Source organism: Talpa europaea (genome assembly GCF_964194135.1).
Source record: "Talpa europaea genome assembly, chromosome: 9".
Classification (NCBI taxonomy): domain Eukaryota; kingdom Metazoa; phylum Chordata; class Mammalia; order Eulipotyphla; family Talpidae; genus Talpa; species Talpa europaea.
The window spans coordinates 4566063-4709165 of NC_140076.1; the positions used below are offsets into that span (position 1 = coordinate 4566063).

General features: G+C 47.7%; 2 protein-coding genes across 2 annotated transcripts in view; both read left to right on the forward strand.

Annotated features, from left to right (window-relative positions):
* RBP7 (retinol binding protein 7) overlaps positions 1 to 6027 on the forward strand; it is a gene marked incomplete at its 5' end in the record, with an annotated part of 9223 nt that extends 3196 nt beyond the window's left edge. The window contains 3 exons of the mRNA XM_084242865.1: positions 3050 to 3228; positions 3346 to 3447; positions 5879 to 6027. Coding sequence (XP_084098991.1) covers positions 3050 to 3228; positions 3346 to 3447; positions 5879 to 5929 — 332 coding nt within the window. The 3' untranslated portion in view covers positions 5930 to 6027. The remainder of the gene's footprint in view (positions 1 to 3049; positions 3229 to 3345; positions 3448 to 5878) is intronic.
* A 24179-nt stretch (positions 6028 to 30206) lies between these two features.
* Positions 30207 to 120938, forward strand: UBE4B (ubiquitination factor E4B; the record flags this gene model as incomplete). The annotated part of the gene is made up of 30 exons (XM_084244065.1): positions 30207 to 30230; positions 32717 to 32779; positions 52119 to 52305; positions 65146 to 65281; positions 70510 to 70597; positions 71961 to 72105; positions 74105 to 74333; positions 74795 to 75175; positions 75884 to 76036; positions 80794 to 80935; positions 81803 to 81903; positions 82925 to 83039; positions 87455 to 87538; positions 90490 to 90546; positions 91107 to 91223; positions 91322 to 91420; positions 91791 to 91904; positions 93557 to 93755; positions 95800 to 95938; positions 99248 to 99347; positions 100504 to 100631; positions 101507 to 101605; positions 102328 to 102563; positions 107690 to 107816; positions 109696 to 109840; positions 112126 to 112260; positions 114436 to 114627; positions 119715 to 119889; positions 120445 to 120591; positions 120877 to 120938. 30 exons carry the CDS (start codon positions 30207 to 30209, stop codon positions 120936 to 120938), a joined length of 4119 nt encoding a protein of 1372 aa, XP_084100191.1.
* Positions 120939 to 143103: the final 22165 nt, after the last annotated feature.

The following is a 143103-nucleotide window of genomic DNA, read 5'->3' on the forward strand; positions in this document are numbered from 1 at the left end:
GATGTTTATCAATTGTCTGCCACGATGTTCAATCCTGGAAGCTAACAGGAGCTATTTATTTGTATTACTTACTTGTTTAAAAAAAGATTTATTTATGTATACAAGAACTGGGGTACAGGCCAGAGGTGTGGAGGGTGAGAGGATTCCCCAGAGACAGAGTGGGGAGCAGAACAGGAAGATCTACTGAAATACACTGCTGAGGGGAGCAGCGGGCGAGACAGGAGAGGTCTGCCACACCATGTGGGTAGCTCCCTGGCCGGGGATCAACTCTTGAACTCATGCTGCAGTGGCTTCATAGTGCTGAGACTTAGCCCCTTGTGCCACCAGGGAGGACCTGCATTGCTTACTTTTTAATTCACTAGGCAAGTCATTTCAGCATCCCTCCTAGGGTGGGAGCAGAGTCCCTTCTTAGATGGCACTTAGATTAGCCTCTTTTCACCTTCCTCTTTGGTTGTAAGCCCCTCAAGGGCAGGAACTGCACATGTGTGGCTTTGCTTTCTCTCCCACTTCCCATCCATGCCCACCCACCCCAGTAAAAGGTGCTCAAATTCATTTGTTTTGTCTAGAGAAAGGTGAGGTGGCTCCTGGCTCTGAGAAAGCATATCTTGCTTTCCAGCTGCTCTGGAACCTTCACCAGCTTTAATCCATTGACCATTAGGTTCTCGCTATATGGTAGGTGCCACAGGGAAGGTGCCCACGATGCCTGGGTCTTCTTATTCCCGTGGGGAGGTTGGCACCTTTCCGGCCCATGGGCTCTGCACACGCTAGGCATTTACTACATATCTAAATTGAAAGAGGAAAAAGTAAATGATAGAAAACATCATGCCAATGAAGGAAATGATTGACATATTTCATTTTTAAAACATCCTTATAGTTCCTTTTAAATTAGGGAGAAAATGCCGTCCTTCGATCAAAGTAGATAACAGAGACATTACATCTAAGCAGTTTAAACAACCACTTAGTTTGTTAAGGAGTGAGGACATGATGACAAAATAGAGATGTTATAAGCACATAAAATGGGACATCTAAGTTAAAAAGGCAATTTTGAGATCTGTGGGGTTAAATTGTCTACAGAGGGACTACCCGAGGGATTGTTTTTCAAATTATAATATTGATGATACATCAGCCAAGTAGTTTTAGAATTATTCAGGGTTTAGGAGGGATTGTTGGCTTTTCTTTTACACAAGGATAGTTTTCAGACCAGTATCTGGGAGGTCAGTTTAATTCAAAACAATTTTCAGAAAACCCAGCAACTCTGTTGAAACCTTAAAGCTAGTTTAAGTACAAAGTTTTTGTATTAGATTTTTAACACTAGAATGACTATTTACATGATACATAAAATGATAATATTAGATAATTACATAGTATGAGAAATATTACATTTTCTCTTAAGAATTAAGTTAACAATCCTGGATATTACTGGATCACTTAGATATACAATTTATTTTAAATTTGTATACATATAAGGAAAATACATTTAATTTTATAATGATGTGTTACACACCTCAGATCTTTAAAATCTAGGGGCAAAATGAGCAATGGCCTCTTTTTTTTTTTTAAAGTAGAAGTGGGGTGAGTGCCTGTTAGCATGACAAGACTCAAATAAGTGATCAGAGAAGGCTCAGCAATGCATCTCATAATGAAGCCCCACCAGCATCTCTTTTGGGGGACAACTACTCCTTTTGGACTAGAACTGACCTGCAGCAATCCAAGATGACTCTGATAATGTCTCTCTGAGCTTTTTTAATTTTGTTTTTAAAGATTTATTTATTTATACAAGAACCGGGGTACAGGCCAGATGCAAGGGAGGGTGAGAGGATTCCCCAGAGACAGAGTGGGGAGCAGAACAGGCAGACTGACGAAATACACTGCTGAGGGGAGCAGTGGGCAAGACAGGAGAGGTCTGCTGCAGCTCACATTATATTGCAATTTCCTCTTTGAGTTCTTAGATTTGTCATATTAAATTGCTCCACTGGCCAGGGATCAAACTCATGCTGCAGTGGCTGCGGAAAGCTTCATAGTGCTAAGACTTAACCCCTTGTGCCACCAGGGAGGCTCTGGACACTATTTTAAATAACAATCCTTGCTTCTAGCCATATGACATGTTGGAAATTAGGGTGATTGCAGCAGTTTTTAAGTCTCCCTCATTGTTGAGAAACTCTCCAAATGCTGTCTTAGTTTGAAGTGTCAATCCATGACACAGAAAATGGGGAGTGGCTGTGGTTGAGGCTGGCTTGGGGGCTAATCCCATCCCCTTGGCTTCCTTGTAGCCTCGGGGGGATTCTCAGAATTGCTTCTGCCATGCCGGGCTCCAATGCCATTAGTCTTGGCATCTCATGTGGATGTTAAGATGTCATCTCTTTTCTTTCTTAAAAATTATTTTGAGGGCCTCCCTGATGGTGCAAGGGGTTATATCTCAGCACTATGAAGCTCTTTGCAGCCACTGCAGACCTCTCCTGTCTTGCCCACTGCTCCCCTCCGCAGTGTATTTCATTAGATCCACTTGTTCTGCTCTCCACTCTGTCTCTGGTGAATCCTCTCACCCTACACCTCTGGCCTACACCCCAGCTCTTGTATGCGTAAATAAATAAATAAAATCTTAAAAAAAATTATTTTGAAAGGTGATGGTGCATGGTTAAATTGGTGGTGGGAATTTTATGGGGACTACACCTGAAAGGACAAAGCATACAAGCATGCATTGTACAAAAATGAACAATGATGGGGCCTCCCTGGTGGCGCAAGGGGTTAAGCACCGCACTATGAAGCAATCCGCAGCCTCTGTAGCATGAGTTCAATCCCTGGCTGGCTGGCCAGTGAGAAACCCATATGGCACAGCAGACCTCTCCTGTCTTGCCCACTGCTCCCCTCAGCAGTGGATTTTGGTCAGTCTGCCTGTTCTGTTCCCCACTCTGTCTCTGGTGGATCCTCCTACCCCACGCATCTCTGATCTGTACCCCAGCTCTTTTATGTATAAATAAATAAATCTTTTTAAAAATGAACAGTGATGAAATATATATATAAATTTAAAAATTAAAAAAATATTTTGAAGGTATTGACTTTGCTACTCGCAAGATAGCCAAGTTGCTGAAGCCACAGAAAGTGATTGAGCAAAATGGGGATTCTTTCGTCATCCACACATACAGCAGCTTGAGGAACTACCTTGTTAAATTTAAAGTGGGAGAAGAATTTGAGGAAGATAACAAAGGCCTGGATAACAGAAAATGCAAGGTAAAAATAAAAGCAAAAGAGAGGTTCTTCATTTTTAGGTTCTTCATTTCAACTGACAGTCTCCTTAGTAAGACCTGAGGATCCTGCCAGAGCAAACCTCTTTCTCCCCTCATGTAGAGCTTGGTTACCTGGGAAGATGACCGACTCACCTGTGTCCAGATAGGCGAGAAGAAGAACAGAGGCTGGGCCCACTGGATTGAAGGGAATGAGCTCCATCTGGTACTTGCGGCATTTTGCTCTTTTTTTTTTTTAAGTTTTATTTATTTATGCATACTAGATCTGGGGTACAGGGCAGAAGTGTGTGAGGGGAGGGGTGTTGAGAGGAGTCACCAGAGACAGAGTGGGGAACACGACAGGCAGACTGACTGAAATCCACTGCTGAGGGGAGCAGCGGGTGAGTCAGGAGAGGTCTATAATGCCATGTGGGTAGCTCCCTGGCCGGGGCTCGAACTCATGCTGCAGTGGCTGCGGACTGCTTCATAGTGCTGCATCTTAACCGTTTGCACCACCAGGGAAGCCCTACTCTTCTTTTTGATGAGATGATAGAATAAAGAATGAAACAGGAGATCATTGAGAATCCCAACCCATCCCAGCTGTTTTCATTTTGGCAGGTCACCTTCCCATCTCTGTCAGAAGACCCTGCCTTTTCATTTACATAAACACCTAGTCTGGCTTTTTCAATAATTTTCCTGTTGGATTCATCATGTAGTCATCAAATAATACAATAAGGTAGCAGACTGCATTATATTTCATCTGGTTGATGAGCCCTCATTTAGTAAAACATTTTCTTGAATGTGTCAGGGGGTGGTTTCAGTGTTTTTACAGAAACAGTAATGTTTCTGCTGTTGATTAAATTCGCATACACAGAGCCTTTTGCATCCATGTATATAGTCCCTTAGGAAGAATACACAGAATTTCAGAGGCTCGTATCCACACATCATTGCCTCCTGCCACTGTGCTGCCTTATTCACCTCCAAAAGAGTATCAATTTCTTATGCCGCCTGCACTGCTTGAATGTACAAATTCTAGCGCAATCTAATCAATGATTTCTAAATATAATTTAGAAGGCATAAAGGCTTCTGAGGCTTCATAATAGCTTTATAAAGGAGATTTCCTTCCTGCCATATATAATGGCTTAATTTTTCAGTGAGTGCTGATTTTGTATCCAATTACTATGCTAAATCCTTTGAGTGAATTATCTCACTTAGTCCTCAGGACCATCCTGTGAAAGGGCCACTATATTTCCCATTTACAGATGAAGAGATTAAGACTTAGAAATTCCCCAAAGCTGCAGTGTGGAAATTCAAACCAAGACAAGCATGTGTGATGGCAACTCTATGCCTATTTTTCCCCTCTTTGTAGGTGTAAAACCGCAGTGAGATTCATGGAAATGACACTAAGTACTTAGGTTAAGGTGGACTCTGGGTGGTCCTTGAGGGTCTGGGTAGCCTGATTATAGAGGCATTGGAGGTATTCTGGTCATAAATGAACACATCTCACACCCTGCTGACCATGAAAACAATGGATTGGGACGCAACTTATGACGCTAGTAAGGAACTTGCTGTCACAAAATGTAATAGGCACCTGCCATGGAACATCCCCAGCTGTTAGAAGGTTTTGATGAGTTGCTGTAAGGAGGCGTGTGTCCAGCCTTGGAGCTTCCGGGCACTCTGTCCAAGCAGGGCACAGAAGGACCCTTCTCTAAGGACACTCAAGGGATAATCCTTACCTGCTGTGATACAGTAAGAATGACAGATTTGGTCTTTGTCCCTGGTTCCTGAAGCCCTTGGGATCTCCAGTCATAACTGTTTTCTGTCTGCTTATGAGATGACTGGTGGCGGGGCGTCCCTAGATAGATTCAGCATGGAGACTGGTCCCCAGGAAGATCAAGGTATGATCGCGGCCAGTGATGTAATCCATCAGGTCTGTAAAATGAGACCACCCAAGTCCCCACATGATGGGGTTCAGAGAGCTCCTGCCTGCCTGGTGAACAGATTGACGTTCCATTGTGTCTCCTCCATTTGTCTGTTCCTGAGTTGTAGCTTTATTTTTTTTAAAGATTTATTTATGCATACAAGAGCTGGGGTACAGGCCAGAGGTGTGGGGGGGGTGAGAGAATCCCCCAGAGACAGAGTGGGGAGTGGAACAGGCAGATCGGCTGAAATACACTGCTGAGGGGAGCAGCAGGGAGACAGGAGAGGTCTGCTGTGCCATGTGGGCCAGCTCCCTGGCTGGGGCTTGAACTCGTGCTGCAGTGGCTGTGGATAGCGTCATAGGTTGCGTCCCAACACATTGCGCCACCAGGGAGGCCCTGAGTTGTAGCTTTAAACCTGGATATGTGAGAAAGGGCGTTCCTGTGCTCTGCAAGCCATTCCAGCGAATGGCTGAATCCCAGCTGGTCAGCCAGCACTATGGTGGCCCCTGATGTCCTGGGAGCTCGCGAGTGGCAGTGGAGGTGGGCCAGTGTCTCGTGACACAGAGGGTCTGCACCAATTCCAGTCACTAGTGGAATTGAATTACTGGACACACCGTGGGTGTCAGAGAGCTGGAGAAGAAGCGTTGAAGACGCCACACATCGCATGTCCAAGAGTTGGGGGTAACAATCACAACACACCACCTGCCTGCTCATCTCCTCCCTCCTTGTCCCTAGGAAATGTTCTGCGAAGGCCAGGTGTGCAGACAGACCTTCCAGAGAGCCTGATCTGTGTCCAGCAAGAGTCCATGTGGCTGAGCCTCATGGCCACTTATATTTCAGAACGAGCAGGTGCCAACAACCTGCCAGAAGCCACTCAGACTGTGGGAAACTGCTCAATAAACCTTCTGGGACGCCGGTGTTTTCTTTCTACATTTAGTAAGACCTTTATTTTAAGAAATGCTGGAAGCCATTGAGGTGCGCCTTGGACACGGTGAATGAAATTTCATTCCTGCCTCAAGTGTACCGAGGAAAAAGGACAAAGCAGGTTGTGTGAACGGGTGCCAAGTCCAGGCAGCTCTGAGAGTGGAGGAGGGGCAAACCTGGCGGGGGGGGGGGGTGGCAGGGGTCTGGGTAAAGGAGGTGATCTTGAAGCTAAGACCTGATGCATAAGTCAGCGGGAAGATTGGGATGTGCTCTAGGTGAAAGGCTGGGGAGAAGGTGGAGGGATATTTGGAAAACAGAAAAGATTGTTGTAGTTGGCACATAGGCTCCATGGCAGGGGACAGAGGCTCCATGGCGGGGGGACATAGGGCCTGTGAGGGGCATAGGGCACATGGGAGAGCATAGGGTCTATGGGAGGGCATAGGAGCCATAGAAGCATAGGGTATATGGGGGGAGCACGGGGTCTGTGGGGGGTGTATAGGCTGTATGGGGAGCACAGGGCATATGGGAGGGGGGAGATGACAGAGGAGACGGAAATGACAGGCAGGGGTCCCGTCCGGAAGAGCCTTGAATGCCGGGTTAAAGAGGTAAGATTTTTGTCCCCAAAGTCACAGGAAGTGGTGACAGGTATGAGCAGGCGATCTGCTTGGCCAAGTTGGCACATCCAAGGGAAGTCCAGCCGCAGAGGGGAGGGGAGGCGTGTAGGTCAAACACTGGGAAAGGCCTTGAGGCTGGAGAGAAGTAGCCATCGCGTCAGAGTCAGAACCCGCTGTCCAAGGTGATGGTGTGGGCCGGTGGGTGAGGGGTGGGCCGATGGGTGAGGGCTGGGGCCGGTGGAAGGGGAATAATCAAGGAAATGCCCTGGTTTCGGTTCAAGTGGCTGTGGAAGAATGAAGCTCGTGAGAGAGGAGAACACGGCAAAGGCAGGGAGGTGGACCTGCAAGTTCTGGTTCTAGGTGAACATGCGCAGCGCGAGGCCGGCCGCCAGGAGACAATGACTCGGGGGATCCGGAGCCGCGCACAAGCTGCCAGCACCCACCAGGCGCCTGGCCGACACCGTCCAGGACAATGGGTGTCCAGCGTGGGGCGGGAAACCTGCAAAGAAAGGGTGGCCTTTCTTTGGAGAAACAATGGAGTCGGGGAAGCTAGGAGGGGAAGTGTCTCAAGGTCAAGGGTGAGTTCAGCCCTGGCTGAGACACCCGAGGACCGCAAAGGCAAAGTGCAGGATTTTGCCACCTTGGTGAAGAGGATTCAGGACAGAGCTGGGGCTGAAGCAGAACAGGGGGGACCTTGGATTCAGAAACCACCTGGAAGACAGGCAGAATAGGACCCCAGAGTCTCCTGGGGCAAGTTAGGAAGGGTGCATGTCTTCTGAGCACCCATAGGTGCTAGACTTGAAACTGGGATTTAAGGGTTCCATGGAGAATGCGGAGCGAGGCCTGTTTCTTTAAGGAGTCTTTCATCACCGCTTGACTAGTCACTGGGGAACCAGCCTGGGTATCAGATGTAACTTGTGTTTTGTTTTGTTTTTTAGATTTATTTATTTTTATACAAGAACCAGGGTACAGGCCAGATGCGCGGGAGGGTGAGAGGATTCACCAGAGACAGAGCCGGGAGCAGAACAGGCAGACTAAAGAAATACACTGCTGAGGGGAGCAGCGGGTGAGGCGGGAGAGGTCTGCCGTACCATGTGGGACCCTCGCCAGTCGGCCGGGATTAACCGGCGCTGCAGAGGTTGCAGACAGCTTCACAGTGTGGCGCTCAACCGCCTGCGCCACCAGGAAGGCCTTAACTTGTGTTTTAGGTGGCAGAAGCCAGCGTGTTAGTCTGACCTTAATGTGGCGACTTTAGACCCAAATAAAGTCAGCGGTCAGTTGTGGATCCAATTGTATATGTGACCTCACTGAGTAGAAAGTATGTGAAGTTGTCCAGACAATTGCAATCAGAGAGTAAGTAAATGCTTTAGCTGAGGATGCAGGCCTACCTCCGAACTGGAGACTGTGGGCTGTGAGGACACCTCTTTCTAGAAATCTCTCTAACATAACAGCATTGTCTAGAGGCAATTTGAAAGGATAGGCTTTGGTGGGAAGGCAGCACTTACGGGCATTTATTAATTCATCTAAGGACCTCCTATTCCAAGGGCTGCGCTAGTTTTTAGAATATAGAAGTGAACAGAATGGCACACGGCATGTGGGTAGGAGGAGGGAGTAATAGGATAAGTTTAAAGCCTAACACACCAGCTAGTTAGCATTTGTCTGTCTTGACAAGAGAGTAAGGGGACAGGGCATGTCCCCCCAGGTCCCTGGCTATGTGATACCTTGGCTGCCATGGCACCTTCTGGCAGTCAAAAAGCCCTGGTTCAGGCAGAATATCCGGGGGCACCTGGACAAATTGGCACCTGTGCCCCAAAAGAAACTCAGGCTCTTGAGTACCTTGAGACTGAGATTAGAATGAGGAACTGGAGGTGCTGGTTAAAGGCTTTTTGAAAAGTGACAAGAAGCAGAGCGCCAGGGAGACCTCCTGAAACAAAAAGGCTCCCCAAGATGCCAGGGCCGGGGTCCACATAGATTAGAGGGCTGGGGTTTGAGAACAGAGGAATTAACTTGACTGAAAGCAGCTGCCAGTCACCAGCAATAGTTCTCTGCCTTCCTTGGGCAAACCATAGTTCAGATGAAGCGTGGACTTAAGGAAGGGAAGTTCCTTTGCGACAGGAAAGGTTCCCAGGACAAAAACAGGACAGACGCAAGGATGCAACTTGGCTGTTCCCGTTGTTCCTGCTGGGCTGCTGAACAAGAGGTTAAGTAAATCCAGCTGAGCTGACCTGCAGCTGAGCGGCCCTCACCATCAGCAACAAGAAACAACTCACAGGGCCTCCCCGGTGGCGCAGCGGTTGAGCGCTGGGTTGCCAAGCTACCCGCAGCCTCTGCAGTGACGGTTCGATCCCCGGCCCCGGGTGAGGGTCCCACATGGCGCGCAGCCCTCTCCTGCCGCCAGCTGCTCCCCTCAGCGGTGTATTTCGTTGGTCTGCCTGTTCTGCTCCCCACTGTCTCTGGTGAATCCTCTCACCACTCCCCCCCAACTATAGCCTACACCCCAGTTCTTGTATCCATAAATAAAAAATAAATCTTAAAAAAAAAAAATCTCACCCCCTAAAGCAGCTCACAAAATCCTGTCTGTTTCTTCAGGGAGCTCTTTGTTGTTGTTTTAAGATTTAGGAATTAATGAAAGGCCCGCGGCTCTGCCCCCAGGAGACCCCTGGCCCGCAGCACCCTGGAGGCTTCTTTGGGCCCCGGGCTCCTCCCCAGCTGGAGAGGCCGGGCGGGCGGGAGGGCTGCGCGGCTTGTCCCGGGGGGCCCTGGGCGGCCGCGGTGCCCGCGTCCGTGTCTCCCGCGGGGAGGCCGCGTCCAGGCGCGGGCGGGCGTCGGCGCTCGGGCGGCTCATCCCCTCCCCAGGCTGCTGCAGCGCCGCCGGGCGGGAGAGCAGCCTCGGAAGGTCAGGAGCGGACCAAGGGGACACAGGGGGCTCCTCCCGGCGGGCTCCGCCGGCCCCGCGCGCAGAGCAAGCTGGTGGGAACGCAGGGATCCCGCAGGCTGGGCGCGCGCTGCACACCCGGCGCCCCGCGCCCCCGTCGCCGCCCGGAAGGCGTGGCGGGCCGGGCAGGAGAGCGGGGACTCGGGGTGCGGAGATCAGGGAGGGCGGAGCGGACGCCGCGAGGGCGCCGGGCGGCGGGTCTCGAAGGCTGGGGTGCAAGCCGGGCCCAGGGCGCCCCCTTCTGGGCCCGCCCCGCGCACCCTCCTCTCAGATTGTAGGCGTTTAAAAAACGGTGATAAAATACACGTAACGAAACATTTACCATTTTAACTTTTTTTAAAAAAAAAAGGTTTATTTATTTCTGCATACGAGAACTGGGTATCAGGCTTTTCTGCCCTCCCGCCATTAGGATGGATGTGGGATCCCTGCGGTCCTGAACGCATGCCTGATGGCGGCGCCTGGAGTGGGGAGTGCGCATGCGTAAGTGGGTACAGCTGGGCTGAGAGACTGAGCTTGTAAGGGCGGCCTCACCAGACGCCAGCAGAACCCCTAGAGCAGAGAACAAGGCCACAAGAGAAGGCCAGAGAGCCCAGAGTGAAGACTTGCTGGGGGCTGGGGGGCCTGCCAATCTCCTGGCCCCCCAGCATCCCTGCCTGCTGTGTACCTGGTAAATCCCAATAAAAGCCTGAAAAGCCACTGAGGGCTCCAGGACTCCTCCTTCACTCCATCTGCTCACATCATAGAGATCCTGCTCTGGCCCTTTGTAGGGTAAAGAAAATGTCAGGCTTTTCTGCCCTCCCGCCATCAGGATAGATGATGGATCCTTGTCCTGAGTGCATGCCTGATGGCGGCACCTGGAGTAGGGTGTGGGCATAGGTAGATGGGATTCACCTGGGCTGGGGCTGTACTTTTAAGGGCGGTGTCACGGGGAAGCCAGCAGAAGCCAAGAATGAATAGAAGTCGAACAGAAGCAGAGAGAACGCCAGAGAGCCCAGATAGAGTGAGGATTTGCTGGGGGCTGGGAGGCCTGCCAGCCTCCCGGCCCCCCAACACCCCTGCCTGCCATATGCCTGGTGAACCCCAATAAAAGACCTGCAAAAAGCCGCTGAGGACTCTGACTCCTCCTTTACCCAGTCTGCTGGATCAGAAAACCTGCTCTGTGGTCCATTCCTGACCTTACACCCTTCCTACCTCTGCACTGGGGTACAGGCCAGAGATGTGGGGGGTGAGGATTCACCAGGGGCAGAATGGGGAACAGAACAGGAGATTGACTGAAATACACTGCTGAGGGGAGCAGTGGGCAAGGCAAGAGAGATCTGCTGCGCCATGTGGGTAGCTCCCTGGCTGGGGGTTGAACTCGTGCTGCAGAGGCTGCGGACAGCTTCATAGGTTGTGTCTCAACCCCTTGCGCCACCAGGGAGGCCCCCGTTTTAACTTTTTAAGAAGACAGTTCAGTGGCATTAAGTGCCTGCACATTGCTCTTACACCATCACCGCCCTCACTCTCCAGAGCTTCTTCCTCTCTGGAACGGACACTGTCCCCAGGAGATAACTCCCTGTGCCATCTCCTCCCAGCCGCTGGCACCCATCCTGCTACTTCCCGTCTCTATGCAGTGGAATCATGGAAGAGTTGTCCTGGGTCTGGTTTACTTTAAGTCGCACTGTGTAACCACGCTGGAGTTTGTCAGTCTCCTTCCTGTTAAAGTCTGCATAACATTCCCTTGCATTGGGATATCCCGTTGTATCCCAACTGGGTGCCACCACCCTTTGCTTATCCTTCATCCACTGACATCCAGGGTCAGTCCCCGGGGCGCCACTCCTGCATCCAGGCACCCTTTGAAAAAGAAAGAAATTATTAAAATATACATCTTTAAGAAAAGATGTGGCATGGAAACACAATGGAATACTACTCAGCTATAAAAAAGGATGAAATCTTGCCACTTGTGGATAACGGGAATGGAAAGGGAGGTGATTATGCTGAGTGAAAGACAAAAGCCAGGTGATTTCACTAATGCATGGAATCTAAAGAAACAAACAGCCCAAACCAACCAAAACAGACCCTAGAAATCTGACTGTAGAGCTGAGGTTACCAGAAGGGGAGGATAGAGACTGGGGTACAAAGGCAGAAAGGGCCCAGTGGAATATGGTGGAGGACACTGTGTGCTTTGGTGACATATATTTGAAGAGATGTGAACCTATACCCCAGACCACATACAGTGTTGCAAACCATTGTTACCTCAGTTAAAAAAAAAAAAAAAAAAAAAAAAAATTAATTAAAAAATGGGGACATCACAGCACGTCCACAGACCTTGCCTGGTGAAAAATGGGTCTGGGTGGGGAAGAGGTTGGTGTGTAGAGCAAAACAGAAAACTGCTAGCTCACTAAAAGGGATATTGAAAAAATGGGTGCTGCTACTGATAATAATGGAATACACAACGTTCCAAGTACTTGATACACTGGTTTAATTTTTACATTGTATGAAACAACTACTATTCTTATTCCCACTTTATAAACCAGGCAGTTTAGACACAAATTGTCTTACTTATAATACAGTAACTTGTCCAACGTCAGTTCATAAAATGGGGGGTTGAGGAAGAAGAACTCACAGTTAGTAAAATGGATGAGTCACAAATAGGAGTTTTGGGGTCCCCCTGGTGGTGCAAGGGGTTAAGACACAGCATTATGAAGCTGTCCACAGCCACAGCACGAGTCCCATCCCCAGCCAGGGAGCTGAAGGCACGGCGCAGCAGACCTCTCCTGTCTCACCGTTGCTCCCCTCAGCAGTGGATTTCAGTAGATCTGCCTGATCTGCTCCCCACTCCGTCTCTGGTAAATTCTCTCACCCTTGCACCTCTGGCCTGTACCCTAGTTCTTGTATGCATAAATCTTTTTTTTTTTAAATGGGAAAATTAAAAAGCAGCATTCTGCCTCCAGAGCCTACACTATATTCTCATGCAAACCATAGTTAATAGATTCCACATAATGAATCATTTTCTTTGGGTCAACCTTGATCCTTCAGGAAACAGTACACGTTTGTTCTTCCTATACATTTCCCCTTTCCTTCTGCATGTTGGTGAAGGGTAAATAAAAAGTATCAGGCTTTTCTGCCCTCCCGCCGCCATTAGGATTGACGATGGTTCCCAGCAGTCCTGAACGCATGCCTGATGGCGGACACTTGGAGTAGGGTGTGGGCATGTGTGAGTGGGTACACCTGGGCTGAGAGACAGAGCTTAGAAGGGTGGCGTCATGGGGGCGCCAGCAGAACCGCTTGAGGAGCAAAGAACAAGGCCATCAGAGAAGGCCGGAGAGCCCAGACAGAGTGAAGACTTGCTGGGGGCTGGGAGGCCTGCCAGCCTCCCGCCCCCCAGCACCCCTGCCTGCTGTGTACCCAGTAAATCCCAATAAAAGCCTGAAAAGCCACTGAGGGCTCCACAACTTTTCCCTTACTCCAGCTGCTCGGGTCACAGAGATCCTGCACTGTACGCTTCCTGCCGCTACTGTTGGCCACTAGAACACCAGGAGACTATTTCCATGAAGAAAACTTTCATTGATTCCTTCTTCCCACCTTCCCCCCCCCCCACCCCGCTCTCTCCAGCCTATACCTGTGCCTGGATGTGCTCGTTGCTTGGGATCCCTGCCCTCAGGTGCCTGTTAGGTTGCCCTTTGCATTTCCAAGACTCCCCACCCACAGCAGTTTAATCCCAGAGTCCAGGTGATCGGTCCCAAGTTCAATATGCTGGCTTCTGATGGTTTAGAAGCCTGGTGAGGAAAAAACTTGATGACACAGAAGTGGAAAACACAGCTCCTGCCTTAGAATATTGTGAGTTACACACCCTTTCTCCAGGCTTCACGTGACAGCTTCACCCCCATCACCACCAGGCTGGCACGAGACTCCCAGACCAAGATGTGCCAGATTCCCGTTTTCACCTGCCAACCAGGTAGGTGCATTGCATTACATGATTGGCCACTGTCATATGTCAGTTACACCTCAATAAAGCTGAAATTATAATTTTTTACAGAAACATTTGAGCCCAGTGTTTCTATTGTTCTGAGAAAAGCTTCAGAGACTGATTGTGAATCTCTTAAAGGTTGGTTCCAAGGAGCACCGATCAAAGGTCTTCGCATGAAATCACTACCACAACCGGCCCTTCTCACAACCGGCTAGAAAGAGTCATGCCTGGCAAAGGCATCTCCTACCCATTCTGAAGGGTAGAAAAAGAAAAAGAAAATAAGAAGAGGAAGAAAAAGGGTAGGAGGAGGAAAAGCAACACTTTCATTTTGCTTGTAACAAAAGTGTCACTTCTTAGAATAAGACTCTTGTTAGGGTTTTTTTTTTTAAAGATTTGAACAGTTTTATTGAGTTATAATTTATTTACCATGAAATTCACCCACTATAAGTATATGGTTCAATAATCTTTAGTAAGTTTATATAATTCCCATAATTCCAGTCTGTCACTCTGAAAAGTTCTCTTGAGCCCATTTGCTGACTATTGTCATTTTATAATGTCTTTGGAGTCTCAGACAGTGAAGCTCAATGGATCTGAAAACTTACAATGAAATTTTTTAATATTCATTTTTGTTTCTGCCCAGGGCAAGAATCTCTCCTTCATTTCCTGAGATCTTTGGTAGGATGCTATTTTCTCAAAGTTTCTTGCCCTCCCTGTATTTGAAAAGTCTTCAGTTCTCCACAAATGACAGGTTTGATTTTGATATTTACTTGATGTGCTCGCTTGCATTTAACTCTGTCTTCTGGGGGCATTATTTTGCACCCTGTGCAAAACAGTTTTCCAATCAGTAACAATAAACAAACTTTCAGTTTAGGTTGAAAATAACAGGTACGTTCCCTGCAGGAAAATGTTCTCTGCAAATATAAGAATCACAGTCGTAAAATTTTTTTTTTTTATAAAATTTTTTTTTTTAAATAGGGGCATGTTTATTTATTTATTTGCTTGTTTGTTTGTTTTGTTTATACATGCACTGGGTATAGTCAGAAGCGCGGGAGGGTGAGAGAAATCACCAGAGCCAGAGCCGGGAGCAGAGCAGGCAGAAGGACCGAAGTACACTGCTGAGGGGAGCAGCGGGCGGCAGGAGAGGTCTGCGCGCCATGTGGGACCCTCCTCCGGTGGCCGGGGAGCAGCCAGGGATCGAACCGGCGCCGCGGAGGCTGCGGGCAGCGTCGCAACCCAGCGCTCAACCGCTGCGCCACCAGGGAGGCCCCACAGTCGTAAAATTACAGAATAGTTCTTTGATAAGGAGGTATAGCTTTACCTCATCACTTTGAAAATTGCTCTTCTTGGTATTGAAAAAGACAAACAGGAAAATAATGGTGCCAGCAGCCTTTAGAACAATGGCCCTTGGTGGAGGTTCAGGCAGTAAATGAGGTCTGTACTGTGTATATGCACAGCTCTGGTGGCATGGGCATCATGGCTGCCTCCTAACATACTTTTTTTTTTTTAAAGTATGTCATATTTAGGACCTCCCCTGGTGGCGCAGGCAGTTGAGCGCCATGCTGTGAAGCTGTCCTCAGCCTCTGCAGCACCAGTTCGATCCCTGCCAACCGGTGAGGGTCCCACATGGCGCAGCAGACCTCTCCTGTCTCGCCCGCTGCTCCTGTCAGTAGTGTATTTCATCAGTCTGCCTGTTCTGCTCCCCGTTCTGTCTCTGGTGAATCCTCTCACCTTCTTGTGCATCTGGCCTGTAAACCTGTTCTTGTATAAAATAAATAAATCTTTAAAAAAAGTATGTCATGGGGGCCTCCCCTGGTGGTGCAGCGGCTGAGCACTGGGTTGCGAGGCTGCCCACAGCCTCTGCAGTGCCGGCTCGTTCCCCAGCCACCGGCGAGGGTCCCACAAAAAAAAAAAAAAGTATGTCATACTTATTAAAGGCAATCATTTATACTTTATTTTTTAAAGATTTATTTTTATTTATGCATACAGAACTGGGGTGTAGGCCAGTTCTGCTCCCCACTCTGTTTCTGGTGAATCCTCTCACCCTCCCTTGCATCTGGCCTATACCCCGGTTCTTGTATGAATAAATAAATAAATCTTTAAAAATGTTTTTTCTGATAATGGCAATTAAAAACAGCTACTCTCACCGCCCTTGCCCTTGTGTCCACACCAATATTCAGTTCAGATTGCCTTAATCTTGAAGTGTAATCTGATAAGACTCAAGGCCAAATGCTTCAGGTCCTGGACAAGATCATAAAATACTTGTATGCCCCTGGCTCCTTGACTGGTTGACATCAGTCAGGGGACCTCCTGCTGGGTTCGCCCCCCCTCCTGGCCAGGAGGTGGCCACAAAGCATCATCCTCTTTTGTAATTTCACTGATCCTGGTTCCTCCATCACACTTGAGTGTGCAGAGCCTTTTCTGATCATGATGTTTTATCATTGCTGCTGTTGGTATATCTCAATTCCTTGTCGGATCAAAAGTCAAATTCCAGAAACTCATGACCAGACTTGCCTGTTTGACCCATGTAGTAATGCAGATAAAAGTCAGTCTTATAGGGGGGTGCTAGGAGGGATTACGGTCAAAATAAGGGGGGTGGGAATTGTATGGTGACTATAACCAAGATAAAAAAGCATACATTATGCAAAAATGAAAAATGATGTAAAAGATAAATTTAAAAAAAAAAGTCAGTCTCCCTGGCTCACGATAGAACACTTACACCCAACTTTAAAATCAAACCTCGATGGGCCTCCCTGGTGGCACAGCAGTTAAGTCTCAGCCCTATGAAGCTACTGCCAGCCACTGCAGTGTGAGTTCAGTCCCTGGCCAGGATGCTGACCCACATGGTGCATCAGACCTCTCCTGTCTCCCCACTGCTCCCCTCAGAAGTGTATTTCAGTAGATCTGCCTGTTCTGCTCTCTACTCTATCTCTGGTGAATCCTCTCACCTCCTGCACCTCTGGCCTGCACCCGGAGGTGTTCTTGTGTGCATAAATAAATAAAATAAATGTTTAAAAAATAAAATCGAACCGCACCACCATTGCATGCACTGGCACTGACATCTAGGGCTGCCAGCAGAAGTGACCTAATGTGTAAGACCTTTAATAGCAGAGAATGTTGATAGGATTACTGTGCATAGAGAGAGAAGGGATGATAGTTTCCCAGTGAAACACCCAAAGTTACCCTAAGTGGGGCCACTGAGGCCTAAAGCTTGCCATAAGTCTAAGGCACCCTCTGGCAGGGAACCACAGGAAAAGGACAGAAGGGACCAGGTAAGTCTGGGATGAAAGGAGCAAAATCAAAGTACAAATCCAGTTAAAGGCTGCCATTGTCAGCCTCCCCATGGGTCACCCACATCTCTTCCAAGTGTCTCTTCATGTCTTAATTCCACATGTCTCCTTCCATGTCCCCCAAGTCCCTGGGGACATATCTAAAGCTGAGAAGCAAGCAGGCTTTCTTCACATTGTAACAGGGTGGTGCCCAGGAAAGGGGGAGGTTCCAGATTCCCTGCCCCACCCAAGGGAGGGTAGAGCTGAGCAAGGAGAGAAGAAGCTGCAGAGGAGACTGAGGAAGGAAGGAAGTAGGATGGAGCCAGAAGAAGACCTGAAGGAGGCACATGGAGCCGAGAGACACATGAAGAAACTACACTTGCCTTTTGGTAGTGGACTGGGTGACACACCTGTGGGGAGGTGACAGTGGTGGTTTTTGTCTTGATTTCAATTTTGCTTTTTTCCTCCCAGACTTGTCTGGTTGTTTCTGACCCTTTTCTGTGGGTCCCCACTGGAAGATGCTTTCGACTTGTGGCAGGTTTTGGGGCCTTGCTCTGGGCCAATCCTGCTTGGGTGGACTTTTACCCATAAGGGGATGGGTAACTTTAGGTGCTTGATTTAGAAACTATATCCTTTGCCTTTCCTGTGTTGTTTACTAATTGTATTAAAGTTCCTTTTCATTAAAGTCTCATACATTTTGTGTTGATGCAGCAGATGGCAGAACCCATTTAGAGTAGGCAGGTTTGGGGGCTCTGGGGTGCCCAACATGTCTCTACTCCATGTGCCTCCTCCAAGTGCCTTCTTTTTTTTTTTTTTTTTAGATTTATTTATTTATTTGTTTGTTTGTTTGTTTATTTATTTATTTATTTATACATGCACTGGGTACAGTCAGAAGGGCGGGAGGGTGAGAGAATTCACCAGAGCCAGAGCGGGGAGCAGAGCAGGCAGAAGGACCGAAGTACACTGCTGAGGGGAGCAGCGGGCGGCAGGAGAGGTCTGCGCGCCATGTGGGACCCGCCTCCGGTGGCCGGGGAGCAGCTGGGGATCGAACCGGCGCTGCAGAGGCAGCGGGCAGCTTCGCAACCCAGCGCTCAACCGCTGCGCCACTGGGGAGGCCCCTCCAAGTGCCTTCTTGCAAGTCGTCTCTCCAGCCTCCCCTCGCCCACTCAGCTCCACCCTTCACTAGGTGGGGCAGGGAACCTGGAACCACCCCCTTCTTATGGAAATTACATAGCTCCAATCTCTCTTTTCATTATCCTCCACCATTTCCATGGTGGCCAAGATCCCGGGGTGCAGCCTTAGGAGACAGTCTTTTCTGGGGTCCCAGTGTGCCTAACACCCATTTAATCCTCTTCCCATGTTATCCCTGCTACATGCTTAGAAGGGAATGTTATCCCTGCTACCTGCTTTGTTCTGTGCGTGGCTCCTGATTGGAATAGCCAAGGCTGAGGCATTTCTCATATCCATAGTGATTGTTTTGAGGCCAGGTAGTGAGAGCCCAACTGGCCCAATCAGAATGAAGAAGACTTATTTAATGATGGTAGGAAGAAATTTCATTCTTCCTCTGTTTCCCACTTTCTCCTCTTCCCCCTTTTTCTTCAAGTCGGGTGATTTAGTGTCTAAATAAGTGTCAGTTGGATTTTATTACTTGCATTGCAAGGAGTCCCTATGGCTATGTTTTATGATAACACAGTCAGGTCAATATTATCCAAATTTTAGGCTGAGAAAGTGAATGAGAAGCTAAACAATTTGCTTAAAGTCTATCTGATTCTAAAGCTCAAGTTATTTACCATTGTGCTATCGTAGCTCTTCCATCCTGTGTAAGTATTCCTGTTTTCCTATACACTGAGTGATGTTGGATAGCATCTCTAGTTAGACAAGTGAAGTGGGCCTCCCTGCTGGCGCAGCGGCTAAAGACAGTGCTATCAAGCTACCTCTAGTCACTGCAGCATGAGTTCAATCCCCAGCCAGCCAGGAAGCAGCCCACATGGTACAGCAGACCTTTCCTGCCTCCCCACTGCTCCTCTCAGCAGTGTATTTCAGTAGATCTGCCTGTTCTGCTCCCCACTCTGTCTCTGGTGAATCCTCTCACCCCCTGCACCTCTGGCTTACACCCCAGTTCTTGTATGCATAAATAAATAAATCTTTTAAAAAAGGAATAAACAAGTATACATTCCAAATATTAAATACAGAACTGCAGCTTTCTACTCAAACACATGAATGTAAATCAACTAAGAAAACTATTTGAAATTGCCAGGAAAAAAGTGGTAACTTCATTACAATAAAGAGACTGCACTGTTTTCAAGGGAAATTAAAAAAAGGAACGTTGGAGTCATGGTATCAGTGCTTGCCAGAACCAGCACATTTGCCAAGGATTTTCCCTATGTGGAAAGCTTGTCCCAGCTTCTTACTGTCTGTGTGGTGAAGGACCTGGCCCTGGTCAGGGCATGGGCAGGTCGGCCTGGTGCCAGGCATCTACCCACCACGGGACCCAGTCAGATGTCGCCCTTCCGTCCTGGGCATGATGGGGCCATCCTGGAAACAGCTGCCTCTGGATTCCTTTTCTTCCCTTGGAGTCTCGATGGCCCCACCTGCATCTTAACACTAATGCCCAGGGATTTCTGCTGACTGCCAGAGCCTCTGCTGGGCAACCCCAGGTTGCTGAGAACACCATGGGCAGAAAGGCCTGTTCTGGGCCCGTTTTGCAGCTGCCCAGGAGATGCAGCTGTCAACATCCCCTGAGAGGCCCATGTGGCCTGTGGAGCAGAGCCTGTCCCTCCCTGCCTTGCTCACACCTCTTCTCAGAAACTTTACACTGGCCCTGAGTTCTTCACTGGGTGCTGCTATGCAGGTAAATACAACAGGCTGGTGGATGGGTTTCCCCCCCTTTTAATTAAATCCATCCGTGTTGACCACAGGCCCTCTGGTCCATGGTTCCAGCCACCTAATGTCCGCGGGAAGTGGTGGCGGCCCTTCTGGCCTTGCCAGCCACCCTCAGGCATGCTGCCGCCCCATGGCCGCCTCGTGCTTCAGAGAACTCGGCCAGCGTGCGTGTGGCGGGGCCTTGACTTCCCCACTCTCCCTGCCTGCTGACGCGTCTTTTGGCCTTTGTGCGTCTCGCTGCTGCTTACGTTTGATTGCAAAGTCCTGCGGCCTGGCCTCCCTGGGCCCACATAATACCCTGGCTCAGCTCCACAGGTGCTGAACCCTTGGGTCCTGGAGGAGGTGACGGGTGTCGTGACCCTCACAGCGCAGGGCTAGGGCCGCCAGGCAGGAGGAGGCCTCGCCTCTACCCGCCTCCTTCCTCAGAGGGCTTCACGCCAAACCTCAGCCTCTCCTTGTGAAACCTCTTCCAGGAGGCTTGGGGGCTCCTCTGGCCGTGCTAGCGCACCCCACCCTCACCCGCTGAAGGAGCAGGGGCTGGAGAGTCACTTCAAACAGGGCTGAGGGAGTGTCCCTGTGAAAAGAACGTCGTTTTTGTTCTTCATTCTGACTGTTTGACTGTGGCTGCCTTCCAGTTGGGCTGCAGGAAAGTACTAATTTTCTACTTGGAGTCAGGGAGGGTGGGACTGAGAACTTGGTGCGAGCAGCAGCGTCAGCCTCTGACTGGACAGCGTTGCCATTAATTCCATCCCGGCTGGGTGGAAACGCCCTTTTGTTATGTTCTAACACCTCTCGTCAGGCGTCAGGACACCCTGCAGCCCAAATCTCTCAGTGCTTAAAGACAAATGGTCCATCACAAGGTTGTATTACTTCAGGCTAAATTAATTTGGGGGAAAGTGGTTTCTATTATTGAGATACTGCAAAATAGGAGAAGGTTGCTCTAAGCTCCCCCTCTCTCCCTCAAGAGACATAGTTCAAACCTGTCGTTGTTATATTTGTACTGCAATATATGCGCATAGTCAGTGGTTTGGACTCTGCTAGTGTTGAAGATGGAAATAAAACCATCTTAACCAGAAAAAGAGACAAAACTAACCACGAAACTTCTAAAATTAAATTTTAAGTAAAATATAAATGGGAAAACACTTAAAAAGAGTCCATTTGGCTGCAAAATAAAAGTGGGGTGAACATGTTCCTGCTTTTTAGGGGATTATAAAAATGAACTAGCAGGTTTTTAAATCCATGGAAATACTGATATAAGTCGAGGCCTGTAGAGAAGGCTGTTGGGAGATTTCCTTCAGAACCATTGCTGTGTCAGCGACTCAAAGCTATGTCCTCTACACCAGAAGTCATAATCTGTTTTTCTTTGGATGCTTCTGGCACTTGCCTTGAGTTTCTTTGGTGGCTCTTAACATCCATTAGGGGTCTCCCTGGTGGTGCAGGGGTTAAAGACAGCACTATCAAGTTATCATGAGTTCGATGACAGCCCAAGTTCCATTTCCAGCGGGCCAGGGAGCTACCCACATGGCACAGACCTCTCCTGTCTTGCCCGCTGCTCCCCTCAGCAGTGTGTTTCAGTGGATCTACCTGTTCTGCTCCCCACTCTTTGTGGTGAATCCTCTCACCACCACCACCCCCACCTCTGGCTTACACCCCAGTTCTTGTATGCATAAATAAAAAAAAAAACATTATCCATCAGGTTATATTTCTGTGTGTGTTTTATCTCTCTCTTGACTCTAAGTGTACATAGGTAGAATAATAGTCGTGTGTCTTGATTAACAGGTTCATCTTTCGTGCACAGTGCTTTGCCTGTGGCGGGGTTTTATTACGTGGTTACCGACTATGTGAACAGATTGGAGATTGAGTCAGCAGCACTGGTTTTCCTTCCTGGCTTTGGCAGCCACATCTGCTCAGTGCATCAAACAACCCCAGATGTGAGGCAAAATGATACGATCCCAACAGAAATAAAATTTGACTCCAAGCAAGAGGAATTACAAATCCTAAATCCAGAGAGATGCATTTTAAGTAGTTAACTTTTAGAGATGTTATGTTAGTTCCAGGGATTATTTGTGTGGTTTTTTTTAAAGAATTATTTTATTTATGCATACAAGAACTGGGGTGTAGGCCAGAGGTGCAGGGGGGTGAGACGATTCACCAGAGACAGAGTGGGGAGCAGAACAGGCAGATCTACTGAAATACACTGCTGAGGGAAGCTGTGGGGAAGTCAGGAGAGGTCTGCTGCGCCATGTGGGTATCTACCTGGCCGGGGATCGAACTCAGGTTGCAGTGACTGGTGATCACGTTTGATAGTACTGAGACTTTAACCCTGTGCCACCAGGGAGGTCCTATTTCATTCAATCTTTTTTTTTTAAAGATTTATTTATTTATTTATACAAGCCCTGGGTACAGTCAGAAGTGCGGGAGGGTGAGAGAATTCACCAGAGCCAGAGCAGGGAGCAGAGCAGGCAGAAGGACCGAAGTACACTGCCGAGGGGAGCAGCGGGTGGCAGGAGAGGTCTGCGCGCCATGCGGGACCCTCCTCCAGTGGCCGGGGAGCAGCCGGGGATCGAACCGGCGCTGCAGAGGCTGTGGGCAGCTTCTCAACCCAGCGCTCAACCGCTGCGCCACTGGGGAAGCCCCTATTTCATCCAATCTTAAAAACAAAACACTTTTATCCCACTTCTCCCTCCAGTTACTGTCCCATTTTGCTGTTCTTCTACCACAAAACTTCTTGGGAGAATTTTCTAAACTTGCATCTTCCTTAAGCACACTTGGATCATGTTCCTGCACCATACTCCTCCAGATCTGCTCTCAAGGTCACCAAAGAACTGTGGTGCCTAAAGTCAGTGGACAGTCTCAGTCCTCATCTTACACGATGTCTCAGAAGCATTTGAAACCGTTGATCATCCCCTTTCTTTAAACACTTTGTTCTTGACTTAACGGTCTCCTTGTTTTCCTCCAACTCCAAAGCCAGCCCTTGTCAAATCTCTCTGGCTGATTCCTTCAGCTCTCCTTGCTTCTTAATGTTGCAGGCTCCAGGACTCAGTTTAAAGAGCCCTTCTCGGGCCTCCCTGGTGGCACAAGCGGTTAAGACACAACCTATGAAGCTGTCCCAACCAGGGAGCTACCCACACGGCGAAGTTGACCTCTCCTGTCTCGCCCGCTGCTCCCCTCAGCAGTGTGTTTCACTCAGTCTGCCTGATCTGCTCCCCACTCTGTCTCTGGTGAATCCTATGACCCCTGTATCTCTGGCCTGTACCCAGTTCTTGTATGCATAAATAAATAAATCTTTAAAAAAAAATAGAGATCCCTTCACTTGCTATCATCACTCCTTTGGTGATCTTACCCCATCTCATGCTTTTAAATCTCATCTACACACCAGAGATGCCCAACTGCTGTCTCTAGTCTAAATATCTCCCCTAAACTCCAGACCTGTATATCTAGACCAGATATGTTTGCCAGGGTTTATTAGCTATCTCAACCAGCACACCCAGAACTAAGCTCTTTATCTTTTCCTCAAAGTCTACTCTGCCCATATTCCTTCCCATTCCAGTGAATGTCATTGTCATCCTTTTAATAGGTGTAGTCATGCTTCTTTCTTTTTTCATTCTTATACTCCTTTTCCTTCAAAAATATATCCAGAATCCACCCATAACGCCCTCCTTTCACTGCTGCCACCTTTGTTGGAGCCCCCACACCTAGGATCAGTGCACTTCTCACCTGATTGGTCTCTGTGCTTTCTCTCTTGCTCCCCTGCTGTTTATTTTCAACATAGCTATCAGAGCAAGCCTTTGAAGACAAACAAGAGAGATCAGGCTATTCCACTGTTCAAAACTCTCCAGCAGCTCCCATCTCAGATTAAAAAAAAAACCCACAGATATCACCTTCTAGCTTCCCTGATACTCACTCTGCTTTTGCCGTGCTGGCCACTGGCCAGGTCTATTTCTGGCTCAAGGCCTTCTTTTCCCTCTGCTTCTACTGCCCTCCCACTGACGTCCACCCGGCTCACCTCTGACTCCCTTCAGGTCTGTTACTTATTCAGTGGTGTCATCGCTGACCACCCTATTTAATATAGAAACACCATCTCCAGTCCAGTTTGATTCCCCTTCTTAGATTTATTTTAATCTATAGCACTTAACATTTTCAAATATACTCTCCAATTTCTGTCATTAGTTTACTTGTCTGCCTCCCCAGGTAAACTGTAAGCTCCATGAGGGCAGGAATTTTTGCTTTGGCTTATTCCACCTCTACACCCCTCTCTCTAATCAGTGCTCAATAAATATTTTTTTTAAACCATTATGTACTTTTAGAGGTATGGGGGGGGGTTAGCAATAAGCAGGACAGACCAGGTCTCTGACCTCAAAGCGTTTACATTGTCTTGTGGTTGGAGTGTGGAAGGGCGATAAACAAGTGGACAAACACATGCAGTTATTTCAGATTTGGATAGGTGTCATGAAAGAACTGAATAGGGAATATAAATGCATGATGGAGAAGGGATCATGACTGTGGAGAGAGTGGTCAAGAGGCCCAGCCCACGATGAGCATGTAAATCCCATGAACATGGACCTTGTCTATCTAGTTCATAGGGTGGAAGTGGGGTTGGAAGTTCATCATTCAGAACCTGTTCAGAAATATGTCCTAGGGAACAGAAAAGTGGAGATTTAAAAAAAATCTTTACTACTAACAAAAGGAACTAATACGTCACCCTTAAATTAGAAATACTTATACTCAGCTAGTCAGAGACACTGCTCCCTGGTGGTGCAAGGGGTTAAGTCTCAGCACTATGAAGCTCTCCACAGCCACTACAGTATGAGTTCGATCCTTGGCCAGGGAGGTGACCCACATGGCACAGCAGACCCCTCCTGTCTCCCCGCTCCTCCCCTCAGCAGTGGATTTCAGTAGATCCACCTGTTCTGCTCCTCACTCAGTCTCTGGTGAATCCTCTCACCCCCCACACCTCTGGCCTTATGCATAAATAAATATTAAAAAAAAAAAACACAGAGGCGCAGCTGGACCTCCACAGCTTCCCCATGGGACAAAGCCTGCCTCTGTTAGCTTATTTCAGCCAGGAGAGTAGACCAGGTTTCTGCTCCCTGGAAGCAGGGGAGCAGTGGGGTATCAGAGAGAAAAGCAGATGCTCTGAGTCTGGAATAGTCAGTTCCTACTTCCAAGTACAGCCATCACCTCAGTCACTGCTTCCACCCTGGGGAAGAAAGAGAGAGATGGTAGCATGAAGCTGGAAATGGTGTTCACGTTCTCTTCCTTCTATGAAAAAATAAGGAACAGGATATGGATGTTTGCTCCTAGATGAAGCGGCTGCGTGAAAACCAGGATCCCACTGAGGGGAGTGTGGCGGGCTGATGCAGCCAGGCGTTGTCCCTCTGCACACACCGGGGTTGATGAGGGGTCCACACCCTCGGGGCAGCTCTCACAGTCATCCATTACCAGTTCAGGGACACTCCTGCTGGAGGTGGGGCTTTTCTACTGGCAGCTTTCACTAGAGGACACTCATTAGTTTGCTCAAAAATTTTCTTAGAACAGCCTGGCAGACTGAGATCCTTTCTAGCCAATGCACCTTCCCCCTCTCCCACTTGTCCCCAGGGGCAGACCTGTGCCAAGTCTGGAGGCTCCTCCCACCTTCTCTTTTAACCTTCATCCAGCGCATTTCCCCCACTTCTCTCTTCCAGGTCTAATTCTACCTGGGTATCTGCTTCTTGGAGGACCCAAACACCCACATTGTGTCCTCGGCATCTAGAACAGTGCCTCAGATGCCAAGTGCTCTGTTAAATTTTGTTAAATGAATTAATGCACAAATAAGGGTTTGGCATATGAGCTAAGGCCTGAAGAAGGAATTAGCCATGCAAAAAGCCAGAGAAAGTGTTTTTCAGGTAAAGGAAACACCAAGTGCCAAGACCTCAAGATGGGTAAGAGTTTGTCTTCTTGAAGACTGAAGACCAGTGGGTTTGAAACACAGAAGGGGTGAGTGAGTGCCAGAGAAGCAGAGGTGGCCAAATGCTATAGGATCTTTTTTTTTTTCTTTAACGATTTATTTATGCATACAAGAGCCGGGGTGCAGACCAGAGATGTGGGGGGAGGTGAGAGGATTCATCAGGGACAGAGTGGAGAGCAGATCAGGCAGATGTACTGAAATACACTGCTGAGGGGAGCAGCAAGTGAGACAGAGAGGTCTGCTGCACCATGTGGGTCAGCTCCCTGGCTGGGGATGGAACTCATGCTTTAGTGGCTGCGGACAGCTTCACAGTGCTGCATCTTAACCCCTTGCGTCACTAGGGAGGCCCCCAAATGCTATAGGATCTTATAGGTCCTGATAAGGAGCTTGAGTTTTATCCAATGAATAATGGGATATCAATGGGATTTTCAATGGGTGAATGGTGTGCTCTGATTGGTGTTTTAAGACGGTTCCTCTGACTACTTTCTAAAGACTAGATTGAAAATGGATGGGAGCAGAGCAGGACCAAGGAAGCAACCTAGACAAGAGATGGTGATAGTAGCTTGAATTCAAGGTTGCAGAGGTGTTGGAAAGAAGAGAATGAGAAGTTCATAACTATTTGGAGTAAAAGTGACCGTACTTTGCTGACTCTGTGGGGCAAGAGGAGTTGAGGATGATGCCAAGGTTGTTGGGTTGGGGAACTGGATGGCTAAATGATGACATTTGCTCTGGAAGGAGGGGGCCATTTATGGAGGCAAACTATTAGGCAGCCAAGTACAATTATCAATTAAGCAGTTAGACATAAAAGTCTGGAACTCAGGGAAGAGATCTTGGCTACAGATAGAGACTTGGCAGTAGGCACATAATAAATGCTCTGTGGGGATCTGGACAAGCTCACCCAGGGGAGGAGTGCTGATGAGAACAGGGCTCAGCACGGAGCCCTGAAGCACCACAATATTTAAAGGTGGGGCAGAAGAGGCAGCAAATGAACCCGGGAAAGAGCTTCCAGTGAGGCAAAAGGAAAATCTGGAAGCCAATAAATATAGTAAACATTTAACATTATTTGACATCACAGATAGGTTTTTTTAAAACTGTGACTTTGAGTCACAGTCACCAAAAGCAGGTCCTGGCACAGGACCAACCTCCAGACCTGAGAAATGCATTTCTGGGGTTGATAAGCCCCACAATAGCCCAAATGACTAAGACAAATAAAAACATGCCGGGCAAATGGTCATGCGTTAATCAAAAGCGCTAGTGACAAAAGAAAAAATAAGCAGGATGCTCTGAAAATAAAACATTTTGCGTTGCAAATGTTACCATCAAGAAAATGAAAAGACAACCCACAGAATAGGAACAATATTTGCAAATTACATATCTGATAAGACACTGGTATCCATAATATATAAAGAACGCTGATAACCATAAAAAGAAAAATAACTCAAGTAAGAGATGAACAAAGGATTCTGTCAAAGTAGAGATGTGAATGGGGCTCCCTGGTGGTGCAGGGGTTAAAGACACAGCGTTATCAAGCTATCACCAGCCACTGCAGCACCAATTTGATCCCTGCCGGCCAGGGAGCTGACCCACATGGCGCAGCAGACCTCTCCTGTCTCCCCACTGCTCCCCTCAGCAGTGGATTTCAGTAGATCTGCCTGTTCTGCTCCCCACTCTGTCTCTGGTGAATCCTCTCACCGCTCCCTCCCTCCTGCCCCCCCCCCCCACCTCTGGCCTATGCCTCAGTTTTTGTGTGATAAATAAATAAACCTTAAAAAAAAAAAAGATGTAAGTGGTTAGTAGAGGCAAAGATGCTCAACATCATTACGGTTAGAGAAACGAAGAGCAAAACCACAATAAGATACCATTTCACATCTACTAGTGTGGCCATAATAAAAAAAGACAATAACAGGTGCTGTGGAAAATGTAGAGAATTGGAGCCTCAGGCATTGCTGGTGGAATGTAAAATGCTACAGCTGCTTGAATACAGTTTGTTAGTTGCTCAGAAAGTTGAATATATCACACAGTAATTCTCCTTCTGGGTAAATACCCAGGAGAAATGAAAATGAGCACACAAAAACATATATATATATGTTACATATATATAACATATATCCATATATATACCAATGTTTATAGCAGCATTATTCGTAATAACCAAAAGGTGACAACAACACAATGTTTCTGAACTGATGAATGGAGAAGCAAGATGTGGTATATCCACACAAGGGAGTATTATTTGGCATTGAAGAAATGAAGAACTGACATATACCTCCACGTGGATAGATCTTGAGAACATAAATTAAGTGAAAGCAGCTAGACACAAAAGCCACATAGTTTAGGCTCCTACTAATTCAAAATGTCCAGAGTAGGCAAATCCATAGAGACAGAACATAGATTAGCGATTGCCCAGAGGGAGAGGAGGGGAGAGTGGGCAGTGACTGTTTATAGTAAGGTCCTTTACGGGGTCATGAAAAAGTTCTGGAATCAGTGATGATGGTTGAACGACTGTGTGAATACACTAAAACCACTGCACACTTCAAGTGGGCGAATTGAACAGTATATGAATTATATGATAATCACAATGTTAAAAAAACAAGAAGATATGAATGTATTAATGTCACCAGGAGTCCAAATTCTGACTTCCACAGAATTCCTTTCCTGGAGAGCAGATAATGTGCAAAGCCTGCGGTGGTCTAATTTTACTCACAAATTCCTTACATATCTAACTGTCAAGTTACTATTTTAAGCCTGAAACAAAAAAAAAAAAAAAGAAAAGTAACATAATTCTGGAATGCAGTCTTCTAGATTGTAGTGTAGTCAGCCGTCCAATACAGTATGTTCTTTGCATGTGGCCAAAATCTGGACTTTCTGATACTTTGGCTGCTCAATTTGGATTGTATATTATAAAATATTTATAGAGTGAGTGACAGGGGTACAGGCGAGCAAAAGGCACAAACTCCCAGTTGCAAGATGAGTTCGTCCTGGGGCTGTAACGTGGAGGGAGGCGACCAGCTAACACGGGCTTCAGTGCTTGGAAGTCTCTGAGAGCAGATCTTAAAAGTTCTCGTCACAAGACATTTAAAAGCGTGTGTTAACCCAACTTCTCGGGGTAATCATTTCACAGCAGGCACGTGCATCCGTTCATCACGAGCAACACCGCAGGAGCTTCGGACCCGCGGCCCTGCCCGCTCCCTCCCAGGGACCACCCCGAGGAGCCCGCGGCCGCTCCTGCCCGCGCGCCCCGGGGCTCGGGACGCCGCCCCCCCCCCCCCGGGACGAGCGCGCGCCCCCAAGTTCTCTGGGCCCCGCATCCGCTTGTTTCCCAGTTTTCGCCCGGCTTTCGGGCAGGAGCCGCCTCGCCTCAGGCCGCAGGGAGCGAGGCGGCGCCGGGGCCGCTGGTCCCGCGGCCGGGCACGCCCGTCCCTGACAGGAGACGGTTTCCCGGTTCTTTCCTTCCCTTGGGGCGCAGCCCCGGGGAGTTGGGGTGTCCGCGGGGCGCCGGGGGCAGCGGGGGCGCCGCGGGTGCGGGTCCCCTCGGGGCGCCCTTTCGCGCGCCTCGCCGCCGCCCGCCCGAGGCCCTACCGGGACCACCCGGGCCCGGCCCGCCGCCCCGCGGCCCCCGCGCCGTCGCCATGGCACCGCCGCCCCGCCCCCCGCGCGCCGCCCACCCGCCGCCCCGCTCGCCCCTCCCCCCCGCCCCGCGCTGCGCGGGGGAGGGGCCCCGCGGGGGCGGAGGGAGACGCCGGCGAGAGGAAATCGGCGGCGCGACGCCAGCGGCCGATTGGCTGCCTCGTCTTGGGGCCAGAAGCCCCGCCTCCCCGGCGGGGTCACGTGATCCCTTTCAAAGATGGCCGCCCTGTTGTTTTGATGAATAATACTTGGTGGGGCGAGGGGGTAAGAGTAGGGGTGGAGGGGTAGGAGGATTTACTGTTCCAGCCAGAGCATCGCGGGTCCCGTCCTCCCCCTCCCCCCTGCCCGGGCGCCAGCGTGGAGGCGGGGCGTGGCCGGCTTGATTTGGGAGGGGAGGGGCTTCCCTCATCAGTGCTGGGCTCTGCCTGGGTGGCTCTGGGGTCGCCTTACCTCGGGCATCCACTCTGCAGTCGAACAGTTCCCGCCAGGGGCCAAGGGTAGGAAGGAGAGCAGGATCTGCTAGAGAAAGCGCAGCTGCCGCGCCACCTCCGCGAAGACACTGCAGGCTCGGGGCACGAGACGCGCTGGAGACCGAGCTCGCCAGTCTGGGTAACCTGGGAAGCAGAGGGTAATAAGTGGCGCCTTAAGATAGCCCTGTAGCAGCAGCGGTGGCCGCCAAAGGAGGGTGCTCAGGGCACAAGCAGCTGTAGAAGTCTTTGGGGCGATTGGAGTGACCGAAGCCAAGGCAGTTCAGTGCCTCTCGTGTTCTTATTTTTTAACCTCTGACTATGCAATTCTGAAACCTCCCCCATTCGGGGGGACCAGACAGCCCGATAGACACCTTCCACTCTCCTCCCGCCCTGGTCTCAAGAACAGAAGGATCTCTCTCTAACGCCTTTCACCATTAAGAGGAAAGCGATGGAGGAGCTGAGCGCTGATGAGGTGAGGATGTTGGGGAACACCTTGGGAGATTAGTTGGCAACTCTTGGGCGCTTTGGTTGTGGATGATATTGCGCCAGTGGTGCCTGGCCTTTGGGCTCCGGGAAGGAATGGAGATGACATTTTCCAAGAATAAAATGAGTCTCTGAGAGGGTCTCGGTTGTATTCTCCCGTGTTCCCTTGCCTTTTTCTTCATTCTGAACTCCATTTGCTTCTTTTCGAGTTTCTTTTAGGATCTGAAGAAGAGGAGAGCATCTTGAGGCATTAATTCTTCGGGGTGTTTAAACAAGAAGGGCTAGATTTACATCAAGTTAAAATGTGTGTGTGTGTGTGTGTGTGTGTGTGTGTGTGCGCGCGCGCGCGCGCGCGCCTTTACTGCAGCGATTTAAAGAATAATTTTGGATGGAATCAGAATGTATGGTGGGTGTATGTTTTTAAAGTTAGCATTTGGGATCCCAAGTATGTGTGGCTATTTCATGGTATAAGTTGATTGAACATGAGTTTGTGTCTGGGGGTGGCCTATAGACAGATTCGTTGATAATGTATTCTCTCAATAGTTGAATGAATTACAGTTAAAGTCTAGTAATTTATCAGATCACTTATGACTTCTGGCGCACTGCTTTCTCATGCTGCCTTTTTATTTTCTGTGCCTTTCAAACTTGTGTTTTGCTGTAGCAGACCTACTCAACTGGAAGCAAATGACGTTGTGAGCCCCTCCCCCTTCTCTTTTCTGAAAGGAATCATGCACGTCGTGATGTTTTAAAGATTATTTAATAAGATTGTCATAAAAACAGTGGCGATTAGGGAACAAGGAATTTCCTGTGTTCCCAATGATTTATCCCTTCCTTTTAACAAATTGGGAACATCCCTTTCAGGACTCCTGCTGGCCTCACTCTCTCCAGCGTCCCTCCTCATTTCTTCCACTCGTTCATCAAAAACTTCCTGAAATAGTGTTATATTCAAAGTAGTCCTCCATCAGGTTGGTTGTACCTGTGGAAGGTCCATGCTTCAATTTAGCTACAGAGTAGTTAGTATGTGTGCTTGGGACTAAAATTCTCCAGGGATGGGACATGCCAGTTGTGGGTTAAGTAAGGGTCAAGTAGGAAAAAAGACAAATTTACAAATTGTTGTGATATTTGGCTGTTTGGGAAGTCAGGGTTGCCCCTTCTGTGTGACTGACTTTGTTCCCTCATATACATCAGGATTGCAACCTTAAATTAGGATTTTGAACAGTCTTTCATTCAGGTCAAAATTATCAAGAGACCCCCCCTGAGAAGCACTTTATTTTATGTAGTTTTTAAGTGTTGCTCCCCCCTTTTTTCTTTAATATTAATTCTATTGGATACTTTCTCTTAAGGCAAAGAGTTTGTGGTTTTAGGAGTCTTTAGCTCCCAGGAATTACTTTTTTTTCTTGACAGTCTCTCAATTGTTCCTGGTTTTATACTCTGGTTTCTCTTCAGAGTGGGTAAATCTTTCACCTTTTTAAAAATGGTTCCTGGTTTATATGTTTTGAATTTTCACTAAGAAATTGTTTTCAAACCAGTAATGCACATAACCCAGTTAATAAAGACTTTGTAGACTGAACCGTGGCTTTTCACTTTACCCAGTTCTTGAGGAAGGTGTGATTTTTTGGTGACCAGATAGAGGACAAATGTAATCATTGTGGAGGCGATAGGAGAACATTTCTGTGATGAACAGAATATTAAAATCAATGTAAAAATTTAAATTCGTGGATCAGCATAAAATGATGTTCAAATTTGTTTTCATGAACACAAAGGAACAGTTCAGTGACTGGCAATTTTACTTTCAGCTGCTTTTAGAATAAACATTTTGGGGATGGGGGATCTCCTTAAAGCTTTTTAAGCAAAATCCATTTTCTTTAACTCTAAAACAAGGTGTTTCTTAAGAGAGCTGGTTCCAAAGCATTTGCTTTTTTATTGTTTCTTATTGGTGGGAACTTGTGTCACAAGTAGGTGGTGACTTTTGTTAGAAAATAATCCATTTATATTAGTGAACCTTCCAACATTCATCTCTGGGTGAGAACAGGCAAGACTGTGTTCTTTCAATCATATTTAATAAAATGAAAATGTGTGAAAAATAGACCTGTAGCTTTAGAAGATTTTACATTATGGACTCCTATGGTCCCCCTGACAGTTTCCCTCCAGTTCTTACGTATTCCATCTTGGACTTTGCAGGTGGGGTGTTTCTCTGCCCTCACTGCTATTATTGTTTCTGAAGTGGTGCCTTCAGTGCTCTGTGGAACAGATCCCTGACAAAGGGATTCCCATTCTCTTGGGACCTGCATTCCAGAGCACCACTGTTTACTATCCTTCTCATGTGTTGCTCATAGGTTGTTTTTCATGTACCAATGTTGCTGTGAGTAGGACAGGTATTTTAAGCAGTTTTGCAGTTGTGGGATGTGATCACATTGAGATTATTTGCTTTTTTTCCTTCTATAAATCTTCTTTATGACCTAGTTAATCTTCAAGATGGCTGGCTGGGATTCCGGGTGTGGTCAAGGCTTTAGAAGAGTGCTTGTCTTCTTCCCAAATGTGACTTTGGAAAGTTAAATCTGATATCAAAATGTGATATCAAAATGTGATATCAAAATCTGATATCAAAATGTGACCTTGGACTTTTTCACAGTGTGCTATAAGTGGAAAGGCACCAACATTTATTCACAGCCTTAGGAGCCTGCTCTGTGCCAGTCACTTGAAAACCATTGTCTCAATTGATAAAACAATACAATTGAGTAGGTTCTTATTTTCCTTATTGTACAGGTGAGGCAACTGAGATTTAGGTTAAGTTGCTTGTCCGTAGTGATCTGGCTTAGAAGTGGCAGAGTTGGAATTCAAACCCAGGGGTCCTGATCTAAAAGCTCTTTTTACTACACTTTACTGCTTAACAACTGGCAATGAATTCACCACGGCTTCTTTATAAATATCCTGCTAGCCTGCCTGAGCGGCATAGTTTTTCTGCGGAAGTGTCACTTTTCATAAACGCGTTCATGATGTGATCAGGTGTGGAGTCTAACTCTCATCACACCCCTGAAGTGGTTCACTCAACAAACATGTTTTTTGAAGATGCTGTGTATCCCCAGCCAATGTGCTAGGTACGTTAGGGGAAAAACAGTCCTTTTTCTTAAAGAAATGATAATTTATCAGAGGCGGGGGTAGACACAGAAGTCCAGAGGTTACAATACTGGATGCTAAGTACTAATTTGGAGGTGTCACCAGACGTAAGAAAAACAAGCCGGGATCCCTGGCGAGGCAGTGTCTTCGTAAAGACTTTCAAGGAAAAGTGATGCTTCCACAGAGCAGAAGTTGCAGAGGAAGGGCTGCTGGGGCTGGCTGTGAGGCCTGGAGCTCAGGAAACAGCAAGAAGTAGTGGGACTGGAGAGTGAGGGCAGGTAGGCAGGCACCAGCTCTTGGCGCACGTTCAGAAATGTTTGAGTTTTCTTGGTAAGATTGTAAAGAAGCCCTTGAGGGAATTTAAAGGTTTAGAAAGATCGTAAGGGTCAGAAGATGGATTGGAAGAAGGTGGCTGCAGGCTGGAGACAAATTAGGAGCTGCCACTGCTGTCTAGGAGCGAGGCAGTGGAGTCGGATCTCAGGCAGTGACACTGGGAATGGATGGGAGCAGACACCAGAAACATAGAGAATCAAACTCAGTCCACTTCTAATGATCAGTGTGATGTGTAGGGGGTGGGGACGGAGATAAGTACGGGTTTTTTTCTCTTGTTTGGGGTGGGGTACAGAATTCTGACGAGCAGATTTTGGAGACAGCAGATGAGCTCCTCTCTATGATGAGCTAACACGGAACCCACACCCTGGCCTCTCCTCTCTAGCAGCTCCACTTCTTTGACCTTGTCTTTCTTCATAACCTCAGGATCTAAGTTCACTTTTGTCCAGTTAATAGTTGCTACCACTCACTTTGGAACCAGCATTCTTCTTCCTCAGGCTGGTGGGAGAGTGGGGTGTAGGCTCTGAGCCTCCCCCCTCCTTTCCTTTTGTTTATTTTAGCCAAGAGACAGAGAGCCGTAATGTCAGCTGACGTCCCATGAGCTCTTAATATGGCCTGGCATCCCTTGCCCAGTCAGCTTGATATTGCTAACTCCGTCTTCTAGATACAAAAATTGGGGCTAAAAGAAATTAAGCCACTTGCTGAAAAGCACACATTAGTAAGTGGAGGAACCTGACTTCTAATCCAGAGTCTGATTCCAGGGTCCTTAATCCCTTTACTAAAACACCGTTAACAGAAATAACCTGAGTAATGTTCACAGCATTTTTATTTTCCCTTTTGAAATGGGAAGCGGAAGCCCTAGTTGTTGCTGAGAGTGGCACTCATTGAATAGCCCTCTGCCCTCATAGCAGGGAGAAAGACTTTTTTTTTTTTTAAAGATTTTTTGTCTAGAAGAACTGGGGTGCAGGCCATGGTAGGGGGGAAGAGGATTCACCAGAGACAGAATGGGGAGCAGAACAGGTGGATTCACTGAAATACACTGTTAAGGGGGGCAGCAGGCAAGACAGGAGAGGTCTGTTGCGCCATGTGGGTCAACTCCCTGGCCGGGGATCAGACTCAGGTCGTCACAGTGGGCCTTTGCTGTCGTAGCACTGAGACTTAACCTCTGGGTCACTAGGGAAGCTCCAGGAGAGACTCTTGATGAGGGCTGTGGGCTCTCCAGGCCTTTGCTCAATGCAGAGTTCATTTTTCTCATGGTTCTAGAAGCATGTCTGGGGTGGTGAAGTCTTCCTGGAGTGTTCATTCAACAGTGGTTTGCTGCCTGGCTACACCCTATGAGCCTTGCTTGCATGCAGCTTCATCCTAGTGGGAGGAGACCTAGGATGACCAGACACACGGGAGAGGTCAGTTGTGATGAATGCTATGAAGAAAAATGGCGTAGGCTGAGGAATGGAGAGCAGTGGGGTGGGTGCAACTTTAGGAGGTGGCTTTTGAATAGTCAATGATGACAAGGCACTGTGGGAGGGGGAGGAAGCGTGTTCCCCGGTGTTGTGGCCTTGAGGTGGATGCATTTGCTCCAGCAAGCGGTGAGGCCACAGAGGCGGGAGATACAGCCCTTCATTCTGAAGATTGACTTCTCGACACTAGGTTTCAGTCAATTCTGAGAGGCCCTCCCGCCCCACACCCTCTTCTGCCCCCCATATCTTAACATCTCTGAAATTGGGAAGCTTATAATGGCTTAGTCACCCTTGGCCAGATGGCAGCTGTGACACAGGTGTCACTTCCTGTGGATGTGCAAACCTGATTCTACCTGTTCATATTATTGGCCCTTTAGATGAGTGCTACACCTGTTAAATTTAGTTGCCATTTTTAAATGCCTTCCCCAAAAGGACACTTGGATCAGCCTTGAAAGCAAATGTTACTTTGTATGCAGACAGCAATGGAAACAGCAGTGGATGTCAAATTTGCTGTTAGTGAAAAAAATGTTGTTGGAGGAATGACCACAATCCAGTATTTTATTGCAGAGCAAAACCAAGCGCACTAGGGAGCTTTACAGAGGCAGAAAGCCACAAGTCCCTGAAGCTGTGTCACCTTTAAAATTGAACATGCACTTAGAAGGATTGCTTTTCCCACCCAGGCAACACCGCGAAGGTCAGAGTAACTCTGCATTCCTTACACAGAAATTTCAAGGCAGTGAGAGGCTAGGGTTGATCACCGCCTTGTCCTTGTCTGCTATTAAGGCGTTCTGTTGTGGTTTAACAGGCAGTATTCTTTTTGTTATTGTTGGTATGAAAATCGTGTTGCGACTTCTTGGTGATGTCTTGCGTGAAATGCAGTCCACATCCTCCCCGGCTTACGATGGGGTCACATCCCAATCAACCTGGTTGTAAGTCAAAAGCCAAAAATGTGTTTACTACACCTAACCTCCCAAACAGCACAGCCTGGCCTCACCTGCATGCCCAGAGCACTGATTAGTTAATAAATGTTAATAATTAATTAGTAATAGGAACACTTGCTGGGATCATGCTCAGCGAAATAAGTCAGAAAGAAAAAGAAAAATACCAGATGGTCTCACTCATAGCAGGAATTTAGAAAACCTAAATAAGGGGCCAGGAAAAAGACTAATTAATACAAAGTAAAAATCAAGATCAACAAGCAACTATAAACCAGAGACACGCTACGGGGGGTGGGGAGGGATGGGAAGAGGAAGGACTAGGGTCAAAATAAGGGGGGTGCAAATGTATGGGGAATATAATCAAAATGAAAATGCATACATATGCAAAAATGAAAAATGATATAAGAATGATATAAAATAAATTTTTTTTTTTTTTTAAAAAAGAAGACTTGCTAACCAACAGGCCTGCAAAATCATCTTTAGAAAGCCCATGTTGTCAGAAGTGTTATGTTGCAGGCAGTTTATCGACTGCCATACTGGGGGTGAGAACCAGCCCCAGAGTCTTGGATGGGCCGTTGTCATCCTGGATGGTGGGGCTGCCTGGGACCTGCCGCCGCTTCCCAGCACAGAGGGCGGCGCCGTCTCTTGCTCACCCAGGAAAAGATCAGACCACGAGTTTGCCTTCTGCTCACTCTGTGTCGCTTTGGCACATTGTAAAGTTGAAAAGTCGTCATTTGAACTGTTGTTGGCCTGTATATGCACTGTTCCCAGCCACGAGGACACACCAATGAGCAAAACAGGCAGAAGGCCCTGCCCTCGTGGGGTTTGCATTCTGATTCATGTTTTAAAGGAAACATGTTGGCTCTGGCTGCTGTGATGAGAATAAAGGGGTGAGGAGTGAGAGCAGGAAGAGGAGGAGGCCATTTCAGGGGTCCCAGGGCCAGGGTTATTGGTGGAGAGGGTGAGAGAGGTCAGATGGTGGGTGGGCAGGTGTGTGTAGAGCCAGTGGCATGACGTGATGGGGTGCGTTGGGGTGTAAAGGGACGGCGCCAAGGATGCCTCGTGAGTCAGGATGTCGTCAGTGGACCGTTGTAGCAGACGCGCTCTGGCAGCTGCTTAAAGCGATCGATATTTATTTCTCTCTAAATAGAAGCCTGGGTAGGAGACTGGGGCTGCGGTGGCAGCTCTAGGCTCACGGGGGGCCCGAGCGCCTTCTGTCTTCTACCAACTTGCAGAACACATGCCTTCCATCTTTCGGCCCACATATGTCTGCCTGCTGGCCAGTGGGCAGAGAGGCGAGGAGGAGTCTCATGCCTTCTCGAATGGCGCGCCTTACAGGTGGCCTGGATCACTTGTGCTCGCCTCCCACTGGCCAGAACCTGAGTCACATGGCCACAGCTCCTTGCTGGAAGCCTGAGAAAGATGGTTTTTATTGGCTAGCCGTGTGTTCTGCGGAAAGCTCTCTGATGTCAGAAGGGGAGAAAGGACTAGGCTTTTCTTTCTAAACGCTTCTTCCCAAATCTAAAATTCTGCATCTTCCCAGAGACCAACTCCTATGTACTTCGGAGTCCAGGACCTTTAGATAAAAATACAGGTTAGCTGCTGCCCCCCACCCCTTCCATATGCCATGGCAGGGTGGGGTAAAACAGGGGAAAGAAGAGCTTCCATTTGGAAGAGGAAAGGATGGGGCACGCAGACCCTCCCTGACCTGTTTCCCTGGTCACCTCCCGCCAGGCTGCATGTGGGGGCTCCCGCCTTGGCACTGGCGAGACGCCCTGGTCTTGCCTGTTGAGTAGCCCCGGGTCTGCCCCGTCAGGGGAGCTCCCATGAGTCCTGTACGCTGTGGCCCTCTGGGCAGATTTTCCACTTGTCCTCCTCTGGGGCCAGGTCTGGCGTGGGCATGAGAGGAGAGCCCTTTCCTGGGTGGGCCAGCTTCTCCAGCTGGTTTCCTGAGGGGTGCTCAAGGGGTGGGCCTTTCCAACCCTGTGAGTCCCCAAATTACCAGCCTCTGCCTAAGCTTACGACTGTAGACCTAGGACATGCCTCGGGCAGAACTATATTCCCTTTCATTTCTGCCGGTGAAGGGGCAAGCTGTAGCCTGAGTGGGCCTCACTTTGTGGGCCTTCTTGCTTAAGGTGGCAAGAAGCCAGTAGGCATCCAAATTCTGAATTGTTCAACCAGTTCCCCTAGAATTACAGGCCGTGCTGGCATGTGGGCTGTTTTCTAAGGTGCCACAGGTTTGACCAAATGTCTCATTGTGGCCTAACAAGGGTCACCAGCCTTCTGTCCTGTGATGCCAGTGCCTGTGCTGCCCCCGAAGCCAATGCCACGTGTTTTAATTCTGTGAAGACTGATTACTGCCAGGTTCAAGTTCAGCATTTAAAAGTCGGGTGATGTGAAGACCCCAAAAATGAAACTAATAGTAGGATATTGGTTTGGTTTGGCTGCTGCAGCAGAGAGATCTAAATGACTAATGGCACAAACAAGATAAAAGCTTATTTTTCTTTTAAGTCAGAATCTGGATAGATGGTTGAGTCTGGTTTAGCGACAGACACCGTGGTTACTGGGGAGCCAGGATGAATCTGTTCTTCTGTTCTCTCATCCTCAGTATGCGGCACCTAGCTTGTAGCCCAAGATGGCTGCCCCAGCTCCTTCACTCTCATCAGCATTCCCGTCCTTGGGAGGACACTGGGGAGGGGAGGAGGGCACATTCCCAAGCCCTAAGGACAAGTCACACGTCACTCCTTACAGCTCCTCAACCAGACATAGTCATGCGGCCACTACCAAATGCAAGAGTGGCTGAATGTGTGTTAGGAGGTGACTAGCTGTCTCTGCAGCGAGACCAAGAGTTTCCACCTAAGTGACTTGAAAACAGTTGTCACATAGTGAGAGGGGAAATTTGGAAGACAAGATTTGGAGGGAGAAATGCACTTACCTGTCTCGGTTGTAGTGTGATTCCAGTGCTTGTTAGTAACCCTGTGAGGTCTTGGGTTCGTTGCTAGGTGTACAGTTCCAGAAGGGGCACTGAGCCTCGAGCTACTCCAACATTTAGAGATTGGGAGAAATAGAGATCCTGGAAAAGATCAATAAAGGACACCGAGAAAGGCGGAAAGGTGAGTGTCCCTGGTGAGGGGCATGTTCAGCGCTGTCACGCCAATAAATCAGGGGAGACAAGACTCACTGAAGGGATTTGGCAACACGGAGGTTATTGGTGACCTTGACAAGGCCAAGTTCATCACTGGAAGAGGTTCGAGAGACAGTGCATATGAGGAGAGCATCTCGGCTCAGGAGTGAGGCACTGGCTGCAGGGTTGTGCTGAGGTCTGTACATGGTGGGAGCCATGGGTTTAAGAAGTGAGATGAAATTATTTGGCGAGCATAGCCTTTTAAATTGTGTATTTTCCTATCCCCCATCATAATCACAGATTTCTTTATCCTCATCCTTCAGTAAGTATTCAGTGTCTGTCTCTCTTTCCCTGCACTGGAAGTAAAGATGCAGAGGTAGGTTTGTTTATTATCCCTAGCAGGGTGTTTTGGGCCTGAAGAGTTCCAAATATAAATTCTGAGTCATAATCTGGGAAACACTGGATCATACTATCATTCATTTTTAGAGCATTAAAAATGAAACCAAGTGGCAAATGCATACATGGTAAAATATCTGAATATTAAAAAGTTCTGTTCAGTTTAAACCAGTGTATATGGGGGTTTGCTCTCTGCTAGGTCCAAGGTGTATGCATGGAGAGATGCCATGTCCAGTGTGAGCGAGACCGGGGTTCTGCCTTCAGCGAGCGGGCATTCAGGTGGGGAGACCGGAACACAGAGTTAAGGGCTAACAGAGATATTTCCATGAAGCGAGTAGTCAGTGGAGCAGTTAATTCTAACTAGGGAAATCTGGGAAAGGCTTAGGGAGCATTTTGACATTTAGAAAAATCTGTGGTGAGGATAAATGTTTCTGTTACTTCTTACTCTCATTCATTTGAAATTGATTGTGAAAGTGTTAGAGCCGTTGAGGAAAAACTGAAGATGGTGCCAGGCTCAGGCCCAGGCCCAAGCCCAAGTTCAGGCCCAGGTTCAGACCCAGGTACAGGCCCAGACCCAGGCTCTGGCTCTGTGTCAGTTTCAGGCACATCGTGGCCATTTTACAGGTGCTCCAGACTGCTGCAATCAGGCGGACCTTGCCATAAAGCAAGTCACCACTTATTTTGTTTCCTGTACATAGGAAAGTTAGGCCCAGGCTGTATTGTCTACTAAGTGCGCTAACATGATGTCTCAAAGATATTGTTGGACAAACGACACCGATAAACTTGCTTGACTAAGCAGTGTTGCCACAAACCTTTAATTTGTCTAATTAAAAAAAAAGCATTATCTGAGGTGTTGTCAAGAGAAGTGCAGTAAAACAAGGTATGTCAGTGTGGGGGGATGGGGGTGCTTGCTGATCTGAAAGATTTTGAGATGCGATTATCAGTCACTGCTAAATGTATAACCTCAAACTCTTCTAAGCCACCAAACTCAATGAAAGCTGAAGGAGAAGTTCGGGAAGCACAGGGAAGGTGTTTGATTATTTCTGTTCCCCTCACACTAATCACTCCGTTTTGGGGTGATCTAGCAAGGTGGAGCTCCTTGTGTTCCAGAAGCCCCCAAAATTCCCAGCTATTCTTTTTCATGGCTTTATTTTTTATTTTTTTATTTTTTAAAAGATTTATTTATTTATTTATACAAGCACGAGTACAGTCAGAAGTGCGGGAGGGTGAGAGAATTCACCAGAGCCAGAGCGGGGAACAGAACAGCAGAACGACGAAATACACTGCTGAGGGGAGCAGCGGGCGGCAGGAGAGGTCTGCGCGCCATGTGGGACCCTCGCCAGCGGCCGGGGATCAAACCGGCGCTGCAGAGGCTGGGGGCAGCTTCGCAGCCCAGCGCTCAACCGCTTCACCACCAGAGGAGGCCCTTTTTATTTTTTAAAGATTTATTTATTTATGCATACAAGAACTGGGGTATAGGCCAGAAGTGTGGGGGGTGGGGTGAGAGGATTCACCAGAGACAGAGTGGGGAGCAGAATAGGCAGATCTACTGAAATACAGCGGGTAAGTCAGAAGAGGTCTGCTGCGCCATGTGGGTCACCTCCGTGGCTGGGGATCGAACTCGTGCTGCAGTGGCTGCGGATTGCTTCATAGTGCTGATGCTTAGCCCCTTGCGCCACCAGGGAGGCCCCTCGTTCATTGCTTTTTAAGCCTTCTCTTTGCACAGGGTTTGGGACAGAGGGCCCCACAATGAATAAAGAGACCCAGGCCTGAGATGTGTGCCTTTTTGTCAAGACTCCCATTTCTTGGGTTGCAACAGATTTTTTGTCTACATTATGACTGTAGTTAGGTTGAAGTATGACTTCGTGGTGTAATCAGAGAGAGATCTGCGTGGGTTACATTTGGACCAACCAGTTACAGGACCTGGACAAAGAACTTCACCTTTCTGAGCCTCAAATTTCCTCACTCCTACCTCATGCTTCTGTTCATCAGATTGATGACAAGGTCCAGAAGTACCTGGCGCAGTGCTTTGGCGAGTGGAGTCTCAGGGCATATTAGCCCTCTCTTCCAGAGTGAGACTGGATCGTACATAGCTAGAATTTTAGCTGGTGGCTGTAGTGCCAGGAAGGCAGCGAGCGGGTTCTTTGTGATCCGGGCAGACGGGTAAAGGAGAGTGCTGAAGGCCTCGGTGGCTTTTCAGGCTTTTATTGAGCTTTTACATGTAGTGCGGCACCCAGGTACATGGCAGGCAGGGGTGCCGGGTGGGGGGGTGCGGCTAGGAGGCTGGCAGACCTCCCAGCCCCCGGTAAATCTTCACTCTTTCCTGGGCTCTCTCGCATTCTCTCGTGGGCTCTGCTTCTCTGCTTGTTTTCTTCCTGCTACTCTTCTTTTTTGTTCTGACTGTAGTATGGAGTTTCTCCACACACCATACCACACCACACCGTCTTCTGCCGCCCTGGCCTTATATGCCCAGTCTCTTGGCTCAGGTGCGCCCACTGATGCATGCCCATACCCTACTCCAGGTGTCCGCCATCAGGCATGCATTTAATCTAATGGTGGGAGGGCGGAAAAACCTGATACTTTTTACTTGCCCTGCAGTGGCCATATGACATCTAGCAGACACTGAGTGTAATGTGCCAAGAGCATAAAAGGCAGTATCTTGCTGGTAAAGGTATTAAGTAGGTTGGTGTGAAAGTTTGGGTTGGGAACCTCTCCTTCTGCCCTCACCCTTACCCTAACCCTAAAACCTCTTTTCTCCTTTGAACACAATAACACCAGCAGCCTAAAGGCAGAGTCATCTTCTGGTTAAAGTGGCCGACAGGCCTTGGCTTGTGAGAGAGGCTGTCGGGGTTCTCTCCCTGCACTCTTTGTGCTTCCTGAAATCTCTTCTGCTCCAGGGGCCATCTCTTGTTTGAAACCACATTGTTGTCACTCATCAGGCCTCCTTGTCCCTTTTTCTAAAACTGGGAGTGACCTGAGTGTGCTGAGCAGGTGAAGGTGGAGAGAGGAGTGGAAGGCAGGGGCCTCTGCAGCCCGGACAGGAAGGTGCCAGAACAAGTGTGCTGCCACTGAGAACAAGAATATAAGTGGTCTCCTCCAACCAGTTGGTCTACTCGGTCTTCTCGAGGGACCAGCCCCTTCCCAGCGGGACTGGGGGGCAGGGGTCTCTGATCAGATGTCACTTGTTAACTGCTCACCAGATGCTTTGCATCCTGCCCAGTAGTTCAAAGACCGCAGCCTGGGAGGAGAGGTGCTTGGCCTTGGCTTACTTCACCTTTTTTTTTTTTTTTTAAGATTGATTTATTTATTTATACAAGCACTGGGTACAGTCAGAAGCATGGGAGGGTGAGAGAATTCACCAGAGCCAGAGCGGGGAACAGAACAGGCAGACCAACGAAGTACACTACTGAGGGGAGTGGGGAGCAGCCCGTGGCAGGACAGGTCTGCGCGCCATGTGGGACCCTCACCCGGTGGCCGGGGATCAAACTGGCGTTGCGGAGGCTCCGGGCAGCTTCGCAGCCCAGCGCTCAACCGCTGCGCCACCAGGGAGGCCCTTACTTTGCTTTTAATATAAACGTTGTGAAGTGTGGTGGGCGCACGTGGTTCCTTTGCTCCCCGTGGGGTTTGGTGGAGCTTCTCGTTGGAGGTGAGCACTGGGGGTCAGCGGGCTGCTGAATCTCTTAGTATATTCGGAACAAGACGCTTCCTAGTCTGTGGCTGGTCCTGCTGTCACTGACCTCTGTGCAGGGGATGTGTTTGTGAGTGTGACTCCATCCCGAGATTACACAAAACCTGTGCACCAAAGAAAGATGCTCATAGTTTTTTATGGAGAATTGTACATACATGCATGCACACATACCCCACACGCACACACACCCCACACAAACACACCCCCACACACGCACACCCCCCACACACAAACACACCCCCACACACCACACACAAACACCACATACCCCACCCCACCACACACACACACACACACACACACTTGTTGATTTTGACCCAAGTGAAAGTATGGAGAACCGCAGAGCAGAGTTGGCAAACAGGAGGTGGTCAGGGAAGGCCTCAGTGAGCAGCGACCTCCAAGCAAACAGCTAGTGAGGAGGAGGGAGCCAGGGAAGAGGAGGCAGCAATTGGTACAGCAAGTGACCTCACGTCAGAGCCATGAGACCCCACTGGACTAGACTGTATTGTTCCAGTATTTGCCGCCTCCTCCTGGGGAAGGCACATTTGTCCACCCCGCTGGCCTCAGGCGTGTAGCTGTCGGCCGTGTGCCTGGTTTTGGCCAGCAACGTGTGAGCAGAATGCAAGGGTGACCCCTGGGCCAGGACGCAGTGGGCGCCGGCCTCTCCCTTTGCCCCGAAGGGGGTGTTCCCCACGGAGGCCCTCCAGGCCGGGGAGCAGCTGCTCCCTCATTGGAATGTCCTCAGGTTTCGCAGCCGCGGCGGGAAATGACCGTGGCCTCATTCTCTTCGTGGAAACTGTGAAAGGAGAAGAAAGTTGGGGAAACAGAGTTATTGTGTATCATTACCATTTCATTTATGTATAATTCACACTAATAATAAAATCCATTGTAATGTCGATAGACCCAGATGGAAGCACGTGGTCTCGCTCAGCCTGCTCTTTCGACTTCATATTTAAAACATACTGTGGCGGGCCTCCCTGGTGGCGCAGCGGTTGAGCTCTGGGTTGGAAAGCTGCCCGCAGCCTCTGTGGTGCCGGTTCGATCCCCAGCTGCTCCCCGGCCACTGGAGGAGGGTCCCACATGGCGCGCAGACCTCTCCTGCCGCCCGCTGCTCCCCTCAGCAGTGTACTTCGGTCCTTCTGCCTGCTCTGCTCCCGGCTCTGGCTCTGGTGAATTCTCTCACCTTCCCGCGCTTCTGACTGTACCCAGTGCTTGTATAAATAAAAAATAATAATAATAAATAAATAAATCTTAAAAAAATATATTAAAAATAAATAAATAAATAAAACATACTGTGGCGAAATACCTGTCGCATGAAGTGTACCGCCTGTTTAGAGCAGAAGATAAGGAAGTGAGTCAAACATACCTTGTTTTCTGTGAAAGACGCAGCATCACCACGCGCCCTCTGTGTGTCTGTGCATGTGTGTGTGCGTGTGTGCACGTTTGTAGTGTGCGCACATGCACAAATGGTGATGTGTCAGCAGGTACCCAGACCAACGGCGGTCAGCTCTCTCGTGTCTTTTCTACTTTCATTATATCTTGTGTTGGCCTGTTTGTGCCGAGTCCTAAGTGTTGCTCTTCTTCTGTCTCTCCCCAGTGTTCTGAAACTCCTTGGGGGTGGGGGCTGTAACTTGAGCGTTGTTGTCGTCTTAGTGCCTGCTACGGTGCCTGGTGCAAGTAGGCGCTTAATAGACAGGATTTTGGGTGGGGACAAGATTATGCTCATAAAATGTCCATTGTTTTCAGTTTTATTTGCTGGTGCTCTCTGCTTTGAGCCAAAACGTGGAAATAGTCTTTATTTCCAACATATGCACACATCAGAGAGAGCATAATGTTTGTAGAGTAGGAATATAATCTATGTGGACATTAACTCAGTTTACATATGTGAAGCCTCTCGAACAGCATCTGGCAGCGGTGAGGACTAGGGAAGTGTGGATCGGATATTATAAACCATTTCTTTGTCATTGAGTTTCTAGCAGCTGTAGTGGTTGTCATTGACCTAGATGTGCTCAAGTAGCTTCCTTTTTGCAGGAAAGGAGATGATGGATGGGATTCTGTTGAGAAGTAAAGAGACATTTACCTGTGCTCAGGTGAAATCTGTTTTTTTTTTAGATTTATTTATTTATGCATACAAGAACTGGGGTGTAAGTCAGAGGTGTGTGTGGGGGAGGGTATGAGAGGATTCACCAGAGTCAGAGTGGGGAGTAGAACGGGCGGATCTACTGAAATCCATTGCTGAGAGGAGCAGCGGGGAGACAGGAGAGGTCTGCTGCTCCAGATGGATTATCTCCCTGGCGGAGGATCGAACTCGTGCTGCAGTGGCTGGTGATAGCTTGATAGCGCTGTCTTTAACTCCCCTGTGCCACCAGGGAGGCCCCAGGTGAAATCTTTGAAGGAGGATTTGTCACTTTTCTTCCCATAATATTAAAATTGAAGAAAAGAGTATTTTAAATGTTGACAGTGGCAAACTGAGCTTAAAATAATCTTTAAAAATGGGGGGAAGGATTTAAAGACAAGACTTTTGTAGCTTTGGGATGGAAATTAACTTAAAATTGTGAATTTTAATAGGAAGCTGACGTTTTAGATTACAGGTGTGATTAGATTTGCATCCATTTATTTTGAGATATATTGCTGGTGACTTATCGTGAAATTGTCATGGCATTTTAGAAGTTTTTGATATGACCAGCTATTCAATATGAAAATAAAACCAACAATGATAATCAAACAAGGAGCTATCTCCAGAAGGAGACCATCCCAGAGGGGAAATACTTGAAAGTATTCTTCTTTATGCTGGAATCTAATATTTTTAGTGGAAAGTAAGGTGCTTTTGTAGGGTAACTGTTTACTGAGTGTCCAACAATGCTTTGCTTTTTGGACCCTCACCCCCCCAAAAAAAACCTGCTAAAAATCAGAACTGCATTGGCCTCCCTGGTGGTGCAAGGGGTTGGGACACAATTTATGAAGCTGTCCACAGCCTCTGTAGCATGAGTTCCATCCCCCAGCTGGCCAGGGAGCAACCCACATGGCACAGCAGACCTCTCCTGACTTGCCTGCTGCTCCCCTCAGCAGTGTATTTCGGTCAGTCTGTCTGTTCTGTTCCCCACTCTGTCTCTGGTGAATCCTCTCACCCTTCCCACCACCACCCCAACACCTCTGGCCTGTACCCCCTCTCTTGTATGCATAAATAAATAAATCTTTAAAAATAAATAAATAAATCTTTAAAAAAAAAATCAGAACTGTGTGACCCCTCCTGCCTTGGCTTCCGCTCAGCCGTCACCATGGCCCTTGCTGTTTTGAACAGTAGCTGTTTTGAATCTATTTTTAGTTAATTGGGAACGTGAGCATAGGAAATGCTATACCAGGGCAGAACAATCCTGGGGAAAACCTTATTTTAATGTTATTTGTGAAATAAGAACCGAAACAGCCAAGTCAGTCAAAGCTCTAGGAATGAGATTTCACGACCTGTGTGTGTGGGCTGTGGTTTAGGACATAAGTCGAAGACTTGGAAGTTCCTTTTTTATGCTTTTGGTGTTTTTTCTCTGTGACATCTGGGAAAACAGAATTCTTTTTCAAAGGGCTTCTGTTTATCTTCAGTGCGCTGCTACCAGACCCATGTGCTTGCTGCAGAGAAGCAGAGTAAGCAACGGGAAGAAGTTTAACAATATTTTGGTGTGTTAGGACTATTTTTAGTTTATGTCTCATATGTTCTCTTTGTGATAAAAGTGAGGTCACCTTTCTTATTAAGGTGACCAAATTAAGTAGATAAGCCTTTTTCCCCCCCTGCAATTGCACAAAACCATTCTCATGGAGATCTTCTGGCCAGATTTTCCTGGGGTCCTTGGGGGACGTTGTCCTCTCCTGTGAGCACTGCCCATTCATGACTGTTTCTCCTCTTTCCAGTGGGTCGTTAGGATGGGGGTCAGGACATCCTCTGCCAGCACCCTCTGGCCAACTCAGGTCCTGGACAGACCTGCCTCTGTCCCTCACCCCACTCCACCTCTCCCTGTACGCCCAAGTATATTTCACAATGTCTGGATTCTTCAATCTCTTTTTTTTAAAAATTTATGTTTGTTGAGTCAAGGGTGGAGGGGTGAGGGACTGGAGAATATAGAGACACAGTGGAAATCTTACTTCTTGGAAAACTTCCTTCTTTCAAGCCTGTGTTGCTGTGACTCAGGACATTCATTTTGTGTTTGTATCACTGAGAAGAAAATCTGAGTTTAACATCTCAGGCTGAACTTGGCACCCAGATTGAAAGTGGCATCTTATTTTTTTCAAGAACAGGGGATGTGCTTTTTCAGAGGTAGTGAGAATATTAACTCATGAACAGTAAATTTTACATGAGATGCAGTTTTTCAGTCATTTTTATTTATTTTTTCATACATTCAGTGAATATTTAGGGAGCACTTAACAAGTGTTCTAGGTGCTGCTGAGATCTCAGAGCAAAAACCAGAAAAATCCTTGTGTTAAGAAATTTAGGGCAACAGTAGTAGATAAACAGATAAAGGAAACACCGTGTGTGAGGAGTCAGCCAGGGACGAGCCAGGAGGAAAACAGTGGGGGAGGGGGGAGGGGGCAGGGCCTGTGGCTTTCTCACGCCTCTAGGGGAGGGTACTGGCTTCATGCTCTTGGCTGCAGAAGAGGACGTTGAGGTCCGCCTAGGTGGTAAGCAGTAAAGGTTGAATTTGAACTTGAAATTGAACGTGGGCTCCTGTTTGCTGCCTCTAAGACAACAAAACTCAGTTTCAGGCGAATCCCGGGGCCCACGGAGATCTCGCGTCTCTCCACCATCCATTTGCTTGTGTTTTGTGTATCGACATGCACATTTTAAAAATTAAAATACTTCCTTGATCTCAGTATCAGATAGTAAATACAGTGTTTTTGTAAGGCATTTTAATTTTAATTTACACTCCATTTTAAAAACCGTGGGCTTCCGCTGTAGGCACCCGCCACATTCTACCCATCTATCCTCTGGGGCCCCTGGGTTGCTGCACCTCAGGCTCTCGCAGATCGCTGCCTGTGAAGACGGGTATCAGAGCGGTTGAGCCCCTGCTTCCAGTTCTTTTTTTTTTTTTTTTTTAGTGTTTTTTTTTTTAATTTTTTTTTTTTAATAGAGGCATGTTTTATTTATTTATTTGTTTGTTTGTTTTGTTTATACAAGCACTGGGTACAGTCAGAAGCGCGGGAGGGTGAGCGAACTCACCAGAGCCAGAGCGGGGAGCAGAGCAGGCAGAAGGACCGAAGTGCACTGCTGAGGGGAGCAGCGGGCGGCAGGAGAGGTCTGCGCGCCATGTGGGACCCTCCTCCGGTGGCCGGGGAGCATCCGGGGATCGAACCAGCGCCGCAGAGGCCGCGGGCAGCTTCGCAACCAGCGCTCAACCGCTGCGCCACCGGGGAGGCCCTTCTTTTTTTTTTTTTAAATAATAAATTTTATTTTTATAGTCCCCATACAATTGCAACCCCCCCATTTTGACCCCAATCCCTCCCCTCCCACCCCCCATGCTTCCAGTTCTTTGGGGATGTACCCAGAAATGGAGTCAGGGTCTGATCTGGTCACTGTGTGGATATCCGGGCTCCATGGTGGCTGCACGCACGCCAGACCCTGCTCCCTCCGCTGCCTTCACGACACTTGCTGTGTTCTGGTTTCTGACAGGAGCCATCCTCATGGGTGTGAGCTGGCATCTGTGGTTTTGACTTGCATTCCAGAAATCTGAAACTTTGAAAAGGAGTAGGGGCCCTGCCTGCTTGGCCAGGGGAAGAAGGCTCAGGTAGGAGGGGTGGGGACTGGTCAGGTGACTATGACTGAGGAGGTGAAGGGAAGCAAGGAAGGGGCATTTGCAGAGCCTGGTCCCCGGGCCTGGGTCCTCTATCAGGTAGTTGAGTAACTGGATTGGCCACAGGTTAGGGGTGGGAACTTCTGGTCCTCTTCCCCACCTGCACCCCAGTTAAGTGTTCATGAGAAACAGCTTCTTTATTCAGCAAGATTTTCATCCCTCATCACTTCTTGCCTGCCTCTGCTCCCCTCTCAGTGACCCTGAGCACTGTGAGAGGCCAGGCTGAGCTGCCTTGGGGGGGTGGAGGGGAGTCAGGAAGATGGAGGGGAGTCAGGAAGATGGAGGGGAGTCAGGGAGGTGGAAGGGAGTCAGGGAGGTGGGGGGGGGGAGATGTCAGAAGGCAGGGAGAGCACAGGGGCTTCCCAGGAGTGGGCTCAGACCTGCTTTGCACTGTAAGCCACCGAGGAGCCCCAAGGGTGGGCTGTATCTATGGAAACAGAAAATGAGAATCTTGAAAAAATATTTAGTAATTTTTTTTTTTTTAAGATTTATTTTTTATTGGGCCTCCCCAGTGGCCCAGCGGTTGAGCGCTGGGTTGCGAAGCTGCCCGCAGCCTCTGAGGCGCCGGTTCGAAACCCGGCTGCTCCCCGGCCACTAGAGGAGGGTCCCGCGTGGCGCGCAGACCTCTCCTGCCGCCCGCTGCTCCCCTCAGCAGTGTACTTCGGTCCTTCTGCCTGCTCTGCACGCTGCTCTGGCTCTTGTGAATTCTCTCACCCTCCCGCACTTCTGACTGTACCCAGTGCTTGTATAAATAAATAAATAAATCTTTAAGAAAAAAAAAAGATTTATTTTTTATTTATACAATAGCTGGGGTACAGGCCAGAGGCGCAGGAGGGTGAGAAAATTCACCAGAGACAGTAGGGAGCAGAACAGGCAGACAAACCAAAAGCACTGCTGAGGGGAGCAGCGGGCGAGGCAGGAGAGGTCTGCCGTGCCATGTGTGAATCTCCCTGGCTGGCTGGGAATTGAACCCACGCTGCAGAGGCTGCGGACAGCTTCACAGCGCTGCGCTCAACCCGCTGCGCCACCAGGGAGGCCCAGTAATTCTTTAAAAATAAGGAAAACCATGTGTTTGTATAAATAACATGTTCTGTGATAATAACTGCATTTGCCAAAACATATTTAGTGCAGAGAGTCTAATGTGTCAGCGCCTGGCGCTGATGTGTCAGCGCCTGGCGGGGGGATGGTCACTTCTTTCAGGACCTGTGGCAGCACCACCTGGCACGTAACCCCGGGAATTTCCACCTGCAAAGAGAGTGAGAAAGGCTGCAGCCCTACCAGTGTCTTGGTGTTGTAGGACTGTCCAGCGAGGGTCCAGCGAGGGTCTGGGAGCCCCCAGCCAGCCTGCGGGCTCACTACAGAGGGTGCGAGGGCTAGCGCTGCCTCTCACCTGCTGGGAAGGCACCTCACCTCTCTGTGCCCAGTGTGCTCGTGGGTAAACTCAGCACAATTCAAGTACCTGCTTCAGAGGATTAAATATGTGCTTATTAGGTGCTTAGTACATTGCTGGAAGATATTTAAGTATGCCATTCATGCTTATTAAATAAGACCTAATCTTTTCCTTTAAGGATTTAGTCTAGCTTAAGTAGGTAGACAGGTAACTCAACAACCTGAAGGTTTTGTATAAGTGCATTGAAAGGCATCTGCAGCAGGGCACACGCTTCTGAACTTTGGGCTCAAGAATCAGGGTATGTTCTTGTCCGATGAATGGAACAGGCAGATTTCCTGCAGTGCTGGGTAAATTCTTACTTCAGACGCGGTCCGTCATTTGTCATGGTTTAACTTAGTTCTCTTCCAAATCCTCATGAAGGAGTGGGGGAGCAGCCTGGTTGGTTTGCTTCTGTAGTGCCTGCTTAGCCCCCAAATCCTCCTCCTTGTCGAGTGTCCTCAGTGCCTGGGATAGCTGGTGGTGATTGAAGGTCATGGACAGTTATGAGCAAATGACTATCAAAACATGGGGGAAACATTTCTGTGATCCGCTGGGATTTTATGGTACATATTTATCACTGCCGGACCACTCTGGGTCTTATTATCAGGAAGAAGTTGCAGATTAAACTTTTCTTGTAATGAAGAAAAACTTAATCCTTTTGCTTCTGAAAGTGGTCAAATTTGTCTTAATGTAACTTACTACTTTATCTCATTGTTTTCATGAATTAAATGGATTTTAAAAATCCCACCTGTTTAAAAATGACCGAGTTAGGGCCTCCCCTGGTGGCGCAGCGGTTGAGTGCTGGGCTGCGAAGCTGCCCGCAGCCTCTGCTCCGCTGGTTCAATCCCTGGCCACTGGCGAGGGTCCCACATGGCACCGCAGACCTCTCCTGCCGCACCTGCTGCTCCCCTCAGCAGTGTATTTCTTCAGTCTGCCTGTTCTGTTCCCCCCTCTGGCTCTGGTGAATTCTCTCACCCTCCCGCTCTTCTGACTGTACCCAGTGCTTGTATAAATAAATAAATAAATCTTTAAAAAAAAGAAAAATGAAAAAAAAGGAAAAAAAAGAAATAAAAATGACCAAGTTATATAGTTTTATGAGAATAACAACAGGTCAGAGGTTGTTTCAAAGTCGTGGGGTTTTTTGTTTTTTTTTTTAAAAGATTTATTTATTTATGCATGCATGCAAGAACTGGGATACAGGGCAGAAGTGTTGGGGGGAGCGGTAAGAGGATTCACCAGAGACAGAGTAGGGAACAGAACAGGCAGACTGACTGAAACACACTGCTGAGGAGAGCAGCAAGTGAGACAGGAGAGCTCTGCTGTGCTATGTGGGTAGCTCCCTGGCCGGGGATCGAACTCGTGCTGCAGTGGCTGCAGTTAGCTTCATAGGTTGTGTCTTCAAAAGTGAGGCTGTCACTTGTGAAAACATGGGTGCACTGAGCTGTTGTCCCCATGAGTGCTTTTTCTCCGGCACATTTGGTGGTTAAGCTCCAGCATGGCTGGTGGTGGTTGTGGGTAGACCCAGTCTCTGCCAGTGAGTCACAGAAGCCTCTTCCCCTTACAGATCCGACGGAGGCGCCTTGCACGACTCGCCGGTGGACAGACCTCCCAGCCGACCACCCCGCTCACCTCTCCCCAGAGGGAGAACCCTCCCGGGCCTCCGATAGCAGCGTCCGCCCCGGGCCCCTCCCAGAGTCTTGGTCTCAATGTCCACAACATGACCCCAGCTACCTCCCCAATAGGTGCATCAGGTAAGCCTCGCCCTTGCTCCTGTGTACAGTTCCAGGCGTTGCTGCCTGAAGCTGAGAGCTGTCAGCTTCCTCAGCAGGCAGCCAACAGATTAGGGACAGTACAGGGTGTGTCTTGCTTTGCCCCATCTCCATGGTGATCTTTTCAAATGAATTGCTTTCCTTTCCACAACTTTTATCTTTTTTTCTTTCAGTCAGGGTCAGGTGGCACTGTGGTGGCACCATCATTAAGAGTAAACTTAATTCTGCTGATTTTTGTGAGTTTGGTTGATGCTTTTTTTTTTTAAATAAAAGAATCTGAAAATGCAAGATTGTGATAATATTGCCAAACTAATAAGTGTAATTACAGATTTCCTTGTCTTTTTTTTTTTTTTTTTTTAAGATTTATTATGCATCTAAGAGCTGGGATGTAGGCTAGAGGTGTGAGGGTGTGAGACAGAGTGGGGAGCAGAACAGGCTGATCTACTGAAATACACTGCTGAGGGGAGCAGCAGCGAGACAGGAGAGGTCTGCTGCACTGTGTGGGTCAGCTCCCTGGCTGGGGATCAAACTCGTGCTGCAGTGGCTGCTGATAGCTTTATAGTGCAGAGACTTTAACACCTTGTGCCACCAGGGGGGCCCTTCTTGTCTTTATTCTACACTGAAGTAGAATACCTCAGTGTATAAGAACTTTAGGGTATAAAAACTATTCCTGATGTGATGTTTATAACTGTCTCATTGACACCTGTTTAACTTTCATAAAGGTTTATTTCTTAAAATGAATGAGGTCCTGGTTGCTATCCAGCACTCTTTGTTGGGGCCTGAGGGGGTGAATTCACATTGTATCTGAGAAAAAAAATCTACCCTTGCCCTAAGTGAACTTTTCAGTCACACGTAACAATGATTGTTAGTACCATATTTTTCACTCTCCCCAGTTTTATGGCTGTCATGCGGCACTGTGTAAGTTTAAGGTACACAGTGATCCCGTTCACCACCTGCACCCTGTCTCGGGCAGTGGAGGAAGCTAGAGAAAAACCCAGAACCATGCTGCCCGTCTCATTGCAGATTCACAGTCACAAACTCAGCGGGCCAGTCACCGCCTGTCCCCGTCCACTCTCGGCCTCTGCTGCTCCCCTGCCCCTTCTCCCTGAGCCTGCAGCACCTCGCCCTCCACGCGCTCCTCCGCTGATGGCCTGTCTTCCTGTTTCTTTTTTTTAAAGGCAAAAAAAAAATCTGTGTTGCTTCCCCTCCCCACCCCTACCGTGATGCCCCTTGGACTCGCTCTCACTCCACCGCCTTCTATCGTCACACACCTCACTTCCTTATGAGCACCCACTAGGTTATAATTATTTGGTTCATCTGCTGTGGTCCTGTCTTTCTCAGGTCTGTGAAAACGTTCAGCATCTGTATTTATCTTTCTGATTGGCTTTGCTACTGGTAATTCCCTTGTACTCCTTCCAGTTTGCTTTAAATGGTAACATTTCATCTTTCCTGATGGCTGGGTAGTGTTCCATGGTGGGGAGAGACCACATCTTCTTCAGCCAGCCTGCTCTCTGTGGGCATTTAGGCTGCTTCCAGGCCCTAGCTGTTGTAAATAATGTTCCAATAAATAATGTGGAAAATACAGTTTTGAAGTCAATGGTTTCATGTCTGTGCCATCCTATTTTCATGGGAAGACAGGCAGACGGGAACCTCTCAATGCTGCTGTGATGCTTCCACTTCTGTCTGTGTGGGTGACCCTCCCCGTCATGCGTGAGCTGCCCCTGCCTCAGTGGCCAGCTTCTGGTTGCCACCTCTGTGCTGTGCAGTCCTGATTCTGTTTCTTAGTCACAAACAGGTAGATGTTAACAGCCATGCTCTTGCAGGTTGGGTAAACATATCTTCATGAATTTACTAAGCAAGTTAAAAAAAAACCACACAGGAAACAAACCCTCCTAAGGCAGTCTTCTGTTGGCTCCCTCCGCTGGCTCCCTGCCTCACTCAGGAGGAAAGTCCACGTCCTCACCTTGACTGGGCTGGCAGGAGCTGGTGGGACCCAGCCCTGCTGCTCCTCTCGCCTCCTGTCCTCGCTTCCTCCGCTTCAGCCTCGCTGGCTCCCCTGCTGCCCTAGGGTGGTCCAGCCATCATCCCTGCTGGGTACTCTGGGTGCTGGTTCTCTGCCCAGGGATGCTCATGTCCCAGGATCCACCTTGCTCTCTTGCTCAGCTCCTCAGATGTTTCTTCAAATGTCACTTGCTTAGTCCAGACCTTTGACATCACCCTCCCCCCACATCTGCACACGCAGCCTATCTCCAGCAAGGACGCTTTCTCTTGGAGCCTGTCTCCACAGCCCATGAACACACATGCGGCCCCATGTCCTGCTTTCTCCACCTCCTTAACTGGTGTGTGAGCCCCAGGATGCGGGTCTTGTGTCTGGTGGACTCACTGCTGTATCCCCAGTGCCTAGAAGAGTGCCTGGCACTTGGTAAGCGCTGAGTAAAACTCCTGCTGAATTGATGAATGAATCACAAGAGAAAGTGTGACCAAATCAACACAGGCACGCATAGCTTCAAGAAAAGATGTTTCAAGAGGACATAATAGTTTTCTGTGTGAAAACTGTGAGACGTGGCCTGCAGGACGGTGGTGGCTGGTGCTTGTTCTCTGTGGAAGTAAGTCTGCAGTTGGCCCAGGGGGTAGTTTTTACCCACTAAAGGTGAAGGGGAGACTTTTGTTCCAGAATCAAGAGTGCTTCTGACAGCAGCAGCCACCGTGGTGAGGTGGTCCTCCCGCCTCGTCTGGGCAGGCCCGCAGCCCCCTTCATTGAAACACTTCCAGCTGTGACCGAAACAGGCTCAGGCAGCGGCCGTGAGTCCCCAGAGTGGCTCTTTCTGTCCGCAACCAGCCTCCTGCAGCGCCAGCCGCTGCCCTGGCTTCCCAGGGCCCTGTCACTAAGCACCGGCGGACCAGGATTCTCGCACAGCCCGGGAGGCTGGGAGTCAAAGGCAGAGTGTGGGCAAGACCCTGCTCGCTCCGATGGCTCAGAGGAAGAACCCTTTTCTTTTCAAGAAGTACTTCCATTTGAATCTGGCTGGCATTTCCTTCCTCCAGACATGAAGGGTGCAGGACAGTTGGCTTCGCAGGGGGCGCTCTGCTTCTTCCCGCAGCCGCAGTCCTCAGGCCCTCTGGGTTCTGGCAGCTTCGGGGCATCTCCGCCTCTGTCTTCTCTCGTCCTCTGTGTGGTGTGGGTCCAAGCCTCCCGCTTCTCACCAGGACAGTGGTTATGGGACAGGTACCATGGGAACCCCTTGTGACGGCACCCCAACTTGATGTTTGCAAAGACCCCACTTGCCAGGAGGAATATCATCTCTGCTCCTTTTCACTTTAATTCAATTAGCATTTCTTCAAGGTATGCATATTTTATCTTCCACCCGGTTTTAGGGAGAAAGAAATGATTTTTATTGAGAAATAGTTGATACTTGTCACTGTGTGAGTTTAGGTGTGAGCCTGAGGGTGGCTTTATAGACACCATGACATGATGTGATGAGCTGACAGCACCATCTCGTGTAGAAACAAAGGGAAGGGAAGAGAAGAAAAGGAAGAAATTGGTTCCTTGTGATGAGAACGCGAGGGTTTGCCCTGCTGCCTGCCCTCCCGTGCCTCTCGCAGTCACACCCGTGCGCTTAGTTAGCTCGCACAACTGCTAGTTTGTGCCTTTTCATCGCCTTCCTCTCCCTCCAGCTCCGATAACCATACATTTGATCTCTTTTTCTGTGACTTTGGTTTCTTCTGTTTTTTTCCCCTCCTCCTATTAGAGCACAAGGTTAGAACAGCCACCTCATCAGAGCTGATCACCCCTTAAACCCTAGAACCTGCGGACCCACAGGTGCGCTGTGAGGTGTCTGTCACTGGTTACATGACCGAGTGAGTGGGGAAGAACCCAACTCGATGTTGGAAATGTGAGGTATGAAGTCAGAGCGGAGAACCCTTGCTAACGTTACTCTTGAGGATTAGCAGATCTGGTCCTTTGCTTCTCCAGGTGCTCTAGCAGAAGCATTTAAATCCCTAAGTCTATACTTTTCTTCCAAAACTACACAAAATAATTACTCTCAAGTATTCTGGACACAGGTGACAACATGTAGGACACGTACATGACGCCTGTGAAACCCCTGTGGAGGCCTGGCTCCCACACCCTCCCCCACCAGCAGGCCCTGTTCTGCCTTTTGCATTTATCACTTGCAGACATTTCTTTTTTTTTTTTTTTTAAGATTTATTTATTTATGCATACAAGAACTGGGGTACAGGCCAGAGATGCAGGGGGTGTGTGTAAGAGGATTCACCAGAGACAGAGTAGAGAGCAGAACTGGCGGACTGACAGCGGGTGAGACAGGAGAAGTCAGCTGCGCCATGTGGATCGCTCCCTGGCCAGGGATCGAACTTGTGCTGCAGAGGCTGCGATAGCTTCATAATGCTGTGCTTTACCCCTTGCGCCACCAGGGAGGCCCCTACTTGCAAACATTTTTTTTTTTTATAATAAATTTTATTTTTATATTCCCCATACAATTTCAACCCCCCCATTTTGACCCCAATCCTTCCCCTCCCTCCACCCCCCCCCCAAAAGTGTCTCTGGTTCATAGATTTTTGTTGATTTTGATTTTCACTTTCTTATAGTTATTCATTTTCCTGGTCCCTTATTTAAGTATTCTAGATTCCTGCTATGAGTGAGACCATCCGGTATTTTTCTTTTTCTTTCTGGCTTATTTCGCTGAGCATGATCCCTTCCAGCGCCATCCATGTTGCTACAAATTGCATGTGTTTATCTTTTTTGAATGCTGAGTAATATTCCATGGTGTATATGTACCACATCTTCTTGATCCAGTCATCTATTTTTGGGCATTTGGGCTGTTTCCAAAGCTTAGCTATAGTAAATAGTGCTGCTATAAACATAGGAGTGCAGGTGTTCTTTGGAATGGATGTTTCTGTGTCCTTTGGGTAAATACCTAGGAGTGGAATTGCTGGATCATATGGAAGCTCTATGTTTAGTAGGTCCAGAAATCTCCACACAGCTCTCCATAGTGGTTGGACCAGTTTTGCAAACATTTCTTAATTGTTTTTGCTGCGCTGCTAATCTGGCATTGCTTTGCCTGTCTTCTAACTTCCTAACCACAGGTAATGTTTTCTTATAGGTGATTGCTACTTTTTAACAGTCATCACCCATTAAGTTACTTTTACATTTCAGCTCCTCCAGTTTTTATTTCTGCCTCAGGGCAGGTCAGACACAGCGCAGGGGAGAGAAGGGGGCAAAGATGAGCGAGACTCCTGTTTTTTTCCTGGAAGAACTCAGAATCCAATGGGGGGAGCAAGTGCTCTTGTAAAAATCTGTGTTTATTCAATTCCTGGGAAGACAAACAGGCTTTCTTAGTCCCTTCGCACAGCTGTGGGGTATTTGTGGCTGTGCAGTCCTCAGAATGCTTTTCCCTCTTGGATGATTTTATTTTACGGTCTTGTTTGGAATGGCGCTTGGTGCCCTTCTGGCCCTTTGAGGTTTTCCCCTCAGATGTCTTGAGCGGACCTGATGGAAGCCTTGCCCTTCCCTGGCTGACCTGACCTCTCTGAAGAAGTGGTCGTTCTTGCTCGAGGGTCCCCCAGTGAGTCTGTTACCTACCAGTCTCATCCCGATGAGGGTAGTGGAGTGAGTTCTCCAGTAGCCTTCTCCCCCCACAGCTGGGGGTAGGGGTTCCTCACTGCAGTTGATCCCCGAGGCCCTTTGGCAGACTGGCGAAGCTTTGGTTGGCTCCCCAAGATATAAATAAACATAATACAATACACAGGATTTCAAAGGAGACCAGTTAGAAGGAAATACACTCACCAAAATACATTTCAAGATTGTCATATAGGAATTTATGGGTTTCTTTATTAGCACTTTAAAGAAATAAAAGATCTAGTAGCTAGTCAAATAGCTACTGCAGTTTCCACCCCTGATTCCAGTCCCCTTTACTGTGGAAAAGAACCTTTGCTCTGGGAGCAGAAATGAACCCCAGGGCCTGTTTGGAACTAGTCAGAAGCCAGATGATATGTTTGCTCTGTGGGCTGGTTCTGGGGGCTGGCCTGGAAATACAGAATCGACTTCCTCTCTCTGACTGCTGTTCTTTGGTAGACTTAACAATAATATAACCTAAATTCCTCTTTAATGTTGTGTTTGCAAATGGCCAGCATCCTGCTTCCATTCATGCATTTGAGTGGGTGTTTCATTTGCCAACTTCTGGTTAGGAGGCAGAACTGCTGAGCGGACAGGGCTCCTCGGGTCTGGAGGGGCTCACTGCCCGGGGGAGCTGTGCCCACATTACAGGGCCGCAGTGGTCACAGGCTCAGGCTCCCGGTGAGGGAGCTTTGAGGGGGGAAATTTCCCACAAGTATTTATCTGATAGAAAATACTGCCTTTAAAAAAATAGTTAATAATGCATTCTGCAAATAAGGAAACTCCTTCCATGTCCCATCCACTTTTCCTTGTTGTGTTTTATTTTCTCTTTTGCATTTAAGCTGATGCTGGTTCAATTTAGTGGTCTGGGGAACACAGCACATTCACCAGCCTTCAGTTACTACACGCTAATTTAAATCCTCCGTGTGTGTCAGAACTTCTGGGCCTTGTTGCCTATAGCCTAGTGAGAGAAAACAACTTTTAAAAACCATAAAATCTGGGCCTCCCTGGTGGCGCAGCGGTTGAGCGCTGGGTTGCGAAGCTGCCCGCAGCCTCTGCAGCGCTGGTTCGATCCCCAGCTGCTCCCCAGCCACTGGAGGAGGGTCCCACACGGCGCGCAGACCTCTCCTGCCACCCGCTGCTCCCCTCAGCAGTGTACTTCGGTCCTTCTGCCTGCTCTATTCTCCACTCTGACTCTGGTGAATTCTCTCACCCTCCCGTGCTTCTGACTGTACCCAATGCTTGTATAAAATAAATAAATAAATCTTTAAAAAAAAAAAAAAACCATAAAATCTGTCAGGAGTGATAAATGTAGGAGAAAATGGAGCATTCCGTTGGAGTAAATGCTGCGGGGGGAGGAGAGCACTGCTGTTTTAAGTAAGATGCTGGACAGGAGGCCTCGTTCGGAAGGTGACGTGATGCCTGAGTGAAGCTAGGAGCAAACCCTGGCATCTGGGGGGGCTCTTTCCAGACAGAAGGGACAATGGACGCAAAGTTTCTGGGGCAAAATGTGCTTGGGAGTGGTGCCTGCCAGGCCAGAGGTGGAGCGGCCGAGGTCGGAGTCTCAGTTTCCTTCCCAGTGTGAGGGAGCGGTCCTGCCTCACAGGGATCTCAACACGGGGATGTTTTCCTTTTCTAGTGAACTGTCTGTGGCTAAGAATGCTCAGGAATGACAATAAAATTATAACCTCTGTCCCTTCACTGAGGCTCATCCTGTCTTAAATCCTTTTTCCTCTTCAGAAAGAAGCCCTAAGTTTTCACCTGAACTCCAGCGTGGGGGAGAGGGAGGTTGAGGGTGTTTGAGAAACCAATTGGAGGTTGAGGCTCCAGCAGCAACCCAAGGCCAGAGGGCTTCAGCGGGGACCCCTCATGGACGGCTCAGCTTGGGGGCTCCTAGTTGTACTTGGAATCCTTTGCTCCTAGCTTGTGTGTCTCTGACTTACAACCAGGTATCCGATGCTGCTTAGTTGCTTCATCTTACTGGTGTGGCTTTCTGGCCGCCAAAGGAGGGGGTGTATTTTATACTTTTTTGGCCCCCAGAGGGATGTTTTGTGTGTGCTTGTGTTATAACAGGCTCCATTCCATGGCAGTATTCCTAGGGTCAAGCTAACTACCTTGTGGATCTGGAAACAGCGCCGATGGCTTGTTGATGTGAGATGCGTGGCTTTGGGAATGGGCCTCCAGGCTGAATGTGCGTGGACCCCTGCTCCCCATCTCTCCACTGCATCTGACTCCACACTGCCCACTAGCTCTCTGCCCGTGCAGTAGCCCCTGAGCTGAAGTGGGCACAGTCTCCTTCCTAGGCTAGTGCTTCCAAATCCAGCAAAGGCTTGGGAGGTGATGCTGTGTCCTAAATCATGGCTTCTGCCCCTTGGAGAATGTGTAGTTTAGTCAGAGACGTGGACTTTACCCACTCAGAAGAATTCATGTTTCCTTATCTCCAGTTGTAGTCTAGTCCAGCACTTTCTTTTTTTTTTTTTTTTTTTTTGAAGATTTATTTATGTATGCATACAAGAGCTGGGGCACAGGCCAGAGATGCAGGGGGTGAGAGGATTCACCAGAGACAGAGTGGGGAGCAGAACAGGCAGACTGACTGAAACGCACTGCTGAGGGGAGCAGCGGGCAAGACAGGAGAGGTCTGCTGTGCCATGTGGGTTGCTCCCTGGCTGGCCAGGGATTGAACTTGTGCTGCAGAGGCTGTGGATTGCTCCATAGTGCGGTGCTTAACCCCTTGCGCCACTAGGGAGGCCCCTAGTCCAGCACTTTCAATAGTCATGTGTCATCACCCTCCTTCCTCCACTCCCCCAACAACCTCCTCCCCAAGTTCCCCTCATGTTATATCTGGGTCATGTCTCCAAGGAAGACATTTCTAAACATGGGGCTCCTTAGTCTCCAGTGTTCTGTGACAGTTCCTCAGTCTTTTCTCCTTTTTCATTATCTTAACAACTTTGAAGATTACTTTGCGGAATGGCCCTTCATTTGATTGCAATGTCCCTTTATTTGATTTCTCTGATGAGGGGCTTGGGGAATTGGGGGAGAACAACATGCAGATGAGTGAGCCGCTTCCCATGCGTCCTCGGGGGCACAAACCATCCCCGCCACCTGGCTGACAGGTCTTCTCCAGGCCTCTCCATTGCAACGTGATGGTTTTTCCTTTTCGAAACTGGATTCTTCAGAATTAAGTTCCTAAGTCTGGCCCAGACAGAGAGTGAAAGCGAAGCTTTGAAGCTTTACCTCTCAGAGGGGGAGCATGTGCATAGATTCGTTTGGGAATTCTTCTGGAAGGAGCCTTTATCTCAGCATAAATTCGTATCTATTTGTTTTATAATGCTAACTACCCAAAGTGCGGTGTTGTTATTTATTTTTATTTTTTAAAGATTTGTTTATTCATGCATACAAGAACCGGGGTATAAGCCAGATGTGCAGGCGGGTGAGAGGATTCACCAGAGACAGAGTAGGGAGCAGAACAGGCAGATCTTCTTGAAATACACTGCTGAGAGGAGCAGTGGGCGGACAGGAGAGGTCTGCCGTGCCTTGTGGGTATCTCCGTGCCTTGTGGGCTGGCGAGGATCAAACCCGCACTGCAGAGGCTGCCGACAGCTTCACAGCACTGCGCTCAATCACGTGCGCCACCAGGGGAGGCCCTGTTATTTATTTTTATTTATTTTTACTTTATATATTTCTTATATCATTTTTCATTTTTATACAATATATGCATTTTCATCTTGGTTATAGTCCCCATACAGTTCCCACCCCCCTTATTTTGATCCTACCCTCCCTCCCCCCTGTAGTGTGTCCCTAGTTTATAGTTGCTTGTTGCTTGTTGATTTTGATTTTTACTTTATTATAATTAGTTTATTTTTAAACGAATTGTTGCCACCTGGGCCTGGGAGCCCTCTCTGGTTGGCTCCTCTGCCTGAAGCCCCGCCTCTTATTTCCCTGAGCACGGTCTTGCCTGGGTTTCAGGACACTCTGGGTGCTGTGGCTTCTCTTGCCTCAGCCCTGGAATCCACCGTTTCTACAGGGAGCAGCCGTGGCCTTGGACTCCAGAGCTTTGCAGGCTTCGCCCTTCACGCGAATTGACGCTCACTCCACCTCGTGACATGAGCAAGATCAGTTTTCTAGTTGGGTTGTTGGTTTTCTTGTCCCAATAGTTCAGATCCTACAGTTTTGCTTTGCATGGTTCAGATTGCATTTTATTCTCATTTATTTACAAAACGAAATGTTTGAGCTGCTGATCAAATATATCAGTCTGCATTATGGAATAAATTATGTTCCTTCTTAGTAACATTGAGGTGAGGTTTGGTATCTGCTAAATAAAATCTGGGTATACTTTGTATCTTCCGTGCAAGCCTCTAACTTATGTCATTTGTGCATAACCGTTAGAAATTTACTTATTAGCAGTAGATACTTTTTATCACCCTAATCTCTTTGAGTTTTACTTTTGTGATTTTAGAAAATATAAGCGAATAGCTTTGGTTTAAAAGAACTGTGATTGAAGAGAGGTCCTGTGTGGTAGACGAAAGAGCAACATATCTATTAGCGACATTATCTTTGGAGTTGAGGCCTGTGTTTTAACCTATGCTTAGTTTCTGACTTGTGGAAGGGCCTGAGGCAAGTTCTTAGACGTCACAGATCTCAACATTCTTCCTGTGAAAACAAGAATATTGACAAAAGTCTTTAAATTTACCCCCTCTCCATTAAAACAGCCTTACTGAGGTTATAAGACCTCTTTTGGCAATTGTGTGTGTGGTGGGGGGTGAAATATTGCAATGATCAAGTGTTACAGCTTAAACACAGGCATTTGGTTTCTGTCTGAAAGGGAGTATCATTCAGGAAATACTACAATATTAGAAGGAAACGCTTACAGAAAAAAATTCTTATTTCCTTTCCAGTTCCAACCTCCCCACACAGAATGCATAATTTAACTTTAACAAGCTCTTGTTAGTCATAAAAGCTTGGAAAGCTGCCATCTTGAAAGTCTGTAGTTTTATTGTATTAAGCAGACGTGGCTTTCTCCACTCTTCCTACATCTTTACTTGGTGAATATTTGTTTTTTAGTTAATACGTAGACATCTCCTCATCATCTTAAAGAGGGTCAAAGGGGGTTCTATCTGTATTTAAATTTTTAGTGTCTGGCCTTATGGAGATGAAGAAGGGAAAAAATCTGTATTCCTTAGAACTCACTTCCTCCCAGTGATTTCTCCAGTCGGGCGGGAAGAAGCGAAGACAAGCGTGCCATGTGTGATTTGAAACCAAGTGATGTTTTGTACCGTTGCTTTGATTTCTTTTTGGCACGAGGTTTAAAATTTATATTGATTATAAAGTCAAAGAGACTCACTGATTTTTAAGTTTAAGAAAGCGTTTAGGGCCACCCCTAAACTCCAGGTCGTGTGCAGGGAACGAGGGACATCGGTGCACATGGTGGGTTATGGGGAATATTGGCCTACCTGACCCGGGAGGTGAGCTCACGTGGAGGGTTTCAGATGAGAAGAATCCAGATAATGTCCTTGGTGTCTTGTGAAATCATCACCATTGGAGCGCACTCTGTAGTGTCTCCTGGCACGACGTTACTGTAGCATTATTGAACACGTAGGGTGGCACCGTGTGCCGGGGCACTCACAGATTTCTAAACAGCTTATTGTAATTAGCAGTTTAATTTTAGAAAACTAATTTTACAAGGTCGAAATTTTAAACTGCTGAATTGACATCCCATAAAAATTGTTGAACTTTATTATTGATTCATTTTCACTAAAAAATTGTCAGACCCTTCATTTTAATTTAAAAAATTGTCAGACAAAAATTTGTCATTATGAAAGATAAAATGATATTCTCTGGAGGTCATTGCTGATTCATTCCTCCTACACATATTTATTACTTATTTATTTTTACATCATTGTTCATTTTTATATAATGTTTGACTTCTCCCCTTAGGTGTAATCCCCATAAAATTCCCACCACCAAATCACCCATGAATTGTCACCAGAGTCTTTATTGAGAACTTACTTTGGGGTGCACTTCTTGAATTAATGAATGTAAACTTTTATTGTCTTCTGCAAGCCTAATTCAGAATTCTGACTACATTAGATGCTTTTTGTATTTTGCTCGTATCTACTTAGGCACAGTGAAAATTTGGTTTCTCTTTTTCTTCATGAATCCTGCAGGAGTTGTAATAAACAGGTACATGCTAACGCCTGCTGTCAGGAAAGGCTGAATGTTTTGTAACATTCTCCGGTGAAGAGAGAGAGTAAAGGAGAGCATGTTGACTTTCTTGGGCGCTGGGAGGGTTAAAGTCTTATTTACTCAGTAATGACTTCAGCTCCAGCTGTTAACTCTCCAACTGTTATGTTTTTTAAAAACATTTGAAATTCATTTTCCTACCAACACCATGGGTATAAGTTAAGAGTTACTGCAGATACCTGGGTAAACATTGCTTTTTGGGGGGGGATAGAAAGATAGTCATCGACTTAAAGCAATTTTTAAAAAATTTTATGAGAATCATGATTTTGAAGACATTGATGAGAAAATTGCTGTGAGAAATAATCTGTCCCTACACTAACTGCTGCCATTTCTCTGTTCTATTAGCTCTATAAGGAATTTCATTTTCCCCAAACTAGCATAGATAAGATGTTTGATCAATGAATGGATTGATCTCTATCTAAGGACAAAGCTCAATGGGGCCATTTGCATGTTTTGAACATTTTATTATGGTGAGTTAGGCATACAGCAAAGTTGAAAGAATTTTGCATTGAGCACATATGTACCGACCATTTAGATTGGCATTTTACTGTGCTTGCTTTATCACACACCGGTCTATATGTCTCTCTATCCTTTCATTCACATATGTAATTTTTAATACATTTCCAAAAACTTTCTGGACAATCATGGAAGCTGATTTGTATCCTGGTATACAACTGAGTTGGTGACTGAGAAAGTGAGGAAGAGTCAGGCTTGTGATCAGATGGAGTTCTGATTCTAACTGCACACGAGGTCTGCCCATAAGTCGCAGTATTTTGCTAATATTCCTCTGATTTTAATATTACTTGCACAGTTAGTATAATCTTGATGGAGAACCCTCAGTTGCCAAGTCTCTCGATGGTGATGCTGACTGAATATGTTGATAGTTGCCATTACAAGTTATTTAGTGTTGTTCCGCATGAGACTTACTCTGCCATGTCTTTCCTGGTTAGGAGTAGCCCATCGAAGCCAGAGCAGTGAAGGAGTCAGTTCTCTCAGCAGCTCGCCCTCCAATAGCCTTGAAACGCAGTCTCAGTCTCTCTCACGCTCCCAGAGCATGGACATCGACGGTGTCTCTTGTGAGAAAAGGTAAAGTGAAACCACTTTTCCAATAAGCTGTTTTATTAGTGGAAAGGAAACGATCCATTTACTCCAGTCACTAGTCCAGAGACCCATGACACAGTCTTCAGCAAATCAGAGCTCAGTTGGCTAAATTTAAAGGTCTTTGTAATATTCTGAAATGTTTTCATGCCTTTTGTTTGTTTTTGGTGTTGAAATGTCTTTTATGAGGTATGGTGTGGGTGGTGAAAACTGTTTTTTAAATGTCTATATTTCATAAATACAAGGTTGGCAAGCATATGCCAGTCGCTAAAAAGTTCTTCAAAATTTAAATGATGAATGAAATGGAAAAGTTTGGAAAGGTTCAGACAGGTAAGCCTGATATCCTAGGCGCTCCATTAGGATTAGGGCATCCTAGAGCAGAGCCTTCCTGTGCTGCAGATGTACCCTGAGTGGGTGAAAGAGGGGCTGAGGCCTCCATTCCTTCTGCTCTGCCCTCAAGCAGCCCTCTGTTTAGGTCCATGGACTGGACGAGTATCTCCTATGTGTGTCATAATGTGAAAAAGCTTGAGAAGCACTGGTTGGTTTAGAACTTCAGCACTTGGTGGGACTAGGTTGAGGATCCAGAGCAGAGTTCAACCTATATCAGGCAAGAATGTGGGAAGGACTATACTCTAAGGGCAAAGATCAAGTAGGATAAAATCCATCCTGTAAAATAAAAATAATTGGATTCTTATTATTGCTGCAAGTGGATGTATATTAACAACAATCAAGTCAACTCTGAGAGTTCATGGCCAGATGGTGACTTTTGTGTGGGTTTAGGAGCTAGATTTACACTATTAGCAGAGTCAGAAGAAACCTTAACCTAAGAACTGCCATCCCCAGTGGGTCTAGGCCTGTAGTATCTTTACATACTTAGCAGGAACAAGCACAAAGCACCCAAGTCTTCAGAGAACTTCCTTAGAAAAACCTCTTAAGAAGTAGGGACTCATGATCAAAAACCACAAAACACACATAAAAAAAGCCACCATGAGTGAGAGCAGAATCAGTAACTACAAAATTTTTCACCTAGAAATTTGGGGGTTTTGGAATTACCTATACAGATTACAGTGCAATCAAATGTAGACTATATATGGTTAAATAAATTAAAAAGGGAATTATAAGACATGAATAAGGGACAAGTGATTATGAAAACAGACAAGTACATTTGAAAAGAACCAAATGGAATTTCTAGATGTGAAAACACAATTCAAATTGAAAACTCAATCTAAATATGAAATAGTGGATTAGACATAGCTGAAGAGAAAATTAACAAACTGAATGATAGAGCCAAAGAAATAACCTAGAGGGCACCACAAAGAGTAGAACAGATTAAAAATATGAGAAATATGTAGGGACATAGAGGACACAGATCTAATATATAGCTAATAGATATACCAAAAGGAGAAAATGTAGAGACTTGGAGCGATTCCTCACTCGCCTCCTTATTCTGTATTTTATTGGTTTGTCAGAAGAATAAATGACCGAGAATTTTTCTGGAGTTGATAAATGAAATGAACGCTCAGATTTGGGAGGCCCGGCAACTCACAAGGTTTAACAAGGAAGAATTCCTATTTAGATATTCTATAGTAAAATTGTAGAACACCAAAGACAAAGACCTTTACATAGCAGCCAACAAGAAAAGGAGATGATCTACAAAAGGACAACAGTAATCTGTCTCAATGATGGAAGTCAAAGGGTGATGGAATAATAGCACTAAATGTGTAAATTAAAAAAAAAAAAAACCTGTCAACAGCAACTATGTACCAATGTGATTCTTTTACTATCTTGTAAGAGCCAGGTTGAAGTAAAGACATTTACAAATTAAAACAACAAAAAGCCCAACCTGACCATCTGCCACCAGAAGAGTCCACCTTTTAGCAAACATAGAAGGAAAATGATCTCAGAACTCATGTCTGAGATGCAAGAAGGAGGGAAAAGTAAAGCAAACTATATATGTGATTAATCCAAACAAACACTGATGGTCTAAGACAATAATGAAAGTTCATGAAATAATTTTGGGGGCAAGAAGGTAAAATCAGAGATCTAAAATACTGGACTGCAATTGTAAGGAAGCCAGCTTGTAAGTGTCTGAGAAACTGCAAGGTCCTTGTATTACTTGCGGGAAGGCTAAGAGACTGGTATACTCTCAGTTATTTTGTTTCAAATACTTGTGAAACTTCAGTTTTAAAGGAATAGGAAGGATATTACTTCCAAACCAGTAAAGGGAAAACATGGACCAGGCTGGGGAGGCAGGAAATTTAAATCAAAGAAAGGGAAAAAAGAAGCACACATTTTAAAAGAGGGACAAGCAACATAGATAAGATGGAGAAAAGAAATTGAATTATGTAACAACACTGGAGTGAAAAGGCACAAGGTGGGTAAGAAGCAACAGAAGCCGCTTTCCCCTTGCTTACAGAAGGCAGGCCTGGAACACAAGGCAGAGAAGGGTGAAAAGTTTCAGGAGTCAGAAGCACACAAGACCCATGTTTTCTGATGTTGCTTGAAATATATAATTATGTAGGAAAAAAAGCTTTAAACAATCCTCATACACTTGGAAGTTTTAAGACCAGCACGCTGCTAAGTAGCATCAAAGAAGAAACCAGAATGAAAATTTGAAGGTATTTAGAACTGAGCAATAGCAGATACTTCTTATCAGGATTTCCGTGTCACAGCTAAGTGATCCCTAGGAGAAAAGCTGAAGCGCTATGTTACAAATGAAAAAGAGAGTGGAAATATCAAACTGAAAATCCTTCTGGAACACCACCATCTGGACTGGGTATCCTTCCTTCTTTCTGCCACGGTATGTCTCAGCGAGGTGCCCCTCATTTCAGGTGGAAAGGCCTGTATCCTGCACCTTTTCCCAGCTCTTTCTCCTCTCGTCTTTCCACAGCACTTGTGATTTAACATGCTTTGTGCTTTGCTGATGATGCTTATTGTTTGTTTTCGTCTTCACCCTGTGTGAGGTCCCTGACAGAGGGGTTTTTTTCTCTTTTGCTCACTGATATCACTGACACCTAGAATGACCCTGTACAGAGGGGACACTCGATAATATTTGTTACTGAGAAAATTCTATGAAAAATGTAATCATGCAAAGTACAAATAAATTTGTAAAATTCTCCCAAAATTGACTCAAGAAGAGAGAACCTGAATCATCAAAAACCATGAAACAAATTGAATCAAGTATTGCAACAATTTCCCAAAAAGTGCCCTGCTCAGTGATTTTATAGTTAATTCCACCATTTCGATTTTGTATACATTTCAGACAATTAAAAAAAAAAATAGGAAATACTGGTTGAATTTATTATACAAGGTGAATATAGCCTTCATATCAAACCAGGCAAGAATAATTATATGATCTGGCGCTGATTACATTAGTGTGTTTACTTTGTGAAGGTTGATTCAGCCTAATATGGGTGACACATCTATGCACAATTATGTACTGATATTTCAGTTAAAAGTTTAGTTAAAAGTAACTACCCTACATAACGTGATTCACTTGAGTTTACTTGAGGAATGTAGGGTTTTTAACATTACAAGATCTGTAAATATCATGTACCACCTTCTGTATTAAAAAGTCTTGTAATCTTGATAGTTGCAAAAGTTTGATAAAATTTTACATTTTATGATTAAAAACCTTAGCAAACAGGAAAGAGCATCCTTAAGCTGACTGTGGCAGAGAGAAAGTGCACAAATACTCCTTGTGCTCCCCTGCATTTCCAGCCCTCTTTGCAGTTAGAGGGGGACAAGCTCTGTCCAGTAGACTGTGAGTGGACGTGACACGTGTCACTTCTAGGTGAAGGCAGTTGAGCCGATGTTCCTCCTCCATCCCTCTCTTCTCTTGCTCCAGTGACCTTGGAGGCTGTGTATTGCAGATGGCATAGATTAAAGATGGAGTAAGGATGCTTCACTCTCATCAGACTTTGCGTAAGCAAGAAATAAACCCTTATAGTGTTAAGCCTCTAAGATTTCAGTTATATGTGTTTCCACAGCATAGCCTATCTTATTCTGACTAATGTAAATGACATTTACCAAAAGCCAAAAACAGAAAAGGATGGCAACTCTCATATTCAGTGGTGAAAAGTTAGAAACTCTCTTTAAAATCAGGAATAAGAATGAGAATGTTTGCTCTTTCTGCTTCTGTTCTACATGGGGCCCCTATCCAGCACAGTAAACCAAGTGAGGGCTAGAGTAGAAGAAACACAACATTACTATTGGGAATGAGATTTTGATCTATCCAGTCAACTGTATTAAGTAAACTGATCTCAAGTCAACGACTTACTATGTATGAGCAATAAAAAAAATTGGAAAACTTTTTTAAAAGGTACCATTCATAATCTCATTAAAAAATAGATGGTACCGGGGTATAAATTTAGCAAAAGAAGTATAAAATTTTAGTGGAGAAAATTACAAAATTTTACTAGAAGACCTTAAAGAAGGTCTAAATACTTGGAGAGAGATACCATGTTCATGGATTGAGAGATTCAGTGATAGAATGATGTCATTTCTCCCCATTTGCCCTCAGAATGGATGAAATTTAGTCAGTGTCCAAACAGAATTTTTAAGAAACTTGTCAAACTCATTCTTAGGTATGTGTGGAAGAGCAAAGGGCCAGGAATTGCCAAGACACTCTTGAAGTAGAGCGAGGTGGAGGTGCTGACCTTGCAGATGTGAGACGTGTTGTGAAGTTTTAGTAAAATAGCATGGCATTGGCTCAAAAACAGGAAGATTATCTGTTGGAACAGAAATGAGAATCCAGAAATAGACCCACACATAGGTGAAAATTGGGCATATGACTTAGAGGATTTCACAGTATATAAAAAGGATGGTCTTTCCAATAAATATGTGCAGGGATAATTATTTACTTACTGTGGGGGAAGAGAGTATATGTACTTAGCCAGATTTTATTATCTGACTCTGGGTGATTACATATCATTGAAAAATAGTATGTATAGAGAAACCCTGATTTTTTTTTTTTCAAAAGTGAGCCTAAGAAAATGACAACTTGGGAAAAATGTTTTCGACAAGTGTGGTGGCATGTTTCTATCCTAATATATGAAGAACTCCTAAAAATTAGTTAAAAAAAAAAAAAGAAATTTTATTATTTTACTCTCCTGATTGACTTTGACTGATATTTTAAAACTTTTCCTCGACCAGCAGTTATGACGTTAGGTGGATTTATAAAAGGTGAAAAACTTATTTGTCTTTTGTGCTTAAAGCATGTCCCAGGTGGATGTGGATTCAGGAATTGAAAATATGGAGGTTGATGAAAATGATCGAAGAGAAAAAAGGAGCCTCAGCGATAAGGTTGGTAAGAGATGAAGCCCTCGCTTCTGTTTTTAGTACAGGTAATATAAATAAGTAAACTCCAGTTCATGTCTCGTGTGTTGGAGCTGACTCACCCAAATCACCAAATCCCATGTAGTGATTTTTTTTCCTTTTGAGGAAAAAAATAAGTGGCCTAAATGGCTTTTATTAGTGGGACTACAACTTGGTCCTTTCACTTGATAAAATGCTTCCGTTATCTCTGTTTCAGGTCCATGTTTTATCAGTTAATTTAGTTTGTAATCGAAATTAATTTAGAGCTAATTAGAATTTTGTTTTAAGATTTATTTATTTATGCATTGAAGAATTGGGTAGAGGCCAGAGGTGTGGCGGGTGAGAGGATTCATCAGAGACAGAGAGGGGAACAGAACAGGCCGACTGACGGAAACACACTGCTGAGGGGAGCAGCAGGAGAGTCAGGAGAGGTCTGCCGCGCCATGTGGGTCAGCTCCCTGGCCGGGATCGAACTCAGACCTTCACAGTGATAGTGCTGAGATTTAACCTCTAGGCCACCAGAGGACCCCTAGTTAGAATTTTTCTGTTAAGTTCTGTTGCTTTAGCAAGTAGGTCATCTGCTTCTTTGGTAGTATTCTGAGGGAAATGACTGGGAACCAAAGCAAAGACTATGTAGGATCCAGTCACAAATAAGAAGCTTTTTGAAAACTTGAAGTCTTTCTATTTTGTTGTCACCTGATATTTAGAAAAAGTTCCCTATATTTATATATATGTTAATTCCTTATATTTAGAAAAAGGGTTTCCTCCTGTGTGTCACAGTGTAGAGCTGGTGTCGGCACACATGTCGCTTCCTCTTAGTAACTGTTACTGGTGTCCAGCAGCACACAGCTGGGTCACTGGGTCCCGCGCGGTAGCCTCCTAGTGCGTGACTCTTTTTTTGGTCTAGTTCTTTAACGTTTACAAAGAAGTACCATATATATTTAATCTGTGATGGAAAGTAGTAAGGAATATTAGATCATGGAATAATTCCGGGAGCAAAATTAGTTGTCAACCTAGAATTTAATCTGGTCCTTTGGCTGGGAAAGAAAATGAATAGGATATATGCAGACCTCAGGTCACGTGGCTTCCTTGGCACTTCCCGACTGTGCCCTTGCTCCCTTTGGCTCCCCTGTTGACTGTGTGGTGAGCTCACAAGACCTGCCTGTTTTACTCAGAAGCCATAGCAACAAGTCTAGTCTTTCCTGAATCAGTGGGTGAATAGCTATATGCACTTCTGAAGTGTCCATATGAGTGAAAGAATTAAATCAGGATTAAGTATTTCTACTGAGAAATACTTAGTCTGAGACCTCCTTCCGCTTGACATTAACCCCTGCATCTTCTTCCTCACAAGGAGCCTTCATCAGGTGCTGAAGTGTCAGAAGAACAGGCCTTACAGCTGGTCTGTAAGATCTTTCGTGTCTCCTGGAAGGACCGGGACAGAGATGTCATCTTTCTTTCTTCTCTTTCCGCACAATTTAAACAGAACCCAAAAGAAGGTAGGACTCTAGCCCAGCTGTCTATTCTCAGTGCTAAGAGAAAAGGTCTGCTGTCCCTCACTGCTACCCACAGCCACTCTGTCCTGCTTTATTTGGGTTGTACTTTTGTTTATAGGGATACTTCTTGGTGAGGACGCTGCTCTCTGGCCATTTTCCACTGATCTTACTGATAAAAAATCATTCCTTTCATGATTTCTAGAAAACAATATAAATAAGTTAATAGTGTTCGTTGTGTCATGGGGGAAGCTCTTTCCTTTGCAATAAGACGGGGCTTAGAGAAAGCTTTGGTTTCTGTCACCAAGCGGAAGCACTGGGGTCCCAGGGAGCTGCGGAGGTGCTCAGTCTGACCTGCACCTGCTTCACGAGCCCACTAGGCTGCATGTAGACAGCGCAGTGAACCTGTTAAAGTGCCTGGCACGACAACGTACTGTTATTTTGCTGTGTTCCCCGGATTCTGTTTGAGAGGCCATACTAAGCCCCGGTCACAGCAAGTAACGAAATGCTCAGCAGGACCGAGCATCACAGGGAGCTGTCACTTGGAGTCCAGGCGAGGTGGGGCAGGGATGCTGGAGGGGCCTCCCGATGTCGGGGATCTTGTCATTGTGCCTGGGGAGGTGCCTTGCACCTAGCAGACCCTCTGTAGATGTAACTTAAATGAAATAATAAATATTCCAGAGTTTGTCTTTTGCTTCTTGGGGGTCCCTGTCTCCCAGGCAAAAAAAAAAAAAAAAAAAAAAAAGTCCCCGTGTTCCTACTGGATGGATCAGCCACTTCTGCTTTGGCGGGTTCTTGCTAACTCTGGCTCTGGACAGGAGCCCAGCCTCTGCATGTTCAAATCGTTCTGCTTGTTGTTAGTCTTTCTTTTTTAAATGTGTATTTAGAGTCCTAGCCCAACATCATAAAACTAAGTAGAGAAGGATGGTTTGAAACTACAGGACAAAAGCTTAATAAATAGCACATTGACTAAATCACATGTTAATGAATTTATGTATTTGGGTCTATTTCTGAACTCCATTCTGGTCCATTGACTTGTTGTTAGACTTATTTTCAAAATTGAGATTCTCAAACCCATCTTGCAGATACATAAATGATATTTTTTAAGAACCAGATCAGATAAGATTTACAGGGGTTAGAGCTCTAAGTTTATGTAATGATGTTTAAAGCTTTTCTGAAGCCTGTAGGGCCTCATTTGGGAGCTGCAAGGAAGAGAGGAAACTGGAATGTAGTTGCTGACTAATCCCAGACACTTCATAATGTATTTTGAACTTTTTAATTAACAGTCCACTTCATGTAAAACATATGTAGACTAAGAAACCTTAACCCACTTGCATTTTGAGTCTGGTAAAACTCTATAGTCGGAAGTAGTTTCTTCCTACACTCAGTGCCTTCAGCTTTTTTGTATTTTGGGTTTTTTTTTTTTTTATTAAAGATTTACTTATTTATTATACATAGAAAAACTGGGGTACAGGCCAGAGGTACAGGGGGTGAGAGGATTCAGAGACAGAGTGGGGAACAGAACAGGTGGATCAACTGAAATATACTGCTGAGGGGAGCATCGGGCATGACAGGAAAGGTCTGTTGTGGCATGAGGGTCAGCTCCCTGGCTGGGGATCGCACTCAGGTCACAATGGTGATAGTGCTGAGACTTAACTGCTACACCACCAGAGAGGCTCCCCTTTTTTATATTTTGAATACAATAATATTAGATTCACAGAGAAGTTTGTGAGACTGCAGGGAGGTCCTCTACCTGCTTTGCCCCTCCCCCCTATTTTGACATCTTACATTTTCACTGTATGTTTGTCATGACTCAGAAACTGCTGTTCACTATGCTCCAGACTAAATTTATTTCATTTCGCCAGGTTTTCCACTAATGTCTGTTTTCTTGTTCTAGAATCTGGTCCGGCCTGCCGAGGGGGCCTCCAAGGCTCTGTCTGGCCTGTCGAGGGCTGTGTGCACGAAGAGCCTTGTGTCACTTCTTCTTTGTTCTGTCTTTCCACAGTGTTCTCTGATTTTAAGGACTTGATTGGCCAGATTTTAATGGAAGTGCTAATGATGTCCACTCAGACTAGAGACGAAAACCCCTTTGCCAGCCTGACAGCTACGTCACAGCCCATCGCAGCGGCAGCTCGGTCACCAGACAGAAACCTCCTGCTAAATACTGGCTCCAACCCAGGAACAAGCCCCATGTTCTGCAGTGTGGGTTCCTTCGGGGCCGGCTCTCTGTCCAGGTCAGCGTGGTTCTCTCACTCATCTAAGTGGCAGCCACATCACCGTGACGTGTGCGTGTGTGAGAGAAGGGAATTTCATTCACGGCCGATGTCACGCCGTTCACAAGCACAGGTCACCTCTGGGGGCAAGGACTGAGGCCTTGGCGGGGGTGTTGTCTTTTCCAGATTGGTCCAGGTCTTCCATGGTTATATTGTTGGTAAAATGATTTCTAGAAACCCATGAGTGGATATAGTGCGCTATTCTTTGGAGAGAGGCCTTCGCCTGTGGTGAAGTGGAGCCTCTCGATTAGTCCAGCGTTTACAATATAACTGCTTAGATGAGTATCTGAGGATGTGTACGCTGAGAGATGGGAAGCGTTTAATTACACTGTTCTTTAAAAGCTTGATTTTTTTGTTTTAGTTGTTTACCTCAACTTTATCTTCAATTTTCTCTTCTTTCTGCCTTTTCTCAACGAATGTAGCCTCTATGAAACGAGCCCGGCTCCCCATGCGAGTCTCTGGAGCTCTGTGCCCGTGAGGAGTCCGTCATTGGCCTCCCCTTCCCGCGCAGCCAGCCAGGGGGCAGTGCCTTCTCTGTCCCTCGGTCCCCACAGCCAGCCCCCCTCTCCCCGGTATCGCCCCTACACGGTAGCCCACCCCTGGGGGGCTTCAGCCTCTCCCACTCCACGCTCCGCAGGCCTCTCCACACTGTCTAGCTCACCCAGCCTCCCCACCCTCGCTAGTAGCCCTCAAGCAGTGCCAGCCAGCACCTCCAGAACGAGAGCCGCCAGCACGGGGCCTCCCCTGCTGTCCGCCTCACCCAGTGCCGTGAGCCACCGGCCATCCCTGAGGATTTCTCCTAGGTATTTATCCAGCAGGACTGCTGGTGCCTGTTTGCAGCGCAGGGAAAGGTGATTAATGCGCTTTGGGAGAATCGCGCATGGCCCTGACCTGGGTGCACGTGTTCCCGGCTGGGGTCGTTAGGTGTGTCCAGCTAGTGTGTGAGCATGCCCCAGACCACGCCCCGCCCTGCTCTGGTGGCAGCTGAGAGGATGGGCTGCTCTGTCGTGGGTTCCTCTCTCCCCTCCTTTCTCACGCTGCCTCCTTCCTGTACAAAAAAAAAAAGAACTAACTTTGTTTCTTGAAGCCTAGTTCACACGCCATTCCTCACTGCAGATGAGCTTCAGAGAGGCTGGGGTTCATACCTGAGAGTTGGGGCTCCCACAGTCACCTTTTGACTTTCTGTGCCGTCACCTATTGGAGCTGAGTCCAGTCCGGCCAAAGGGCTGTGGGAGCGAATCTGGGCCCAGTGTCATGACCTCTGACCCACTGTCACTGGGGTGGCCCGGGGTCCCCCTCCCCAACTCTGACTCCAGTCTCCTAAAGAGAAGCCCGTGTCCCCTCACTCAGGTGTCCCCCCCCCCCATCTCTATAATTAGGGAGCTTCCTGCCCTGCATGTGAGTAGACCAAGCTTTGGGCAGGAGGCGTGATGAAAGGCCAGCGGCTGTGAAAGCTGCCCCCTCTTGTTTCCCTTTGTCCCTGACCACCTCTTTTGCTTCTGTTGCGGTAGTGTGTCCGACAGCCCTTTCTCCTTCCTCCTCTTCGCTCTCTCTGGGGACAGTAGTGACGAAGATGACGAAGAAGATGATGATGATGATGTTGGTGATGATGAAGGTGGTGGTGGTGGTGGTGATGAGTTTTCTTGTGTCCAGTTTGGGTCCAGGTATCAGAGGAATGGAGTCTTACCCTGCATGCGCCTAGGTGCTTAGGAACTAACTTTCATGCGCCCTAACTAGGGGTGTGCTTTGCATCCAGAGTGGAGTGCAGTGAGGCGCCTGAAGGCCAGGGTGTGAGACCCTTGCATGCACTGAAGTAGAGGGCCTGGCCACGGGGTCAGGTAGCACGCAGGAAAATATTCACCGTTGCCTGCTAAGTTTGGAAGAAACGTATAGAAACACAAACAAGAGATTAAGACTAGCAGTGAGTTCACCCATCCTAGGGTCTCAATGAGGCGCCCTCGCGAGCTCCCCTGTCGGTCCCGTGTTCCTGGGGGCCAGCTGTGAGGATCGCTGCTGTTTTGGAAAGGGTGGGTGGCGCCTGGCTCTGTCGGGGCCATCCAGTGAAAAGTATCGGGGCCATAGTGCCTCTCTCGTAACCTTGAATTTTTTTAATCTCCTCCTTGACCCGGGGAAGCTAGACTCTCTTTGTCCAGACAGCCTTTGGAATGGGAGCAGAGGCTAAAAAAACCGCGTTCGTGATGTCATTAAACGTTCACCCTTGAAAACCGAGTGAAAGACAACCTGGGGTTTCTGAGTGACTTTGAGCAAGCTTTCCCCTGACCCGCTGACTCATTGTCTTACAGTTTTTGCTCTTAAATTGAGGTTTCCTCTGGACTGAGTTGGTATTTGTGCCCAGCACCGTTCAAAAATAACTCCTGGCTATAAATAGAGACAACAGGAGGAGTTAGGTGCCTCATTAAGTGATGGTGTTCAGAAGAACCAGTAGAGAGAATGTGTGTATCAAGAGGAGGATGTTGGTGCGAGGCTGGACTGTTCACTTGGGAAGGTTGTTGTTGTATTAGCTCGGGCAGTATGTCATCGTTTTCGAGTCAATTTCCCCAAGGTACCAGTGTCTGCCAGAGGCAGGTAAACCCTGGTGCATGACTACAGCACCGGGCAGGCATCCTTGTTAGCCATCAGTATTCGTTTTGCTATAAATTATCTGCAAGCAAAATGCCCTGGCCTATTTCATTCCCACTTTCTCTAACAACAAAGATCACAGTAGGTGCTGCTTTTGCCTACTCTCCTCTCTGGACATCTAAAACCCCAGTCTTCTAGATCCTGTACCTCTAAGAGGAGACAAAACTCCCTAATTGTGAAGAATTAGCTGCAGATATGGACTGAGCACCCTGGGCCCGGCACAGGGTCAGTGGTCTGCAGATGTCGTCCCTCCTGCCTCCCCCACTGCTGCCTGAGGTCAGCCCCTGTGGGAGTCAGTCATGTAGCCCACACTCGGCAGAGCCTGTGTGAGGTGCCCAGTACCTCAGCACCACACTGCCACCTCGACTTGTCCTTTTGTGCCCACTGGGACTTGTGTGGCTTCCCCTCCTCCCTGGTGATTCCACTGCTGAGACTTTAAGCACTTACTCTGTTCCTTGGGAAGGAAGTGCCAACTTTTTACTCCTAATTACAAAATCTCATACCAGTCCCTTGGTATGTCCTCTGTGGGCTGTTGAAATGAAACCTCATCTGTCCAGATGTTTGCAACTTATAGATTTTATCCATAGATCTTAAAAAGAATGCAAAAGGATGGGTGAAATAGCTGAGTGAGCAGATGGAATCCCTTAGTGTTGCATGTGAGATCAGGTTGAGGAGGAGGTAGCAGAGAGCCTTGTTGAGTTGAGCAAATAAATAGTTTTGTCTTTCCCCCTTGCACGTAACCTTCCCAGAATCTTGCTTGCTTAGAAGTAAACAATTTTAACACCTACTTCTTGCCTGGTGAAATAGGTGCCGTAGACAAAAGATTTGACAGGCCCCATCTGTCTCCTTTGGGTTTGCCCAGTGAACGCAACACATTGCAGATCTTTCTGAAAGTGGTTGGGACATACATTCTTATGTTAGTTCTTTATAGTGACAATATGGATTAATTTTAAAAAGGCAAGACATTCCTCTGATAACGTCTTGAAGTCCTCTGTAAAAAAGAGCTGTGTGCATTGTAAGGAACTACCTCTTGCAGGAATGGGATGAGTAAAGTGAGACCATTCTCTTGTAACGAAGATGGAACAGAGGAGTTGTTCTGAGGACATTTGTTCAAATGTCCAGGAAATTGATAACTAGAAAGAAATTTGCTTTTGGGTTTTTTCTTATTGTTGTCCACTGCTTAGATATTTCAGCAACGGGGTCAGTTCTTAAAAGACATTCATCTACATAAATAGCGAAAAGAGAGAACTCACAGAGAAAAACATTAACATTTACCCTCTTATTTCTGCTGGCCGTCACTCTGTGGACACGAAACATGAGCATAACTGAAAAGAAATCTTTCCACTGTGTCTGTCCCCAAACCTCTCACCCTGGCCTGTGAGACTGCATTGCACACACACACACACACACACACACACACACACACACACCCCTCCTTCCAGAACCCCTCTCCCACATTTGCCTGTGTCTGCCATGCCATCCTATCCTGGGACTCACCAGCTTGCTCCTCACCCTCTGCCCCCCATTTGCACTTGTTTCCTCTCTGGCCAGCTGCCCCGGGAGCCTGGGGCACCCCCGCTGACTCCTTCAGCCCTGTGTGTGATCACCATCTTATCTGAGTTGCTCCCTGGCCCCTCTGCATTAAATATCAAATACATACAGACTTTCTGTTCCCTGTACTCTGCTTTTACTCTCCCCCATAGCACTTTTATATTATTTTGTTTTTGATGCTCGCCCCTCTAGAATGTAGTTGTCATATGAACACGGTCATGTTCTATGTGCCTGATTTGCTGCGCTGCCCCCAGGACCTCCAGCCTGGAACATGGAAGGCGCAGCTCTTGTTCAGTGATTTATGTTGTTTAAACCTGCAGAGCCCTGGCTTTGCCTCGCAATGAGAAGATGCAAAATCCCAGAGTGTGCTTCCCCAAAATGGGCAAATAAGAGGGTGATTATTCCCACTATTGAGGAAAGGTAACCACAGTGGAATTGTTTAATAGGCACATTTTCTCGTGCTTCTAAAATTGTATTCACTTTGCACAGATCTCATGCGTGTGCATATCCCTGGGAATATTTTCATTGTGTTTTCAGGAGGGTTCTTCTATATTCCTGGTATGTGAAGTACTTATTATCAACTGTCAGTGCTGTTGTTTGGAATTAATTCACATATTCTACCCAAGGGTGGTACAAGTTTTTAGATACCCTTAGGACTTAAACATTTTCAGGATCCCATTCCACATGTCACAGTGGTAAAAGCATCATGAATTTTGTGTATTTTTTTTTTTAGGGAAAGAAATGAATGTTATTTTAAAACATGCAAACCACATTTACTGCTGGCATAAATGTACACATAAAAGCTACACTCCCCTTTCCTTCAGGATCACCTTCAAAAAACTGAGTCTGCCTCCTTTGCTTTGCACCTAAAGACCCTGATAAATCAGTGTTGCGGTCGGCCCTCACTCAGCCACCCTGCTCATCTTCACCCCGCTGGAGCAGCCTTAGGGCTAGTTTCCGTCCTTCCCTTCTGTCCAACCTGTGCCATAGGTTGTAAGATCTCAGATGACTGGGCTCTGTTCTGAAGGCCTTGGATTTAGAACTGGCCCAGCTTTCATCTTTTTTCTTGAAATACTCAGCCTACTTTCATTTCAAGATCCATTTTGTATGTTTTTCTAAAACTTTAAGGTCAGTCATGTGTATATATTCCCAAACGAGTGTGTATCGATGCATCTGCCTAACGTGCCGGGACTATCTCAGTTCCTCTGGGTTCTTTTCATTTCTGGCTTCCAGTTGTCTGTCCTGGGGTGAAGTAGAGGTGGGCCTCCCGTCTTGCTGCTGGTCCTCCCATCCTTTATCACTGTGCACATGTAACTCGGGTAGTATTTCCTCTTCATTCAAAATTCCTGGCCTCCTCTTAGGCCATCATCAATCTGTGTCTTTTGTGTATATCAAATCAACGTGTGAGTCAAACATCAGACTTGGTATGTGACCTTGATGGTTGATCTGAACTGTAATTGCCTCACCTCTAACTAACCCTTGTGGTAATGTTTGGCTTTGGCCTCAGAGAAGCATTATTGCTAACAATAGCTGCGCTTTGCATTGTTGCCAGCTTGTGTTTTTACAAAACACTTCCACATCCTTGCTGCAGCCAAGGTAAGGTCCTAGGTTCAGGCAGCACGTAAGCTGGGGCACGTCTGGATACCCATAGCGCAAGAATTCTGCGTGCTCATTTATACAGTACTACTTTGCCCTTTTCGCTGTGAGTTTTGGAATTGTTTGTATTATTAAATATTTCTCATGTTTCTAACTGGACAGTTTTCCTGGCTCTGACCCTTTTGGCAAATGCTGGATGAAGGCTATTGAGGAGGAGGTGTGTTCGGGTAGTACCTTGTAACGTCACCCCTGCGGAGTTAGGGCACCGCAGTGGTGGGGGCCAACGTCAGCCTCCAGGTCGCCCTGTGTGATGCCAGACAGTTTGGCTTAAATGCGTGGGACTTGGGACCTGCCTGGCCCTTGGTAGCCCCTCTCAGTCCTGGTTGTGCGAGTCGCTGTGGCCAGTAAGCTAAGGTGCTGGCTCTCTGGTCAGACTCTTTGTGGTCAGTAAAATGTTTACTAAAATTGTCATTGGACTTGGAGCAGCTGAAGCGAGCCGCATGGTGTCTGCGCTTGGTTGGGGGTGGGGGGCGGGAGCTCTACCCGGCTCTCGGCTGCAGACACGCAATCGCTGTCAAAAAGGAACAGTTGAGAAGAGAGAAGAATCATCACTTGTCTTTTCTCTTCTCCAAAGTTTGGGAGCCTCTGGTGGGACAAGTACGTGGGATTCCTACAGCGACCATTTCACCATCGAGACCTGCAAGGAGACAGACATGTTGAACTACCTCATCGAGTGTTTTGACCGAGTCGGAATAGAGGAGAAAAAAGCACCAAAGGTAAATGAAGAAAATCATTTTTTTGAAAAAAGCACAAAGGCCTCGTTCATTGTTTGAGAAGTAATCTCTCCCCCCCATGGAGATCGCTCATTCACATACTCGGTCCGTGGGTCAGTCAGTAAACAGTCACCGTGTGCCAGGTGCTGTGCCAGATTCTGTGCCAGCACTGGGGGTGGACCAGTGACCAGAGCAAAGCCGCCCCTGCCGTGGTGAAGCCCACCTCCTACCAAAGGAGAGAAGGAGCGGGGCCAAGTGACATCCTCACCAGTGATGACCCGGCCTTGATAGTTTGAGATGCTCTGTATGAGCTTCGTAATAGTAACCGACATTTACAGAGAGCCCGGCGCTGTGCTCAGCCTGTATTAGCTCAGATCTCACAGTTGTTCAGACATCTGGTGTAACCGTATTATTTCTTCCACTGTATGGACAAGAAAATGAACCTCAGAAAGATCAAATAATTGTCCAGAATCACATAAAAAGTTAATTGCAAAGCTGCATTTAAACTCAGGAAGCTATGCTTTCCCTGCTCTTTCATGCTGCTGCATTATTCTTGTTCATTCCTGTGTCATTTTCTAGTCCTAGCTTTCCACTGACAAGGAGTCCAGTTGCCCACTGTATCTGTGAAGGACTCTCTGGGGTTGGTTGCATTTCAGCAACAGCAACGAGGGCGGGGGTATCTCCGAGACTCCTGGGTAGCCGTCGCTGACTCGCCAGCATGCCATTCGTTACTCTGGTTTGTTCATCTGAGATAGAGAAACAAAAGAGCTTACCATTGCCTAGAGTGCCGTGTCTTCTGACTCCCGTCAGCTTTCAACAGCGTGGGATTATTTTGTTTGTCTCTGGCCCTAACCTCCACCTTCTTTTCAGATGTGCAGCCAGCCCGCAGTCAGCCAGCTTCTGAGCAACATCCGTTCACAGTGCATATCCCACACTGCGTTAGTACTACAAGGTTCCCTCACACAGCCAAGGTAGGAGAACAGCCTGTGCTGGGGGTGGTGGGGAGAGGACGCCGGCCTTCGGTGGCGGCAGCTGTCCAGCCATTTTGCACTACTTTGGAGAACTCACTTTGTTGCCTCTAAAACAAACACGGTTGACTAGATAATCTCTCAAGTCCCTTTTCTTCTCTAAAATACTATGATATTAAGACAGTCTTTCCTTCCTTGTCTAAGGTAGTGTGAAACCCATTTTAAAAGAAGTTAATTATGTTTTAAGAGTTCTTTTACTGACATGGATCATTGTCGGAGTCTGTGGGCATCCAAGCAGGCACTGAGCAATTTAGCGCAGAGGCAGCTGCTTGGAATCTGGAGATATTTGGCAACTCTTCCGAGTCTCCCACTCCTTGGACCACACAGTCTGTTGTCCAATAAGAAAGACAGCGGGGGACAGAGGGCTCGGAAAGCACCCCCAGTGTGACATGATTATTTGCCTGTTTCCGAGGGGCCGATAAAGGTTTCAAGTTTAATGAAAGATTGTGTATTTCATTTCTTTTATGCAAAAATATCTGAAGGAAAAGTGACGAAGTTACAACTTTTATTCACTCTTCATTATCTTATTTCCTGAGCTATAAGCAAATGTTTTTAAAAATTATCAAAAAGAATGGAAATGATACATTTACCAAAACTTAAAAAGTGTTTCATGGTTAAAATTAATAAAGGTTTTTAAAATCCTCAGCCTCTGCTGATCTTTTTTTCCAGTTGGATCAGGCATAAGTCGCTAAGTAAAAGAGGCATAAAGTAATGCTTTATTTTAAAGAATCGTATGTAGGGAAAGATGAATTTTTTTGAAATGTCATGCAGTCTCCCATTTGTGCGGCAAGAAACAGTTCTTAATAAGAAGGTTGATCTTTTGCTTAAACCGCTCGTGTAGAATATTCGAGAGATTTAAAGTCTGACTCTTGCCGGGCCGTTGCCGCTGACTGATGCGCCATGTGTTCTGTTGTTCCGTGGTAATGAGCCATTCATCTCAGCCTTGACCTTGGTGGGTCCACAGGTCCATGCAGCAGCCGTCCTTCCTGGTGCCGTATATGCTGTGTAGGAATCTCCCCTATGGTTTCATTCAAGAACTGGTGAGAACCACTCACCAGGATGAAGAAGTATTCAAGCAGGTAAGGTTTTGTGAGTTGCTATGGCAACTCTTAGCCTAGAAGCTTCGCTGCCAAGGCAGATTTCTAAATACACCGTATATTGAAAACTTCTGTTCTTGAATTTGAACATGCGTGTGTGATTTGCTCATACAAGACCTGCCTGAGATGCCTTTCCTGAGGAAATAAGATTGACAGCAACATTGTTCATATCACATGCTCATTTCTACCAGTCAGTCAAACTTCAAGTCTTTTAAGCAGGGTTCTTGCTAAGTGCTTTGGGAGACAAGAAGAAATAGAAAGCCCTGTCCCTGGATTCAGTGAGCTTTTAACATAAGAACAGCAAGAGATGGCATTGCCAAATGAGTAGTATTGAAAGTTAGTGCTCTGAGTTTACATAAAGAGATTAATAAATTAGTGACCAAGTCAGCTCAGCAGCAGTCTGCACGCGCCATAAAATCTGTGTCTTTTTGCTACTAAACTAAGAAGGTTGCCTGATAAAATACTAATTATTTCATTCTGTTAAGTATTCGTGCATTTTTATATCTTGTCAACTGAAAATGCATAGAAGAACTGATGTGCAGGCCAAAGGTGCAAGGGAGTGAAAGGACTCACCAGAGACAGAGTGGGGAGCAGAACAGGCGGATCTACTGAAACACACTGCTGAGGGGAGCGGCAGGGAGACAGGAGAGGTCTGCTGCGCCATGTGGGTCAGCTCTCTGGCTGGGGATCGAACTCAGGCCATCGAGGTGGGCCATTGCAGTGGTAGCGCTATAGCTCGGATATTTAATAATACAACTGGCTGGTCTTAAAAGTTTCTTCCAAGGTGAAAGTTTGCCATTACATTCTGTTGCTGTTTTGTGGTAAAGTCAGCACTTGCCAAAGAGCTTTCACACAAACTGCTGCCCTTAATGGAGGGATTTTAGGACGTTTTGGTACGTTTTCCTGTATGATCATTTATTTCTTTTTCTTTGACTTGAAAGAATAGCAGAGACAGTAGCTTGGATTGGCATGATTCCTTTCAGTCAATCTTAACCTAATATTATACCCAATATTATATAATATTCAGTCAATCTATACCTAATATTATTCATGACTATTTGTTTTAAGGCCTCTGGATTCTTGGGAATTGTGTTTTCCAAATATTAGTAAAAGAAGAATCTGGAGTTAAAGCCCAGCTGGTGTTGTGTCCTCTGTATCTGTTATTCATCAACAGCTTGTCTTAGGTGACGGTCTGGTTGCCTTATAGGACTAAGGCGGCATCTGGAGAAATAAGTGAATGCAGATGAAAATAAAGAACTGCCCGAGGGGCCTCCCTGGTGGCACAGGCAGTTGAGTGCAGCGCTTAGAAGCTGTTAGTGCTGGTTCGATCCCTGCCGGCCTCAGAGCAAGCCACATGGCAGCAGATCTCTCCTGTCTCACCTGCTGCTCCCCTCAGCAGTGTATTTCATCAGTCTGCCTGTTCTGTTCCCCACTCTGTCTCTGGTGAATCCTCTCACCCTCCCACATATCTGGCCTCTACCCCGGTTCTTGTATAAATAAAATAAATCCTTAAAAAAATAAAATAAAATAAAGAACTGTCTTGGCAGGTCTCAGTGACACTTCTGTACATTCATTACCAGGCTCTCCCTACTTAAGAAGACTTCATTTGAGGAACCAGTATAGCCTTACCAGCCCAGTGGACGGGTGAAAATTTTGGTCATAAGTGTACACAGAGCTTATAAATGACCTTTTTTTTAAAAAAATCAAAATGAAATCCACATAACCTAAAATTAACCTTTTGAAACTATACAGACAGTTCAGGGGGCCTCTCTGGTGGCACAAGGGGTTAAGCGTCAGCACTATGAAGCAGTCCGCAGCTACTGCAGCACGAGTTCGATCCCCGACCAGGGAGCTGAACCCACATAGCGCAGCAGACCTCTCCTGTCTCCCCGCTGCTCCCCTCAGCAGTGTTTTTCAGTCAATCCACCTATTCTGTTCCCCACTCTGTCTCTGGTGAATCCTCTCACCCCCCCCCACATCTCTGGCCTGCACCCCAGCTCTTCTATGCATAAATAAATAAATCTTTTTTATTTATTTATTTATTTTTTAAAAAGATTTATTTATTTATACATGCACTGGGTACAGCCAGAATCACAGGAAGGTGAGAGAATTCACCAGAGCCAAAGCGGGGAGCAGAACAGGCAGAAGGACCGAAGTACACTGCTGAGGGGAGCAGCGGGCGGCAGGAGAGGTCTGCACGCCTTGTGGGACCCTTGCCCGGCGGCCTGGGAACAAACCGGCGCTGTAGAGGCTGCGGGCAGCTTCTCAGCCCAGCGCTCAACAGCTGCGCTACTAGGGAGGCCCTAAATAAATAAATCTTTTAAAAAAGAAAGTATATAGTTCAGGAGGGTTTAGTACATCGATGATGTACGACCACTCCAGCCTGTGTGTGTTAATCATGGAATTCTGGTGCCTTTTCTGCTGTTTGATCTGAAGACTCCTTCTCTTTCCTTCTCTTTCCTTCTCTTTCCTCTTTGTGTTTGTTCCAGAGAAGAGTGATGAGTGAAAGTGATGAGTTGCTAAAGTGAAAAAGTTTGAGGTGTCAAAGAAAACACCTAGCAGCTAGAATTTAGAATTAGAAATGAATACTTTGTAGCACATTTTAAATTGTATCATTTAAATGCATTGATTACATTGAGGTAACACTGGTTTATAACACTGTATCCGATTTAGAGTCACCCCTCTTTAGATGTATGTTACCACGCCACTCACCAGTTAGGTTTCAAGAGTTTATTTTGGTTGAGTTTTGTCAGTTTCTTTGTTTTGTTTCTTTGTATTTCATGCATGAGTGAAATCATCATGCATCTGTCTTTCTCCTGCCTCATTTGCTTAGCATAATCCCCTCTGGTTACTTCCACGTTGTCACAAATGGCAAGATTTCATCTTTTAGAGACATGGATGAATGGATGGGTGGATGGCTGGCTGGCTGAGTGGTGTTCCATTTTATGTACACCACATCTTCTTAATCCACTCATCTGGTTTTGAGCATTTAGGTTATTTCCATTGTAAATAATGCTCTAGTGGACACAGGAGTGCATAGATCTCTGAATTAAAGTCATATAAGCAGTATAATGTTTGACTGTTTGAAAATTATTGTGTTTAGTAATTTTTTTCTGTTTACTACAAATTCAAGCCTACTTGCAAAAGAGGGTAACTCAGCTAGAAAGAGTAAAGATGGTTTCCTTTCTGGATAGCATTCCCTGAAAAATGTGCTTATAGATTTTTTTGAGATGACCAGTTCTTTATGAAAATAATTGTGTTTGATGATTCTGGAATGTCTGTTCTTTTTTCTTGATTGCAACTTTGGCTTTCCCTGTCCCTACCGCTCCATTTTTAGCTAGCTTATGAAAGCACATTACTTCTACCCTAATTGTTTGAGTTGCCAAAGCTAGAATGATCTCTTCCAGAAGTGTGTTTATCTCGGGGTTCTCTGGGGTACCTCAAATTACTGTGCTCCTTCAATCACAAAGATGCTTAATACAATGGAAGGAAATTAGGAGGAAAGGGAAGCTTTCAGACTTCCCTGTGACTTTACAGAACACTCCCTTTTTCAGCCTGTCGGCGTCCGGATTGCCGGCTGTGGTTTGCAGCATTTTCCACATAATGCTATTAGTCTTGAATCCCAACCAGCTCCCTGAATGTGTTCATCACTGAGTGCACTGTGAGGCTTGAAGGTGAGCTGTGTGGATCAAAACTTGTAGTCTCCTTGTGCCCTGGTGTTACTGCTAACGTGTAACAATGACTCTGAGTTCCCCTACGTGCTGACATCAGGTGACCGTATTAACTACGCCACGCGTGGAGGTCAGCCTGTCAGAAAAGTTTGCTTTTCCATGGTCAACATTATCAGCTCTCTCTTTGCTCTACCTAATGAAAGTTAATATAATAATAACAGGCACAATGGGTCTGTTTTGCTTGTGCTCTTCAAAATAAGCAGGGAGAGATGGAAACAATTAGATGGAGACGGTGGGTGGCAGCCAAGGGTTTTTTGAAATATTAATCGAATTACAAAAATATTGGAACATTTAGTCCAGTTCCTTTGCAAATGATAGGTAGGTGGTAATCAGAAACATTATCTGCTGCTGAGGGGTACAGGCTGGTTGGTTGGAGTGGGGGGGCCCCCTGCAGAGCCCTGTAGCAGGCTCCAAATTGTAAATCTAGCAAATCACGGAAGACTTGCCACAATTTTAGGGCTCACCAAGCCCTGTCACTTCTAGAGAATCCAGCTGTGTTGCTTCATGGCTGGATTCTGGAATCCCGTCCACGTAAAACAGCTTTTCCTCAAGGAAAGAGTAGAAATGCCTGGACATTTAGATCCAGCACTCAGTTTGACATAACTCACGCTCCTCAATGTTCTTACCCTTATATTTCCAATTTTGTTCTCCTGTTATCTCTTGCAGATCTTTATCCCCATTTTACAAGGCCTGGCTCTTGCTGCCAAAGAGTGCTCCCTGGACAGCGACTACTTCAAGTACCCGCTGATGGTAAGACTTGCCTCTTCTTGAACTCATTCGGCAGATGGCTTTAACATACCCTTTCCTCCAGGCCTGTGGTCAGCCTTGTTTTCACGTTGAAAGCTTGGAATGACCATGTTGGCCACGCGGGACACTGGGTGTGCAATGAGAGGCAGCCCACACGCCTCTGCTGGGTCCACCGCTGGCCTCAGGTGCCGTCATCGCCCAGCTAGCTGGGCCTCGGTCGACCTCAGACCTTCTGAAAATGACCAGTATGGGTGGCAGCCTTTCCTTTCTAGCAACGAGTAGCCCATACCAGAGGTGAAATTTTGTTATAGAAAGAAGAAACTATTATAGATGCAGGTTACAAGGCAGAGTCAAACTGTGGAAGGTGGTTCATTTTTATCTCTAGGTCATGCTTTCTATAGATCAGCTCAGAGTGATTCTCCTACTCCTCTTCGCTTTCCAAGGCTGTGAGCTTCTCTCCAGGCTTTGCTTGGAGTCAGAGCGTTTCGCTCCCGCAGGCGCTGGGAACAGCCTACACTGTACACATGAATCTCAGTTAACTGCCCGGCAGGGCCTTGGCATTGGGACAACACTGGGGCCGGAATGTAAATAAGAGCCTCTCTTCTTCTCTGAATTTGTTGCTCTGGAATTTGGGAAGAAAAATACTTTAGAGTATTACTGAGTATTTTTTATTCTAGAAATATGAAGGGGAAATGATAAAATATGAGATGTGTTAACTCTGTAGAAATACAAGCTTGTGTAAATTGAGGCCTTTGGATAAACTGCTATTTTTTACTGCCATTGTCCCTCTTTCTCCCACTACCAACTGGATTCCCTATTCATTGCTTTCTGAGGCGCTCTCTGGGCCTCATGCCGGGGACACAGGCGCTCACGAGGCAGGGTCCTTTCTGCAGGTGCTCGTGATCTGCACAAAGCCAGACCACTCAACACCGTCAGACAAGAGCACTGATAGATGCCTGCTCGGAGGTGTGCAGAGGAGTGTAATCTGTTTTTATTTATTTATTTTAAGATTTATTTATGCATACAAGAGCTGGGGTACAGGCCAGAGATGTGGGGGGTGAGAGGATTCACCAGAGACAGAGTGGGCAACAGAACAGTCAGACTGACTGAAATCCACTGCTGAGGGGAGCAGCAGGGAGACAGGAGAGGTCTGCTGTGCCATGTGGGTAGGTCCCTGGCCACGGATTGAACTCAGGCTGCAGTGGCTGCTGATAGCTTCATAGTGCTGAGACTTTAACCCCTTGCACCACCTGTATCTGTTTTTAAAAAGTACAAATGATAATGCCCAGAGCCATTAAAGGAGGTGTTTAGAAATTAGAAGGTGAAATGGGGATTCTTTTAAATATAATTTTGTGTACTCCCGGTGGCCTAGGGGTTAAGTCTGAGCACTATCACCGCTGCGGCCTGAGTTCCATCCCTGGCCAGGGAGCTGACCCACATGGCACAGCAGACCTCTCCTGTCTCCCCACTGCTCCCCTCAGCAGTGTGTTTCAGTAGATCCACCTGTTCTGTTCCCCACTCTGTGTCTGGTGAGTCCTCTCACCGCCCCGTACCTCTGACCTGCACCCTAGTTCTTCTACACAAAAAGTAAATAAACATAATTTTGAGTGGATTGTGTCAGGACTCTTTCCCTTGCACACGTCCTTCAGGTTCCTGATGAAATTCTGTGACTTATGCATTGTTCTGTCTATGGCAGATGAAAGGAAGTGGAGCAATCTGATTGTTGGAAGTCAGCGACGAAATATTTCCTTGCGCTTTAATTATCACAGCTGCGTAAATATCCCTTCATGGAGTTGTTGGCTTTCTCTTGTGGTCTAACTAGCTTGATGTTCCAGCGAGGAGCTTTCCGTGTCAGACATCAGCGAGCTGCTTCTTGGTCAGAAGACAAAGGCCTCCGTTCTGCTGAACAGTCGTTTTATTTTGTGCCATTATTGATGCTTGTACAACAATGAGAGTGCAGTGAGGGGAAGGATAGTGATGAGAGACAGGAAGAGGAAGCTGCTGGAGCGAACAGAGCCAGCTATGATTCCTGCCTAGGCCACTGCAGCCAGCTGTGCCCACTGTGCAATCACCTGGGGGTCTTGAAGACATCCCATGCCCACCTCGCAGACCTTGCGATTTAATTCCTTGAGGATGTGGGGGGAGTGAGGCCTGGCGCTGGGATTCTTAAAGGCTTCTCAGGTGATCTCATCGCAGCCAAGTTCGGGGGACTCTGCATAGGGGTTGTGAGCACTCTCTTCCCAGCGGCTCCCTGGTTGCTAGTGGCTTCTCAGAGCTGTCGTGCCTGGGTGAGTTCACCCAAACACTTCGCTTTAGCAACACTTAGCTTTGTCTGGACCACAGAGGACATTCAATCCACAGTCAAAATGGTGTTTGATTGAATTACTGTGACCGTGTTAAACTGGATGCCCCTAAAACTGCTCCTAGTTCTCCCATGTGAGAGAGCGGTCACTCTGAAGGGAAATCAAGCTCTTAGCATTACTAGAACTCTCGAAAGCAAGTGACACTTCTAAACGTGTTCTGGATTTGATGGCTTGTTAACTGTAATTACCTATCATCCTCCATAGCACTGGCAAGACAAGGCATCTAAAATCTACGAAGCATCTCTTTTTGATGTAGAAAGCCATTACATGAAAAAGTCATTTTGAAAAATAGACCTTTATCTCTGTGCATTTGCACAAAAATATCTCTGGAAAACTATTAACCAAATTATCACTAGAGGTTCTCTCCAGGAGGAAAGTGTATGAGTGAATTTTCTGTTTCATTTTATCTTTCTGTTTTATCTGAAGTTTTTTATAGCATACAAGTTTATTAGAGAAGCAGTGCAGCTGCCAACATTTTGGAGGGAAGGCCTGTGTCTGAACAGCAGCAGCTAAAGCTCTTCCTCCCTGTTACACGTGCAGTGAGTTTAAGATGACATCCAATGACGTGACTTTCTCTGGTCTTATTTCTAGGCTTTAGGGGAGCTCTGTGAAACCAAGTTTGGAAAGACACACCCTGTGTGCAATTTGGTAAGTTCCGCCTGGTGGGCTCACAGGCTGTGAACACACAGCCAGGACGTGTTCCTTGGCAGCATCACCTAGAAAAGGTCTCTCGAAGGACATTTACATGTAGACGGAGCTGACACGTGTGGGTGGCTCTCAATGGTCAAATTGTGATCTTAAGCATTATCTCATGGGATTTGCTTTCTGCTGTGATTTTTTTTTGGGGGGGTAAGTTTTGTGCAAGAAGAATAACAAGTCCTCTGAGAAAAATTGACTCGAGCCTTTGGCAATATCAGAACCGTCCTCTGGAGCCCTATCTATCAGAGGATCTGGAAGCACAAGAAGTTTAAAAACATCTTGTAAAGTTGCAGGGGAGTTTGGAGGGGTCTCCTCTCCAGGGGGGAGGCAGGACCAGAAGAAACCCTAGAACATATGTGAGCCCCGTGTTCATAGCTGTCCAGTGTCGGCCATCGGTGCTGGCGGCTGAGAACCAGCGCACGGGGTAGCTGTTGAGAGCTCTGCTCGTTACATTTTGGCCTTACTCGCTGACTTAGCAGCTTGACTTGCCTCTTCTTTTTTTTGCATAGGTCGCTTCTTTGCCGCTGTGGTTGCCTAAGTCCTTAAGCCCCGGCTCTGGGCGGGAGCTGCAGAGACTCTCTTATTTGGGGGCTTTCTTTAGCTTCTCGGTCTTTGCAGAAGATGATGTAAGTATAGTAGCCATTTGCACTTTGCCGCTGTGATGTTCACATGCCTTCCCAAATGTGCATTATATGTTGACGGAATTGTTTCCTTTTTCCTCCAGGCTAAAGTGGTTGAAAAATATTTCTCAGGCCCTGCCATTACCCTAGAAAACACGCGTGTGGTTAGCCAGTCGCTGCAGCATTACTTGGAGCTGGGAAGGGTAGGTGTACAGAAATTGGAGGGAAGCCAAAGGAGGGATGTGACTTCCATTCTGAAGCTTAAAAGCAGCAAAATTATAGGCTAATTATAGCATCGTGGAGGTAATTTTGATCCTATCCTGGAAAGGAAATAGCAAAGGCTATTTTATTAAAACTGTAACTACCTCCCTCCTCTCCACATTCTGTTTCCACGCTAATTATTTTGACACAGTTGAATGTGGACGGTTCTTCTGCTCTCCTGTCAGGGCCTCCTAAAATGAGTACAAGTGGGAGAGGGCGGTGGGAAAGAGGCGAATTGTTCTTGAAGTCAGAAAGAAATCAATTTTACAATAAAGTTTTCTTTTTCTTCTTCCCTTTTAAAACAAATTTCAGCAAGAACTTTTCAAGACTCTGCATAGTATTTTGTTAAATGGTGAAACCCGCGAGGCTGCTCTCGGCTACATGGCGGCCGTTGTCAATGCCAACATGAAGAAAGCGCAGATGCAGGTAGGGTTCCTGCGCCTGCCCCTCCCCCTCACGTCTCTCCACCCGGCTCTTTTATTCCGTCCTGCCCAGGGCGTTCCAGGGATTGGAGATGTGGTGTGAGCGAGACAGGGCAGTGCTTGGCCACTGCAGTGCCCATATTCTGCAGGGCAGGCGAGCAGGCTTGCCAGTCTGTCACTTCAGACAGTCGTGGTATGTAAAGCCAGTAAAGCCAGGCAGAGCTTGAGAGTAACCGTGGAGGTACCAGCAGAAAGGTGGCGGTGTGGTTTTTGATCGAGTCACAGGGAAGGTCCTTTAAGGAGGTGACATCTGATCAGAGACTTGACTGGCAAGAGTCAGTATCACAAGACTAGGAAAAGAGCTGGCTGGATATGTGTCAGGCACTAGGTGGGAAAGAACTAGCTTTGGCAAAGCCCCACACCAGGGCTTTGTGGCTGGAGGACCGTGAGCAGGAATGAGGATTGTGGGTCATGGGGTGGGGGCGACAGCATCTCCATCAGCTCAGTACTGTGATGAGAACTGTAACTGGAAGCCGGTAGAAGGTTTTTAGCAAAGCCCGAATCTGCTGTGCAGAGAAGGGGCTGAAGAGGGTGCAGGGGTTGGGGCAGAGGCAGACCCAAGGACCAGTCTCCAGCTTTTAAGCACACCAGTCCTGTGAGGGAAACTGGTGTCTTGGCCACTTTGCCATAGTAGAGAAGTTAAAAGGTGTCCTGCCTATATCATTAGTACATCATGAATGAATGAAGTGACACCTCCACACAGCAGGGGGAGGAAGGCGTAGACCAGAGTGTGCGTTGGTAGGAGAGCCTTGATCTCTTACTGTGGTTCCCCCCCGACATGCACAGAGGAGAAGGCAGACACTTAAACTTCTCTGTGCCTCAGTTTCCTAAGTGCCACGTGGTGATAATAACGGTGTCTAACTTGTGGGCTTACCATGCAGAGCTATTAGAATAGAGACCAGTCCATAGTGAACGCTCAGCTGACCGGGTCATCACAGTACTGTATGAGGGCCCTGCTGCCATCAGCTAGCAAAACTCTCAGCCAGTAAACGAGAAGGAAGCAACGGTTATTTTTCCCCTTTCTGATTTTGAGAATATGTACGAGTCATTGAATTTCTCTGGACCTTAGTTTCCCCCCTGTATGTGAATAACAGGATCACTGACTTCTAAGGGCTGTTGTAAGCATTCAGTGAGAGAATATTTCAAATGCTTCTTATTTGATTACTGTTTAGCAAGTGTCACCTACTAATAGCAAGACAGTGGTGAGATGTCTGTCCTCTCAATGGCTTTAGGATGACACTTTGGTCACCTTATAAAGTTTTTTATTTTTAAAGATTTATTTATGCATATAAGAATTGGGGTACAGGCCAGAGGTGTGGGGGTGAGAGGATTCACAAGAGACAGAGTGGGGAACAGAATAGGTAGATCCACTGAAATACACTGCTGAGGGGAGCAGTGGGGAGACAGGAGAGGTCTGCTGTGCCATGTGGGTCAGCTCCCTGGCTGGGGATGGGACTCGTGCTGCAGTGGCTGCCGAGAGCTTCATAGGCTGCGTCTTGACCCCTTGTACCACCAGGGAGGCCCAGTCACCTTATAAAGTTGACCAAGATTGCCATTCAAATCATTATTTTAAATGCTTGTTTTCATATTTCACAGACAGATGATAGATTGGTTTCAACGGACGGATTTATGCTGAATTTCCTTTGGGTGCTGCAGCAGCTGAGTACGAAGATCAAGTTAGAGACTGTGGATCCCACGTACATCTTCCACCCGAGGTGCAGGGTCATCCTCCCGCACGACGAGACGCGGGTGAACGCCACGATGGAGGACGTGAGCGGGTGGCTGGCCGAGCTGTGTGAGTGAGCTGCCATGCGGGGTCACAGCAGCGCCTGCGTGCGTCTTTGCTTCCTTGATGTGAACGCCAGCAATTCCTCACGAATCGTATTCATCTCTTCAGAAAATGAGTTTAGGAGCTAGAGAAACACAGTAAAAAACTGAATGTAGTGAAAAAGTTCTTACTGGGATTGTCTAAAATCCCATCAGCACACAGAACAAATGGAAGGAAATAACCCTGTTCTGAGTAAATGGACACACACACTTATAACAAATGGTAGCAGTTACAGATTTCTGTCTCTTTTTCTTTTTTTAATTATGTTTTTTTCTTACATCATTGTAGTCCCCAGAGTTCTCCTGCCACCATATCACCCATGAACCATCACCGTAGTCCCTTGTGTTCTTACCTCCCCTGTTTTAGCCCCACCCCTTGCTGTATGCCTCAGTTCTGAGTCAGCATCCCATTTATGTAGATCTTTACATGCCAGTTAAAATGCTCATGTACTGTTTCATGCATGTTAATGAGTTGGCGGTATTTAAATATGAATAATTTGAAGGTGTTATGGTAGTTGATCTTTTTCCCTTCCGTATTGTAAAACGTGCTATTGACTAGCAGGCATTGGAAGCCTGTGGCATGTGTTGTGTAAATAGTGTAAGATTGTTCCAGCATGGGGGGTAGGCTCCTTACCCACCTGGCTGTGTGATGTTATGCATTCTAGAAAGAATTTAGCGGCCATCAGCACTGCATGTCCAACAAACATTGAAGACAGTATTTGATTGCTGTGCTTTGAATGAGTAGCTATTAGTACAATCTTGGAAACACACCTCGTAGAATAATAATTGCAGAAGTATCAGAGGGTTAACCATTAAAAAGAAATGTAATAACGAAAACATGGGGAAAAAAACACAAAAAACCCACAGGATTTGACCCAGCTGTGAAGGAGAGAAACTTATGTCTTCAGACATGAAGGGACAGTAGGTTTATGTCTTAATATGGTAACATACGTTTTACGGGATGAGACAAAATGAATATGTGTTGATAAGATACAAGAATGGGGAAAACATGTCTTACCACTTAAAAAATCATGCCATTCAAATTGTAGAACTGCTATTAATAAGTAAGATCCAAACTAAATTCTACCAAGAGACAGTTTTCATTTGTTTGGGAGAAAAACATAAGCTGTATATGTCATAGGAAATAAGATATATTTGTAGGAAAAAATATATACATATACTTGGAGGAATTAGATACAGATAGAAAGAAATTCAAGTTATCTTAAGTTATCTATAAGTTATCCAAAAACAAAGTGATAAGATAGAATGTAAAAAGTGGATGGCACTTAGCCGAGTCACTTAGTCTATCCTTTTATTCCGTAATTCCGCACCCGAAGCCAGGAGGGAGCAATTTCGGGTGCGTGGATCCTCCAGCACTGTTACTAATGAACACAAATTATAAATGACAAATACACCTCGCTGTAGATAAATGGATGTGGAAGCGCCTTCTGTGATGTAACAGCATTTGAGATTCTTTTTTTTTAAGGATTTATTTATTTATGCACACAAGAACTGGGGTGTAGGCCAGAGGTGCGGGGGGTGAGAGGATTGACCAGAGACAGTGTGGGGAACAGAACAGGCAGATCTACTGAAACTCACTGCTGAGGGGAGCAGCAGGGAGACTGGAGAGGTCTGCTGTGCCATGTGGGTAGTTCCCTGGCCAGGGATCAAACTCGTGCTGCAGTGGTTGGCAATGGCTTGATAGCACTATCTTTAACCTGTGCCACCAGGGAGGCCCCATTTTGAGATTCTGAGTGACGTGTGACCTGAGCTGTGGCACTGGCCGCATAAATGGGGCAGGAAGGTGTGTCACGAGGCACAGCCGCTGGCGAGCACCACCCAGAGCAGTGCCTGCTGTTCGTGGAGCTCACGGGAGTTCTGACCCCCTTAGAGTGTCACTCAAGTCTGTAGCTTTTGAAAAGTGTCCTTAAAGTGTAACTTTGACTTCTGAATGATGGGTTCCCCCCCTTAGCCAGGTCATAGATTTCATTCAGGAATGATGTTTTTCCTAGATGGAGACCAGCCTCCATTTTCTGAGCCGAAATTCCCTACGGAATGCTTCTTCCTCACCCTGCATGCCCACCACCTCTCTATTCTGCCAAGTTGCCGTCGCTACATTCGCAGGCTCCGGGCCATCCGGGAGCTCAATAGGTATGTATGGGGCCCTCCTGGGACTGCCACGTGCCCACGTGTTCTCACGGCATGCAGTTGGTTGTGCCCAGTGCAGGGGCTGTGGGTGCAACGTGTCACTACCCTGTCCATGTTCCTCGCTTGAACAGGCTTCTTTTTGTGGGCAGTGACCCCAACCTCTGTTCCTCAGATTTCCCAGCCCTTGGTGTGTGGTCGCTACAGACATCCATTAACTCCTTCCACCGGGCATGATGCGACCAGGAAACACGTTAAAGGCTCAGACTTGCCCCTCCTTCCCCACACTGTAAAACAGTAACTGGTTCCCCTTGAGATGCAAGATCATGTACTCTGCCATCACGTAACCCCCTTTTTTCCTGTTGTCCCATGATAGAAGGAGTCTAAAATGTCCAGATGGTGGCCTCAGTTTCTACTCGGTCGGCACCAGTGTGGTATTTCTTAATCTAAGCATTTCTCTCCACGTCCCGCACCTCCCACAAAGTCACAGGAACAGGAAGCAAATGCTTTTTTGAGCAGATCATTGGGGCAGGAGGAGAGCGGCCTCTTGGTCCAGGACCTGTGTGCATGTCTGACTGGACATGTCGGTGCCCGCCTCGCCTGAGTAGTTTTCAGTGCTGTGACACAAGAAATGTCCTCTGGGACGGTGAGGGCGGGGTTCTCTGAGCTAGTTGCATGGTCAATCCACGTTAATATCCCCAACTTCTTAAGCTTTTAATTCCTTCCTCCAGTTGTCCTAAGGAATACCTGACAGTTCAGCTTCTTTCAGCACAGGGCCGTGTCAGTTCCGAGTGTCAGTCAGCTAGCTGGCCCACAGCTACAGCCTCTCGGGAGGATACTAAGCCCCGACTTGCTGGTAGGCGTAATCATGCCGTTCCCGCTGCATAGGACCATATTAGCAGGCTCCTCTCTCGCCGGGCAAGCTTTTTTAGAATCTGTCGGGCATCCCCATGCTTTGGTCACTAAGTTTGGTCGCTAGAATAATCATGTCCCAAAGATGTTCACAGCCTAGTTCCCAGGGCCTATGAGTAACTTACCTCACAGGGTAGAAGAGACTTTGCAGATGTGATTAAGCTCAGGATCTTGAGATTGGGGGGACTATCCTGGATTATGTAGGTGGACCCAGTGTATCATGAGGGTCCTTATCAATAAGAGGCGAGAGGGCCAGGGGGTGAGGGGACGGAAATGTGATGGCAGAAAGAGAGATCAGCCGTGTGGGTCCCGGAAGGAGGAGGGCGCCTCCTCCCCGGGAGCCTCCAGAAGGAACACACTCTCCTGACTGGCCGGGCACACCAGCTTGTGGTAATGTCACAGCAGCAATAGGAAATGAATATGACATCTCGCCAGTCTTGTCTTTTTCATTGTTAATGTGCTCCTCCTGTGTGTGACTTTGTCACTGGTGCCCAAGGCGGGTCGCTGATCTCACTCGAGTTGTGGTTCTCAGACAGTGGGGGTGGTGGGTGAGGCCTCAGGGAAACTGGCAACACCCTGTGGGGTGTCTGCTTAGGTGCACTCATGGCGAGAACTCCCTCGGCCGGCAAGCAAGGCCAGGTGTCCAGGTGCGGGAGTCAGCACATCCCACACTCCGGCTCGGTTGGAATCCTCGGAGACCCGGTCTGTGTCCTGATTTCAGCCTGTGTTATAATTGGGTGCTTTGTGGCCACGGGCTCTGCTTCATTCTGGTCAAGTTAGACATTCCCTGGCTCACTGTCTTTTCCTTGGGGTGAGTTTTTAAAATCCCGAACCTGTCTTTTGTCCTATGAGCTCTGTGGCATAGGTCGGCCAGACGTGCCCGCTCTGCATTCGGGAGATCGCTGGTGCCGCTGCTTCATGGAGGGCCTTGGGCACCCAGGGGCCTGGCTCAAGTGCCAACTGGATCTTCACTTTTCGAGTTAGCCCCACCAAAGAACCAACGGCCCAGGTTCCGTGAGGACCTGTCACCTGCCACCTCTTGTGGAGTCAGTAGGCATGTCGGTCGTCATGTTAGTTTCCTCTTGCTACTCCAACAAATTGCCACTTTTGTGACTGAAAACAACATTAATGATTATCTTATGGTTCTAGAGTTTAGGAATCCTAAAATGAAGGTTGTGTTCCTTCCAGAGACTTCACAAAGAGTCTCTTTCCAACTTCTAGAGACTGTCTGCGTTCCTTGGCTCATGGCTGCCTTCCTCCACTTTTGAAACAGCAGCGTGGCATCTTCAGATCTCCCTCTTTCCAACCCTTGCCAGTGGACACCTCTCCTTCTCTTACCCCCCTGTTTCTCTTAGACCCTGTGATGCCGTTGGGCAGTCCAGACAGTCCAGGCTGATCTTCCCACCTTGAGGTCCTTACCCTTAATCACATTTGCAAAGTCCCTTTGGCTGTGCCAGGAAACAAATGTACAGATTCTGGGGACTAAAATGGACATTTGGGGGTGGTAGTTTTTCCTATCACACTCATTTTTAGATTATAAGCCAAAGACCCCATCTTATCTGGAATAAGCAGAAAGAGGACGGTGAAAGGTAATAGTTGGTTTGCAGATTCATTGGTGTGCCGAGAAAGGAAGGCTCTGGATCTCTTCTTTGATCTCACCTGGCAGGAAGCTGCTTCAGGCAAAGCCTCTGTGCCCACAAAGAACCATGTGGCGACCACTTAGCATTCTTCACTGCTGCCTTCAGTCAGGGTTCACCTGTGGAGAGAGGCCATGTGCGGAAATGCTGCGGGCCGGGGAGTCTGGGAATGTCGCTTGAAAAACTGCGTCAGCTGTAGTTTTCTGTACACTGTCTGATAGAAAAGGGTTGAAAAGGGTTTATGACTCAGCTTTTAAACTGCACACATGTTGGGTGATTGGGGGGACTACTCTATGACAGGCGATACCTGAGCTGACACCTGGAGCAGGTGAAGGGCGGAGCCACAGAGCTTGTCTCAGAAGAACCTTCTGAGCTGGGAGAACAGTTACACAGGACAAATGGGAAGCGCCATTAGTAAGGTGGCTCTTTGCTCTGGGGAACTGAGTGGGCACAGGAAGTTCAAGTTTCTGCGAGAGGCTTCTTTTCTCTCTCCTAGAAAAACATGGGAACAGTTTATTTCCTCCACAAGAGATTGTTATATTTCATTCCATCTAAAGTGTCATCATTTTTAAGATGTCGATTTCAGGAACCAAGAAGAAAGAAAAATGCTGTCACTTAAACCCTGACTTTGCCTTTGCTATGACAATATTTCAGAGGCGCTCAAGTGGGGTGGGAGCGTGTGTCTGAGAGTCACTGAGGCGACGGGCTGACACGAGGGTGATGGGCCCTGGGCGTTCTTCATTTGACTGCGGGTCTTTGATTTCAGAACTGTCGAAGATTTGAAAAATAATGAAAGCCAATGGAAGGATTCCCCGCTGGCGACTAGACACCGCGAAATGCTGAAGCGCTGCAAGACACAGCTGAAGGTTTGTGCAGCTGGCGGGGTGCACGCAGGCCGGCCTACCGGCAGCGCTTTCCCACCCGAATATTTGTCTTGAGGAAGCAGTTTAGTGGCTTCTTTCTTAATCTTCGTTATTCTTGCCCCCCAGGATCAAATAGTCCATTCGAAGGCTTGCCGATACCTTGCCTGCATAGCTCGATAAGAAAGTCTCGGACGGAATGTGTGTGTGCTTACGCCAGCGACAGCGTGGGTCCTTAGTGGGCTCTGTCAGCCTCACTTGACGTCACTGCTGCAACCCTCCCTTGTGGAGACCCTCCTGAGGGCACCCCACACCTCCGTGCACATATACTCTCTACTGCACTCACATTTCCCAGCACACACACCCCTCTTCCCAGAGCACACACACCTTTCCATCACACACACCCCCAGAGCGCACACACCCCAGTATGTGCACGCACACCCCCCCAGGTGTACACACTCCCCGGCACAGCCCGCCTTGCATTTCTGCAAAAAACAAACACTAGCTAAAATTGTATGAAGAACATGTAAATAGCAAATTGGTGCGGTTTTCTTATGTTTATGTTCAAATTGCATAGCTGACTGCTAGCTGGTCACACGTACTGTTGATGAACAGGATAATATGTGGAAATTCTACCTGACTTGATTCCTGGTACAAGTTGAGATTTCTGTTTTGTTTACTAGTAGATAAAACTACTAGTTTTGAGGGGTAGAATCAACAAGATGTGTTTCAAGGAGTCATTAAGCTGTTCACATCTGTATGCCTGTGTGGTCACATGTTGGGGGGCATGGCCCTCACAGTGATCCAGAGGCAGGTGTTAGACTCCTGGAGGACAAGCATTTGCCCAAGGGCAGCTCCTTGTGACCCACAGGGACCTGGAATCCAGTGCGGATCTGTGGCTTTTCCCACTCCCTCACCCTCCCCCACCCCGTCCACCTCCTTCCACCGAGTGTGACAGCAGCATGACAGGAAGCACGGGCAGGCACGAGGCTTGGTCGCCAGTGGTTTGCATGGCATACCTTTTTTCTTCAGACAGAGAAAGTTCTTGAGTAACCACCAGCATCCTATAGGCAGTTATAGTTAAAGCCCTAGAAGCTTCCTAGTCCCCACTGTGGGGATTCGGCTACCGACTAACCTCTGGGGGGCACACCTCCTTCCACAGAAACTGGTACGATGCAAGGCCTGTGCCGACGCTGGTTTACTTGACGAGAGCTTCCTCAGAAGATGTCTGAATTTCTATGGCCTTCTCATTCAGCTGCTGCTCCGCATCCTGGACCCTGCCTATCCCGAGTGAGTGGCTCCTCCCCTTCACCTCACTGGTGCCCATCTGGGCTGTGTCGTCTTTATTGTCCTTCCAAATCCATGACAAAAACCAAAGCCCTTACTCTGTCAATTCATTTTTTAATTTCCAGCTTGTACAAATGTAGACGGTGAAGCAGTAATGTGAGTGTGTTTTCCCTGTTGGTTCCAGTAATAAGGGGATGTCAACACCCATTATCTGAATTTTGACAGAGTGCTTTTTAAAAATTGGCCATGAAATCGTTGACTGATAGAAAAGGAAATCTATACGTCGGAAGCTAAAAGCTGGAGATAATGGGACATTAAGCCCTCTCGACACCCGGTCCAGCAGAGTGCACGGTCGGCTAAGAGAATGAGCTAAGAGTGTCAGTCTCCTTATCGGCAGCTGCACAGCCGCTGCGGGCAGCCGTTTCTGCTTTAATTTATTATTATTGTCATTTTATTGTGGTTATGAAGTCTGGATCTCCGACATTGATGGGGTTGTCCCAAGCCCCCTGGAGTAGTGGAAATGTTATTTAAAGTACATGCCTAGACCTGCTGTCTCAAACAGCCGCATAAAATGAGCAAACATGGCCCTTTCATTTCCTTCCCATTTTATTTATTGCATTAACCTTAACAGGAAATCCAGAAAAGGAAAAACATTTCATGTCCACCCTAGTATATCCATTCTTCATTGTTCCCATTCATTTCTGGTTGTGGTTTCTTTGCTTGTGTGCTTTTTTTTTTTTTTTAACCATAGTTGTATTATCAAATGAAGGCTTTTCCCAAATAAAATACTTGTTTGTTTTGATACTGGGATGTTCCTTAGCAGTTTGACATGGTGCCATGATTCCATTTTGTAAATTTTGTCTTTTTCTCTTTGACAGTGTAACACTGCCTTTAAATTCAGATGTCCCCAAGGTATTTGCAGCATTGCCTGAGTTTTATGTAGAAGATGTTGCTGAATTTTTATTTTTTATTGTACAGTAAGTACCTCGAACATATTACATAGTCCTGATCTGTAACGTCTACCTTGGATTATGAACTGTGCCTGAAATTTTATGTAGCTGCTTTAAACGAAGCCTGCCTGGAGACTAGAGAATAAACCCAACTGTGGCACCAAACCAATTCCAATAATAACTGAAAGACAGAAGCAGAATTAACAGAGCTGGTACTGATGTATTCTGTGAAAACTGAGGGGAAGTCTAATAATTGTGTGTGTTTCTGAGAAACAGAAGGAGCAAACAGCTTATAAATATCTGAGTGAACATTCAGAAGCTAAAAATACCTACATCTATATCTTGTACCAGAATCTTTCTCAATTATAACATCGGGCAGAGAAATGGGTTGCGATCATAACCAGTGTTTGAGATTTCAAAAAAGTAAAACCATTTGTTCCATCCAACATTTTTCAAAGGTCTTTCTGGCAGGGATGGTCTTTTGTGAAACTCACCTTTTGATTTCTTTATGGTTTTGGTTTCTTTTCAAAAACTTCATAATGAGTTCATATAACATGCATGCTATGGCCGGTACTCACCTATGGCCCTCAAATCTACTTATAATGTAAATCATTACTTGAAATGCAGTGAGTAGTAGGGACCCCAGTGGCCTGGCTCCCCAGGTCTGCTGCACTCCCGCATCCCCGCTTGATGAGCCTCCCCCAGGCCGCAGGTCTCAGAGCTGACTCCTGCTCTTCTTGCCTCTCCAGATACTCTCCTCAGGTGCTTTATGAGCCCTGCACTCAGGATATTGTGATGTTCCTCGTTGTGATGTTGTGCAACCAGAACTACATCCGAAACCCCTACCTGGTGGCCAAACTGGTCGAGGTCATGTTCATGACCAACCCTGCTGTTCAGCCTCGAACCCAGAAGTTTTTTGAAATGATCGAAAACCATCCTCTCTCCACCAAGTTGTTGGTCCCTTCCCTGATGAAGTTTTATACAGGTAGGTTCCTGGGTGCCCAGGCCAGCAGGCGGCCAAAAGCCAGGGACATGACCCTACACCTGCTCCATTCTGATGTCACTTAAAAGTGTAACCTGCTAACCCACCCCCCGCAGCCCATGTGTTATTGGTTACGTTTCCCACATCATGGAAATATCACACTGACCTCTCGCCCTGCTGGTCCCTGTACTCGCGCCTGTGCCTGCTCATCCCTGATGGTGAGGCAGGAGCCCCTGTGAGTCAGGTGGTTAACATCGCGGTCCAGTTGGCATCAGCACATGGGCTGGTGTTTTAATCTAAGAATACCTGGTCCTTTTAGCTTTGAATTTGCAGCATTAACTTCCCAGCCTGTCCTGCAACCTAGAGTTTCAAAACTGGGTGGAGCAAAGACCTTGTTAAAAATACTTATTCTTGGGGATCCCACTCAAGCCAGTGAACCCTCTCAAAGCAGGATCTCTGAGTCGTTGCTCACTCACTAATTGCACACGGTGACTCAAACGCTGCCCATGTGCCAGGCGCTGTGGGCAACACTGGCCAGTTTCGGGCACTCTGCAGGGGGCACCTCCCCTTCTGGATGAACGGACTCCAGCTCTTCAGTTTTCATTTGACTTCAGAACTGCCAGAGCGTCTATCCCTAGGCAATAAAGCCAGTGCCTGGGACACCTCCTCACCTGTCCCTCGCAGAGGCACAGAACGGTACTGCTAGGACATTTTCCCTCCAGAAAAGGAAGATTTTCTCAGGAGCGAAGTGTGTCTTGTCTCTCTTCTTGTCCTCTGTTGGACCAAGCCCATAACCCACACCCTCAGGGGGTACCCCGGCCTCAGAGCGTGCGTTCTGTGCCCTTGGGGATGTACCCGCCGCCGGAACTCAGGGGGGCCCTCCTTCTGTCAGCCCGAATCTCTCCTGTTCCTGCTGCTCTGGGAATCTACTCCTTTCCCCTCAGTCACTGTTGTCTTGTGGCATCTCATAAGCAATTCTCTCCTCCAGCGTTTCTCGCCTGCCTGTATCCTCTTGCACTGGGCAAGCACACAAGGCCTTTGGGGTGCCATTAACGTCCTCACTTTGGCAGCCGCAGAGAACACACATGTACATGAACCCTCCTCACTCCCAGCCCTCCTTGTTGTCTCAGGCCTGGTGGGGGGACCATGGACCGTTCCGGTACCAATAGCACAGCGCTCGTGTCCAGGACAGGACCTTGTGGGTGCCGTGCACGGAGCAGCTTAGGTGAAGCTAATTCCACATTTTTTAAAGTAATGATGAAGCACCACTTTTAACCTATCAGACTAATTTTCTAAAATGAAAATACCCAATACTAGCATTGCTGGAGAGAAATGAACTGGTCTGCAAAAACTGACGCCATCTCCCCACAGCTCCTGTGCAGACCTGCACTGCGCAGCTCTATGAGAATGTAAGTTGGTGAAGCTTCTGGAGGGAGTCTGGCAGCTTGTAGCCTGTATGTCCATCCAGGGCCGGTCAGGGAAGCAGAAACATGCTAGTTACTTTAACAGAGTGAACTGAACGCAAGTGAACTGAACAGCTGTTGGAAGACGGGAAGGCAAGTAAAGGGCCTTTGGGTATCTGCAGGTGCAGGGAGCAGTGCTCCCTCCCCCGGGCTGGCATCCAAGGGGAAGGGCTGGGTTGTTGGAAACTAGCAGCTTGACTGGGACCTCGGACAGAACTGAGGCTTGCCCTCTGGGAAGGACGCTGGCCACTGGCCAACCGCGGGACTGCTTGCTGGCCCTCAGGGCTGCTTGCTGGCCCTCAGGGCTGCTTGCTCATCGAGTGTGAGCAAAGCCAGAGCCAGAACCGCCGCTGCTGAGCTGTCTTCCTGTTCTCCTGCAGCGCCCCCTGTTGGGCACCTTGGCAGGCCGGCTGGCAGAGGAAGCTGTGGTGCCAGTGCAGCCCCAGAGCCCAGATAAAGCAAGGCTGGGGGCCAAGGGGCAGCAGCTGGAGAGCCAGCACATCCTCTTAATTTCTAGTAATCTGTTCTGGGGGTAATTAAAAGTTATTTATAGTGCGTAATTGTAAGTGTCCGTGATATTCATTGCAGCATAGTGAAAATGCCAAACAACCTAAATTTCTGCCAGTTGTGGCTAAATAATTTAAGTGACAGTTCACCTGTGCAGTGGGTCTATACGAGCCACAGAAAAGAATGTGCTACTTATATTACGTCATTAAGCAATCAAAAGTAAAGAAAGTGCCGTGATCAAAGAGTACATCGTGACCACATGGAAGGAAGTAGTAGGACTATGTGCCAAAGTATTGCCAGTGAGCTGGCTGCTTGTGAATGGCAGGATTGTGAGTAGTTTCATTTCCCTGCTTTTTAAAAAATTATTTGAATGTCGTAATCTACATTCAGCGTTGTTCAGTACATAATAGCATGTGGTGGCATTGATACATATTAGTATTAAAAGCAAAAACATGTCTAGTTAAATTTTTTTTTTAGTTTCATATCCTTTTAACTAATTTATTTTCTTACATCACTGTTAACTTTCGGACAGTATTTGATTTCTCCTCTCAGGCATAATGCCCTTAGTTTTCCCACCACCCTGGCACCCGTGACCCATCACCACCATCCCTGTGCCACCCCTCCCCGCCCCTGCTGTGTGCCTCAGATGCATGGTCAGCTTGCAAGCCTTGTCTTTTTCCTGACAAGTCCACATATAAGTGAAACCATCAATATTTATCTTTTTCCTTCTGGCTTGCAGTTAAATATATTTTGTGTGCACTCAGCGCCCTGGGCCTATCACTGGCTTTGGGATAAAGCAGGAGGGTGAGTGGGCAGGGGCCAGGGGGCTGGACCTGGGCACGTGAGCCCAGTGCTGGGCCTAGTGGATCCACACGGATAAGGACTCAGGGGCTGGCATTGTTCTCCTTTCCACTTTGCCACTGAGCCGTGTGCCTGCTGGCCTGGACCACCTCTAGAGCCATGGCTAGACGCTAGCCATGCTGATAATATACACCACTTATTGAATACTTACTAATCCTACTGCTCAGTCTGCACAGCAGTCCCAAAGTGGGGTGCTATAAATATCTCCATTTTACAAATGAGGAAACTAGAGCTCAGAAAGGTCAAGCAGTTTGCTGAAGGTCAACAGCTAGCAAGTGGCAGCAGCCTGAGCAGTTGGACTCTGGCACAGGTGCTCCAACTGCTGGGCCGTGCCTCCTGCGCTCCCCGAGGGGCCGGCGCCAGAGAGCCGGACTGGGGCCACCCAGACGCACCCCACAGCCTGGCAGTTCCCAGCTGGGACCTGCAGGGCCAGGTCTGACTTTAGATGTGAGCGGGAGGTTGACAACGAGTACCTCTCTCACGCCCTGGAGAGAGGTTCTAACTTAGAAAATGCTATAGCTCAATTTTTTGTTTGAAAAATAAAATTAAATTTGAAAATGGGAGTGTTTTATTTGGACCACAGTGGTCGAGGAGCACTTAGATCTTGGGCAATCCCTGACCACTAGGACTTAGTTCAAGACGCTTCTGTTTCCCAGCTGATCCGAATCAGCAACGCCAGCAGCGCTGCAGGAGATCCACTCATGACTTCAGCAAATATCTGTGAAGCGCCTACTGGAGGGTCAGACTTCCTAGCTGGGAGAGAGACACTGAACCAACAAGCTACTTCCAGACAGTGCCTGCACAGTGGGGCTTGGGAGGCATGGCCAAGGAGGGTTCCTGCGGAGAAGGCTTAGGAACAGTGTTGAAAATGAGATAAAGACAAAGGAGTGAACCAGAACACCAAGCCAGCCTCATGGGGGCTGGCAGAAGGGACAGCGAGCGGAAAGCCCTGGGGTCCCGGGCAGCTAAGAAATGGGCAAGACCTGCAGGCGAGCGTGGGAATGCAGGGGAGGCGCGGTCAGCAGCCGTCTAGTTCACTTCAGGCCCCTTAGAACTAAGACTTGGAAATTAGAACTGGGGCTAATGTGGTTTTGCGAGAATGTGGGTGTGATTCAGAAGCCCATGTTGGGGGGGTGCCCACGATGGTGGGTTAGCCCGGGGCACATGTTGGGGACTCTGTGCAAGTGTTGGTGCTCTTCCAGTGGTGTGGGCTTTGGGTGAGCCCAGTCCTTCCCTGTAGACCCTGCTAAGTTGGCTCTCCACACTCAAGCTCACACTTTTACATAATTAATCAAGTGACACTTATTTCATCCTGAAGAGCGGTTGACCTAATGAGCGTACGTAAGTGCCTTCAGGTCTTTGTATGGCAGGTGTGAATTATCTGGCATGTTTTATTTTTAAATATTCTCTTCTTTAATCACAAAAAAAGTGGGAAATACAGAAAACACAAAGAACATTTAAATTGTTGATCAGGACCTCCCTGATGGCCTAGGGATTATGTCTCAGTGCTGTCACCACTAAGGCCTGAGCTCCCTCCCCAGCCAGGGAGGTGACCCACATGGCGCAGCAGACCTCTCCTGTCTCCCCGCTGCTCCCCTCAGCAGTGTGTTTCAGTAGATCTGCCTGTTCTGCTCCCCACTCTGTCTCTAGTGAGTCCTTTCACCCCTCTGCACCTCTGTGCTACACCCCAGTTTTCTATTCATTTACTTTTACCTTTCTCTTAAGCCTTCTGGTTTTTATCTGACAGTTTTCCCTCTCTGAGTCATCAGTGATGAATGAAGGACTTTCTCAAGCGTCAGTTCTTTGTCATTTGGGGAACCCAGGGTGACCCTGGTTTCCGTTTCACAGAGAACACGTGGTGACTTCTTGGGGTTCACTGCATTACTTGGGTATACAATTGAAAATGTCCCTTAAACAAAATATTTGAAATGTAGTCCCATTGAATAGTTATATGGCCCTTAATAAAACTTAACCAATTTTTTCTTTCTGCTCAGGTTAGGGACACTCATTTAAAGTGCTATGGAATTTCTATAAATTAATAACTTGAAGTTGGGGTGGTGGATGCTGTCCCAACAATGCCAGAGATATTCCAGCCCAGTTCACTTTGGTATCGTTTCATTGTCAGGCATTTGTGCAACTTGTGTTTCAAAACTGCCTCCTGGTTTCTCTCCTACCTTAGACACAAGATTTAGATGCAGTTTCATACCTCGGATTCGGCAGTGACATTAGAGCAGCGAACCTGCTTTTTAGGACGATAAGAAAGCACGCAGCCTCAGCCCCTCTGTCTTTCTTCTTCAGATGTCGAGCACACCGGGGCCACCAGCGAGTTCTATGACAAGTTCACCATTCGCTACCACATCAGCACCATTTTTAAAAGCCTCTGGCAAAACATAGCTCACCATGGCACCTTTATGGAAGAGTTCAAGTGAGTATGGGCCACTAACGTCTCAGCTTGCTTCCTTGCAAATCACAGGTGGGGGTGGCAGCTTGAGAGCTTGCACAGCTGGGTTCTTGCTGACTGGTCGCAACCAAGCACTGCTCTGCGTGAGAGGGGCTCTTGGAAGGCCTGTGCCTGCCAGATGCTGCAGAGCCTTCATTGATGCCGCTACCTACTTAGCCTAAAGCACTACTGTTGAGGTCCTCTAGGGATGGTATGTGTGAAGAAAGAGCCTATGAAGAGCCTCCCTGGTGGGGACTCCCTCGGGGTTGAGTCTTAGGGATTATGTCTCAGTGCTGTCACCACTAAGGCCTGAGCTCCATCCCCAGCCAGGGAGCTGACCCACATGGTGCAGCAGACCTCTCCCGTCTTGCCTACTGCTCCCCTCAGCAGTGGATTTCAATAGATCTGTCTGTTCTGCTCCCCATTCTGTCTCTGGTGAATCCTTACCACCACCACCCCCACACCTCTGGCCTTCACCCAGGTTCTTCTATGCATAAATAAATTTAAAAAAAAAAAGATCCTATAAATGTTCTGAGATGGTATGAGTATGTTAAGTGTGTGTTTCTATGATTACAGTGTTTAATGGGGTTGACTAAGATTAGACCTTACGGTGTTCTGGAATATGATATCGAGCATCAGTGTTAGAAAGCTTAGGAGGACTTGAGACCTTGCAGCAGCTAGTTGGGTAGTCATTTGAGTGGTATTCTTTGTCGTGAGGCCCTGAGCCACGATGAAGGACTCCATTGCCTGCCTGAAATTTCAGCGATGACTTAGCCCTGGGCGTTAGTAACCCCATCTAACTTACTTAAAAATAAAAGTGGTTTTAGAAAAAAGGGAGATGAACATACTGAACTCTTGAATTACTCTTCAGAGGAGATTTTATCCTGTCTAGTTGGATCCTTTGCAACCCACATTCGATATTTCATCATCGTTCGCTTGTTAACGGGGTTGCTGGTCAATAATGTGCCTGTTTCTGGTGCTGGACGGCTTTCTGCAAGGTAACTTCTTTATGTGAATTCTCAGTTTCCATGGCCTGCTCTTACAGTCAGAGCTGTGTCATAGTAGGAGCCTGGTGAGCTCTTAGGAAACCAGGCAGGCCCACGGCTGAGCTGCAGTGCCCTTCCTGAACTTTCCAGGCTCTGAGATCCAGGCCGCCTGCCCTTGTTTGCAGGCACTGCTCTTCCCCAGGCCTGAGTTTACCGCCCCCGATTACACAGAGGTAGATCCTGAAGTGTAGCTCTCTGCTCTACTGATCTGACGGTTCGAGTCTAGCAGAGGTAGGCCGAATCACCTCATTAGAGCATGAAATGCAGGACAGCGTAGACTGGCAGCTCCAGGTCCTTGAAGGTAAGTTACTGTCCTCCCTCATCCATACTGCTGCTTCCAGTTTTTCTTCAGTGTGTCTATTTTAAGGAAACACCAGTATCAGTAGTTCTGTCTCTTATGTGTGAATAATTATTGGTGCTTTCTTGGTGAGCTCAGGCTGTTTTCTAGTCTGAAAGACTAGGAAGTCATTGAGGGCGTGAGCCAGGGCATACTGAGAAACCTACTCTTGGGAGAAGGAAAAAAAAATTCAGTATTTGCTGATTTTCCAGAGTGTAAATACCTCTGGTGTTGCCAAATGTTAGCTGCCATGGGATTCTGCCCACAGAATTTCAGAAGCCAGGCGGTGTGGCACCCCATTCCACCGGGATGAGCCCATTAGAGTTAATGCGAAAGAATAACAGTATCTAAGGGGAGACCCATCATTGGGCCTCAGCGGCGCCTGAGTCCCACGCAGGGGGCAGCCCAGAAGGCCGAGGGCTCCGCGGTGCCTTTGTCGGCAGGGAGGTGTCTGACCACGGATGATGCGATTGCCTTTCAGCTCTGGGAAGCAGTTTGTTCGATATATAAATATGCTAATAAATGACACGACGTTTTTGCTCGATGAAAGTCTGGAGTCTCTGAAGAGGATCCATGAAGTGCAAGAGGAGATGAAGAACAAAGAACAGTGGGACCAGCTGCCCCGGGTGAGGCCCCCCACCGCCCCCCACAATGCTGGGGCACCTTTTCAAGAAAGCGCCTTTTAGGGCTGGAGGTTCTTCGTAGAATGTGCTGGAAAACAAGGCTCAGTAGGTTCCAGCTTCAGAGTCCAGGGCACCTGGTCTGAGAACTTTAAAAGCTGCTTAATCTGTCTCCTTAGCCATAGGTCAGAGCTCCTCCCTGCGCCGCAGGGAGGCTGTGAGGGGAGACGAGGATGGCAGGTTTCCGGTTCAGGGCTGAGAGATGTGCAGCTTCTAAACTTCATTCTCCTTGAGACGCTACTTCCGTCCCAGAGGCCCCACTTTCCATCCTGCACCTTCAAATCCTGGCCGCTGTTGGTGTCAGGTCTCGTCCGGGCCTCCCCAGTCGGCGTGGCTGCAGGTCTCACCTCTCTCCTCTTTTTGCTCTCGCAGTGCTGCTCTCCAGCCAGGAGCTGTTGGGGCGCGGGGCTCCAGCACGTTGCTGCCTCGCTCCCGGCTCTCACAGGCACTCGCTTACGAGAACCCAGATGCTGTTGCTGTCTCTGTGGTAACGGCTGGGCCGGTGCTCGGCTGGGCCGGTGCTCGTGCAGAAGTCATTTCCATTGACTTTGAAGGCACTTCCTGCCTCCCACCTCTGGTCCTTGGAGAACTGGGGTGCTCAGCCCCCAGGCTTCTCCCCTTCTCTTTCCACCCTTGCGCCCTACATCTGTGTTACTCAGTAAGAATCAAATTTTGGAGTATTTTGATATGAAGCCTCTTTACTATGAGAGACTGTGCTGCCCATGGCATGGAGACCTTAGCACCCCTGGCCCATGGCCATTGGATGCCACCCCTTGTCATCTGGCAACTAGAAACACCCCCTCTCATAGCCCAATGCCCCCTGAGAACCTCTGCGTGGGGACCTCATCTCGTCCAAGGCTTTTCTGTGTTCTGCAGCTCCAGAATGCGTCTCCCTGGCTCAGATCTCAGACCCCGACGTTGGCTTCCCTCTCTGCCGGTGGTCAGATGAGTCTCAGCCTCACCTTGTCCAGAAAGGAACTCTTGAGGGTCTTCAGGGCTCTGCCTGATCTCAGTGAGTGACGGCGGCCTTCTGCTGGTTGCTCTGGCCGGCACTTTGGAGCCTCTGTGATTCCTCTCTGGCGAAACAGATGGCTCTGGACTGATTCAGAATATATCCACGCTCTTACCTGTCCCCACCACCTGCAGGCCTCTGTGCTCTCTTACCTGGAGTATTGTAGGAGCCTGGTTCCCCCTCAACCTCCACCCTTGCCCGTGTCCACACAGAGGGAGGCTGTTAAGTCTGATCACTCACTATCACCTCTCCTTCCAGCTGCCCTTCCCCACAGTCAGTTCTCCCAGTTAGTGTGGCCTGGGGTCCCGATCTCTCCACCTCACTCACCCCACACAGCCACACTCGCCTTTGCCTTTGCTTTTGCCTCTACCTGGAGCGCTCTTCCCCCGGAGTTTCTGCTAACTCACTTCTTAAACGTCTATTTAGGTCACCTCCTCAGAGACCCCCGGATACCCTTCCCAGGTTGTGAGAGAATCCTCTGCCCCAGCATCATTCTGTTTCTCTCCTGACCCTGCTCGATTCTCTGTATCTGTTTGGGGGTCTTTGTATCCCACCACAGTGGGAGCCAGACCAGTCTGTCCCGTGCTGTCTCCAGCCTCTGAAGGAGGGCCTTGACGGATATTTCCGTATTTTATTCCTCTCAGTGCCTCTAGGTGCTCTACGTTCTTTCACTCATGAGTCAAATTCACCGTATTCTCTTGTTCCCATGGCAGGATGGGCAGGGGTGGGGCAGAGGCCAGCATGCTGCCGGTCCTGAGGGGCCACAGCCTCCAGTGTAGAAAGGTAGAAGAAACGTAGCCGTCTGCAGGGTGTGGAGCAGTGACCAGGCCTGCAGGCCTCCATGTCAGAACGCAACACGCCCGGTTTCTAAGACGGTGCTGCCTGGCTGAGTCAGCTGTGGAGGAAGAGACAGTCGCCTGTGTCAGCGCCGTGTGTCAAGCGCGACGCAGGGTCTTGACTCCAGCCTGTGTAGGGCTTGACGGTGACCTTTATCATTGTGGAAACTGAGCCTCCTAGAAAGTTAAATAATGAACCAGGGTCACCCTAACTCAGCGTCCTGAACATTCCCATGCTAAAAGGAAGAAATCAGCTGCCTGGAAAACTCGCTGCTATCAGTTGTCACATCTTTCCTCCCGCACTTTTCCAGCGCTGGGTTGACTGGGTTTCCTCCCGCCTGGCGCTTTGGCTCCGTGTCTGACTCCTGCCGCCTTTCTCCTAGGACCAGCAGCAGGCCCGACAGTCTCAGCTTGCTCAGGACGAACGTGTCTCGCGTTCCTACCTGGCCCTGGCCACGGAAACCGTAGACATGTTCCACATCCTCACCAAGCAGGTCCAGAAGCCCTTCCTCAGGCCGGTGAGTGCAGGCTATGCACTGTCTGTCTGTCTGTCTGTCTGTTGGATCCCACACCCTGGTTCTGTCACTTATCACTAAGTAGAGGCATTGAAATCTGGAGACATGTCAGCATCTTGGTCACTGATCAGTGAAACTTACTGATTTCATTCCCCATGCTAATTGTGCTAATTGCTACACACAGCTCTCTGGTGATGAACTTCCAGAAAGACTTCATTCCCTTCCCTCTTAGATAGTACGTGGGCTTAGTAACATCGAAGCTGTGACGTTTTACCACTATTGATTACTGTGTCTTATTTATACTAGAGTGTAAAGTAACATCTACGGGAAATAAAAGCATATTAAATAGAGATAATGAACAATGTCTAAAATCTTTGGTTCTCTCAGATATGGCTTTGTTACACTGAAGAAGCCAAGGGGTAATGAGAGCTATAGTTAGGGTTTATGAGAGATCAAAGCTAGTCAAGGTGTTTGACTCTGACATGATGAAGGAGGCCAGTTTATAGTGCAACATAACTTCACTACGTGGTTTTCCAGTCTCAGCATTCCCTCTCACCTCAGCTACCACCACCCAGCCTGTCTGCAGCTCCCAGAGGGCCGCCTCCTCTCTTGCCCTTTCCATGCCTGTCTCTTCATAAACAGACTACAGTGCAAGAGCAGTGGGACGGGAAGCCAAACAAGCTCCCTATCGAAAGCCTGAGGACACTGCTGCTAAACAGCTAATTTAAGCAAGATAGTTCAGACACTTGATTCCCTGAAAGGTTTGCAAATGGAATTTCTTTAAACTTTCTCTTTCAAGGCCAAACTGGCTATAGTTTAGGTGTTATGAGCCACACAATCTGTTGCCACGGCTCAGCTGTGCTGTTACAGTGAGAAAGTCACACACGAATGCAAGAGCACACGTGTGGCCGCGTTCCCCTGGAACTTTCTAGAAACACTGAGTAGGATTTGGACTGCAGGAAATTTGCTGATTTCTGCTCTAAGCCAGGTGCTGTTTTATGTTCAGTGACCCCAATGGCAGTGCTGATTGTATAGTAAATTACTTGAGACTAAGTTAACATAAAACCTATTTTTGGCTCTAAATTCTTCATTTTTAAAGGATGTTGGTTAAGTCCAATATTGTCTTGTCAGTCAAAAAAAATTTTTTTTTCAAATTGTATTCCCAGACCTGGGCTGTCTGTCCCCTACCATGTCCCAGCTTCTGCCCATCTGTGCCTGGGCCTGCTTACGTGGTTCCTTTTCCTCCCGACTGTTTTCAGCTTCTTTCCTGGGTTGTTTGAAGCTCTCCTATTTCACAACAGAACCTCCAACTCTGCCTTATTTTGATCAGTGCTTGTTTCACGGCTTCTTACCGAACAGAGGAGTCCTCTGCTCTGTACAAAGCAGGTCTTTGAAAAGCTGAGTTTAAGTTGGATTTGCCCAGTCATTGAACTGGAGGAAAACCTCATTTCCCAAAGGGAAGCTCTCCCTGCTCCTCTCAAGGTCAGGCTGGCTCTGATCTAAGCTGACTGGCCTGCGTCACGTTGGCCCAAAGCAGCATCTGTGCACTGGTCACGGGCACAGGCTCATCCTGTGGGGTTGTTATTTTATAGTTACAGTCTAAAGTTCACTTTGTCTCACCGACTAGATTTAAAACTATAAGACGTACATTTTGTCTTCCACTTTGGTTTGCATTTCTCCCGTCCCTCTGTCTATAAATAAGGAAGGAAGGCACACCTCCTCTGAACGGCCAGGGACTTCCAGAGTTTGTAGAAAGATGACTTATCCATGATGGCTGGAAGCACATACACAAAACCTGTGTGCCTTGCATCGTGATGATGGAATTGTGAATGATTTTCCCGCTTTTCCCTAGTTCCCAGTGACTTTGAGAAGATCACTGAAGAAGACTTAAGAGAAGATCACTTTTTAGTTAATTAATAATAATTCATTTATAGTAATACTGAATAATAAATAACCCCCGGCCTGCAGCATTCCAGTAGGTATTAGAATTTCTGGATGAGCAGTGGAGAGGAAAGGCGATCTCCAACGCCATGTCCTTCAGCTTCTGATCCATAGCGCAGACAAGGGATTCTTTGACGATGAGCCCAGCCCATCCTGCTCCCCACTGAAATGGGAGTTTTGGGTCCTTCTCACTCACCTCAACAGCTTGAATTGTCATATTATCCTGTGACTTCCTAGGAACTCGGACCCCGATTGGCTGCAATGCTGAACTTTAATCTCCAGCAACTCTGTGGCCCCAAGTGCCGTGACCTGAAAGTTGAAAACCCTGAGAAATACGGCTTTGAACCAAAGAAGCTGTTGGACCAGCTGACAGATATTTACTTGCAGCTGGACTGTGCCCGGTTCGCCAAAGCCATTGCCGATGACCAGGTCAGTGCCCCAGGGAGGGGGTGTTTTAGGGGCCTGGGGCCCAGGCCCCGCAGCGGGCGTGAGTCTGCTTCTCTGGGGGATCCTGGCAGACGCGTGCCGCTCCATGTCCCTCCGCCCTTGGTCTTCCCCGCTTGAAGCCAAGGAAGGTAATACTTCCAAATTGTGATTGGGAAGTTTCTAGTACATCGATAGAAATAACCACTGCGGTGGCCAGGGGAGCTGTCTGGTATTAATGAAGATGGAGTGTTTGTTTTCCTCTGGGTGTAAAGAGCAGATCTGGCTCCGGTTGAGTTCTTGAGCCGTCTTGCTGAGGCCTTGCTCAGCAAATCCTTGTGTTCTCAGAAAGAGCCTGCTGTCCTCAGCCGTCCAGGTCTCCTCCCAAGTCCCCTCTCCCGCATTCCTCCCCAGTCTCCTGCCATCGGGCGTGTGCGCTGCAGGTTTCAAGCCTCCTATTACCTTGCTGTCCACCCCTCGCGGTTCGCCCTATGTCCCCCCGGGGTCACACTGTGTTGTGTTTTTCGTTTCCATAGCTGCACATCTAGTCTCAGCTACCCCTGCCTGGCCTCACCTTTTGATTTTCTAGTAATCCCATGAAGGTCTCCCTCCCCCCACGTTCTTCTGTTCTCCATCCTCTTCAGCGTGTTAATGGCTCGTGTTTATCAGCTGTATACCAAGTGTTAGCCACTCTTTAGGTCTTTACTCATTGATTCCTCACAAAATTCTTTGATTTGGGTTCATTTTAAAATGAGACACAGAGGGGGCCTTCATGGTGGCACAGGGGTTAAGTCTCAACACCATCAAGCTCTCACCAGCCACCGAAACATGAGTTTGATTCCTGGCCAGGGAGCTACCCACAGGGTGCCGCAGACCTCGCCTGTCTCCCCACTGCTCCCCTCAGCAGTGTGTTTCAGTGGATCTGCCTGTTCTGCTCCCCACTCTGTCTCTAGTAAATCCTCTCACCCCCCGCACCTCTGACCTACACCCCAGTTCTTGTATGCATAAATAAATCTTTTAAAAAATAAATATATAAAAATAAAATGAGGCACAGGGAAGTTAAGTAGCTCCTCCAGGTCAGAGTGCATGAGAGACAGAGGCAGGACTCGCAGCCCAGCTGTCCGGCCCTGAGTGCCATCTGGCCTCTCCTCTCCACTTAAAATGCCCCATACTACTGTCTTCGTCTTTGTTCACACACCTCTGCAAATATTGCTCACACTCAGGTTAACTGTCAGGGGCATTCTGGAAGCTGGTCCCTGCCATCGAGTGTCAGGACCTCCTTCCCAGGGCTGAGCTCCTGTCGTCCTCCAGGTGCACCGTGACTGGTCCTGTCATCCAGAAGGGCCAGGGGTGCCCACGCCCTGGCCTGCTGTGGACAGTGCTTGGTGAACATTCTGGACAGGGTTTGCTTGGGTGCTTGCTTTTCAGGTCTGAGGAGGGAGCAGAACTGCTGAGTCATGTCCTGGTTCTGTGGTTGACTTAAGAGAAACTTCCAAACTGTTCCAAGTGGCTGCTCCTTTTTACATGCCCACCGGCACTTGCTGGCTCTCCACATCCTCACCTGCTCTCGTTAGCTTCTTTTCTGCTGTTTGTTTATTGTTTTAAGTAGCTGCCTTCATGGGAGTGCAGGGTTTTTTGCTCTGTGTTTAATGAGGACACTGGCAGACACTGTCCTGTGCTTACTGGACAGCCACGTTATGTCTTCTTTGGAGAAATGTCTGGTCAAGGGCCTCCCCGGTGGCGCAGCGGTTGAGCGCTGGGTTGCGAAGCTGCCCACAGCCTCTGCAGTGCCGGTTCGATCCCCGGCTGCTCCCCGGCCACCGAAGGAGGGTCCCACGTGGCGCGTAGACCTCTCCTGCCACCCGCTGCTCCCCTCAGCAGTGTCCTTCGGTCCTTCTGCCTGCTCTGCTCCCTGCTCTGGCTCTGGTGAATTCTCTCACCCTCCCACGCTTCTGACTGTACCCAGTGCATGTATAAACAAAAAAACAAACAAACAAATAAAAAAAAAAATGCCTCTAAAAAAAAAAAAAAAAAAGAAATGTCTGGTCAAGTCCTTCACCCATTTTTTTAATGTACTGCATGGTCTTTTTTTTTTTTTTTTTTAAGATTTATTTATACAAGCACTGGGTACAGTCAGAAGCGCAGGAGGGTGAGCGAATTCACCAGAGCCAGAGCGGGGAGCAGAGCAGGCAGGAGGACTGAAGTGCACTGCTGAGGGGAGCAGCGGGTGGCAGGAGAGGTCTGCGCGCCATGTGGGACCCTCACCCAGTGGCTGGGAAGCAGCCGGGGATCAAACCAGCGCTGCAGAGGCTGCGGGCAGCTTCGCAACCCAGCGCTCAACCACTGCGCCACCGGGGAGGCCCCCCTTCACCCATTTTTTAAATGGAATTCTTTGTATTTTTTATTGTTGAGTTGTAAAAAGTCTTTTAACTAACCTGGCTGCTAGACCTTTCTGAGCTCTGATTTTTTTTTTTTTTTTCATTTAATCTCATTACTGCTATACAAGAGACTTGACGTCTAGAACGTCTGCCCTCTCTGACCCCACCCACCCAACCTTAGAGCAGCAGCTCAACAACACGTGGTGTCTGGGGGATTCATCGAGGCCAAATGCCTTGTCCCCTCATCAGGAGTGGCCTTCCTCGCCCATGGCTCCTCTGTGCTACCTCGGAAGCTGCCTTCTAAGCAAGCACGAGTCGATTAAAGACTCCTCCATCGAGAGCTAGAGCGGATGGTGTTTTATGAGGATAACAAATGGGCTAAAAACAGCTTCGTGTTACAAAGAGACGTTGAAGGTGAAATCATCTCGGGGTGTCTGTGTGGCAACCCCCCATGCTCGGGAACTGCCCTGCAGCATCTCACTGTGACCTTTTGATAGTTTGTCCTGGAGCCCCTTTACAGAGGGGCGGGCACCATGGCTTGTCTGGCACATAGCAAGTGGCACCAAGTAAAGTATTTGTTTAAGTAATGTAGGAATTTGGCTTCCAAAAGCTATCAGCAAGGGCCCCTAAGCCCTTCGGGGCTGCAGACAGGTCTTGGGGTGATGCTGGACCCCGGCTCCCCACCCACACTTTTGCCTTTCTGTTCTCCCTCATTGTATGGATTTGAGCAGGGTGTGGGTGTGAGAGAGAAAGTGAGCATGTGTACTTATTTAGAAGCCGAAGTTAAAAAAGGAAAAAAGGAAGACAGAAGAATTCCAGCCAGCCCCATGAGAGAACACAAGTGCAGATGCCGGGGTGGGTTAGAAAAGGCGGGTCACAGCCCATGGCCCTGTCACTCACGGGCTCAGATGTCACCATTCCCTCCCGCTGTGGGCGTCACTGTCACGGAACGGACAGGTGGCCATTGTTTTTGCCATCAGTGCCAACGGATGTCCTTTGATACCTTGGACTGCTGTGATTTAGAGGAGCAGACACCTGTGAGGTAGGCGCACCACCCCCATTTTACACCCCAGGAAACAGGCTCAAGAGGCTCGGGGATTTGCTGAAGACCACAGGGCAGGTCAGTAAGTGTAAAGGCCAGAGTTCAAGGCCAGGTTTGTCCAGACTGTGTTGGGCACTTGCCCCCTTCCCTCCCCCTCCCGCCCTGGAAGGCTCCTGAGTCTGAGGGTGTTAAGCTGAGATCTGACAGAAAGGCAGACAGCGGGCCTCCCCTGGTGGCGCAGCGGTTGAGTGCTGGGCTGCGAAGCTGCCCGCAGCCTCTGCAGCGCCGGTTCAATCCCCGGCCATGGCGAGGGTCCCACATGGTGCACAGACCTCTCCTGCCGCGCCCACTGCTCCCCTCAGCAGTGTACTTTGTCAGTCTGCCTGTTCTGCTCCCCGCTCTGGCTCTGGTGAATTCTCTCACCCTCCCGCGCTTCTGACTGTATCCGGTGCTTGTATAAATAAATAAATTAATTAATGTTTTTAAAAAAAGAAAGGCAGACAGCACGTGGGAGGATGTGCCCTGGCCGAGGGGCTCCAGGGGGCTGTTTCCCGCATGTCTGCCCTTAGCGGGGCGATGCTGGTCCACACACCGCAAGGCGCAGAGCCCGGCCAGAGCCGCAGTAGACTGATGTCCTTCTCTATTTCATTTTAAACATCATAAATAAAAGACTTTTTATTTGTCACCATTGAAAGTCCGAATGTCAAACAGACTCTTGTACTTCGTGGCTCATACCCATCTGCTCACTCGACATCGGCCCTGCCCGGCCCCAGAACCACCACCTTCACCGTGAAGCATGGTTTTCCCAGTTTACACTTGGGCTTCTCCAACCTGTTGACTTTTCTAACAGGACCCTATAGAGGGGCATCCCTGGTGCATCTGGAATCATGTAATCACCGCTCTTTGAAGGCATTTGTCTGCCCCTTTCGGGTCTAAATTTCCAGCATCTTCTTCCAGATTTGCAAACCTGCCGGTGCTGAGCATCAGAGGCCTTCCGAGTCCGACTGTTGCATTTTCTAGTCAAACCCACACAGAACTGACGAGCATGTGGCCCTGGGGTCTTGATATTGGCGTGAGCATCATCATCAGACAGGACCACGTCCTGTCTCGGGCAGGATCTGGGCCAGGAACGTAGTCAGGCCCTTATTGCCCTGAACATCCTCAGTGATTAGCTTGAATTTTCCAAATGCAGCTTCAGATCCTGCAGATCAGCCAAGCTTCCTTCAGAGCCTTGACCCTGACGGCGTCAGCACCTGTGAGCGGTGCTTTCCCAGCAATTCTCACATGGCCACTGCCACGCCGGCACATACCCTGCACCCCACCACCGCCTCCCAGCTCCCTTTCTGCCCCTCAGGAGGCTCCTGTTTGCCCACTGCCAGGCTGCTGCTCGGAGAGCCAAAAAACCTTCTCTTTTCAATATCTAAATTTTGAAAGAAGTGCATGTTTGCCTTAACAGTGTGAAATGCCCCTCACTTGCCTCAATCCTGAAGCCATCCCCTGACCTTGTACAGTCTGGTGTATATTATTCCAGTCGTTACATTTATTTTAGCCATGTTCAAGAGCGTGTGTGTGGAATAATTTTAGGCCTTTTTAAAGAAACTGGGTACTTTCTGCAGCTTGTTTTATTCCACTTAGGATATATTTTCCTCTCACATAGTTCTCCTCATTTGCAGAGATCTTACAGCAAGGAGTTGTTTGAAGAAGTTATCTCGAAGATGCGGAAGGCGGGGATCAAATCCACAATAGCAATAGAGAAGTTTAAGCTCCTCGCCGAGAAAGTGGAGGAGATAGTGGCCAAGAACGCACGTGCGGAGATCGACTACAGTGACGCCCCCGACGAGTTCAGAGGCGAGTGGGCTGCACCCCGAAGAGGCTGAGTCCTCTCCCTTGAATGCTCTCGAGACACACGGCGCTAAAGAGGCCATTCTGTAATTTTAGTTTATTTCATGGTGGGCTGGGGTTGCTTTCTGAGACACTTTGTCTGGAATCACGTTTGCCTCGTTTGCTTCATACTGTAAACGAGAAGGCAACATAAGTCCTCAGCCTAACTTCAAACCAGATAACAACCCCGAAGGTTCTGAGGTCCGTCTGGCCTTTGCACGCGGGACGCACAGTTTCGCAGACTCCTGCAAAGCGCAAGAGAAAGGGTTGTGGCCTCCATGTCCACCGCCGAGCCCGGGCACCCTTAGCCCCACTAATCCCTCTTTTTGCCTATTTTTCCCTCCCGTGGTAGCTGACAAAAGGCAATGTCTGTGTCTAGCTCATGCTGGTTTCCTTCTAAACGCAGGGACCTAGCAGGCGCCGCGTCGTGGCCATTCTGAGGATACGCTCTCTGCTGGCCCCAGCGCGTGCCTCTTTCCCAGCCTTAGGCTCCAAGGTTGAGTCTGCGCTTTGTCTCTGTAGACCCTCTGATGGACACCCTGATGACCGACCCCGTGCGGCTGCCCTCCGGCACCGTCATGGACCGCTCCATCATTCTGCGGCACTTGCTGAACTCCCCCACCGACCCCTTCAACCGGCAGACGCTGACGGAGAGCATGCTGGAGCCAGGTAGGGGGCCCGGCCAAGGGCCCAAGTCGTAGATCACAGCTGAACCGAAAGGGGGAGATGCATCCAATCCAGAAACCACCCAGCTCGTGACGCTGATCGGGAAAGACACACACATCCTCTGCGCTTTTTCACTCCGAGCCTAATCCTTCCTCTTCGTGTCCCGTTGCCGCTTCAGCCTCCAGCCGGCGGGGCTGAATGGCCCTTTCTCTCCACTGCCACAGACCGACAAGCATCGGGAAGGGCCCTCCCCTCTGGGGCACTAATCCTTCCCTTTTCTCTTCTCAGTGCCAGAACTGAAAGAGCAGATCCACGCCTGGATGAGAGAGAAGCAGAGCGGCGACCACTGACCCGCCCCGGCCCCGGCTGGACGCGGCCCTGGCAGGCGGGCCAGGCAGAGGCAGCGTCGGCGGCGAAGACAGAAAGAAAAATCTTCAAACGTCAGAGGCCAAATGCGGCGGAACACCCCGAGAGCCCACCCAGAGCGACCAAACGGGGGTCTGCGCGGACACGGAGTTGACGAGGAGCCCGATCCTGTACATATATTTAAGTGACAGACGTGGTCCGGAGTGGAGGGACGCGCTGTGATTGCTTGTGTAATAAACACGTCCTTCCAGTGTCACGGTTTGGGGCTTTGGCGACGGAGGCCTTTTAGGGATCGATGACGATTGGGTCTGGGCAGCATCCCCTTCACCTCCCCCCTAAATCCAATATCCGTTGATTTGATTGTGATTAGAGAACCCTGGACATTTTGCTGCTAACGAATCTCCCCCACTCCCCTCCCGACCCGACTTGCACTGCTGTGGATTTTTTTAAGAGAAGCTAAAACAAAAATAAACTCCTTTCCCTGGCCCTCCAAACATATATCCTGTGAGATAACTGTGCCTGCAACAAAGTGTTAATCCTGGGATCGTATTTTTATATCATATTCACATATTTGTTTTTTTAATTGGTGTTAGATGACATGATTAATAAAAAAGGCAAAGATATTTTCAGAATTTGAATTTCAGTTTTTTTTCTTTTGAAATGTCCCTTCAAATTTTTTTATTCTAAACAAAATGAAGAGAATCATTGCTCAGGTCCTTGTTAATAGTCCCTCTGTTAGAAATCTAGGGAACAGCTGCAGCAAAGGAAGGGTCTAAGCATATCAGGACTTACGTGACTTGCGGTTTGGGGGGGGGCGGGCAGGGGATTGGTTTTTTTAACACTATGTGACAGTTCAAAATCTGACGGCGATCCTGTGAGGGTCCATGAATTCCTCAAGTCTTGAGTCTGTGAGTTCGAGCCAGGGCTGATTTGTCTGATGCGTCCAAGGGGCTTGGCCTTACCAAAGCAAGAAAAGAGTGCAAGAAATGATGTGGAAGCACGTCTGCTGGTTGAAACACACACACACACATACACACACACACACCCCTACCCACATGCCCATACACATCCAACATTTTGTATTACTGCTACTCAGCATACTTGAATTCCTGAATTTCCTTTGGGGTAAAAAAGGATTTGAAACCATAAAGTGTTTTGAAAAAATTAAGTCTACAGAAACATGCTTTCTTTTTCTTTTCCTTTTTTCCCCCCTCCACAGACAATGCCCTCTGTTCAATAAATGCAATTTATTGCTACAATAAATGGTGATACACATTCAGAAGGAATCTTCTTTGAGTCGCTTCTTTTTGTGGAAAATGGGTGGGTTAAAAAAAAAAACAGACTTGAGTGTGCGTGGGGTGAATTCTCTCTTCTGGAGCCAATTAGGAACTGCTGTTTTTACAAGAAAACTTTCGTGTCTGTGTCGGCCTTGCTGCTGTGTTCGGTTCCCATGTCGCTGTTTGCTCACGGAGGGGGGTTCAAGCTGGTCACATTCAGTCTCAGCTCTTCGTAGGTGGTGGCTTCCTGATCTCAAATGTCTTTTCCCTGACCTTTAAAATTCTTACTCAAGTCCAACCCATTCCATCAATATTTTCTTAGGCACTGCACTTTGCAAAGCCACATCTCTCAGCTCCTGTAATAGCCACAGCAGGTACTTAATATAGCGGGTTCTGTATGCCAGCGCCAAACAAAGGCCTTTACAGCTGTGCTTTCATCCTCTAAGAAGAAGAAAATATGATCTTGATTTTTAAAAAAAAATTACAGAATGGGGTTGGGGGGGGCAGTGGAAGATAGATTGCCCAGGATCACCTGAACAGTTAATGGACAAGCTGCTGTCCAGACTCAGCCCTCAGCCACCATGTCTGCTGCTGAAGCACATTTCAACTATAATATCACATTTTCCCAAAAAGAAACAATGTCGTCATCATTGCAAGCCTTTTCAGACAACAAAGAGGAAAGTCACCCATCATCCCACCATACTTGTAACTATTTACTTTTTATTAAGCTTATATATGTATATGCCTTGAAAATGACAATGTTTACTGGCTTCTATGCCTAATTTTGATTATTCATTTCATGGGTGTATATTGTTTGTCTTGACTCCATCCAACTACAAACTCTCCTGAGGTACAGATTCTGTCCTATCTTTTGCGCGCCCCCCTCATATCTCCTCTTGAAATTAATATTCTGAGGTTTCAGGGACCCTCCCCTGGGCTGGATGTATTTCCTGCCTGCACTGTCTCTGGGAGGACAATGTTTGGGATTTCTATCTTTTGAGTCTCCAGGTTGCTGTTTTTAATATATATATATTTTTAAAAGATGTATTTATTTATACAAGTACTGGGTACAGTCAGAAGCGCGGGAGGGTGAGAGAATTCACCAGAGCCAGAGCGGGGAACAGAACAGGCAGACTGATGAAGTACACTGCTGAGGGGAGCAGCGGGCGGCAGGAGAGGTCTGCGCGCCATGTGGGACCCTCCTCCGGTGGCCGGGGAGCAGCCGGGGATCAAACCGGCGCCTCAGAGGCTGTGGGCAGCTTCGCAACCCAGCGCTCAACCGCTGCGCCACCGGGGAGGCCCCAGGTCGCTGTTTTACAGAAACCCGTGAATGTCTTCAATCTGCTCATTATGGACATCAAAGTAAATTGCCAAATATTTTCAATGTAGGTCTGGGTTACAGGAAGGTGGTCGGATAGGAAGGAGGATCAGGGCCTGAGCAGGAGAGAGATGATCCTGGAGCGGAGGATGATTAAAATAGCTTCTTACTCACTGTGACTCACTATCGTGTGGGGTGTTTCAGAGGAACTCATAAAATATCAGTTAGTGAAACACCTTGCTTTGTTCACATTTTGTACTTTGGGGTTTAGTACATAAAGCCGTGAAATTTCATGATGTTTTTGTTGGGGTGCTCAGGGGACGTAACTAGACATCATCTGGCCAGGCACGTTTGGATTGAAGGAAACACCCACAGCAGCCCACGAGCTGGACGTACGTAACAGCTAACGTTGGGCTGGCGTCGCCGCTCTGGATTGATGACTAACGTGCATTTTGTGAGCGTGTTCTGTGTGCCAGCCACTTTTCCATGTACTAATTCGCTTAATTCTCCACAACTGTATGAAGGAGACTGTAGCATAACTGGCCCCTGAATTCTTGGGCTTCAGAGTCTGACCCCCTCTCGAGTCCTGCCGTTGGGTGGGCTTCTGGAATGGCCCGAGTTCAGCAACCAAGGAGATAAGACGGCATAGCATCCTGGAGGGACGTTGGCTTTGGGGTCCGCTCAGGACCCGCCCCCATTTGGAATGATGAAATAACTTCAATCTCATGTCTTTCAGAACCAGCCCTTCACGCTGGCCCCCAAATTCTATCTCCAGCCCAGACTGCTCTCCTGTGCTGCAGATGCCAGACATCCTGGATGTCAGAAAGGTCCTCAGAATTAACACCCAAATTAAGTTCCTCATGCGCCATCCCAGACCCACTCCCCTAGGTCTCCATCATGGTGACAGGCAACTCCTTCCCTTCCCAGTCACGCAGGCTTAGCCTTTGGCATCATCCCTGTGAAACCTTAACTAAATTCATGTCACTTAGTATGCGCAGAACCTTCCCATGGCTTCTCAGTGCCCCAGAATAAAAGAAGTCCTCACAACGCCCCCACCCCACTGTCCCTCTGACCTCATAACCCACAAACTCCCTTTATTTCAGCCACTAAGCCCGCTGGCCCCGGGGCTCTCCTCCGACGGCAATCGCCATCGCATACACACACACCCCCGCCGGGGCCTTGCTCTTAGGAACCCCATATCTACCAGCCATCCTCTTCAGCCATGCAGAGAACCACATGGGCCACTCACCCCCCAATTTGCTTTAGGTCTTTACTCAAATGTCACCTCTGTAAGACCTTCCTTGTCCACCCTATTTAAAATTGCAATTCAGGGCCTCCCTGGTGGCGCAAGGGGTTAAGCACCGCACTATGAAGCAATCTGCAGCCACTGCAGCATGAGTTCCATCCCCAGCCAGGGAGCAACCCACATGGCACAGCAGACCTCTCCTGACTCACCTGCTGCTCCCCTCAGCAGTGTGTTTCCATAGATCTGCCTGTTCTGCTCCCCACTCTGTCTCCGGGGAATCCTCTCACCCCCCACGCCTCTGGCCTGTACCCCAGTTCTTGTATGCATAAATAAATAAGTCTTTAAAAAAAAAAACAACTTACTCCCTTGTCAGTTTCAGATGTTGGGATTCTCTTTCCCATCTGTCGTGTCTCTGATCACTTCGTCGGGCTCTCCTTTTATTTTTGAAAAGAAATTCTGAATTTGAGTATTTAGTATTGTTACCTCTCTCTATGCTTTTATTTGGGGATCTTTGTATCAAGGTCAAATTCACACCCATACAGGTCACCGCCTTCAAGTACAAGCCCACGAGAGTTCACGTCTTCAGATCGTGCGACCGCCAGCCAGCCCAAGTTTCACGACTAATTCAATGGCTGGAATTTTTAAAATCTGACCATTTGAGTAGGAAATGTGTATACATCGTCCAAAATGCAAGGGATGCCAAAAAATACTGAGAGAAAAGATGGCCTCCCCTATCCGCCCCCATCACCAGCCTCTCGAGACCGTCCCCCTCACCAGAAATGGTGGTTCTTGGCTTTTCTGCACCTCCTTTCCCACCCAAAATAAGCTTTGGGGTGCATTCTTTTCCTCCCTTGGCACCTGCATTCCACTATTTCTGCATCCTTATTAATTCTTTAAAGACTTATTTATTTTTGCGTGGAAGAACTGGGGTGCAGGCCAGCAGTGTTGGGGGTGAGAGGATTCCCCAGAGACTGAGTGGGGAGCAAAACAGGCAGATTGACTGAAGAATACTGCTGAGGGGAGCAGCGGGGTGACAGGAGAGGTCTGTTGCACCATGTGGGTCACCTCCCTGGCCAGGAATCGAACTTGTGCCGTAGTGGCTGTGGGCAGCTTCATAGGTTGCAGCTCAACCCCTTGCACCACCAGGGAGGCCCACCTAGATATTTTTTATCTGTTTTACTGTTGATGGACATTTGGGTTGATTCTATATGTGACTATGACAGGTAATGTGGCTGTGAACATTCTTGAATATGTTTCAGGTTCCATTGGCTGTTGGGGTTTAGATTTTTGTCAAGAGCATTTCCTGCATCTATTGAGATGTTTATATAGTTTTAATTTTAGGCTGTGAATTACACTGACTGATTTCCAATGGTAAGTAAGCCTTGCAATGTGGGGAAGACCGTGCTAGTGTAACAGGGTGGTCCCCAGGAAAGGGGGAGGTTCCAGGTTCCCTGCCCCACTTATGAGAAAAACAAAAAGTTATGGTTTGATTGTCAACATTGTGCTACTGAACTAAGCCGGTGCCTTCATAGAGATTGAATATTGTTGTTTCTGCTAATTTTCTGATATTTATGGCAAAGCTTCCCAAAAATCTAAATTCAAGTACAAATTTGGTAGCCTGTCATTTGACTGATGCAAGGAAATTTTGTGGAACCTCAGTAGAGCTCCTGAGACACTCCACGAAGTTTCTCCCTTTCCTCCTGGGAAGGCATTAGATGAATTTGTTCTATTTGGCTTTTACCTAATGAAGTAAGACTGGAAGGGAAGCATTGTCACTTGGGAAAATGGTAAAACTTTGGTATGTACAAAATGTTAGCAGTAGTTTTCTAAAATGTGTATGAAAACAACCTCTTAGTATCTGGGATGTATTTAAATTGTCACTGGTGATTGTCACCTTGTAATATTGTATAATTCAATTGTTTCACATCTACAGAAATTGTTTCTGGAAATATAGGGAGAAAAGGTCTCAACAGATCCCTATTGATGGAACTGTTGAGAGTAAAAAACTTTCCTACAAAGGACTAAATAGACCTGGAAATACACCTGACATTTACTAAGGTTTCTTTGACATAATACTGGAAATTTTTTATGCATTCTGTCCTGAATCCACGAAGTTTTTGTTTTGTTTTGTTTTGAGTAACCAGGATCTGCAGAAAGGTTGTAATTTTTTTTCCAACAAAGCTAACTTGTGTTTGCATTTTCTCTCCCCTTAATACCAACACAGCATAAAAATAGTGGTAGTAATCTTTTACTACTTATCTCAGAGTCTGTTTTTGTATAACTTCCATAGGGATTTTGTTTAAACTAAAAAAAATTGGACATAAGTTTCATTGTGTGGCTTTGTGTGGAGCTCTTCCAGAAAGTTGAAACAGAGCTGAACCAAGAAGAGGAGAACCTGTTTGCCTTGTTTGCAGGGTTCCAGAGACCTCCAAAGAAGGTGAGGAAGCTTGCCTCCATTGGCAGGACTGGACAACCCGGCCAACGAAAATGCCCTGGTACCCTCGAGAAGAGGAAAGCCCAGGTGGAGTCTGATGAGACCAACTTTGTACCTAAAGCCTGCATCGACCGGATGCCACCGGTTCGCTCTGATCCTATATGGAGTATTTCAACAAAGCCAGCTAAAAATTGCTGTTGGTTGTTTCTGCCCTATGATTTTATGCAAAAATGGGAAAAATGGTTTAAAGGTAAATTTAATTTGCAAACTTTTGCTATGCTGTTAATGTTTGGGATCAAGGTTGAAAGAATTCGTTTTTGCATAAGTTAAACCATTTTAACATTTTTTCCCTGTGATTTTAATATATTTACTATCTTGTTTTAGCCAATGCTCCAAATTTTTTTTCTTTTGGCTTGGATAATGGATTATTTTTAAGTAATAAAACTGTCATACTGGACATTCATAGACAATACTGCTGACTAATTGTTGCTTCTCTTACACACATTAAAACCCTAAAAAAAGACTGTCTCCTAAGACTACACCCTGAGATCTGTGCCACCATAGATATGGTGGAATAAAAATTAAAAGGGGGGATTGTAACAGGGTGGTCCCCAGGAAAGGGGGAGGTTCCAGGTTCCCTGCCCCACCCAAGGAAGGGTGGAGCTGAGCAGGAAGAGGAGAAGCTGCAGAAGAGACTGAGGAAGGAAGCAGGATGGAGCCAGGAGACCTGGAGGAGACGCATGGAGCCTAGAGACACGTAAAGAAACTGCGCTTGTCTTTTGGTCGTGGACTGGGTGACACAGATGTGGGTGAGACCCGTGGGGAGGTGACCATGGCAGCTTTTATCTTTATGTTGATTTTGCTCTTTTCCTTCCAGGCTTGTTTGGTTGTTTGTGATCCTTTTCTGTGGGTCCCCACTGGAAGATGCTTTAGACTTGTGGCAGGCCTTGGGGCCTTGCTCTGGGCCGATCCCATATGGATGGACTTTTACCCACGAGGGGACGGGTAACTTTGGGTGCTTCATTTAGAAACTAGACATCTGGCCTGGCCCAGGTTCTTGTATAATATTTGCCTTACAAGGGATATTGTATTTTTTTTGGAATGTCTTTTTCTGGTTTTAATCCTTTTTCCCACTTACTGTTTCTCTCCTTTTGGGAGAAAAGAGATGATTAATGCCAATTTTCAAGATCACTACATTGCATAATTCAGTGACTCAGCATTATAACCTAAGACGCCATTTCTGCTTGTGTGTGTGTATATCTATCCACATGTACATAAATATACATATATATTTAATTTTCAAAATTTTGTTCCTCTTTATCATTTCTTTTTTTTTAAGGATTTATTTATTCATGCATACAAGAATTGGGGTACAGGCCAGATGCATGGGAGGGTGAGAGAATTCACCAGAGACAGAAAAGGGAACAGAACAGGCAAACTGGCTGAAATCCACTGCTGAGGGGAGCAGCGGGTGAGACAGGAGAGTCTGCTGCACCATGTGAGTTGCTTCCCAGCTGGCCGGGATCGAACCTGCACTGCAGAGGCTGTGGACACCTTCACAGCACTGTGCTCAACCGCCTGTGCCACCAGGGGAGGCCCCCTCTTTATTATTTCTTTGTGTCTTCTGGTGAAGGCTAATCTTCTAGGTCAATCTTCTAGTTACTAATCCCTTTTTTGTGTGAGTTTTCCTATTGAAACTTGTTTCTCCAAAGAGTTGAAATAAATTGTTCATTCCATTCATTGTTACCGACAGACTAGCTCTTTGTAGGCATTTATTATGCTTACTTGCAGTTTGTGCTGTGTTTGTTCCATTCACCCTGCTTCCTCTGATAAGTTATTCAATTTATTGTCTCTGATTTATATTATCACTGTTTTGCTTCTTAAAGATGTGGATATTTTCTCATGAACTCATATCCCCCTGGGCATCATCAGCTACCTGCGTGGTTGTGATAATGGGTGGTGAGCGGGCAAAAGCTCAGGCCCTCGTCTGTGTCCTCCTGGTGAGTATGTGTGTGTGCATGTGAGTGAGTGTGTGCATGTGTGTATGTGTGTGCATGTGTGATGCAGGAGGCATCTCAGAGTTGGTGGCATTCAATTATAGGGCTCCCGGGCCCCCACTTGCCATCCCCAAATTCATCCTGCCCTTTCACCTCTTCTCCAACATTGCTCTTTTCCAAGAGCTTTTGCCCTGCCTGTAATCCCCTGGTCCTTAGGGAATGCAGAAGGAGAGAGAGACATTTGGGGTCAGGATATCTGTTCCTCCTTGGAACTGCCCATGCACCCCCGGGGCAGTGCCACACCAACCCAAAACAATTCGGAGATGGAGAGGAACACACCTAACTCAGCGCTGCTCCCCAGCCTCTCCTGCCCACCCACATCCATTTTGGCCCCAAGCTGCCATTGCCTGCCGTCCCAGAGTCCAAGGCCCTGGCTCCCCGCGGATTTCCCAGTCTTACCTCCTGGCCTCTATTCTGGCCTCCCCTCAGCTGGGTTCAGGGGTGTGGATGACAGCCTTATCCAAAGTCCCACAAGAACCCTCATGATCAACACAATAACTTATTTTGTTCTATAGGTGGAGAAACTGCAATCAGGAGGGGTCCACTATTTGCCTGCAGTGGTCCAGCTGCTAATTGAAGACACTGAAGCTCAGCCATCCCACTGGCCCCGAAGGCTGGAAGGTCGTCTTTGGAGTATTTTTGTCTCCGAGAATAAGGGAAGGTGGGCAAGAGCTTGGCTTCAGTCATTTCCAAACCCCATGGGATCCCCGGGGTCGGGAGGAGGGTGGTGGTGGTGAAGGTATCATCACATGCAGGACACGGTCTCCTTTAAATCTCTGTCCTGTTGTGTCATGTGCACTTTTTATGATGGTTTAAATTATTTATACTGTTTTGTCTAAAGCTGAGCACCTTGGGTAAATTGTTACTGATTGAAAGGTAGAAAAATTACAGGCAGACTGGAGTGTGCTAAAAAACAGGGTATCTTGAACTCTTGGTGTGTGTGTGTGTGTGTGTGTGTGTGTGAAAGGGGGGGGAGTCTGGTAGGTCTCTCTGCCCATATCCTGGTGGGTTTATAGCCTTTGGGATTATTTCTTTATCTTTTCATCTCTTTGTAAAATGAGTATGTTGCCTGTCAATATCACATTACATGGGTGGAAGGAAACTGCGACGTAATGTCTTAAAAAAAAACCCAAAATACAACCTCTGAGCCCTTATAAGGAAAAGCCCATTATAAATAAATAGGTTCATTTTTAGCTAGAAACACAGTGTCAGCTGTTTATATAAATATTATAGATCGCGATGCTTCACGTCTTCCTTAGAGATGCCTGGTCTTTAGCGTCCTTCCCAGCCCTGGCGGCCGAGGCCATCAGCGATGGGGAAACATTTTTCTTTTGCAGTTGATTTCTCTAGCAAGGCTGAGAAGTCCCAGGGCAGCCGGGGGCCTCCCCTCGCTCTGCAGCTCACCGCTTTGTGCGCCTCCATCAGGGGCACGAGCAGATTTACACCAGGGCCTCTCAAACCGCCCTGCGTTCCCCAGCACAGATCTCAAAACTTTTTGCTGATATTTCCATGGCCAAAAAGGGGGCAGGGGAGGAGCTGACTAACGGGTGAATCAGGGGATGTGCACGGTGAGTCTAAGAGGCTCAGAGATAAATGAGAAGGTTGAATGAGTGCTAAGAATTTGAGCTGAAGGTTTTCTCCTGTTCCCTCGTAGAAAAATGTGGACTCATTTGTAAGTTAGGATTCAATTCCAACCTCCATTCCCACTTTCCTGTTGGGGGAGTTGGCTTGCTGGGGACCTCAGGAAGGTTAGCTGGAGAATAATAATCAAGTTCTTGGGCCTCCCCGGTGGCGCAGCGGTTGAGCGCTGGGTTGCGAAGCTGCCCGCAGCCTCTGCAGCACCAGTTCGATCCCCGGCCGCCCGGTGAGGGTCCCACATGGCGCGCAGACCTCTCCTGCCACCCGCTGCTCCCCTCAGCAGTGTACTTCATCAGTCTGTCTGCTCTGCTCCCTGTTCTGACTCTGGTGAATTCTCTCGCCCTCCCGCGCTTCTGACTGTACCCAGTGCTTGTATAAATAAATAAATAAATTTTTAAAAATCGTAAAAAATAAATAACTAAATAACTAAATAAATAAAAATAAAATAAACTATTAAAAAAAATCAAGTTCTTAGTCCTTACTTTCCTTTGGGAAATAACTGAAGGCAGAGTCTCGATTGAAGAGGGGAAGGGAAACAACCCTTTAAAGGAGATAAGCATCTTGTGTCCCTGGTTGGCAAGAGCGGACAAAGGGCCTGGCCTGGCTGCCAAGGAACCTCCTTTGCTAAACACATCATCTTTTCCCTTGTTACGAATTAATCTTCTCACTTGGGGGAGACCATCGTGGTGCTGATGCAGGTACGACCTCACTGCGATGTAAGGTGTGTGGGAGAATGAGCTTATCAACGGGTGTTGCTAAAGCAGCGATGTTTGCAATAAAAAGAGCGAATTTGGTTGACTCAACCATTTAGAATATAATTTGCCACGGGCGGAAGTCCTGATATCTGTTTTCTTCCCCTTTTCTTGGTTCACACGTGGTTTCTGCTAGTTTGTGGTATGTGTTACAAGGGGCATTCAGCTCCGTGCTGCAGCACCAGGGCTTAGGGGCCAGATGCTCATGGGTTTGAATGTGGCTCCACCCTGTCTTATTGACGGTGAATAAATCACCAACCTCTGGAGGAGGCTCCTTGGCTGCTGGACTGCTTTGCCACAAATGGGGCAACTGAGAACAACAGGACTCTATCGCCTTTCATTTCCTTTTTTTTTTAAATTTTATTTTTTAATAGAGGCATCTTTTATTTATTTATTTGTTGTTTATACATGCACTGGGTACAGTCAGAAGTGCGGGAGGGTGAGAGAATTCACCAGAGCCAGAGCGGGGAGCAGAGCAGGCAGAAGGACTGAAGTACACTGCTGAGGGGAGCAGCGGGCGGCAGGAGAGGTCTGCGCGCCATGTGGGACCCTCCTCCGGTGGCCTGGGAGCTGCTGGGGATCGAACCAGCGATGCAGAGACCGCGGGCAGCTTCGCAACCCAGCGCTCAACCGCTGCGCCACCGGGGAGGCCCCTTTTTTTTTTTTTTTTAAAGATTTATTTATTTATACAAGAACTGGGGTACAGGGTACAGGCCAGAGATGTGGAGGGGGGGTGAGAGGATTCACCAGAGACAGAGTGGGGAACAGAACAGGCAGATGGACTGAAACACTCTGCTGAGGGGAGCAGCGGGGAGACAGGAGAGGTCTGCCGTGCCATGTGGGTAGCTCCCTGGCAGGCCGGGAATCGAAACTGCACTGCAGAAGCTGCGGACGCTGTGCCCAACCCACTGCGCCACCAGGGAGGCCCCTCGCCTTACATTTCTAAAGGTCCAGCGTCCATCATGGTATTGTTGGGCAGATACATCAAGGTGTTGGCCAGGCTCTGCTACTTCTAGAGGCTGGGGGTGGGGACCTTTGCTCCTCGTCTCCTCCGGCCTCTGGTGGCTGCTTCCCTCCAGCCTCTGCCTCTGTGGCTGTGCTGCCTTCCCCACCCTGGGTGCAGCCTGGACTCCCCTGCTGGCAACAGGGCCCATGTTGACAGTCCTGGCGCCCTCCCCTCCTCAAAATACTTAGTTTGCCTCTACAAAGCCCTGTTTCCATATCAGATAATATTTACAGGTTCCAGGGATTAGGACCTGATATCTTTGTGGGGCCATTTTCAACCCCTGTAGCTCCCTGAGTTTCCTTTTAGGTGACTGTACGACGGTCGGATGCCTGCCTTACAGGACCTGGCGAGGGGCAATGAGGTCAGGTGTGACGTGCTCTGTTTAGTCCTTGGTATAACAAACGCCCAGCAGGGCCTCCCTGGTGACGCAGGGGTTAAAGTCTCAGCGCTGTCAAGCTATCACCGGCCACTGCGGCCTGAGTTCCATCCCCGGCCAGGGAGCTACCCACAGGGCGCAGCAGACCTCTCCTGTCTCCCCACTGCTCCCCTCAGCAGTGTATTTCAGTCAGTCTGCCTGTTCTGCTCCCCGCGCTGTCTCTGGGGACTCCTCTTCCTCCCCCAACCCCGCACCTCTGGCCTGTACCCCGGTTCTTGTATGCATAAATAAATAAAAATATATCTTTTTAAAAAATGCTCACCAGACACCTGTTCTCATCAGTGTCACCGCCATCCTCACCACCATCATCCGATTATGAGAGGAAGAGAAACCCAGTAGGTGCAGATGCGGGATGCTGAGCCCCATTAGTCGTCATCTCCTCTAGTTGCCTTATTTTGTGGATCGAAAACAAACATTGATTTGCCTCTGATCCCCCGACTCAGATGAAGGAGATTTATTGATCACGGCTTATTCGCTGCGGACCCTGGAATCGGTGGATAAGGAGCCCAAGAGAGGCGCCGTGGATCAGGAGAGGAAGCAGGCCCTGGGGAGTCAATGAGCCTTTTGACTTGACGAGACCTGGGTTTTGTTGTTGGTTTGTTTGTTTTATTTTTTTATTTTATATATATTTTTACATCGTTTTTCATTTTTGCACAATGTATGCATTTTCAACTCGGTTCTAGTCCCCATACAATTCCCACCCCCCCTTATTTTGACCCTAATCCCTCCTCCCCTCCCTGAGATCTGGGCTTGGCCATGATTCATGTGATGATTCCCCAGACCTGGGCTTTGCACACCCCCCCCATCTTGTGACTCTCACAAGGTGAAGAGCCAGTTGGGTATCCTCATCATTCCCATTTTAGGGATGAGGAACAGAGGCTGAGGGGTCAGGGGCACAAGACCAGGGACAGAATTAGACCGTCAGGCAGGGCGCGCCCTTCCCGCTCTGTGGCCTCTCTGTAGCTGCTTCTCTCAAGCCTCTCAGCATGAATTATACATTCATCTCAAGTGCTTGTGCTCTGGACAGGAGTGACTGGGCACACTTTCCAGCGGGCACTGGGAGCTGGGCCTCTGGTACCAGCCAGGCCTTGGGACTGGTTTCCTTGCCTGGGGGTAGAAGATGCTGGAGATGTTGGGCTCCTCCGAGACAGCAAGACCACTGAGCACCCAGTGCCCCCCGCGCCGAGAATGTCCCCATTCTTGTGTCCCAGGGACCCCTCCTGGTGCCCGGGCTCTCTCTGGAGCGGCGGGGAGCCCATGCCGGTGCCATCTCTGCCCATGTGTTCTGCGGCCATCTGCCACTGGCACAGCCCTGCCCACAAACAGCAATTTGGTTCCTTTAATCATAGCTTTAAGACCAAAGTGAATTGATGCAAGGTTGTTCCTAATTAGTAAAAATGCCCGTTACAGAAAGATGATGTATAAACTGCAATTCAGAAGAGGCAAATCTGTGCTGTGTCCTTATCTGGCTGAAATGATAGCACCGCTGTCACCACCAGGGGAGGCAGTCAGACACCCTGATTACCTCCGCCCGTTTGCAAGGAGCTGACAGCCGATTAAAACAAAATCATGCACTAGTCATTGGGGACTAAAATGAAAATTTCCCAATTAAAACTTCCCCTTCTTTTAGTCTTTACAAATACAGCATGTTTGGTTTTTGCTTCCTTCCTTCTGCGTGGATTAGTTGGTATTTACTGTGGGGTCCACAGGGCTGGGGGAGCTTAGCACTTGTGCTAATTCACAGTTTGATGTCTATATACTATTTGTTATTCACTGAAATATAACTGAGCATTGGAGGGAAAGGGGAAAAATGACCGCAATTGATTTTGTGCCTGCCTTTAAGGACTTTAGAAAATGTGGCAGGGACAGATTTTTCCTTTTCAAGGCTGTCTAGAGGACAAAGACTTTATTTTCCAAGGGTGTCACCTCTGCCCTTTCCTCAACATGTTTTTGAAATTACTTTTCTAGAAGTGTGTCTACATTCTGCAGCACACAATTTTGGCTATTTCAGACAGTGTCAGCATTCACTTTTTATAATATTTTGGTTTTTGAAAAATCGCCCAAAGTCATTTGGAGCCAAATGTCAGATAGTTGTGTTTTTTGCTTTTAAAAATTTATGTTTTCTTTTTAAGTTTATGCTTTTTAAATTTTTAATTTTTGTTGGCTTGTGCACTAGACTCTCCGGTTGCAGTTTGTTCCTGCGGATCTTGGTAGCTAAGAATTTAGCAGTCCAGGTTGTTGCAATGAGTGGTAAGACATAAATAAAGAGACACTGAGTTCAGGCTTGAGGAACATCCCCGTGAGGAGGGTGCAGGGATGAGTTTCATGACATCTATTTTGGCTGGTTTCCTTTCCCATCCTTCTGGATCCTGGGTGGTTGAAACTAACAAATAAAAATCACTCCTCAATGTGCCAGATAAGAAGCCACTGTGTTGGGGCCTCCCTGGTGGTGCAAGGGTCTTAAGACGCAGCACTTTGAAGCTATCCACAGCCACTGCAGCACGAGTTCGATCCCCGACCAGGGAGGTGACCCACATAGCACAGCAGACCTCTCCTGTCTCCCCGCTGCTCCCCTCAGCAGTGTATTTCAGTAGATCCACCTGTTCTGCTCCCCACTCTGTCTCTGGGGAATCCTCTCACCCCCCACACTTCTGGCCTGTACCCCAGCTCTTCTATGCATAAATAAATAAATCTTTAAAAAAAAAATAAGAAGCCCTGTGTGTCCACTGCCAGTTCCCCAACAGGGCAGACAAATCCCCTCTGAAATATCTTCCAGTTTTGATTCTCTAATTCCAAATAACCTCAGAACAACTTGTATCACTGTATATTAATATTAATGAATCCAGCCAAATCGCATCCTGTTTGTGAAAATGTCCACTAAAAAAAACCCAGAGGGTTTATTGATCTATCTTGCATTTTGACTGTCATTATTCACTGTAGTGTTTAATATAACCCAGAGACATGATTTTATCAAACGAATATTAGTTAATATTTACAAGGATGTTGTATAAAAAACAGCTATTTTCTGATTTCAGCACGGTAGCCTCAGAGGTCCAAAAATATAAGCAGTTGCTATTTTTAAATGTGCAACATGATCCAAGACCTAAGTACATGTGTTACCTGACCTTGGTTGGAAAACAATTCTCTCTGCCGGCAGGGAGAGCTCTGCAGAGGATTGCAGGCTTAATTCTCCCAGAAATGAAAATGGACGCTTCCCATATTTTTGTCAGGCCAAGTGACAGCATGCGGCATTTTTGAATGAATTCAGATTCTCAATCAGGAGGGCCCACTGGGTGGCTCGACATGGCAGTTGTTTACAATGCAGACTGTGAGACCAGGGCATCGCAGAGCCAGGTCAGAAAGAGGATTCCCACTACACCCCACCCACCCAGCCCCTCATGCCCCGCCTGGCTGCCACGGGTCATCTCATCCCCTCTGGCCCTGTGCTGACCCAGCCTGCGGAGAATTAGAGGGTGGGATCGCAGCTGAGATGCCTTTAGAGCAATACAGGTTTTAAACGATGCAACATTTTTTTCAACAAGCAGTATGGAAATAACCTGGTGCCACCACCCACCTCCCCACCACCCAATTCTATCAATATTTCTATCCTTGTATCTTTTTCCCCCAGGAAACAAACTATTACAGATATAATTGAAGCTTCCTCTGTTCTCTTTTCTGCTTCCTTTCTTTTCCCTTTACTGGAGTAACCAGTGATTTGTTGATTATCATTTTCAAGCATGTTTTTGTAAATATAGGGGACTGCAGTCCTGAACAGTGTAGTTAGTGTGCTTCTGCACGCTTTCCAAAGTTATGTGTAAATGGCATGATGCTGCTTATATTATTCTGCAACTTGTTTTTTTTTTTTTCTCAGTATTTTTATTCATTGTTCCAGCTAGTCACCAATTGCTTCTCAGTCCTGTATTGGCCTTCTTCTAATCTGCATTTTTCAAACTCCTTTTCCAGTTGGCTTTCCCTAGGGTTCTGCCAGTAGGAGGAATTGAGATGAGAGAAGTCTAGTTTTCCTTTCACTTTTGCTCTTTCCCTTTTGCTGATGTTTTTCCTGATGCAGCAGCCTCTTCTTTACACCCCTAGCTCCAGCTCTGTTTCCGCTCTGAGTCTCCCAGCTTGGTGACACCCTGCCCTCATTTTTTCTCCTGATGCTAAGCATGTAGCACTTCCACGGTTCTCTGAGTTAGGATCCCTTCTTTTTTTTCTTTTTGGCATTTGCAAAAAGATATATAGATATAGATAAGCAATTTGTGCATTACATCTCTTGTGTTTGTAGCATTGTTTCTGTTTTCTAACTTAACCCTGATAATGTAGATGGGTTGTTAAATATTGTTCTGAATCATTCATTTTTAACTGCTATGTAATATCCCACTGTATGAATATTGCACAATTCATTCATTCTCTTTTGGTGAATGTTTCTGTTTTCTGGTATTATAAAAAATGTTGCAAAGACTGTTTTTGAGCATTTCCTTTTTAAAAAGATTTATTTATTTATGCATATAAGAATTGGGGTACAGGCCAGAGGTACGGGGCCGTGAAAGGATTCACCAGAGACAGAGTGGGGAACAGAACAGGCAGATCTACTGAAATACACTGCCGAGGGGAGCAGCGGGGAGCCAGGAGAGGTCTGCTGTGCCATGTGGGTAGCTGCCTGGCCAGGGATTGAACTCAGGCCATAGTGGCTAGCAATAGCTTGATAGCACTGAGACTTAACCCCTGTGCCACCAGGGAGGCCTCTTGGATTTGTTTTAGCATATACATTTTTGAAAACGGACATGAATTCGAGTTATTATTTATTTATTTATTTTAGGCAGATAAATAAGAAGTTTATTATCAGATAAGGAGAAGGACAGGAGAAGCTCTCTGAAGAGAGAGGGTAACCCTAGATTTATCATTTAAATTCTATCACCACCATGGCCTATCTTGTTGAAATATTGATTGGATTTACATTACATTTATAGATTAACTTAGAAAGAATTGACATCTTTATAATATTTTCTTCCTGTGTAAAGAATACCTCTCCATCCATCTACTTAAGACTTTTTAATGTGTTTCATCAATACAGTCATATATTTCCCCCATATGTGTCTTGTCTTTGTCAGCATATCCTTCAATATTTAATAGTGTTTATTGCCATTTTTATAGCATCTTTTAAAGTCAGGTTTTCAAAAGCAGTTCTTCCTAACCAGAAGGACCACTTTAGAGTTTCGTATATTGATCTTGTATCCAGAAACCTTATGGGTGGTAGTGGTGCGACCATGTGCATCACATTTCTATGTCTTTGTATGTTCTTTGTATTGTAGACAACCCTTGTATTCTAGGACAACCCTCCAGGGCCATGACTAAATTCGGTTTTCTAGTATGTTGCAACTGTCAGAGGGCAAAAGGCTTATGCAGAGCAGGCTATTTTGGCCTTGAAACCTAGACCAGTTGTATCTGTGTCAATCAACCCTGCTTTGTGTGCTTTTGCTTAATTTATCTCATGCTGATTCTCTTCACTAAGTTTCAGATTCTTTTGAGTTTGAGCTCCACTGAGTGCTCAAAACGTATAAAATTACTATCCAGGCAGGTTTTTGTAACTCTCCATGGTGCTTATCTTAGTACTTAATGCAAAGTGCTCCAAGCTAGGAAAAACCTGGTGTTTACTGATGAAAAGACGACCTTCTAGTAATTAACCCATCGTAGCTGCATTTTTCACTTGGCCCTTGGGAAGCTAACACCTGGGTTTGTGATCAAAGGTAGCACATTCCCTTGTGTTAACTTTTTTTCTTTCTTTCTGTGCACTCCCCTTAGTCATACAACCCCACCCATTCAGCCTTTTATAACTTGTTTTTAATTATTCATTCTACTCCTATTTTAATGCTACAGTATTATTGCTTGCATGCTTCAGTGGAAGCCACGTCAAGTCCTTTTGCCGATAGCTGGAATTTAAATTCTCAGTAAAATGAGAAATATTTGATACATGTTGACTGGATGGAGATGATGAAGACTTTATTGGCGATGGCGATTTTCCAAAATCATTAGCATAGAAAAATAATTCTGATGTTTTAGTGTCTTTGTTTATAAGGAAACCTTTTTATACTCAGTACTGTACTGAATTGGGGGTGTGTGTGTGTGTGCGCGTGTGTCCGATTTTTATTTGAATTTCTGCTAGTAAATCAAAAAGCATTTCCCAACCTTCTAGCACGCTCGGCAATACCCTGCACACATAACCGTTCAATATAATATTCTATAGTCTATAGTCATGAGCCGGCGCGCTCATGAACAGTCGGGTTTTCAGGTTGCGCTGACTCAATCTGATTTTTTAAAAAATCGCAGCTGGAGCGCCGCGTTCTCCGGGTGATTCCAGCAACCCCTCCCAGGGCGCGTCCCGCGGGGCTGGGTCCCCGGGCGGCCCAACCGGGCCGGTCCCGGCTCGGGCGGCCCGACTCGGCCGCGGCGGAGGGGAGCGGGCGCCCCCGGCCCGGCTTCCCGCCGCTCGTCCCGCCCGTGGGAGGCGCCCCTCGCGCGGCGGGGACGGGCCGGGAGGCTCCGCGGCGGGCGGGCGCGCTCACCCTCGCGCGTCTCGGTTCCGACCGCGCCGGGACCGGCCGCTTCGGGCGGGCGATGTTCTGCGAACCGACAATGACGCCCCGGCCGCCCCTCCCGGCCGCGCCGCCCGCGGGCGTCGGACCCCGCCCCGCGCCCCCCCGCGCCCCCCCGCGCCCCCCGCGCCCCCCGCGCCGCCGAGCCGGTGCGCCTGCAGGGCGGATCGGCCGGCGGGCGGGCGCGGCTGCCGCCCACCGCCGCCCACCGCCGCCCTTCTGGGGTCCCCCGGGCGGGGACGGCGGGCGCCGGCCTCGTGCACCCGCACCCCGCACCCCCTCACGCGCCCCGGCTTCGGGACCGCCAGGGGGCGCGCTCGCGGCCCCGCCCCGCCCCGGCCCGGCCCACCCCCGGCCCCTCTGCGATTGGTCGGCCGCCCGGGGCCCTGCGCGCCGATTGGCCGGCGCGCCCGTCGGTCCGGCGCCGGGGCGGGCGCGGTGACGCGCGCGGCGGGCCGGGGCGGTGTCCGCGCCGGCGCCCGCGGGCGGAGCTGCGCGACCGCGACGCGGCCAGTCAGACGGCGGCGGTCCCGGGAGGCGCCCGGAGTCCCCGCGCTCCCGCTCGCCGCTCCCGCCGTCCCCGCCGCGGCCTGGATGCGGGCCCGCGCCCCCGGTGATGGGGCTGCCGCGCGGCGCCCTGCGGCTCGCGGCTGAGGCGCGTCGCTGCCCGGCCCCCCGCGCCCCCGCGCGCCGCGGCGCCCGCTGACCCGCCCGCCGCCCGCAGCGCTGAGGTGAGCGGCGGGGAGGGCGGCGGTTGGCGGCGGGGAGGCCGGCGGGGAGGCCGGCGGGGCGGGGGCGGGGGCGGGGGCGGGCGGGGCCGGGCGGGGGAGCGCGGGGCCCGGGGCGCTGCCCTCCGCGGCGCGGGGCGGGGCGGGGGAGCCCCTCGGGGCCCCGGCGGCCTGGGGGACCCCCGCAGGGCCCCGCGCCGCGCCCCGCTTCCCAGAGCGGCGCCCCGCGGTCAGCGCCCCGCCGCGGGGTCGCGCCCCTGGGCGCTGCGCGCGCTGCAGCCGGCTGGACGCGGCGCGCCCCGGCGTGGGGGCCCCCCTTATCCCCGTCCCCCCGCCCGGGGTGGCGGGGGCCCCGGGGCCTCGCCGGGAGCGCGTCGTGCCCTTTGCCGGGGGCGGGGGGAGGCGGGGGGTCGGAGAGGGGCGCGAGGGAAGGGCCGGGCCGGGACGCGGGCCCGCGCCGAGGGGGCCGGGTGGGCTCCGCGCTCGGCGGCCCGGGAGCGCCCTGGCAGCCATATTGGGAGGATGATCTGACAAATCCTTTAGGAGCCAAGTCCGGTTGCTGGAAGGCACCGAGTGACAGCCCTGGCAGCTTTCAGGGTGACTGGCTGCACCAGAAGCCAAGTGGTGGGGGTTGGGAGGCTGCCGGATCAAGCCAGTCATTGTTCGTGCAACACAAAACATTCCCGGCCACACACCAGCACTGAACTCCCAGATCACTTTTTCTCCTCCGTGAATTGCTAATCGAGCTTCCAGGGAAAAGTGCCTTCCAGATTCCGTTCTTGTTGGGGTGCAATACTGTGTTTCTGTCTCATGTGTGGCCAGTGCTAGGGACGCCAGGCCCGCAGGTGCCTGCCTTCCCCGGCACATCTGAGAACTGCAGCGGATGGATGGGTTTTCAAAGTGACTCCACATGCAGAGATGAAGGAAGATGGAGTATTGTGATCGTGGGAGAGGCTTGCAGCAGTGTTTCTGCGGCTGCAGGTTTGTCATCTTTGTGGAATCTCGGGGTTGCCGAAATTAGACTGTCAACAGATCCTTTGCGCACATAGCTCTGGCTGTTCCAGGCAGCTGTTCTGCACCGAACATGTTGCTTTGTGTCATAGACGTGTCTGTTTGAGCCAGATGAAAGTAAGGTGATTGGATTTGAATAGCTCTTAAGTGATATCATGGTGGGTATTTTATTTAAAGGCTGGCATTTTGTCAACTTAGCTTAGTCATAATAAAAATCTTAGCTCGTGTTCTCTAAGGGAGGGGATGCTTTCTAATTAGCTTGATGTGGCTGTGGGATTATAAGGTGAGTGGAGCTGCTGCATGCTGGTAAAGGGTATAGGGGGTGAAGGGTGCACACACGTTGGCATTGCGGAGCAGACCTGGAGAGGATCAGTAACCAGACTCAGCCTGGGCCCTGGGGTCTGCTCTGGCGGGGAGTGCTGTGCTGCCTTCTGTGTGCCTTTTGTTTATTCAAACTGCATCTCTCAGTGAATCAATGCGTATAACTTCTTAGGTTTAGGTTGACCTACTTAAACATTTCAGTGAGGATTTTCTAGGAGATCCACCACTTTTTTTATTTCTCATTAAGCTTGCCTTTTAAAATTTGGTTGCATCAAAAATGGCTTCAACAGAAACTAGTGGGTTTGTGGGTTTGTTTCTTGTTTGCTTCCCTGGGTGGGCAGAAACTAGTGGTTGTTTTTGGTTTTTAGTATTAGAGTATGAGAATTATTACCCCAGTTAAGAAATATTTCTAAGTTTAAATTTTTACAGTTATTAATAAAAAGTTTTGAAGAATTGTGGTTAAATATAATTTCATCATTTGGTAGAATCAGAGTTCCCAGAACAGAAAGGAGCCAACATTCGCCTGAGCCCAGGTCAAGGAATTTAAGGGTAGTTAGTTCCAAAGGAAGTTCAGTAAAGTGATTTGAATCTGAAGCATAGGCAAAATGTTATCAATCTGTACAGCTCTGCTCTGATGAATGTTTTCCCAAAACTTATCCAATTCAGTAGTTTCTAAGGCTTATAATAGCCTTTTTCCTTTTTAAGACCAGATATAGATGCAGTTTTCTTTTTTCTCTTTGCCACTTTGAATGTGTGCAGGGAATAAACTCCCCAGAAGAGCTGACACACTCCCTCCAAGGCCAAAGCTTCCTGGCCGGTTCCTCTGCTGGGCTTTGGGTGCGTCGTCAAGGGCACACTGGGCTGGCCCCGGCCTGATTATCAGTAGGCCCCTTTCCAGGCTGCTGCTCTCCGCAGGTCTGTCCAGAAGTGAACGTGCCTTTGGTATTGGAAAGTGACGGAATATCCCTTTAGAGGGCTCTGGAAAGTGTCATTCTCCTGGCAAGGTGGCCTTGTTGGGAGAGGCTGGTGAATTTCTGGGGTCCATAAAAGAGTGGACATTTTGAACTTTTTTTCACGCGGCTCATCAGGATGGAAGAGAAACCCGGCAGATGTGATTGTGGTAGGAAAAGCAGCCGCAGAAGCTGAGCTGGGCCCCTCTTTTAGTTGGACGTTTTGGTTCGCGGCTCATTACCCATTAAACGAGGTGATTCACTTGCGTGCATGTTGCTGCGTTCATTACCGGTGAAGTGCGAGTGCAGATCAGTTCTTCACCATCAAGGAACTTGCGCTTCATCATTTGTGTCAAGTCATAGAAAGGCGAGCGTCACTCCA